Source organism: Amaranthus tricolor, chromosome 10 (assembly GCF_026212465.1).
Source record: "Amaranthus tricolor cultivar Red isolate AtriRed21 chromosome 10, ASM2621246v1, whole genome shotgun sequence".
Taxonomy (NCBI): Eukaryota; Viridiplantae; Streptophyta; class Magnoliopsida; order Caryophyllales; family Amaranthaceae; genus Amaranthus; species Amaranthus tricolor.
This window is the reverse complement of record NC_080056.1, coordinates 4,594,309-4,738,487: the sequence shown is the minus strand read 5'-3', so window position 1 is coordinate 4,738,487 and position 144,179 is coordinate 4,594,309. Positions and strand designations below refer to the sequence as shown.

At 32.3% G+C, this 144,179-nt stretch overlaps 14 protein-coding genes across 23 annotated transcripts in view; 8 read left to right on the top strand and 6 right to left on the bottom strand.

Moving 5' to 3' along the window:
• Positions 1-15,348: 15,348 nt before the first annotated feature.
• LOC130824756 (protein FAR1-RELATED SEQUENCE 2-like) lies at positions 15,349-17,013 on the bottom strand. Its single transcript, XM_057689773.1, has 3 exons — positions 15,976-17,013; positions 15,688-15,893; positions 15,349-15,561 (listed from the first exon to the last, which is right to left on the bottom strand). The coding sequence occupies exons 1-3, from the start codon at positions 16,649-16,651 to the stop codon at positions 15,349-15,351; spliced, it is 1,095 nt and encodes a 364-aa protein (XP_057545756.1). The 5' UTR covers positions 16,652-17,013.
• Positions 17,014-21,772: 4,759 nt separating this feature from the next.
• Positions 21,773-23,243, top strand: LOC130825993 (probable aspartic proteinase GIP2). The gene has a single exon (XM_057691458.1). The coding sequence runs from the start codon at positions 21,872-21,874 to the stop codon at positions 23,033-23,035; it is 1,164 nt and encodes a 387-aa protein (XP_057547441.1). The 5' UTR covers positions 21,773-21,871; the 3' UTR covers positions 23,036-23,243.
• Positions 23,244-27,453: 4,210 nt separating this feature from the next.
• Positions 27,454-35,756, top strand: LOC130825933 (UPF0613 protein PB24D3.06c-like). Of its 2 annotated transcripts, XR_009046983.1 has the most exons (10): positions 27,454-28,020; positions 30,445-30,521; positions 31,777-31,882; positions 32,784-32,876; positions 33,020-33,085; positions 33,484-33,629; positions 34,450-34,558; positions 34,713-34,777; positions 34,875-35,081; positions 35,389-35,756. XR_009046983.1 is itself a non-coding variant. In XM_057691386.1 (9 exons), the coding sequence occupies exons 1-9, from the start codon at positions 27,775-27,777 to the stop codon at positions 35,020-35,022; spliced, it is 1,056 nt and encodes a 351-aa protein (XP_057547369.1). In that variant the 5' UTR covers positions 27,454-27,774; the 3' UTR covers positions 35,023-35,756. The 2 variants fall into 2 exon arrangements, 1 of the variants encoding a protein (XP_057547369.1); XM_057691386.1 differs by having other exon boundaries at positions 34,875-35,756.
• Positions 35,757-37,596: 1,840 nt separating this feature from the next.
• LOC130825703 (probable pectate lyase 18) lies at positions 37,597-46,029 on the top strand. The gene is made up of 5 exons (XM_057691065.1): positions 37,597-37,894; positions 38,267-38,966; positions 39,484-39,675; positions 41,756-41,961; positions 45,070-46,029. The coding sequence occupies exons 1-5, from the start codon at positions 37,698-37,700 to the stop codon at positions 45,290-45,292; spliced, it is 1,518 nt and encodes a 505-aa protein (XP_057547048.1). The 5' UTR covers positions 37,597-37,697; the 3' UTR covers positions 45,293-46,029.
• Positions 46,030-51,043: 5,014 nt separating this feature from the next.
• LOC130825940 (uncharacterized) lies at positions 51,044-53,770 on the top strand. Its single transcript, XM_057691391.1, has 2 exons — positions 51,044-51,383; positions 51,588-53,770. Exon 2 carries the CDS (start codon positions 51,596-51,598, stop codon positions 53,498-53,500), a length of 1,905 nt encoding a protein of 634 aa, XP_057547374.1. The 5' UTR covers positions 51,044-51,383; positions 51,588-51,595; the 3' UTR covers positions 53,501-53,770.
• Positions 53,771-55,428: 1,658 nt separating this feature from the next.
• Positions 55,429-65,329, bottom strand: LOC130825414 (uncharacterized). 2 transcript variants are annotated; one of them, XM_057690628.1, is made up of 10 exons: positions 64,994-65,329; positions 64,480-64,854; positions 64,208-64,344; positions 63,621-63,734; positions 63,455-63,538; positions 60,283-60,459; positions 59,308-59,461; positions 57,986-58,146; positions 57,787-57,910; positions 55,429-57,661 (listed from the first exon to the last, which is right to left on the bottom strand). In XM_057690628.1, exons 2-10 carry the CDS (start codon positions 64,798-64,800, stop codon positions 55,895-55,897), a joined length of 3,039 nt encoding a protein of 1,012 aa, XP_057546611.1. In that variant the 5' UTR covers positions 64,801-64,854; positions 64,994-65,329; the 3' UTR covers positions 55,429-55,894. The 2 variants fall into 2 exon arrangements, with proteins under 2 accessions (XP_057546611.1, XP_057546612.1); XM_057690629.1 differs by having other exon boundaries at positions 60,283-60,456; positions 64,994-65,204.
• On the bottom strand, positions 64,845-68,505 carry LOC130824755 (DNA-directed RNA polymerase subunit beta'-like). Its single transcript, XM_057689772.1, has 5 exons — positions 68,502-68,505; positions 68,361-68,390; positions 68,172-68,250; positions 66,041-66,454; positions 64,845-64,854 (listed from the first exon to the last, which is right to left on the bottom strand). Exons 1-5 carry the CDS (start codon positions 68,503-68,505, stop codon positions 64,845-64,847), a joined length of 537 nt encoding a protein of 178 aa, XP_057545755.1.
• Positions 68,506-68,567: 62 nt separating this feature from the next.
• LOC130825413 (uncharacterized) lies at positions 68,568-69,597 on the top strand. The gene has a single exon (XM_057690627.1). The coding sequence runs from the start codon at positions 68,690-68,692 to the stop codon at positions 69,200-69,202; it is 513 nt and encodes a 170-aa protein (XP_057546610.1). The 5' UTR covers positions 68,568-68,689; the 3' UTR covers positions 69,203-69,597.
• An 815-nt stretch (positions 69,598-70,412) lies between these two features.
• On the top strand, positions 70,413-76,578 carry LOC130825412 (probable E3 ubiquitin-protein ligase LUL3). Its single transcript, XM_057690626.1, has 3 exons — positions 70,413-71,125; positions 73,496-74,006; positions 76,265-76,578. The coding sequence occupies exons 1-3, from the start codon at positions 70,581-70,583 to the stop codon at positions 76,379-76,381; spliced, it is 1,173 nt and encodes a 390-aa protein (XP_057546609.1). The 5' UTR covers positions 70,413-70,580; the 3' UTR covers positions 76,382-76,578.
• A 3,797-nt stretch (positions 76,579-80,375) lies between these two features.
• Positions 80,376-83,362, bottom strand: LOC130825411 (heavy metal-associated isoprenylated plant protein 33). Its single transcript, XM_057690625.1, has 3 exons — positions 83,027-83,362; positions 82,717-82,792; positions 80,376-82,438 (listed from the first exon to the last, which is right to left on the bottom strand). The coding sequence occupies exons 1-3, from the start codon at positions 83,054-83,056 to the stop codon at positions 80,853-80,855; spliced, it is 1,692 nt and encodes a 563-aa protein (XP_057546608.1). The 5' UTR covers positions 83,057-83,362; the 3' UTR covers positions 80,376-80,852.
• A 10,352-nt stretch (positions 83,363-93,714) lies between these two features.
• Positions 93,715-109,218, bottom strand: LOC130824754 (uncharacterized). The gene is made up of 7 exons (XM_057689771.1): positions 109,132-109,218; positions 108,224-108,544; positions 107,737-108,046; positions 106,230-107,623; positions 100,822-100,887; positions 93,931-94,023; positions 93,715-93,810 (listed from the first exon to the last, which is right to left on the bottom strand). Exons 1-7 carry the CDS (start codon positions 109,216-109,218, stop codon positions 93,715-93,717), a joined length of 2,367 nt encoding a protein of 788 aa, XP_057545754.1.
• Positions 109,219-122,485: 13,267 nt separating this feature from the next.
• On the bottom strand, positions 122,486-123,664 carry LOC130825410 (adenylate isopentenyltransferase 5, chloroplastic-like). The gene is given in 2 exon segments (XM_057690624.1): positions 122,486-122,722; positions 122,724-123,664. Coding segments are annotated over 2 exon segments (1,035 nt in total). The 5' UTR covers positions 123,612-123,664; the 3' UTR covers positions 122,486-122,575.
• On the top strand, positions 123,200-136,155 carry LOC130825409 (DUF21 domain-containing protein At4g14240-like). Of its 6 annotated transcripts, none has more exons than XM_057690619.1 (15): positions 123,208-123,340; positions 126,081-126,279; positions 126,357-127,241; positions 130,729-130,805; positions 131,489-131,572; positions 131,670-131,783; positions 132,554-132,637; positions 132,787-132,858; positions 133,479-133,546; positions 133,636-133,723; positions 133,816-133,889; positions 133,976-134,336; positions 135,028-135,074; positions 135,157-135,238; positions 135,538-136,153. In XM_057690619.1, the coding sequence occupies exons 3-15, from the start codon at positions 127,223-127,225 to the stop codon at positions 135,601-135,603; spliced, it is 1,236 nt and encodes a 411-aa protein (XP_057546602.1). In that variant the 5' UTR covers positions 123,208-123,340; positions 126,081-126,279; positions 126,357-127,222; the 3' UTR covers positions 135,604-136,153. The 6 variants fall into 6 exon arrangements, with proteins under 6 accessions (XP_057546601.1, XP_057546602.1, XP_057546604.1 ...); XM_057690620.1 differs by lacking the exon at positions 123,208-123,340 and having other exon boundaries at positions 124,895-126,279; positions 126,357-126,704; positions 126,970-127,241; XM_057690618.1 differs by lacking the exon at positions 126,081-126,279 and having other exon boundaries at positions 123,200-123,340.
• Positions 136,156-136,786: 631 nt separating this feature from the next.
• Positions 136,787-144,179, top strand: part of LOC130825408 (DUF21 domain-containing protein At4g14240-like) — an 8,509-nt gene continuing 1,116 nt past the window's right edge. Inside the window, exons 1-12 of one of the 3 annotated variants that reach the window (XM_057690614.1) lie at positions 136,797-137,162; positions 139,568-139,644; positions 140,244-140,327; positions 140,435-140,548; positions 141,444-141,527; positions 141,614-141,685; positions 142,319-142,386; positions 142,548-142,635; positions 142,879-142,952; positions 143,039-143,375; positions 143,697-143,743; positions 143,826-143,889. In XM_057690614.1, coding sequence (XP_057546597.1) covers positions 136,931-137,162; positions 139,568-139,644; positions 140,244-140,327; positions 140,435-140,548; positions 141,444-141,527; positions 141,614-141,685; positions 142,319-142,386; positions 142,548-142,635; positions 142,879-142,952; positions 143,039-143,375; positions 143,697-143,743; positions 143,826-143,889 — 1,341 coding nt within the window. In that variant the 5' untranslated portion in view covers positions 136,797-136,930. Of the gene's footprint in view, positions 137,163-139,567; positions 139,645-140,243; positions 140,328-140,434; positions 140,549-141,443; positions 141,528-141,613; positions 141,686-142,318; positions 142,387-142,547; positions 142,636-142,878; positions 142,953-143,038; positions 143,376-143,696; positions 143,744-143,825; positions 143,890-144,179 lie in introns of those variants that run through there. The other 2 variants (XM_057690615.1, XM_057690616.1) reach the window with 2 other exon arrangements.

Genomic DNA, 144,179 nt, shown 5'->3' with positions numbered 1-144,179 from the left:
TATCAAATGCATTAATGTTTTAACAGATAAAGAGAAAAATGTGGAATTTCTTTTTGATCTCGTTGACAAAATCCAAGATAAAGAGATCAAAAGAGAAACCCTTTTGAAACTCAAAACTATGGTTTTGGGTGAAACCTCTACCTCTAAAAACAAAGAAAGTATTCCAATTCCTCAAATTGAACCTTTCAATATTTCAAAATTATTAGAAAAATACTCTTCCAAAGAAATGACTTCTAAATTAATTCCTATTAAGAATCAAACTCTTTCGGTCAAAGATCTTCAACTTGAAATAAATAAAATCAAAGAAGACATCATTTCTATCAAAAATAGTTTAAAGCATTTAGAAATCAAAGATTTCGAACTTGAAACAAAATTATCTATTTTAGAAAACCCCATCTATAAAGAAAATCTTTCTTTGGGAAAAGAGAAAGTTAATGGGGATGATGATGATTTTATCACTGTTATTAATAAAATTAATTTTCAAAAATGGTATGCACCAGTTACTTTTCAAATTGGAGATTTTCAAAAAACCTATATTGCTTTAATTGATAGTGGAGCGGATCAAAATTGCTTAAGGGAAGGATTAGTCCCAACTAAATTTTATGAAAAAACAAAAACTCGGTTATATAGTGCAAATAGTTCACCCATGGATATTAAATATAAAATTTCAAAAGGAAAGATCATAAATGAAAATTATAGTTTTACTAATACTTTCATTATTATTAATGATATTAAGGAAGAAATAATATTAGGCACTCCCTTTTTAACACAAATTTATCCTTTTTGGGTTGATGACAAAGGTGTTCATACAAAAATTTTAGGGAAACAATTATCATTTCCTTTTTTAAGTCCCATGTTACAAAAAGATATTAATTTATTACAAAATTCTTCAGTAATACAAAGTATAAATTTAATAAAACAAAAAGAATTTCAAATTTCTTCTTTAAAAGAAGAAATTTCTTTTCAAAGGATTGAAGAACAATTACAACAATCAAAATTGCAACAAAAAATTTTTAATTTAGAAAATATTTTTAAATCAAAAGTTTGTGCTGATATTCCAAATGCCTTTTGGGATAGAAAAAGGCATATTGTCACATTGCCATATGAAAAAGATTTCTCTGAAAAAAATATTCCTACAAAAGCTAGACCCATCCAAATGAATTCTGAGCATCTTGAATTCTGCAAGAAAGAAATTCAAACTCTTTTAGATAAAAAATTAATAACTCCATCCAAATCTCCTTGGAGCTGTGCAGCATTTTATGTTATGAATGCAGCAGAAAAAGAAAGAGGAGTTCCTAGATTAGTTATTAATTACAAACCTTTAAACAAAGTTCTTCAATGGATAAGATATCCAATCCCAAATAAAAGAGATTTAATTAATCGCTTATATAAAGCCAAAATATTTTCAAAATTTGATATGAAATCTGGTTTCTGGCAAATACAAATTGCTAAAGAAGATAGGTATAAAACTGCATTCACGGTACCATTTGGACATTATGAGTGGAATGTAATGCCTTTTGGACTTAAAAATGCTCCTTCTGAATTTCAACATATAATGAATGATATTTTCAATCAATTTTCTTCATTCATAATTGTTTATATAGATGATGTTTTAATTTTTTCTCATGATATTGATCAACATTTCAAACATTTACATATATTTCTAAACACTGTTGAAAAAAATGGTTTAGTAGTTTCTGCCACTAAAATGAAATTATTTCAAACAAAAATTAGATTTTTGGGACATGACATTTATAAAGGAACAATCAAGCCAATTACAAGGTCTTTAGAATTTGCAGAAAAATTCCCTAACGAAATTAAAGACAAAACCCAGTTACAAAGATTTTTGGGATGTCTAAATTATATATCAGATTTTTTCCCAAAGCTCAGACAAATTTGCATGCCCCTCTTTCAAAGACTTCAAAAAAATCCGCCTCCCTGGTCAGAAATTCATACTAAGACTATTATTGAATTAAAACAAAAAATCAAATCACTTCCATGTCTAGGCATTCCAGATCCATCTGCATTCATGATAGTAGAAACAGATGCATCAGAAATAGGATATGGTGGCATATTAAAACAAAGAATAGATACAAAAGAACAATTAGTTAGATTTCATTCAGGTCTCTGGCTCGGACCTCAAAAAAAATTATTCTACCATTAAAAAGGAAATTTTATCTATAGTACTATGCGTTTCAAAATTTCAAGATGATCTTTACAACAAAAAATTTTTGATAAGGATCGACTGCAAATCTGCAAAAGAGGTTCTAGAAAAGGATGTCAAAAACATTGTTTCTAAACAAATTTTTGCAAGATGGCAAGCAATTTTATCAGTATTTGATTTTCAAATAGAGCATATAAGAGGCGAAAGTAACTCTCTCCCTGATTTCTTAACCAGAGAATTTCTACAGGGACATCATAATGCCAAGGAAGAAGAATCAGCAAGAAAAACTCAAAGGGTTCCAGAGTTCAGATGATTACGAAATGGAACCAGATCCAAAACCAAACAAAACAGAACAAAATAAATTTTCATCCTCCAAAAATCTTCAAACTACCCTATCCATTTCAAACAAATTTACTCAACTAAATGATTTTCCCCCACTTCCATATTCACAAATTGTTCAAGAGCCTACTTCACAAAATATTATTTCAAATTCAAAACAAAAAGAACCAACTACAAAAATACCAACACAAAGCTTTACCAAATCTGCATACATTACAAAAACCGAAATAGAAAATGTATATCTCACTAATTTTACAATTCCTCAAAGCCCACAAATTATTAATTCAATCAATCAAAAAACTTTTCCAAAAGGTTGCGAATGGATACCAGAAAATCGTTTTAAAACTCAAAGGTTTTATGAATTTATTTTAGTAGATTCAAACTCTGTTGAAATCCAACATATCAAGGATTCTTCAGAAAAAATAATTTATTCAAAATGTATTTTTAAGAAAATTATTTCGTCTGTAGAATGGGGAGACCCTTATGCAGAACGAATTTTTTCAAAAAGATTTTTCCCTCAAAATTACTCATACTATGATTACAAAATGGCCTGGTATAGAGCATTTTTATTCAGACCATTTGATCATTCATGGTTTTTTATATTTGACAAATATTGTCCAAAGAAATATCCTATGTGGTTTTATCATTGGTGGTATTTATTTGGACCAACTCCTCAAATTTATCCAAAAGAATGCAATGAGGGTTTCACAACTTTTGTTGCCAATTCAAATTATCAAGCTTATGAAACTCCAGTCATGTTTCATGCAGAATTTAAAATTCCATGGATTCTATGTTGGAGTTACTGTCTCAAACAACACCTTCCACGTCCATATCCATATTCATTAATAAGAGAATTCAAAATTAAATGGTGGGACAAATTTACCTTAGAAATTTGTTCAACAAAAAATGTTATCTCCTTTTTTCAAACCGGTATAAAAATGGAATACCAATCTCCATCAACCACCAACAAACCTTCACCCTCAAAAGCAACATCAAATTCAAACTCTCCTCAACACAATAAAAATCCCAAAGTAGAAAGTCCAAATTCAGAATCATTATCTAAAGTCCAGAAAGCTATTCTCAAAAAGATTCTTGAAGATCCACAATATGCAAAGAAAATATTATCAGAAGAATCCTCTGATGAAATTTTATCGGAGTTTTCAAATGAGTCTTATGATCCAACATTTGGTGGCCCATTTGCTCAAGATCCATACGACTTTTAATATTGAGTTCACAAAAGTTCAATTCAAATGTTCAACAACTCAAATTAATTCATCCGGAAGCACAAACGTAAGCAATGACGAAATCAAAAGTATCATTCAAATGTTCAACAACTCAAATTAATTCATCCGGAAGCACAAACGTAAGCAATGACGAAATCAAAAGCATCTCCAACAGTAATTCAAAGCATCTTCAACAGTAAAGCATCTCCAACAGTGATTCAAAGCATCTTCAACAGTAAAGCATCTTCAATAGTAATTCAAAGCATCTTCTACAGTATTATAGTGTAACTTTAATAATTATGTTTGTACTATTTCTCTTTAATTTCTTATTGGAAGAGCAGATTGCACCTTATCTCTTCCTTTGTGTATAAATAAAGTGTCTAGCTCTAAGATGAGAGCATCCTGTAATTTTCTTTTGTTTAAGTAGGTGATCCTAAACTAATAGCTTTCCTTAACCAGTTTGCCATTAATAAATTAAATGTTGCATAAACTAAATATGACTGAATTGAATGGGAACAGTGGGACCACCTAACCGAGAACACCAAGACTTAAAATGGCTTACCAACAACTTAATTAGGCTGACCAAGCACTTTACCAACACTCAATACAAATGCAATTTAATAAATGCTATCGAACAAAAAAATTAATCGGATGATTAAAGAGAAATTTCGAGTCTGTTACAATATGGCAATGGGAAAAAGGTCTCTATTAGCCTATAAAGTGTGCACACCATATTTAATTTGTCGATGAGGAATAAACCATCCAACAACCCCCCTCACATGCGAACCCCCGTTATGTTTGCATGTGGGAGTAATCAATTAGGGTAGGAATGTTGTTCTTTTCGGACCTATCATTTTTAATTTTTGATCGAATCATTGGCTCGAATACCATATTAAATTGAGCTGGACTTATTGTGAATGACAGCATATTATTGGGGAAAACACGAGATGCACACACTTCATAAGTCAAGGAGATATATACCATCCCAAAATCATATGGCAATGGGAAGAAGGTCTCTGTTAGCTTATAAAGTGTGCACACATCTTTAATTTGTCAATGTGGGATAAACCATTCCAATATAAATTGTATAGTATTGCTTTATTTTTGAGATATTTTGAAAGTAAACTTTAAGTAAATTAATTTAAGTGTTATCATTTTATATATTTAAAATGTTACTGGAATGTTGACCTTAGCTTATTTTCGATTAAGGAGCTAAAATCTATTTATTTATAACTTATGATTTGAAGCTTCATTTAGGAATTATTTTAAGTATTGTTACCTTAAAAATTGTTAAGAACAATTAAGCTATTTTCATTATCTACTAAGTTTATTAATGTTTTCATGATTTGAAAAAGATTTTGTATTTTTAATAACAGACCATTTTTTTTAACAATGTTTTTTTAACAATGACAATAAACTATTCAAAAAAAATAAATTAAAATTCAGATTTTAAACATAAGCATGATTTATATACAATTTAGAAATTTAAAGTATAAAGAAATACGTTTAAAATTATCCTAAGTTCACTCTTATTCTTTATAGAAAACTCTGTTTTTTATATGCTATGAGAAAACAGTAAAGGAAGTCTTTTGTATTTAGTCGATGATAATGCCATAATTATTTAAAATTTTTATGGTATTGAAATTTTCTTTTGTCAAAAAACAACTTTTCTATATTCTTAGGAATTTAACAAAGGAATAAATTTCGAGGAGTTAGCAAATCTCATAAGAAATTAGTAGTTCTTATGTTAAACAAACGACTTTTATAATTTTCCACTAAAATTGTAAACCTTACTCTTACATTATTCATGATCTTGTAAATATCTCTTCCTTTTTAAAATACCCACTTTGGCTATTAAATTAACACTTTAGATGATAAAATATTTACTTTAGTCGTTTAAAAGAGTTACTTTAAAATTTGAATATACTCCCTCCAATTCACTGAAAAGTGGACATTTATTTTTTGACACTATTCACTTAATACTCTTTAATTGTATTTTATTCTTAATATATAAATTAAAACATTGTCAAGTGAGATCTTGTTTGATTCATCTCAATATAAAGATTATAGGTATCTACTTTTTATAATAATTTGTTATATATAACAATAGATATTAAGTATCGAATAGATACATTGGATAGCGTGGAAAAGCAAAAATCCCCTTGTCAATAAATTGGATAGAGTATATGTATATCTTACCATAAGATGGTCTTATTATATTAATAGCATGCAATGGGTTACACTATACTTCTATGATGAAGCAGGATTTTAAAGTTGAGGATGAAAAGCTCAACTCCAATACAGTTAAGGCCTAGGCCCAAGCCTGATTGATTTATTTTATAGAAAATTTGAAATGATTAAGACAAATTATCAACAAAATGAACTAAATAAGATAAATTTCAACTTATTTCCAAAAGTAAGCGTGAAATTCCCAAACTTATAGTTTGGGGCTGTTCGCAGTTAGTAACTGCGAATAGGTTAAAAAAACAAAATAATTGCTCGCAGTTACAAACTGCGAATAACTTTGACTTTTTTTTTACACGTTCGCAGTTTGACCTGTTCACGGTGGAAGCTGCTGTGCGTATTTTTGAAGCTAGTTGTTCGCAGTTACTAACTGCGAACAGGTCAAAAAAAGTCAAAGTTGTTCGCAGTTAGTAACTGCGAACAGCTATTGTGTTTTTTTTTGACTTGTTCGCAGTTACTAACTGTGAACAGCCCCAAACCACAGATTTTAAAATTTTGCTTATTTTTGAAAATAAGTTTAAACTTATCTTAATTGGTTCATTTTATTGATAATTTGTCTTAATCATTTTAAATTTACAAACAAATAAGGAATATGGGCCTTGTATAGTACCTGAATATGCATCATCATTTGTTCAAAATTGAGAAAATTTAAAGTAACTAAGTAAAATTATATAAAAAAAATCTCAAAATAAATATTTAAAAAATATATTTCCCAAAATAAGAACTTTTAGCCCAGTGTTAAGGTATGGAGTTTGTTCGTTGTTAGTAATAGCGGACAATTATTAAAACTGAGTCAAAAAAGTCACCCAAGCAATCGCCCGCTCTAACTAACATGGGGCGATTGAGTTGACTTTTTTAACTTTTGTTGACTTTTGGATGTGTAATGGCACGCTGTTAATAACAACGGAAAATTGTTTTCCATATACTTTAACCACTTTTTTTGTTCGCATATGGCCCGTTGTTACTAACAGCGACCAATTACTTAAATTGAGTAAAAAAGTCTACCCAAAATACCATCCGCTGTTAGTAACAGCGAACAACCTCCTAACTTAGGTTCGGAGATTAATGTGCTTATTTTGGGAATTAAGTTTCTCCCATACCTATTTTGATGATTTTTTTATGCATTTTTGCTTATTTTGTTCAAATTTTTCCAAAAATGAAGCATTTTTTAGAAAATAAACGTACTTTCCAAATTATTGTATGAAACAATCTCAACGTGAAACGCGTTTCATGCATGAATAGCCTAATTAATAAATTATGAGAAATTGAGTTTCTTATTAGTCTTTCTTTTTACTTTACGATATTTCTATTTTGAACTACATCGCCAACACTTTCTCTAGTTTTTATAAACATATTTGTTTTAATTTTCTTTTATTGTTACTTACATGCACATAATTTTAATATCGGTACAATTTTCTTAATATTCGTGCAATTGTCTACTGAGATAATATCTTGGGACAAGTGAGTATATTAACACTTCCTCCGTTTCAAAATAATTGTACTAAATGTATTTTTACGCAAATCAATGTATTTGTCGATCGTTTATATCTAGAGTTAATCGTAACTAAAAATTATAAAAATTTGATATTATGAAAATATGCGACGAGATAAATTATACAAGATTCCACATGACTCTGTTTTTTTCTCGTATAATAACCAAAATATGTATATTACTGTAGAATGAATGAATGATGAATAGCGTAAAAATTAGTTTGGTATAAGTAATATGGAATGGAAGAAGTATTTAATTGGAAGCTATAATTAAAAGTAGTACTCCTATTAAAAAAATTGGAAAATAATATCCTTTGGCCCTTTTGCCCCAATCAAATTTAGACACTTTTTAGGAATTAAGGATTAACTTAGATTATTATTAGCTGTTTATTAATGCTGACAAGTGTGAATGAACATTATTTATATTATTACTCTTATCGATGATTCAATTGCTCTTTACGTGTTAACTGCAACAAGCTCCAGACACTTAAACTTAAACAAATACATACTTCCTACTTGTCCCATTTATTTTTTAGTTATTATTTATTAATCACTTTTTATGTGTATTTTGTACTTAATTTATAAGTTAAAATATAGTTAAGTGAAATTTTATTTTATTCGTCTCAATACAAAGATTATCATTAAAATATATGGTATGATTTGTGATTTGTGCCATGTCAAAGTATTGTTCCCAGTAGAAGTGAATCATTAAGGTGTTCCCAGCAGAAGTAAAGAAGCAACGAGATTGTTCCCAGTAAAAGAGTTCAGCAACAACAGTGTATCTATGATCAAGAAAGTCTAATTTGTGCTTTTATTTGTAATCCGTGTTATCTTCTCATCAATGGTTTAGATGCAGATTAAATGAAGGGTCTTGATTCAAATGGTTGTATTATGGGGTTGTTAGGCTCTTAGAATATTAAGTGTTGAGTCATCACTTGCTATTTTGTATTCTTCTATATATACCTTTGCTGTAGTTCATTTGTGGGTATTGTAATAGATTATATTCAACATCAATAAAAATCATTCTTTCACATCTATCTCTTACTCAAGTATTCTGATTTCTAAGAATTATTAATATTAAATTTTTATAATTTTTAATCATGCACAATTAAAAATATTAAAGATTAAAATGTTATCTCAACATGTGTGAAAAAGTTAAATGAGACAAGTATGATGAATAGGAGGGAGTATATAATAATGGTCTATTTTTTTAATTGAAAGGTTAGGTGTTGGATGTTCCTCCATTATGCATATTATTAAAATATTTTTTAATAATCAAATTTATCTATTTGGAGTAAGTATTGTTTTTCGGATAAAATTTTAAAATCGAATCTCACCTAGTCATTTATTTCTCTTTATCTTATTTCATAATAAAAAAATATACTTTATTATTTATTAGATTATTACATGGGAATCATGTGATGTATTATATTCGAATAATATTTTTTTTTTTGAGATATCTTAGAAGTTTTTTTACTAGTTTAACTTGTTGTATAAAATGTACGGAATATCGTTAATTTTTCATTATTATATTTGTTTTTAAATAGGGATGAAAGTCATGAAACTACAATATAAGTTGAGGTAGTTTCACACATGACATTTAGCTAGACTTGATCTCTGAAAGTATTATAAAGTATCTAATACAAAATTTAAACTCACATCTTTAGTATTTGTTTATCTTACACTTACAAATATTGACAGAAAAAAAAAAATTAGTATTATTGCGACATATATAGTTGACAATAGCGCAATTAGCATGTTAGTACGGATAGCAGTGCAATTATATTTCACTCATTAGTTTATAGTTCCAAATTAAAAATACTTTACACTATTGACTATTCCCTTAGTTTTTAATTTATGATTAATTTTTAATCTATAATAAAATATAGTTAAGTGGAATATTGTTTGATTCGTCTCGATGCAAAGATAATTAATAGAGTATCAAATTTTTATAATTTTTTATTATGCATAATTAGATTGAGCTAGTGCATTTGACTGCGTGAAAAAGTAAACGTTTCAAGTGTTTTAGGAGGAGGTCTTAGTAAATAACAGTAATTTGTGAAGTTAACAAATAACTCTTATATGGTAAGATTAGATGGCCAGGTGGGAGTTTGTGATTTTAATTAAATTTTTTTTATTTTATTTATTAAAATTATTTTTTTTTTTGTCTTTTTATAATAATTTATAAATCATAATAATTGATTAGAAATTTATGGTATTTTTTAATGGAGGAACCGAGGAAGTATACTTTATAGGTTATGTGTCGTCTTTCAATAATAGTTTAGTTTTTTACAGCAAAAAATAATTCAGCTGATATGTTGAATCAATTTTTCTAGTGTCAGCGGGTATAGTGATATGCTATGAAGTATAATAATAAGACGAGTGTTATTTTATTTTTTTCACAAATTCTAATAGAGTAGTTCAATTTATTTATGTATAATTAAAAATTATAAAAATTTAATATTAATAATCTTTATATTGAGATAAATCAAATAAAATCTCACTTAATTATTATATTTTAACTTATAAATTAAAAGGTAATCACAAATAATTAAGAGGGAAGAATAAATAGTGTAATATTTATAACGTTGCAACCTGTAAGTATTTCAAACGGAGAAATTAGTTTTTTAGTTAAAATTTAATTTTTGATTTGTTGGTTGGACAATAATAATTCAAAATAAATGTTAAATGATTTTTAAACCAAAATGAAAAGGATAGTTAAAGGTGTTTGGTAAAAGCCAACAAAAACATATGTCCTCCATTCTAAAATACTTACATTACGGTTATTGACACTATTCATCATAAAAGCTTAATTTGTAAATGGCGGCTAATGTATAAGAAAAAAATATAATCAAATGAGATCTTGTTTGAATCATATAATTGCACACTTTCATAATAATAACATTTTAAATTTTATGTGCATAACTCAATATAAAAAGGATCAAAATAACTTATTGAATTGTGTAAAAAGTCAATGTAGCAAATATAGTGAAACGAAATAAGTATAATACTTTTAGTTGGTCAAGTATGTCAACTAAAAATATCAACGATCAAACAATCATTTATTCAACACCGAATAAGTGATGGTATTCTCTTGTCACTCTCATTTTACACAAGTTGCAAATGACTAAAATTTAGTGAAACGGAGATAGGGTTGTAGAATAAATAAAAAATAAGTAGATGATAATTATGTGTGGTTAAAAAGGAGGAAGAGTAAAAGTTTAAGGATGTAATTAAAAAAGAAGAGTGAGACTATTATAAAAAAAAGTATTTTATAAAATTAGTGAGACAAATTAAAATGAAGCAACTTGAATTGAGAGGATAAATAGAGTATTAAATAAGAGGCTAAAAATGACCTAAAATAAATACAGAAAATTCTAAATAATAACGGTTTTTCTGCAAATAACCAAAAAAGACAAAAATTTAAATACTATTAAAATAATCAAAATAAAAAAAAGATAAAATAAATTCTCAAAACCCCTTCTAAAATTAGGACACATAAGCATTATTTACTGCTTTCTTAAAACAATTGTTATTTACTTATATATTCTCAAAATAAATAATGCATGAATGAATCGTGTTAAAATTTGGGTGGTGAAATGAGGGTCAATGGTCACTTATCACCATTCAGTGCTGAGTCCTACATAGTACATACTCCATAAAAATAAACCCATTTCTTATTTGTCGCCACCATTTTCATTTTATCGCCACCCCCCTCGAATGAAATTACGACTTTACCCCTGAAATTTAAAAAATTACGAAAATGCCACTAAGCTTATAACTTCTATAAAAACACTTCAAATCCACTCAATAACACTTTCATCACTTCCATAAAATCAAATTCTTCACATAAAATTAAGCGGAGCTAAAACTTTGGAATCGAAATCGTCAACAAAAATTCGAAGTAAGTTTTTTTTTAAATCAATCGAAGGAAAAAAAAAAAAAAAAAAAAGAAATGGATTCGGCACAGTCGCACAAAACGTGCGACTGTGCCGAATCCAATTTTTTTTTTTTTTTTTTTTTTAATTTTTGAAAGAGTTTGTTGTTAGTTAATGTTATTTAGTAAATGTTGTAATAATATGTATTATGATAATGTTATTGTAAGAAGTAGTTATTGATTTACGTATTCGAAAAAGAAAAAAAAAAATTGAAACCGGTCGCACGGACCGGTCGCACAAAATGTGCGATCGGTTCGTGCGACCGGTTTTTCAATTTTTTTTTTTATTGTAATGAATTTGTTTAGTGTAATTAATTTATTAAATTTGAGTTGTTTAAATATTTATGAATATAATAATTGTTTAATTGTTTGTAAATGTGAAATATTTTACGTGTTGCTTGTTTTTAATTTATTTGATTTTAAGTAATTTAAAATGTTGTCTTAATTTAAATTATGAAAATTCTAGTAAATGGCTGGAAATCAAGGTAAAGGAAAAGGGTTTTTTAGAGGTTTATTAAGCGGCAATATATCTAAGCCTACTTTACTGAGAGGTGATCCCCATGAGAGGGGGGTTACGGGATCTGCAAGGCGAGCAAGGCAAGAACAAGCGGCCATACATAGTCAGGCCCAACGTTCAAGTACCCTAGAGCAAGTGCGTAGTCGCTTTGAGCGCCAAAGTAGCCTACATAGTCATACGGTCGGCTCAGGTGACGATGATACTGATTACGACGAGTCTCTTAGTCGGGAAGAGTCTCTTGGTCAGGATGAGTCTGCATGTCATCCTATTGATTGGACGATCGTAAGAGGCCATGCTGTTAAGTTCAAGATTAGAGGGCAGGGCTCGAGTGGCACTTCTGATCAGGCAGGAGTAAGCCAGGCTGAGGATGCGGCTCCACGGGGGAGGAGGCGATCACAATCCGCGGACACGGACTGGTTAATCACATCAGCCCAGCCCGGGGGCCCTGTTGATACTACTTTAATACCCAGCTACGGTGGGCACGTAGCAAAGGCTATATTTGAGGGATCGGAGCGCACCCCTCCGATTTTGGAATGTCGTGCTCGGAAGAAAACGTTGGATTCAATCATTAGACTTCAGGACATGTCTGATGAATTGTACAGGGTGTTACCTGGTACTCCCCTTGGTCGTCTGCCGTATATAATGCACCAGCACATCGACAGTGCTCTCATTACGGCATTTGTGGAAAGGTGGCAGCCTGACACCAACACCTTCCACATGCCGTGGGGGGAGATGACCATAATGTTGCACGACGTGCAACGCATCTTGGGAATTGGCATTGATGGTTCACTTCCCGTGCAACCGTCTGATAATGAATGGCAGCTTGGCCTGGCCGGCCTTTTTGGTATGCCATTGTCGGAGCTGCGTGCGAAGGGGCACTTCACAAGCGGCAACATTAATGTTGGTGCACTGTTGCAGCTATGCCACCGTTCTCAGTCTATGGATACTCAACGTACCGCCTACTACATGGCTATAGTAGGTTCCACGTTGCTCGTGGATAAGACTAGAGTCGGGATGCGTCCTCACCCTGTTGTTACTGTTACCGCTGATCAGGCTGACATTGCTTGGGGTGCAGTGACGCTTGCTCACATGTATCGCCAACTGGGTATGGCGACAAGGACTGGGTGCAAGACTATTGCTGGTTGCCTGACACTGTTGCAGACATGGATTTACGAGTACTTCCCAGCCTTCCACCCCCATCCGCGTCAAGCTGACATGCCGAACAAGACAAGGGCAGAGATGTGGTCCCCGCCGAAGCCAATCCGCGAGCTGAGCAGACTGATAGACTGTAGGAGCATACTGGATGCCATGACAGAGGCACAGGTTTTGTACATGACTTCAAACTTAATTGTTTAACTTGTCAAGGGCAGAGATGTTATGTTGATTATGTATTATATTCATTGTGAGCAGGTGGAGTGGACTCCGTACTTGACTTATGATAGGTCTTTATTGAACGAGCACCCACGTACCTCTTATATCGGTGGTATCACCTGTTTCGATATCGTGGAGGTCTATTTGCCTGAGAGGACAGTGAGGCAGCTCGGTTTTGCACAGGAGATTCCCCCGGCTCCGCTGAGACCTACCTAAGCTCTCCGACCAGCACAGGGCTCCTACTCAGTTACATTCGCTTCTTCTTGTATGTTTACGGAGATGTGGAGTAGGTTCCCTTACTGTGCCCGCGTAGTGGAGCAGGCACTGCGTCGCGCATCGGTTCCATCAGAGGCTGCCCCGGATTACGTGGACTGGTTTAGAGTGTCTTCCCACTGTTTTCTCATCCAGGTGAAGGACCTGCTGCTGCGTTTGGTGCTGCGGATAACAGAGTCGAATATGTTAGTGTTCCTAATTATGTATTTTATTTTTATGTTTCATAACATGTATTGACTTTGCAATTGTCTGGTTTTACAGTTTGCTGCTGAATTTCCAACTCGACTTGCACCATTGCTTAGGATGCCAGCTATTTCTCAAATGACGCCTCGGGAAAAAGATGCTGCTGATATGTATTTAGAGGATCTTAGAGAGTTGTTTTCCGAATGGCAAGAGTGTAGAGGGCGCAGCCCCTAATAGACATTTACCTGTTTTGTAATGCATGAACAATTGTTGTATTTAATCTTTATGTATGAACAACTTTTTAATCGTTTGAACAATTGAATTATATATAAACACTATGGAGAATCTAAATTCATCGCGTCTCCGGCGGTGTTATTATGCTGTTGTCGTTGTATGTTGCACATTCTACTCCAAAGTGATATCCTATTACGATATTGTCTTTCTAAATCTGCACATGAATTGTTAGCTGCTCTCCAATTTTGTTGGACTGGCGGCAGTGGAGATGAATCATCGTTCATTAAAAGTTGAACATAATGATTCCCGTTTACCCAAAGAATATGTATAAGTTTATTTACGCCATGCGTTCCCCCTGTTCTTCTTAAAGGAAGCACTAAACAATTGTACATTGGATGACCATCCGCAGAGCCATAATACGCAATTACTATGTTTAAAAATGTTGCTGCAGAATACAGTGTTGTCACTTCCAACCAGTGAGCGTACGGAGCAGGTCCTTTATTGTGGGCACTAATTCTGAATATAGCTTCCTCCACCGAATCAGCTGATAAATATAAGCGTGCATATTGTTCTCTATGCGTTTCCATTTCCAAACTCATTGCACGTCGTAACAGAGGCCATGCTTCCTCACCCCCTAACTCTGTGGCGGCAATAGCTCTAAATCCACAATTACCGTCACCTATAACATCAATCCAATCAAACAGATATGGCGGAAGAATAAATGGAATGTGATCTGGCCACGGAAAAAGTGAAAAATCACGACCTGCTACACCATCTGAAAAAATAACAATATATCATTACGCCAATATAGATATAAAACATATAAGATTAAATGAAAAGAAATAAGGGTACCTGATAAGTTGAAACTGAAGTTAATTCCAACTGACGATTGATGCGACCGGCTGCTTGATCTACCACTGGATCTCCCGCGTGATGATGATCTTGATCCGCGACCCCTTGAGGACGATCTATTGTACTCAAACGCACTTTTGTTTCTCCTCAAGGTTCTGCTTGTCATTGGTCTTCCTTTCCTCGGTGGACTTGCTTCGGGCTCAGGTATGTCGTCACCATCGGGGTGTAGCTCATGTTCAAGTACCTGAGAGACGCATCGTAGTATTGAGGGGTCGGATTTTAAAACTTCATCCACCAACGATTGAAAGTACTCTTTATCATCGGCGTTTGCGTGCCGTACTTCTTCGTTGGCGTCTTCTTCTGCATCTAAATACTTTAACGTTTTCCAAAACGGATGTATATCGTCCAAGTACAAAGCACCATTAGACCTGATAGACAAGTAACAGTAACACGCGCATTGTAATCCGTGGGTTTTTTGAATGACACAACCGCATTTTTCTAAAAGACAACTGCCCAGGGTTCACATCCGGTTGTGCTCCATCATCAATAGTTCCAAGGCATATATAGAAACATGACGATACAACGGTCGTAGAAAATTTAGTCGCGACGTCCTTGAAATGGAATTCTTAGATTCCTCAAGAGCTTGTCTTATTTTTGATTGTTGATTCGTAATTTGTGCGTGCGCCCTTTTAAACAGCGTATTGAATGAGCTATTACCACTACCCAAGTAGTACTTGAAGGAAGAGTGTTGACTTTCAACTCTACTGGTAGTCTGGTTACCCAAGTGCAAACAATCATTCGTCCACGCACGCACAAATTTCTCTTTGTGAGGAATCCATGTTCCTGCAAAATATCGCACGACTCTCCGGTTCCTAGTCGACCAAGTGGACACAATCCCTTCCCATCTGTTTTCAAAATCGGCGATCGTCATACTGTTAACCAAGGGGTTCCATTTTGTTTGCCTGAATAACTGGCCCTGTTGATTTTTCTTGCCGCCACACAATTTATCGACCATGTTCTCCACGTCATTGCCAATATGCCATACGCATAATAGATGTCGTACATCTGCATTAAACATAAATTTAAAATTAATTCAGAAATATATAATACATAGATCGACGATAATTAATAATTAAAACATGTTTACCTGGAAAGACAGCATGAATAGCTGCAGACAAACCCTCATCCCGATCCGTTACGATTACATCCGGCGTCTGGACTGTCCCGTAAATATCCCTCAACCTCTCCAACACCCAAGAATAAGACACAGCCGCCTCATCTCGCATCAAACATAATGCAACCAAGAAATTATGATTCGTTGGCGTCATTCCAATGATTTCGCAAAGGGGCCACTTTTGCTTATTCGTTTTGTACGTTGTGTCTATCAACACAACATGAGGCCACGAACGTAGCATCTGGATAGAAGTTGGATTCGCAATCAATAATCTAGTCAACTGATCCTCACTATCCAAGTCCCTCCAAACTACATAATTATGCTCCGTGGCCATATACAGACAGTGTTGAAGAGGAGTCCTACCATCCATCTCTTCTCTCCTGATTGACTGTCTCTCATTGTAAATTTGATTCATACTAGCATAAAAACGAGGAAAATTTCTTCTAATTGAAGACATTATAAATGCTGGTTGCATGCCAGTTGCACTTAGATCTCGTATGTGCTGCCTGATATCCACAGTCATCCTATTTACTCTTATTTGACCATCTATGTACATGAAGAACGGGTGGTTATGTATTCCTTTTTCACCAGGAAACACTCTAACCGTCCAAGGTCTTTCCTTTGGGTTACGACTAGTTCCTAAAATCATAAATTTACACCCACAACCCCTACTTTTGGAACCTGGTCGGGGAGCATTGTCTAAGTTATGCAAATCAACACTTCTTTTATCGTAACGGTGACATCTTAAGTACAGACTCACTCTAGAACGCCCTTCTTTTTTTTTATATGAAGCACGTGTAAATTGAAATCCAATTGTTAGTGCTATCTCATTAGCCCAAGTATGTAAATCATCTACAGAATCAAATTCTCTATCGGTAACAAATCTATCAGAATAATCTATATTATCTCCTAAATTTTCAAAGTCCTGCAAATAATAATTATAATAACATTATCATAATATATCAAAATAATAATAACTTAAAAAATAATTATTTCTACAAAATAATTATAATAAAATACCATTATTATAGCACAACAATAGATTAAAATAAAATAATTTAATTAAACAAAATAAATTTTATAATTCGAAGTTAAAAAAAAAAAAATAAATAGAAGTCGCACAAAAACAGTCGCACGTTTTGTGCGACGCACAGTCGCACGTTTTGTGCGACTTCTATTTATTTATTTATTTTTTATTATATTCAAATACAAAAAAAAAATTAAAAAAAAAAAAATTTGAAGCAGTCGCACAAAACGTGCGACTCCCAGTCGCACGTTTTGTGCGACTGGTTTGTGCGACTTCGTTCCTATTTTTTTTTTTTTGCAAAAATCGAACCGATTAATTACTTACCGGATCGTTATCATGCTCGTCTTGGTATGCCATTGATGTTCGATCTAGAGTTCTAGCTTGTTTAACTTTACGTATTGTTTTTAGAGAGTTTTTAGAGAGAATGTATCGTGTTTGAATTCGAATATACTACCATAAAGCCTCTGAAAATTCAATATATATATAATTCCGATAATAATGTTATTAAGCGATAACAATGTTATTAAGTGCCATTTACATTTCTTAAATATTTTTTAACTTAAGTGGCATTTTTGTAATTTTTTTTAATCTAGGGGTAATATGGTAATTTTGTTAGAAGGGGGGTGGCGATAAAATGAAAAAGATGGCGACAAATAATAATTCCCAAAATAAATGTACTCTACGAATACTTTTTTATATGAAAAGTAGAATTTTCTTTTATTTTGTAAGAGTAAATAAATAGAAAAATTGAATGGGATAAAGTTAAAATTTTGGTAAAAAAATATATTAGGTTCAATTTCGTCAATTATTATCTACTTGATTATCTAAACATCAGGACTCTTACAGATATAATTGTAATTAATGAGAACATCAAACATAAATAGAGAGAATAATTAATAAATTACTATAATATAAATTTTATTCTTGCGAATATAATTATTCAGATTCAACCAAATAAATTTTTTTTTGGCTAACATCAAATTTGTTTCAAACTTTCATTAATTTTCATTTTAATTTCACGTGGTAACCTTAAGGTATTGGGTTTTCCACGTGGTAGACAAAGTTTTTTAAAAATTCACACGATAACCTTGAAATTTTTCCAAATATAACTCCATAATTTTTTTTACTAAAAAATGTTTGTAAAATGTTGATTCCGTCTATTGTTGGTTGTACCCTTCCCTCACCCCTTTAATTTATTACCCACCCTGAGGTAATAGATTAAGTGCTATTTACAAAAATCATATTTTTTCTCCAAAACATAAATTTTAGTTTTTCTAATTCACCTCCTACTATCAAATTGAGATTTCTTCTCCAAACACTTTTGCTGGAAATGATTTTTTTTTTTTTTTAATTTCTTCTTCAAATTCACTTTGAAGTAACAATGAGTGGCTAAGATTAGAGCAAGAAGATATAATTGCATACCACAAAGATTGGTTGAATTAAGAATTTCAGATTTAGAGAAGTATATCTTGGTCGTTTGTACTACAAATATAAGTTTTGTAATCTTTTTAAATGGATTGGAGATAGAAAATTGATTAGGATTGGTGGAGAGTTCAATACTCATGATGATCATACTCAATTGCAAAGCGGTAACGAAAATTAGGGAAATTAGGTCTAGGGAAATTATGTGTTAGGATATTAGAAAAATTAGATAATTAGGATTTGGGAAATTTCGGATTGGAAAAATTTAGGGAAATGTGATTTTCTAAATCGTTTAGCTGTATTCAATTTCAAAAATACTTGGTTTCCTTACTTATTAACGTTGCCCAAACGTTTTTTAGTAAAAAAAAGCCATAGAGGTTTATTTGGTTAAATTTCAAAGTTATTATGTGAATTTAAAAAAATGTTATTTACCATATTAAAAACCCAATACTTTAAAATTATATTTTAAAATTACGAGTAATGAAATTTTCCGAATTTTATATTAAATAATTTTGGGTATTCTTTTATTTAGTCATACTTTCGAAGTTTTGGCCTACCTTCGTGTCAAGGTGTGGAAAACAAAGTCAGGATAAGCACTGTGACAGACGGATAGGCGATAAGCAATGACAATCTGACTTTTATTACCCCAATTATTTATGCCCAGACGTATATTCAGATGCATATTTAACATGTTTGACCGTATAGGGTTCTAAAAAATTAGGAGACTTAATATTAAATTTTGTAGTATACATTAAGTATTTAAAGATATAAAATTGTTAGTAAAATATCATAAATTTTAAAATTGCACCGGACTTTCAAAAAATTTATCAATTCTTACTCTGCCTCTACTCACATTTACTCTTGAATAAATTTAATTTATTAAATAAAGACTAATCTTACCATTGTTCATAGTTTCTGCCCATAGATTGCTTGCGCAATGCAACTTGTAGAAAAGTTAGATGAATTTTAATATTTTTCTCCATATAAATTATAATAGATAAGTATTTCTTACCTTATCATTTCCAAAAAAACAAGGCCGACCTTGAGATTTTAGGGGCCCGAGGTTAAAGATAAATTATGGACCCTAATAGTAAAATACTCCGCTTTTTTAAAAAAATTAATATTCAATCATGCAATTTTATATTTAAAAAATTAATAATATCAAAAAATATTACACGCCAATAATAGAGCTCGATGTTATCTGATTTTTTGATAATCATACAATTTTAATTCAATAATTAGGAAATAAGGTAACAATTATTATTAATAGTACTTTGGTTTGGTGGTTAAATGCATATAAAAGCAAAATTTATCTATATACTTTTTTCATGGGCCCTGGCACATGCCCTTTTTACTCTTGTCTAGAGATGGCCCTGCAAAAAAATATAATTTTTTCTGTCCCTTTATATTTTTTAATTAAAAATTCACTAATTCGTGTATCAATTAATTTGTCATGAAAAAAAACAACCAATTAAATTTTTTATTTTTAGAAAGAAAATAATTTTGATTTTTGAATAAGTTCTCATATATGAATAATAAGGCAAAACTGCAAAGCAAATGAATGCCTCTAAGACATTTTTTAAGAAAAAGTTATCTGAAAATGTAATTAGGAAACAAACAAAATAATAATAGTATTTGACACATGACAAATTCCAAATTTTATGTTATATAAGCAATATAATCAATGCTTATATAAATCAATATTTAAAATATCTTTCAGCTTACTATTTAAATTATTGATTGATTTATATTCTTATTAATGAATGTCCTTGTAGATTCAAATAATAAATATGATCCAATATACATCTAAACTTTAATAATATATACACTTCTCCCGTTCTCCGTCCCAACTATTCTACTCTAGTTGCTTTTAGCACGGAGATTAAAAAGTTGGGTAAAAGTGGTTAATATAATATCAGATTTAGAAATAGGATAAAAAATATAGTAAATAGTAGAAGTGTTGGTATCATATCTAAAAATAAATTTTGTTAATATTTTAGGACAAATTAAAATGAAAAATAAAACAAATGTAGTGGGATGAAGGAGTATTGATTGATTATATAGCATTCAACTAAAAAATTTAAAACTTTAGTAAATTTTGAGCTAAAAAAATGATAATATGGAAACATAAAACAACAAAAATTTAAAAGTGGTTCAAATAGTGAGATTTAGTCTTATTTTCTCAATTTGAGTCACTTTTAAGCCCTAAGTCAAATTTAAAATGGTAACAAAAATTAACTAGTTTTGTTATTTTACAGATTAAATCAAGAGAAGAAAATAAATAGAAAAAATATTAATAATTAAAACCAAAACTTTATTTGAAGAAAGTGATACATACCAGATTTTCCTCCTTAAATATACTATTAAGAGCTTTAATGTTTGATAGTAAATACTCTTTCATATTCATTTTACTTGTCTATTTGATTTTTCAATGCTATTCATCAATCACTCTTATTATGTGATTTGTTCTTAATCTATAAGTCACAACATAGTAATGTGGGATCTTGTTTAATTCGTCTTATTAAAAATTTTATTAATATTAACTTTTTATAATTTTTACTCGATCACAATCAGAGAGATATTTAATATTAAAAAACACATTGATAAATGTGCTAAAACCAAATACTACTAAATACTATTATTATCGAAGAAAAAAGAATCAAAAGAGAATAAAAGGAGCTACTAAATACCACTATTTCCTCCGTTTTCTAATGTTTTTTCCTTTTATTTTTTGCATAGTTTTTAAAGTAAACTTTAAGTCTTAAAATCTCAAAATACGCATCATAAAAAATTATATAAAATATATAATAAAAAAGTATATACTTCAAGACGAATCTAACAAGATCTCACATAAATATATTTTATCATCTATATATATCTTAAAAATCTTAATCAAATTTTTTTCTATAAAATAAAATATATATTTTATATAGAAAGAAGATAAAAAAATGAAAAGAGTATTATCGAAGATAAAAGAATCAAAAGATTTATGGTCATTTAAAAGTCGCAATATACAAAAAGTTGACATTTCAAAAGATATAAAAATAAAAAGTTGAAAAAATATCCTCCTGTCAAATAACGCCATCCAACTTTTAAACCAAAACAATGTACAGAACATACTATTACGTATACATTCGGACGACGCCGTGTACTCGCGTATTCTACAGTTTCCTACTCAGCAACACCTTAGCCTTCTTATCGCAAAACAAACAAAACAACTCCTTAACACTTATCCACTTATCAACCGTCCATCTCCTCCCCCTACCTTTTCCAAATCAACGGTTCTGATCTATCCTCCTTTTTCTTCCAACTTATACCTTCTATTTCCGCGGCGTCTCTCCAACGCATACACTTCACAGTTCAACACCTCTTTATTCCTTCCAAACGCCTCCTTCTCACTTTCTCTCTCTACACTCATCAATGGCTTCTTCCTCTAAGCTTCTTTTCTCTCTCTTCTCTCTTCTTCAAATCACGCTTTCTCTCTCTTCAACTCTCTTCCTTCCTCTTCACAAAGATACGGATAGAAACCAGTACTTGACCCGAATCTACCATGGGTCGAAGCTAATGGAAGCTTCTCTTGTTGTAGATCTGAACTCTCCTTTTTTATGGCTTGATTGTTCTTCTTCTCAGAAACAAATCACAACTGTTAATTGTCGGTCTATACAGTGTACCTCCGCCGCACCGAATTCCTGCCCTTCGAATTCAGATCGGAGTTGTTCGATTCCGTTGCAGAATCCTACTACGGGGGTTTCTGCTTTTGGGGAGCTTGTTGAAGGCACTGTTTCTTTTCGTGATGATGAAGTTTCAGCCGTTGATTCTTTTCTCTTCTCTTGTGCGCCGTCGATTTTACTGTCTGGGTTACCGTCAAGTTCTAAAGGAGTTTTAGGGCTTGGACGAACTAGGATTGGTGCTATTTCTCAGATTTCTCACTTTTTCGAGTATCCGAAGAAGTTTTCCCTCTGTTTATCTTCCGAAAATGGTATGATTTTAGATGGAAATGATGAAATTGAGGTTTTTAAATCCATGATTTATACGCCTCTTTTAGATAATGGTGATTCTTCTTACAGCATAAATCTAAAATCTGTGAAAATCCAGAACAAAAAACTTGATGTTGAGGAATCACTGTTATCATCAATTAAAATCAGCACAATAGATCCTTATTCAAAAATGGAAACTAGGGTTTATCAAGAATTTGTTAGAGCTTTCGTAATGGAAGCAGAATCTCTTAACATGCCAAGAGTTCAACCAATTGGTGGATTCGATTACTGCTATGATATCAAAGGAACTACAAAAGTTCCTATAATTAATTTGGAACTACAAAGTGAAATGGTGAAATGGAGAATTTTTGGGCATAATTCAATGGTGAAAATCAATGAAGATGTGATGTGTTTAGGGTTCTTAGATGGAGGATATGATTTAGGAAACTCCATTTCAATCATCCTTGGTGGTCATCAATTGGAAGATAATTTGTTGGAATTCGATTTGGGATCTTCAATGTTAGGGTTTAGTTCATCTTTGTTAAAGAAACAAACAAGTTGTTCCCAATTGAGTTCATTGCACAGAGGATCAATTCAATCTTTGTGAGAATTTTTGTAATTTTTTTCTGGAAATTTTGTGGAAGAACAGGAATTGTAACTTGTAAGATGTATTAGGGAAAAGTAGAAGTCTGAAATTTTGACTAATTTGTAGGGAATATGCTTTTAGGCATAAACTCATAATTGGATCTTTGTTATATGTAAATGGTAAAAGTTTTATCACGAAATAATAAGTGTGGTAAATATATTTACCTAAATTATGGTATAAATTAGGATTTCTTACTTCTATAAAGATTATTGCTTTTTTGGTGATGCTCAATTCTTGAGATAGAAATTTCTATTATTGGTAATTGGTAGTGTGTTGACCAACTAAAGAATAGCTTTGATTTGATTTTTGACTTCAAATTTTTTAGTTCTTATCTTATTAGTCTAGTTTGCTCATCATTTTTTGACCAACGGTGGATGATATGATAATTTAGCCAGATAATGTAGATTTTCGGTGGAATACCTTATCAGACAATTTAGCTTCTTGGTTGTGAAATTATTTAACGTTAATTAGCTAATTTAATGAGTATTACTCCCTCCGTTCTTTTTTGATCTTCCACATTACTATAACGGGTAGTTTCAAAAGTTCTTTTACTTTAGAATACTTTCTATTTTTAGAAAGTTTTTATCCTACTTTTACCACTTAAAACCCCTTTTTCTTTTAATGTACCCATTTTCTTTTATTTATAATTATTTTCTCCCTCATACTTTCAATACAATTATTACTTCACACTACTATTTAATTAAAATAATACCCACTACAACTTCATGTGTGAAAAATCCAAAGTGAAAGATCAAAAAAAGATGGAGGGAGTATGTTTTCATGAATTTAACTATTTTTCAACAAGCTCATTTAGGGGTGGAGTAAAGATAAGATAATGGAGACTCTTTTTTCTTTTGAATTTTTGACATTAGAATCCTTCATTAATTAAGTTATTAGCTATGTTAAAATTTTGATTTTAATTATTATATTTAAATAAAAATTTGACCCAATTTTTAACTACATTAAAAATGATTTTATAAATTATAAATTAAATTAAATTGCTGATTAAATTTAGAAAAAAATAAAGGACTGAAAAATTAAGGAATAAGATGTTGATTAATTTTAGAATTGAAGATGGTGAATTGGTAATCATTGATGTTTAGTAAATGTGTGAGAGTTAAGAAGTTTACTTTGAAATCTTAAAAAAGAGTTTACTTTGAAAGACATTAGAATAAGAAAGAGAAAAAAATATACAACTAATAGTGTTTAATCTCATGTAATTATTAGAGGAAGTTCTGAGCATGTTCAATATGTTCGACCGTATAGGATCTTGAAAAATTTAAGGCGTCATAAATAAATTACGTTGTATATGTTAAGCGTTTAAAGATACAAAATTATTAGAAAAGAACATAATTTTGGAAATTGTACAAGGCCTTTAAAGAACTAATTAAATTTTGCTCCTTATCATTGATATATTAAGTAAAACTCGAGTCACTTGCTCTAATTTATTACTATGTTATTTTAATTTCTAATATGATTTTTTTAATATTGGAACCCTTTAATTTTAGGGGGTTACGCGGCTAGCACCTCGCACGCCCCACAATCATTCATGCTTCGATCAATTATTAACTATCAACTATTAATTATTTATCAAACACACATTAAATTATAGAAAAACAATTATGAAAATTCTAAAAAATTGAATAAAAAAGACATGTTACAACTATTTTATACTCCTTTCGTTTTTTTTGATCTTTCACTTTGGGTTTTTCACACATATGAAGGAAGATAGAATCTTTGGGTTGTAGTGGGTATTATTTTTATTAAATAGTAGTGTGAAGTAATGATTGTATTGAAAGTATGAGGTTGTAGTGGGTATTATTTTAATTAAATAGTAGCGTGAAGTAATGATTGTATTGAAAGTATGAGAAAGAAAATAATTATAAATAAAAGAAAAGGGATATATTAAAAGAAAAGGGGGGTTTTAAGGGGTAAAAGTGGGATAAAAACTTTCTAAAATAGAAAGTATTTTAAAGTGGATGAACTTTTAAAACTACGCATTATAATAATGTGAAAGATAAAAAAACAGAAGGAGTATACGACAATAATTTCTTTATCTCTTTAAATTTGCAACTTTAAAAGTTTTTTCAAATTCAAAAAAAGGTATGACACGTGGAAAAAAATCGTTGCTTAGGGTGATAAAAGTACTAGAACATGACTTATGACTAAGAGGTTGGTTCGGAAGAAAAAAAAAAAGAGGGTTTTGTGTTCTTAAATTTTGAGAAGAATCCAAAGATAAATGGGGATTTTTTCATAGCTTTGAGAGTTGGGAATTGGGATATTCGCATCACTCGAATATCCAACCTTAACAATGACTGAATTGCGTCTTACCTTTCGAAAAGCTATGCTCTTTGTGGTTCTTACCATTTACCGAGTGTTGTTTGTCTTTATAGAGTATTAGATAGAATTCGTGACATCCACGACTTTATTAAATTTTCGTATATATTTGTGTCATTTAAGAAATTAAAACTTTAAGAAATAAATTTTATATTAAATTTAGAAATAAATTTTATAAAAGTTAAAAAAAATAATTTATTTGTCATAAAAGAAATATAAAAGACTTGAATAAGGATAGTCATTAACTAGTTACAGTCTAAATCATACTCCTATTAAAATCAACCGTTGCATTTAAATAACCAATAATATAAATAAGAAAATCCTAATAAAAGTATATTATCTTTTAACAATCTCAAAATATCAAATACACTAATTAAATTTGAATAACCGTTCCTTTTTTTTGTCTACTTTAAGTTTTTTTCCGCCATATGAGAGAGAAATTTGAATTTAATTTTTGAAGTACATATTCAAGACAGATATATTCATTTGACATCTTGTTAGATTCGCTTTGATGCAAAAAATTTAAATATATAATTTTTACAATTTTTTATTATGCGTAATATGAAATATCAAGGCTCAAAATTTGATTTTAAATACGTGAAAAAGTAAAGTAGACAAATAAAAAAGAACGGAGGGAGTATAATTTTTTAATACAGTAAATGATGTAACCTAAAAAGTATAAAATTAATCAATATGGATAATATTATAGTCATAGTTAGAAAGTAATAAAGTCAAATATATATATATATATATATATATATATATATATATATATATATATATATATATATATATATATATATATATATATATATATATATATATATATTAGTCATAATAACAATGACATCATCATTTAGTTTTGGAGGGAAATTTTTTGTTTAGATTGTGACACGTAAGCAATATTAAATAGTGATGATGTCAATGCTTTGTTTTAGTAATAGTTGATAGATAGAAAGATTTTCTTATTACTTCTTTCACTTTTTCAAATATTTTGTTGTTTTTTTTTTTATATCCGCATTACTCGATGACATTAAATCTATCCGTTTGATCACAATTATGATTAATCAGTGTGAGTTATGATTATGAATAAAATCAATATAGTAAAAATGAAGAGCATAAACATTAGAAAATATATAAATCAAGTTAATATGAAACATGTGAGGATTATAAACATTATTAAAATATTAAAATAAAGTTAATAAAAAATATATAGAGACCATAGATATTAAAAATATATAAACTAGATTAACTAAGGTTAATTATGTTCAATAATAAAAAAAATTCTTTTAGAGAACAACAAATAGAACTACGTTAGGATTATGGCTTGAATACAACTTAATTTTTTGGACCACAACTCAAACATAGCGTCGTTTTCAAATGTAGACCTTATTTGACGGAAAAAATTCGATTATCTAACTAGTGTTTTAAATGTAAATAAAAGTTCACACACCCATTAGGCCCTTGCAAGTTATTCACTATTCTCATGAAGTTTTCTTGATTTTCTTCTTCACTCCATCAAATTTACCCTATTTTTATTCGTAGTCATAATTCACATATTTTTAATTTAAGTACCGTCTACACAACTTATCTATTTATTATTCCTATATTTCTCTCATTCTCCATTAAAATATGACTCCATCCATTTTTTTATTTAATCAATGATTGTTGATGAAATAAATTTGATGGGACGGACCAAGTTCTTGCTGAAATACTCTTGTTTACCGGTTGGTGTTCTTGTTTTTTACCTTTGCCTTTTACATATTTTTCCTATACTTGTTTTTTACCTAATTATTTTATTTTATTTATATGTATTTTATTTATTTCTTATTTTATGTTTAAGGTCTAAGCTTGTATAGTGATATGTAAGCTAACAGATTCAGGTTCACTCATTTCTTTTCGTTGCAAGAACCTTTCATTCTAAGGAACAATTTAAAGCAGGGAAACTCTTTGATCGCATCCTTTCATTATAAATATAGGTTGCCATCTTTCTTGCCTTAGCTGACCCAGATTATAATTTTCTATAGGCAGGATACACTGAATACGAGATTGCATGAATGATTCATCCACATTCCTTGGAGAGTTGCTTTACCAATAACAACTTCAACAAAAGTTTTGATTTCATCTCACCGGACAAAACAAACCTAATTATTCCAAAAATTTCCTTCCTTTCATCTTCAAATAACAACTACAATTTCTGGAATTATAGTATTCCTACTTTCATCTTTTTGCATCAACTATTCCTATACCAAGCAGCCATGATCGATCACGTTATACCACCATGAACACTGACCCAGTGTCCATCACGTGAATTACCCGACCCGATCAAATCTGTGTGTTTCCTTTCTCCAAGAAAATCTTCCATGAGCATGTCTTCGCCATCTTCACTATCTACCTCTTCTTCTTCTGCATTTGCGTCTGCATCTTCTTCATCTACAACTTCATGGTTTTCTGGAATTGTTCGTGGCCGTTCTGATAGGAATTTGCCCTCTAAAACTGCCCCTCATTCTGTCTCGACTGTTTCCGGTAGCGCTGGTTCTTTAGGTCCTGTTATCAAGAAGAACCACTTTCAGGGTGTCCTTTTTCGTTATGGTCCCAAGTCTATCCAGGTTCTTTTCTTCATTTTCTCATTGTTTTACTCCTTCATTTTTTATTAATTTTTGTGGGTTTAATAGTTTGGAGCTTTTCTTGTTGTGGATCAGATTTTATTGGATTTATATGATTGATTAAATGTGTTTGAATGTGTCTGATTGATCATAAAATGAACTTGATTAGATGGTTTAAAAAGAGTTGATATTGATAGTACTGAGTACTGAGTGAGTTTAGTTGATGGTTGAATGTGAGTTTATACTATAAAAGGAGATGTGGGGATTTTTGATTTTACTGTAAATGAAGGTAGGACTACACTTGTATGTCTTTGATTTTCTTAGATTTTCAGATGGGATTGAGTCTTGTTTGGCGGAAATTAGATTTCGATTTGGGTGATTGGAGGTAAGGCGGATAAAAGGTATCAAATCGTGTGGCATTGATGGTTCAAATGGATTTCTAGAATTGATAAGTAACATTTTTGTGTATTGTTTCTTATTTGGGAGTCGAGAGCGTCTTATACTCTTATCTATGGCTATTATGATGGCTGTTTTTTTTGTATAAATCCGGTTTGAGGTTTGAAGGATGTGTAGGTTCTATTATAATGTGAAATTGTTAAGGGATTGTGGATAATAGAGCATAAACAAGATCGCATCATATCGTATTGGCTGCGTCATAAAGGTGTTGAAAACACGTTTCAAGCCATTTCAAGCGATATTTCATAGTTTAGGCCATTATTGCGACCGGTACCCGCATTTTTCCATCATGTTGTGGATTATATTATTTCATTAGTTATAGACCTCTTAATTTAAGAATGAATTTCGATATCGACATGATTCCGACTTCATTTTAGAATATCAGAAGATAATAACGCTTTCCGTGTTAAGAGTTCGACCTTATATTAATATTTATTAAACATAGAATGATATATTAATATGCAAGTAAGGAAACTTTATAGTAATTAAACAAACCTTAGGGCATGGCAATTGGCAAGGAGTAATGGACAAATCTGCATCATGGTTGTTTTTTACTAAACAATAAATCTTTCTCTTTATGAGTTGTAATGATCTTATTAGAATGAGATACCTACTATATGAATATGATGTTTTCTTCTAATGCACTCATTGATGAGACTTAATTGATGGTTATACTTATTGTTGAGTTGGTGTCATTGTGATAGATGATAGAAACCCAAGTGTTAAGGATATGGTGGACAAAACCGAGTGAATGGGTGCAAAGAGCTACCTATAAGTAATCGATGTTCCTTAATGACCTCATGAAATGTACCATGTCATTTCCATGGTAACTTTGATCATAAAAAGTTTTTTTGTTCACAATGTTTCACATCACTTAGTAGTTAGTATCGCATCTTCAACTCGTAATGCATTAGAATAAATTTTGGGAAGAAAATGAAATGATTGAAGTGAAACAAACATGAGTGCATGAGCATTAAACTTGTGAAGAAATTTTCCTACCAAATTACACTAAATTTTCATTGCCACTCCCACCATTCAATACTGGGAAACAACGAGTTGTAAGTGAAATTTTCAGAGACTTGGATGTAAAGACCCGAATGTGACTTGCATGAATAAGGCTAGGATAGGCGGCTCGAATGGAGAGAAACTTTATTGCACATCTCTAGGATGAAAGTTAACTTTGTTTGGTTCAGCTATTAAGTGAGTATATTAACAATACACTTAATTAGATGGAAGAACACTACAAGATTTGAGAATTGAGACTTGGGTTGGGAAACTTCATATGAGAATCATGTGCACTAGTTTAGATTTTGGATATGTGCAACGTCAAATACAAGATACCCTAGCAAAGCAAGTGGAAAGTTTGGAGGAAGGCCACAATTGATTTGGATGGAACTAGGGAGGAATTAAAAATGTTATAAAGAAATTAAGTTTGTAGAAAATACATAATTTTGATAGAAGTGAATGATGGGTGATTCGAGGTGGGTGATTTGGTCAAAATGACCCGAACATAAAAACAAAACTTACTAGTGAAAACTGAAACCCAACTTCATGAAGAAAATAAGCACCTCTAGTCGAAATTTTATTACTATGATTGTAAGAATGTGATATTGATCATTTATTATTTGCTTATTCTTAAATTAAGATTATACTGACCCATGTTTCTATTGATTGAAGCTCTCTCAAGTCCTAAATTTGAACACATGTACTGAAAAATCCAATTATTGATATAAACATGAATTGCTTTGATATTAACCTAATCTGACACTAATCAAAACCCTGACCTATCTAATTTGAAGTAGAATAGGCCCGAAATATACCCAAATCCGTTTGGATAAAGTTATTTAACCCAAACAATAATGACATTTTTAGACATGATCAGAGACCAGCTTGTTGACTCCATTAATAGGGAAAACCTGTTTTCTTTCTTTTTAAATGTTATGTGCTTATTTATAAAATATTATTGTGCAGGTTGCATTTAAAACAGGTGATTATAAGCAACAAGTCATATTTATTGGCGGACTTGCTGATGGGTTTATGGCTACAGAGTATGTTTTTGTTTCATTTATTCCAATCCTTACAACTGAATAAATATACAGCCATACGGGTTGATATGGGGACTGAGTGGTGTTTCAATTATTATTCTGCTTGTGTAGCTGATTAATTTCATAATTTTGGTTAAATTGCTGTTATAAATATATTGATTTAACAGTGATAAAAATTTTGTTCATAAAAACTAGATGGACAAGTCTTAGTTCTTAAATTGAAAAATGAGATTGGAATTATGGGTGAAAAATAACGGATTGGATTAGTGTTTGCAAAGTACAAAGTCAATTCTAAAAATTTTGGACTTGCATCTAGTAACATTCTAGCCTAATATACTGAATAATCTAGTCAAATCCAATCTGAATGTAGTAGTCTTCCATTTTGTGAAATAATGCATTTGAATAGAGAATTTCCAAAATTAAACAATTGAGAATAGAGTAGTGGCTATTCTTTAACAATGGTATCAAAGCCGACTCAGAGTGGTGGCTTGAGTTAAGCCAGCCTTGAGCAACGATGACGTTGGAACTTATGGGGGTTTAAATATAAAGGAATAGATTTAAGGCCATTACAAGGTTATGGGACTTTATCCCACATAGGTTGTATGGGAAACTATTGTGGGGCTTATAGAGTAAATGGACTCTCTCACCTATTAGACTAATCTTTTGGTGTTGTGGTCTTTTGTTTATTCTATAACATGGTGATTGCTAGGTTGTATTGGTAGTTTTATGTGTTAGTGGCTGGTTTTGTGCACCAATGGGTGAACGTGGTCCATTAGTCTGGGGCTTAAGGATAAGGATGAGGCTGCAATGGGTGGTGCAAGTTTGGGTGGGGTAGGAGGGTCACGTGACTGGTGGGGCTAATGGCTGGTTGTTCTTAATTAGGGTGTTGCTTCTTCCATAGTGGTAATTTTTGAGTAGATCCCTAGTTCGTAAGGAGTGGGAGTAATTATGGAGTTTGAGGAAAATGAGAGAGGGAGAGGGTGATAGTGAGAGTGCGGGTGGGGGTGTAGGTCTTTTGGTGTGATGCATTTGAGATACAACTAATTTGGATATAAATGAATTCTGATTATTGTTTTTTTGTCTGTTTTTCTTGAGATGCGGTGCTGGTAGATTGGAGAGGAGTTGTGTTATGATTGATGATTAATAGCATGGAATATGGAAGTATCATTTCTGTTGTATCTTAGCTATATGATGGAAGTTGAAATCATTAACGATTCTGTTAATCAATACAATGACATCATGTTTTTATACGACGCAGGTACTTAGAGCCTTTGGCGATAGCTTTGGATCATGAAAAATGGTCATTAGTTCAAGTACTACTTTCGTCGTCTTACAAAGCATATGGCACTTCAAGTCTTGAGCAAGTATGTGCTTATTTTATTTTGTTGAACTTCAACTTGCCCATCCATAGTTCAGTCTTTAGGGATGGACTTTTTGCTTGGTCTTTTATCAATTAAGTTTGAGAAGAGGGTGTTCAAAGTAAACCTTTGTTGCAACATCCTTATGATGCATTCAACTATTTTATAGGAAAATGTGAATGATGCAATAGCATCAGGTTTCTCTTTCCCTTTGTCTTGCTCCTTCCATTATAATCTGCACCAGCTCATGTTTTGCATATCAGATTTTAAAATGTTTCCCATGAATGGGTTTTGAATGAGGGTAGTTACGTAAAATTTATCTTACATACTAATTTCTATACGGATTCAAGCTTAAGGTGATAGTGATATTTCCTTCTAACTAAACATAGAGATCTTTTTATATAATACGTGCATAGACTCGACAAACATCATGTGCTTGTCTAAAGAGGATTGACTGATGTCTTCCTTTTACTTCCTCCTATTAGTAGTTCCACCTGCGGGTAGTCTCCATTGCGTCATTGACTCATGAGGTCAGGGTTTTATCACAATATCTCCTCTCATTTTCTCAACTAACAAATTACAAGTAAATAGCCTGCTCATAGGATCAAAAAACTCCCCCTCTCCCATTGACTTGTTAGCCCGTGATACTAGAATACTGGAGACTTCATCAGGAGTTCGAAAATACAAAACAGGAATGGGTTTGACCAGTTAAACCAACATTTTGCTTTATGCTAAACAGACCAGGTTCTATTGAGGTTTTGACCAATATGATCGGATAGGTCTGTCTTTGCAATGTGGAATAGGTATGTTTATTGTTGAATCAGAATTCAACTTCCAGTTTTCACGACATGGATTTTAGTGACTTTTAATGTTTGTTCAATTCTTATTTTCATGTTTTTATTTGAAGGATGCTCTGGAGCTTGATCAATTAATCAGTCACTTAATTAACAAAGAAAATTCTAATGGTGTTGTTCTACTTGGTCATAGTACTGGATGTCAAGTATGTTCTTATGCTATCCTTCCTTTCAACTATATATTCCTCTTTTTTTTAGTTCACTCTTTGAGAAGATGTAAGCTTGATTAGTTGTATATATTTTTATAAGATATGGTATAGGCTAAAGTTCTATTAGAATGTTCATGTAGGACATAGTGCATTATATGCGCACAAATGCAGCATGTTCCAGAGTTGTCCGTGCAGCCATTTTGCAGGTAAAATCTGTTCTATATGAGCCTATAAGGATATTCGAAATAATTAGTAAATGATTATTTGGTGATTTTACTTGATTTATACTTAAGAAATTTTGTTTGACAAGAAAAAAGGTCCAACGAGGACGTGTCAATTACACTGCAAGTGAGAAAGTAAGTTAACACATAGAGGCCCCGGGCACATGAGCCCGTAGTGCAAACTATCGGTTGATCACCATATTGCGATAGTATTGTAAAGGTTTTCTAAAAGATATACTTAAAATAAATCTTCTACTAGACACATTTTGGAACTTAATAGTTAATACATATTAAAAGAAGATTATAATAACACTTCTTGAAATTGCGGATATGATTATAATAACACTTTGTGAAACCCTATAACTCTATAAGTTGTTTATCAGGCTCCAGTTAGTGACCGTGAATACCGAGCAACACTTCCTGAAACCGCGGAAATGATTGATCTAGCATCAAAAATGATTAGTGAAGGAAAAGGATCAGATCTAATGCCTAGGGAAGCAAATGCAGATGCTGCTATAACTGCATATAGGTAAATGATCTCATTTCATTTTCTCTTTGTTTAGTCAGATAATCCATTTTATACAGCGAGAATTATTGACGTTGTATCATCGATTTTTTTATTAATTACCAAGTTGCTAACTTTCAGAACAAAATACTTTCGAGCTCCTAAAATCAATTGCACAGATTTTCCTTTTTAAAAACTTTGGCCTCTAGCCTCTTCAAAGGAAAATTAGTATCTTAAAAACAAGTTTTTGAGATAAACCAACTTATGTCAACTTTCCTTCAATAATTGTGTCTAGTGTAACATAATTCGCTTTATGAATTTGCGATTTGCTCAAATTTGCCCAAGAATAGCCCAAAACCGACCATAATTCACTTTTTTTGGTTTGCAATTCGCGAGAAGATAAGCGAATCATGTGTCAATAATTGTTTCTAGTTATTTCAAAGCTTCATGTAGTTACGTTGTCTTGTCCTTTCCACTGATCAACACTATCCAAGCAAAAAATGGCTAAATAATTAGTACTTCCTCCTTACTTCTATTCTAGATTCTTCTTGCATGACAATATACACATAACAATGCCAAATCCTTAACGTCAATAATATGCAGCCAACTTCTTGCATGACAAATGACAATGATACCGTTTTTTCCTTGCAAACCACAGTTCTTGACAAGAGTCACATTGCGCTATGGAATATGGAAACCGACTATAATTCGCTTTTTACGATTCGTGATTCGCAAGGAGATTGGCAAATCATGTGACACTGGCCAGGACTATATGGCCTTTGTTCTAAAGTTTAGACTCTGGATGATGATATGTTGTCTTTACTGACTAGAAATTTGTTAGCAGGTTTCATTCCCTTTGTGCGTATATGGGTAACGATGATATGTTCAGCTCTGATCTTAATGAACATCAATTGAGAACAAGACTGGGTCACATGTCCAGCATACCTTGCCAGGTATAAGAACGCTTCACGTGTTAGAATCATGCAATGAATCACTGAAGCACAAGCTGTTGAAATGATGCGTTCAACAATATCTGTTGGGCCTTTGTGTTGTGAACGCCTTACTGCTTCAGAAACATACTGATGAGATGCACGGTTGCTTTTGCAGGTCATCTATTCAATGGCAGACGAATATGTGCCTGAGTATGTCGACAAGAACGCACTTGTTGAAAGGTACGTACAATTGGTAACCAAATGGCAGACGGTTCTCAAATAGGTCTCACTATAATTAACAATGGTAACTACATATGTAAGAATTTGCTGTTTACAGATTATGCAAAGCGCTTGGTGGAGCAGAGAAAGTTGAAATTGAATACGGTAACCACTCCTTGTCCAATAGAGTAGAAGAAGCTGTGCAGGCTATAATAGACTTCGTTACGAGAGAGACACCTCAGGGCTGGGACGATCCTTGGAGTTGAGTTGTGATGCTGTCAATCGTATCCCTCTTGTTTTCTTCCCCTTCTCGACAAAATACACGGTATTTTTCCTAATCATTTATTTATTTATTAATTAGTAGCTTCCTCACATAGATTCGTCGTATTCCAGGCGTTCAATTGTACTCGTAAATTTGTTAAAAGTAAAGAAAAACAATTTTTGCGTAGTGTTTATTCTTTTGGTTGTCATTCGTAATGAACATGATTTTGTTTATCATGTTGTGGAGAGAATGACGTTCTTATACGATTTACCAACTTATTCCAGCCCTGTCAATTTTACTATATTGTTTCTGATCTTTTAGAGTTATATCATTCTAATATCGGGTCTATCTTATTTACAATCTTGATCAGAGATAACTGGTAGACTCGTTTACGCTTTGGTTAGTTTGGTTAATAGATTTGACATCAACTCGTCGCTTAATCTGCCTACTATATGTTGCTAAGCATTGTCATAATTCGAGGAGATATCGGCCTGGAGTTGCCTACTCAGTGCAGGATTTTCAGATTCTGAGTTGTATTTGGGTCAGAGATAACTGAACGGTAGATGGTTTCACAAAGAAATACTAAATTATCTATTGCATATTGCAATACACAAGTATGTTGGAAAGTTTTTGTTCACCAAATGACAATTGTTACTCCCTCCATTTGCAACAAATACAACCCCAAACTCTTGCAAATTACACCAATAATATAAGTACTAAAATATTTCTATTGTGATATAGTACTGATATATTCTCATATTTTTATATGGTTGAAGTTTTTGCTTCAGGCTTCAAGATATATAATATATATATTAATATTTTTAAAGTATAGCCGTATAGATATCCTGGGATCTCTTTCAAAATTCCTCATAAACCAATTGTAAATTTTGGAGAATAAGTATTATTTTTAGCTATTCTTGTGAGAGATCATCTCTCAAAGAGGATCTCAAAATAAGAAACTCATATTCTTATTTTTTTTAAAAAAATTTGTATTAATTAGGTTATTTAGCCCATATATTTAATACATATCTCAGAAAGACTGTTTCTCGCAACAATTTATGATCAATTTAAAAAAAAAGTTTAAAGTTAAATTTTTATATAGCTCTCTTTTCCCACCATGTGTACCCTTTAATAAAACAATGAAATGATAGAATATGGCATTAGATATTTAGATTTAATGACTGGAGTCAATTAGTTATTTGTTTTTAAGTTACTCGGCCTTCCACGCTTTGACTACTTTGCTCAATTTTTTATGTTCTCAAATCTCAAGTCATATTTTTATGAAAGTACGCCTTGATTTGAGATATTTGTGGAACAAACGAATTTGTTTCAAAACATGGGTATTGGGAACATGACTTCCACAATCAACAATAATGTTATTTTTAAAATTATAAATTCGATGGATAAATTGCATTTTTATATTAATTAATCAATAAACGATCAAAACAACAATAAAATGGATCAAATTTTGGAATAAGTAACTAGATTAGATATGGGAGTTTTTTTTTTTTTTTTTTTTTTTTTTTTTTTTTTTTTTTTTTTTTTTTTTGGTTCAAATGACCTTAAATATTAAATTGAAAAGATGAAAACCTCAACTCCCTCAAAATCTACTAACCAAAACCTACTTACAACCCAACAAGCCCCCTGACATTGTTGATGTCATTTATGTCATTTCCTTTTATTCTAAACATTTTAAATACTCTCAAAATCATCAAATTGAGATATGCAAAAAAAAAAACATTTATGAGTAGCTACCATTAATCACTCTCACCCATTTTTAAAAATGCTATGAGTTATAATCCACTCCAATTTTTCAGCAAATTATACTTAAATATATTTCATGTAAAACATTTAATAAATATATTGTATTATTATTGATTTTTTGTGTCTTGAATATAATTTTTAGGGGCTAAAGACATGCAACCACTCGACTGATTAATTCTTCTACTTAGCTAAATATAGTACCACTTCTCTGTATTACTCAATTAATCAATTAATAACATTTTGATTTTTTATATGAGAGCACATTTTAATATAAACGTAAAAAAAAAATAAATTAAAGAAATATTACCATAATACAACAAGTATTTTAAAATAGATAAAGTATGACTAAAACTCTTTTCACCTAGTATAAGCACAACTTAGCTAGTTGCCAACTAGTATCCTTATGTAGGAGAGTATATAATAATAATAATAATAATAATAATAATAATAATACCAAATAAAGTATTTTTCTATGAAATAAAATATATTTATAAAAATAAAAAAAAAATATATTCCCTTCTATTCAACCTAATTGTCCTATTTATTTTTGGGCACTATTTACTTATCACTTTTAATTTGTATTTTACTCTTAATTTATAAGTTAAAACATAGTCATATGGGATCTTGTTTGATTTGTCTCAATACAAGGATTATTAATATCAACTTTTTATAATTTTAATTAAGAATAATTTGAGATATTAAAAATTAAAATATTGACTCGACAAGCGTGAAAAATAAAATTGAATAGTACGGAGTATTAAATAATAATAATAATAATAATAATAATAATAATAATATACAAGTGGTAATAGTAGGGTCTACAATACAAAGACAGATCTCCACCTCCCCCAAAATCAGCAGCTTCAGTCCCCCTGAAGCTGCATCCATTCATCACCTACATACTTCTTTCTCACTATGTATTTACTCATCCAGATGTCCGCCATTATTGCAAGCTTCCCAGTTCCCTCCACAATGCTTACCTTTTACCACATGTTCTTGCTTTCCCTTTTCCTCTCTCTTCTTCTCTCTCCTCCCCTGTCCTTAGCCACTTCTAACATTATACTCCCTCATCAACATCCTGACCCTGAAGCTGTTGTTCATGATGTTCTTAGGTATATTACTTAATGGCTTTACCCCATTACCCACAAATCACATTTCAGTTTTCTTACTAATGATTGCAAGTCTATATTCATGTTTCTGTCTCAATTGGTTCAGTATTGCTTGCATTTTCTTGTATCAAGACATCCAATTATGAACAGACAAATTTCACTCAAGCATTTTATCAAACAGTTAGTGTGCATTTTAGTGCTTGTTATTGTTGGTATAATTTTTTGCTCAATATTTTGTTGAATTCCTCCCGTATTTTACAATTCAGTTATTGGGTATTTGGGATCAATTTTATAGTAATTTGACCCATTCCTTAGAAATTGTTGATTTCGAACTTTTATTCTGGGATTATATTGACATGCAGATTTTTGTTTCAGGATGGTGAATGTATCTCTCAGTAGGAGACAAATGCTGGAAACAACCCAATCTTGCTCAAGTGGTAACCCAATAGATGACTGTTGGCGGTGTGACCCGCATTGGGCATCCAACCGCCAACGGTTAGCTGATTGCAGCATTGGGTTTGGCAAAGCTGCAATGGGTGGTAAGGGGGGTCAGATCTATGTAGTCACTGACTCGTCCGATTCTGACCCAGTTAACCCTAAACCAGGTACACTCCGCTATGGTGTACTCCAAGATGAGCCCCTGTGGATTATTTTTTCAGGGGATATGACAATTAAGCTCAGATATGAGCTCATTGTTAGTAGTTATAAGACCATTGATGGCAGGGGAGCAAATGTTCATATTACCGGTGGTGGTTGTATCACATTACAGTATGTTTCAAATGTGATTATCCACAATATTCATATCCATAATTGTTATCCTGCGGGTAATGCGCTTATACGGTCCAGCCCCACCCATGTAGGGTATCGATCGAGATCAGATGGTGACGGGATGACCATTTTTGGGTCGAGTAATATTTGGATTGATCATTGCTCTTTATCTTCTTGTACTGATGGGTTAATTGATGCTACTGTGGGGTCTACTGCGATTACAATCTCTAATAGTCATTTTTCCCATCATAATGATGTAATGCTGTTAGGAAACAGTGATGGAGATGTATTGGATGGTGGTATGCAGGTAAAATTTACACTAAAATCAAACTTATTGCAGTATTCATAATTTGTGTTAATGGCTGAGCTTGAGGTGTTTTCTGGTATAATGATCTGAGCTTGAAAAACCCAATTCTGCATAGCTCAATTTTACAATGTATGGAAAGGCATTGGGTCCCTTCTCTTGACAAATGTTTGATCTGGCCCATGATCAGCTCTTATGTTTAGTCAAATGGTATTATGGTTTGGATAAGTGGAGTTCATTAATCAAAGTGGTCACCTCTTATCTTCACCTTTAGGGGTGATTCTGACCTTTAAAATTAAAGGACCTCAAATACTAGTTTATATTCGTTTAGTTTAATTACTTGATTTTAGGCCTCAGATTTGAATTTTTTTTTTAACGATTCGCTCCTCAAAACTATGTGCGAGTTTTTGCTCCGCCCCTATTCACCCTTGTATTTAAGTTAACAAATGGGTCAGTTTTATATTTGCTAGTATGTACTTCTATTTATTAAGAGTGAATGTATGTTTGTGGAAAAAAACAGGTGACATTGGCATTCAATGTATTTGATGAGGGAGTAGTACAGAGAATGCCTCGGTGCAGAAGAGGGTATGTACATGTGGTGAACAATGATTTTAGGTATTGGGAGATTTATGTGATAGGAGGAAGTGATAACCCAACTATCAACAGTCAGGGTAACCGTTACATTGCTCCAGCCAACCCATTCATTAAAGAGGTTAGCTATTCTTGGTTTTCTTTAATTATGTACTCTCTCTGTCTATATGAATTTGCTACACTCATCGGGATTTTGGTAATTGGCGGTTGGTTGTTTGTTGGGCGTTGGCTTTTTAATTTACTTGTTTGACTTGTTGGAAATGTTAGTCTTTTTTGTTGGCTTTTAAGTTAGCTGAAAAAGCCAACTGTTTATGGAGATGTTTTGTAAATTTAGGTATTAGTTGTTAATTGTTTATTAAAGAAAAAAAGGGTCAACAAGCCACAAAAACCAACAACAACAAAAAAAAAACTAACAGGAGTAGCTATTTATTTTGGCTTAAAAGCCTGTTTTACAGCCGGCTTAAAAATCATGTACCAAATATTTTTTTTTTGCTGTTTGACCAACTAACATGCCAAAAGCTAAAAGCCAATCAAAAAGCTAAGCAAAAAGCCATAAACCAAACAAACTCATTGACTATACTTAAAAAGCTCTCATTTTAATTTGCCTAACCTAGTTATTTTATTAGTAAATTTTTGTATTTTTGTACTTGTTTGTGTGAATACTCGGTCCATTATTAACTGTATTAATAATTTTGTACATGGAGCGGCTATAATGGACCTACATGCAAATTGCAAATATCAAAACAGTAGTACTCTACTCATAACAGAGCGCAAACATTGGACTTTTGGGACTTGGGACAACTGGTTTAACCAATTCCAGCTTTTGATTGAATAAAGTTCATTAGAAATGGAATCTCTTGTCAGTTCACATATACATGTAGTCATAGTCTGGAGTGGGCCTATCTGATGGTGCTTGACAGCATATTGAGAATCTTTTGTCTACCTTTTATTTTTCTTAGATTTTTATGGATTTTAAAATTCAATTATTATCTTTACTTTTTCTTGTAACTGATTACTTAGGCACTGGACACAAAATGCCATCAGTCACAGTGCCAGATTTTGGGTATGTCTACCCGTGATCATGCAGGGGGATATAGGCTATGTGCTTATGTGCACCTGGCACCCCCAATGCTATTAAATGACTTTCATTAGGTGGTAGGTGGGATTCAGGGGTCTATATGTACGCAATCATACTCTTGTAAGTTGTTTCACAATGCTATTAAAAATCTCAATTGGGCGCGGTTTTGGGGGTTAGAGTATGCAATGATATTCTTGTAAAAATAAACTTTGGTTCTGACGGCACATAGGCTTCTTCTGTTTGGGAATAATTTTTCCGGGTGCAAAATTCCATTTTCCCATTCTTTACTTGCATGTGAAACTTTTTTGGAAGTGTTAGAAATGGAGGGAGGAGGATATGCGAATAGACCAGGGATAAGGATAAGAAATTGTTTGATGGAAAATGTGGTACTCCTAAAATAATGGTTTCTACATTTCTCCCTAAATAAACCAAACAAAAAAAATAGACTTATGACAATATTTTTCTCAAACCAAGTAATCCTACTCATGTAGTTTTGTCAAGAAGGATAAAATTGGCATGAAAAATTAAATGACCACGAGTTACTTTGGACAAGATTAGTTCACACAAACACAACCACTACTTACCCCTTAATTAGAAATCTCTGCAAAAAGTTGCATCTTTTTTTATCGTGTTTCTATCACACAATTCACCTTTAGTAGTTTAATCTTTATTTGGGGTGAAATAGCTTATTAAATGTTGCTTTTTGAGAATTAGTGAGATTATTAGAAATCTGTTTTATTTGATTATATTGGGGATTTGAACGAATTGGAACTTCATGTACTTGCAAATCGAACTTGGTTTCCCATATGCCTACTTATTGGAACTTTTTTCACATCACATGTTTTCTTTTGGAGTTTCTTAAGTGGAACTGTTAAACTATTTTATTAAAGAATGTTGTGAAGAGCTTAATAAACTTCGCCCCTCTCTAGACTATGATCTTTTAAGTTTCGTTCTTAGCATTTTTAACGTGTCTAGGATTTTTCAACTTATGGTTTGAATTTTTATGAATGATTTGGTTTCATCTTACTTTCTCTCCGCCGATTGGAAGTTCTTTGAATTCTAGTTGTTTTGGAGAAAGGAGACTAGGATTTGACTGTGTTGTATGTTATAATTCATCAATCAGGTGACAAGACGGGTGGAAACAGGTGATAAAGATTGGGCTCATTGGAACTGGAGGACTGAAGGAGATATTATGATGAATGGGGCCTTTTTCGTGCCTTCTGGGGATGGCTTAAGTGCTCGGTATGCCAAAGCCTCCAGTACAGAACCCAGATCTGCAGCCTCCATTGACCAGCTTACCATGAATGCTGGTGTTTTTGGTGATCCCAGGTAATTATTGAAAGCATGCAAGCTCTTGTTCCATCTTATTGATATGCATTAGATTCATTAGTTATAGTAATTCTTTGATTCCCATTGAAACGAATTAGCAATGTGTCAATAAATTCAAGGGATAGAAAGCATTAGGAAACACAGTGTCACCGTTTTAGTGAAACGGATGGATTATACCTATGTAGTTATGTTTGAGGGTCAAGGGTCGGATCCGAGCATCATATTTTAAAAGATGTCAACAATCAACCTTTTACTTGTTCATTTTTCTTTTTTACAATTTCACTTTTGAAAAAACACCTCAAATTGTTAGTCACAAAGTTGAGAGGTAAAGTTTTTTTTTTTTTCCTTTTATTCCTATGGTGGTTTTTTGAAGTGACCCATCCATGTGCTTGTTATTGCCTTTACCTATGCCAAAGACATTACATTTGCCTATATCTAGCTCTAGTCTTCTCTGTGCTTTTGTTGCTGACTTTTTGCTCGAACTTGATACTTACTACCTCTGTCCCACTAGAAATGCTATATTTTTCATTTTAGGATGTCCACTCATTTTGCTACATTTCTAAAATTAGACCACATTCTCTCTTTTCAACTCATCTTCAAATGTGCCTTCTCTCTAATCCATCCATACATTTTTCACCAAATTTGTTTTTTTTGTTTTTTTTTTCTGACACTGAACCTTAAACCGCCGATTTGCAAAAGGTTGGTAACCTAGAGGAATAAAGGGCTACACTTAAAAAAAATTTCTTAAAACATATTTTTGCTTTATTTTGAATTGTGAATTTAGTTTCAATATGGTTAATTCTATTGGAGAATATATTTTTATGGAATGGTGATCTGAATGGAAATATACTTCAATTTGATAATCCAAAACATCTATTTATATATTTTTAGAATGATTAGCATTGCATCAACTTCAGGATATAAAAATTGTTGAAGAATAAATGATAACTGATGTAAGAAGGAAACAATGAAAGGGCAACACCCCTAGTCTCTTAAGAGTAGTAACTTCCAATTCCAAGATAGTTTCATCTTCCAAGACAGTTGGTCTAACAATGATAAATACCCTATTTTCATGCAACTTGAAATTCCTACATAAAATTGAAACGGCTGATAAGAGTCCTCGAGTAACATCTTACTATTCTGCGTATTAGTAGTATCAATGGAAAACTTATTACAATAGTCTCTTCAATTAGATTCAATATATAATGATTCTATGAAGTACTAGAAATACTATTGGAGTATTAGTTGTATTAATGGAAAACTTATTACAATACTCTCTTCAATTAGAATCAATATATTATGACTATGAATAGAACTAGAAATCTTAAATTGTCTACTCGATAAGTGTCCTTGTTACCAACTCTAGCACCAATGAAAAAGTGTTTTTCCCTTCTCCAAAAAGATTCCAATTTTTTAAACTTTTCTAATATGCTATTAAGCTCTAAAATAATCTTTTTGGGTGCTTTATGAAGCAAAACAAATCATTATGGGAAATTGGCTGCTAACAAAGATAATTCCAACCCATCTAATACAACAATACTAAAGCGCCTTAATCATAAATGATTTTGATCGGCTACACCCCATCTAGAACGAATCTACAAATAATGAATTAATTTCATTGATCATCTATATATTTGTTTACCTTCTCCATTCATGCTTATCTATTGTCATATGCTCTTGCAGATCCCCATTCTTCATGTCATTCCCCACTCTTGTTCTCCGTCCTGCCTCTTTCTCTTCTAAGCTCCTTAAACTTCAGTTCCTACCTACTCTTCAAACTGTTGCATTTTCAGTCTTTTTGCGCATGACCATACCAACGTTAACTATTTTCACCTATATTTGCCTTCAATATCTGCAACTCCATGGCCCTCTTTCATTTTGACTAGACAATAAATGAGACACATTTTGTGACCTCGTCGAAGGGCTTTTCCTCAAGTATAATTAAACTGAATCACACATATCATAGACATTGTCGGTTCAAGAAATTTGGTTGCAGTTTCATTAAGTCATTATGCTACACATGCACACAACTCTAGTCCCTTGATTTGCATCTCCGAATGATTTTTAAATTATAAAATCTCATACATACTTTTGCTGCTTGTTAATACAAGGCCTCTCAGCTCAACCCTTACTTTTTAGGCTATCACCTTCATCAAAATATATGGTCATAACCTCTTGGAATAGTGAGTTTATTGCATAGGTCAAATTTAAGAGGCTCAAGAGAATTTGTCCGTTCTTTTGTTCAAAACAAGTAAACAACTCAAAATGAGTTTGATTGGATGGATAGTGTTAGAAATAGAGGGTTTCAACCCATTTTGCTTAACTTCCTTGCTATTAGTGTTAGAAACAGAGAGAATAAGCACAATTAGAAAGCGGCAAGGAAGACAAAAATGAGAGATAAGAGCAAAAATGTGTTCTGGTTTATAACGCTTTGTTGTAACTGGTTCATTGCATGTGCTTGTATCCTCTCTTTTTGTATTTATTGTTGGTATGTGGACCTAACATGGAGGGGAAACCTCTCCAATTTATCTGCTTGAGTAGGAGATTTTGAACCCTCAAACTTCTGTGGTTGGAGATGGGAAGTTTACCCCTACTTTTATCACCATTTTTATCCATTGTTTGCTTACCAAGTCACCGTTCATGATCCCCACTATTTTCTAAAAAACCATGTTGTTAGGACGACACGGATGTAGTGGGTAATTAACTTAATGCCTGAAAACTCTATTTGTTATGAGTTCATGATAGTACAACTAATCCATGACCGAGGAGATTTATGCAAGTTAAGGTTAAGGTAGCAACCTCCTTATCTCTTTTGATAAGGGTATGGTTTGTCGTCATCCAACCTTTCCACACAGTCCTCCCTAAACTCTGATCATAGCTTCTATGAGCCGGATATACCGGAGATGATGATGATGATGATGATGATGAGGGATAAGGGATAAGGTAGCACGACTTGGCTAACTTAGGATGGACTTCTAAATTCTAACCATTGTAGCCAAACTTTATCCCCCGACTTTTTCTTCAAATGTTGCTTGTAGTTGAAGGCTTAAAGCAAAGAGATATAGTCCATATGATAAACTAAAATGTTTTTCGTTTCTATGAATACAGGGATTCCGCAAGCATGCCAAAAGGAGGTGGAACAAGCATGAGTAGCACCAATCCTAAAACTGGTGGCGATGCGGATTCAAGTTTCTTCGGCATGATGTTTGGCAATGGCAGTGCACCCTCCTCATCCAGAACGTCCATCGTCTTGGCTTTTTTTGTCGTTTTATTGTTGTGCGCTACTACCACCTACGACAATTTTCTGTCATTAACACTGCTATTTCTATAGTTATTGATCAAATTTGAGTTAGCTTAGCAGTTTCAAAAAAACAAAAAACAAAAAAAAATCTATCAAATTCTTCCTACGGCAATGTAATCTTCTAACATTGGTCATTGGGGATTGATATCAAACAAAAGAATCGACCCCAAACAGTATGAACTGTATATTTTGGAATTCTTAAGAAATGGCTAATCTAATCACTAACTAATTATTAAAAAAAATGGTTTTGAAAAAAATCCTAATTAGTCATGTTTCTGCTTGTCTTCATTTGAATGTTTCTTAATCTACTATTTTGTATTTTGTATTATAATATTAATAAAAAATAAGCCGCATCTTTCTTTTTCTCTCTCCTGTCTCTTAAAAAATCCTAACTTCTATTGGAATTATCAATAACCTCTTGGTTCATGGTAAATCTCCAATTTTTCCGTTTTAAGCTTTTTCAATATAATTAGAATAAATATTTATCCTCTTTCTATAGGAAAACTGTTCTATCTATTCATTGGGTTGATTCTATAGTTTCTACCCATATATTGGGTTTTGATCTCTCTTCTCGTGAGAGTTTGGGGTTATAAATTTTGTTATCTAGTTGATTTGTAGGTAGAGATTAATGCGATAATGCAGCAGACACCAAAATTGCAATTACCATCAACTACATCAAATTCAATTATATGTCAAGACTACAACAGATCAAAACACCCCCTCGTAGAAGGCTGTATCAAACAGCGATGTGGAAGAGGATATTTAGAATTGTTAGATCTCATATACAATGATCGTAATTTTGTTACTTTTGAATTATATTTGGTTAAAGTTGTTATGTACTTGCTAATTTTTATCTCTAATGTATATGTTGTATGACTCTTTATTAATGAATCTGGTATTATTCAAAAAATAAATAAATAAAAAATAAAAAAATGTTTTCTCACCTTGCTTTTGAACGTAATTAACATTAGTGAATAACTATTTGTGATATTTATTGTTTTTTTTACTGTATTTTTCTTTGAAAATAAATAAAATAAATAAAATTATCCAATGCAATTCTATTTTTAAATTTAGGAAGAATTAAGATTAATAATCTGATTTTTCACTCATCTATTGTGAATTATTTAAACTTTGAATTATCTTTTTATAAATCAACCTTTGTCCTTAGTTTGTTGTTAGCATACTAATAGGACATGTTGATAGCAAATTAAGAAAAAAAGTTAAATTATTAGAAAATAGAAGGATATGCTTATTGCAAACTAAGGACAAAGATTAAATTATTAAAAAATAATTCAAAAGTGAAATTATTCACAACGAATGGGTCAAATTTTAGATTATTAATATCAATTTTTTCAAAATATTTATTATTTTAATTTTGGTGATAAGGATTTGTTACAACCTTATTAGGACCAAAATTCTAACATTATGTGATGAAGGGATTTATTTTGAACTATGACTAACCATTGTTTAATATTTATGTAATATCAAGGAAGATAACAATTTTGAGTTTACAAGCAATTGTATCACCTTCAATTCTATTTAAAAATAAAATGAGATTGAAAATTGTATTAAACAACAATAAGAAAGGGAGTGTGTAGACATGTTCGATTTTATCTACAATGATCATAATTTTAACAATTAAGTATAAAATGAAATTAAATCAAAATGTTATACTTCATTGCTAGTTATTAATTCTAATGAAGTTATCATGGACTTATTTATCAATCCATCACATTTTAGTGACACTTATGAACTTAAATTGATTTTTGTTTCAAAAAAAACCAAAACAATTAAACAAGAGCTTAACTACATCTATTCACTGGATAGTTTACTCGCGTAAAGTGATAATTGATGATTAGTTTTATAAATAATTAAATATAAATATGTTTTTGATATGTAATTGTTAAACAATAAATATGCGTAATCTTTATATTTTCAATAGTATTTTTAGTGGGTAGTTTATTCGATGAGTAAATTTTTTAAATTCTTAAAATGTGCAAATTTTGATTAGCCAATGAAAATAAGTTTCAATATGTCAATTTTTTTAGCACAATTGAGACAACTTAAACATGTTTAGCAACACATGTCACTTTTAACATGTGTAGTATGTTAAACAAATTTTTTTTTAAAAAAATCGTTATGTTGAATTTATTTCCAAGCTGATTACTAAAAAAAATAGTAATAATTTGGTATTATTGTTATTTTTTAAATGAAGGCCTTAGAGTCGGTGGTGACGGTGGGAAAACAACATGAAAAGAGAATTGAATTAAAAAAGAATAAATAAAAGCAAAATGGTGATTGGTATTTGATGGTCACTTGTGTCTTGTGCCATGTGCACATGTTATTTGCTAATTGTATCATTCAATTAATATTAGATGGTCCACATATGACATACCACACCTTACACCTAGCCTGTAATTACAATTGTTTTAATAACAAATTTTACATCCTAGTATCAAACTTTCTTGAAACGTTAATGGTAGTATTTTTATAAAATTTTTTCATATGATAGTATTTAATTTATACTTTATTTAACTGCCGTATTATTTTCAGTTAAATTGTTGTCGATTTCCATTTAATTCATTATTTTTGTTTCTACCCTTATTAAGTGTTGATTGTTGTCTTTATAAATTGCCCTAAACATTTGATAGCATTGATAAATTAAATGGCGAATTAAACGTCAAAATAGTGAATTAAACATTTGAGAGCATAAAAATAGTTTAGAGGCCAACTATAATGACAACAATCAACACTTAATAAGGGTGGAAACGTCAAAATGGTGTATTAAACGGAAATTGACAAGAATTTAATTGAAAATGATAGGCAGTTAAATAAGGCATAAACTAGATACTATCATATGGAAAAATTTTATAAAAATACCACCACTAACGTTTCAAGAAAGTTTGATACTAGCATGTAAAATTTCCATTGTTTAAAACTAATTCGATATTTATCCGACTTGGTATAATTAAAGTTTGATTTTGAGTTCAACTCGAACTTTTAAATTAATTTAAAATGATGTAAACGCCAATATAAATACAAAATTTGATTCTAGTCTGACCAAAACCTATCGTTATAGAACACCTCTAGCTGTAAGCCTCTAATCCATCTAATGTTCATTAATTGACAGACTGGAATTTTGTTGCACTACATTTACCGCTTTTATTTCACTTTTTCGTTTTGGTGAAAACTTGCTTGATCGTGATCCTATTTAGTGTATCTTATTCATAAAAAGACTATAAATAGGGTATGGGGAGGGAAAGACGGCGGCAACTCATATCCATAAAGAAGAGTGCGGTCAAATGAGTCCCTCGGCTCGAGAAAGATAAAGAGTTGTAATTATACGAGAAAGATAAATTAAATGTCTATAAATAAAATAAATAAGTAGAACCAACTGTAAAAGAAAACAAAAAAATTAATAATAGAAGAAACGAGAGAAGCAAGAGGGCAAAAACACCAAAAGATAATTTTAGAGGACATAGACATCAGTGGTCTGTAGGATTAGGAATGAATTTTAAGGTTGGGAGTGTAGAATTAGATTTTGAATTTTAGGTGATTATGATAATACACAATATGTTGTTATTCTTTAAATTTTTATTCGTCCACATTTTTTTTAGCTTGTTTATAATGTGGTTTAGGGTTTAGTTGCGACATTTTCTGAATTTGAATAGCAAATAGTTTAATTGAACTTGTGTATATTGTTGATTCGTAGATTATTGTTTTAGAACTAACTTTGTGTGTAATTGAGCTTTGGTATTTTGTTGATGTTTGCCCCATGCTTGATGTTTATCCATTTAGGGTTTAATGTTCCCACATCACTATTTTAAATTTTTAGAATGTTAAAATTAGTACTTTTTTTTAATGATGTAATTATTTTTTTTTTCTTTGCAGTATTGGTGATGAGAACACTCGTAATTATAATTGGTAAATCCATCCTGCTTTATTTATTTATTTTTTTATGTGATTTTGCCTACCTATTAAACACAAATCAAACATTAAATTTGTATGGCTAGTATTAGTAACAAACTATGTTAAATTTGTGTAGATATTTTTATAGGATTTATAAATAGATTTGATAAAATCTTGTGAATTAATATTTGATCTTTTTGAAATGATAAGAGATTTCATGTATATCTTTTAGCTAGTATGTTATCTTATGTCTTTTTTATGGAATTTCTTATCTTATTTATATTTTTTTAGAATTTATTATCCTATGTATATCTTTTACCCTAATCCTATTTTACTATACATTTACAATTTTCAACCCAATATAATATTTTCAAAATGTTATTTTAAACTATATATTTTTTTGACCTTAACGGTTTGCAGTTCGAACCAATTTGATTCCGGTTCAAAAAGGTTTTTCGGCGGTTCGGGACCGCTATGGTTCCGAGTAATTTGCCCTATAGCCATCACTAATTGTGGGTAAGAGATAGAATTGTGCATTCAATTATTTTATTCGGTCTAGGATCAGTTGCGATTTTGATTTAGTTAAGTTTTGAGTAGGTGAGAATTTAGGTCTAACTAAGAGTCTGTTCAGAGGCAAAGTAAGGTACAATTAAATATTGCAATTTTCCAAGTTATGCAACATATCATACGAATTCAAATTTGACTCGGTTGAAGATTAATTCAGGTATGATTTGATTTTGGGTTCACACTTATTGCTTAAACTCTGATTGAATTCAGATTTGGCAGTTAATTTTACAAAGATAGAGTTTGATCGATAGAAATAGTTTGTTGGTTTAAATTCGCATTATGCAAAGAATGGTGATTTTTTTTTTGAAAGGTTATGTAAAGAATGGTTAAGTTACATTTAGTTTAATTTTGAATTAGAACACAATTGTTTAAGAAAAAAAATCAATATACGATGAGCAATTTGCCAATACATAATTATATTGCTAAAAAGTAAAAAATCATTTTCGCTAATACAAAATGATCAATACTTGATAAATGGTTCAAAGCGGCTCAATTAATATTCAATTAAAGCAAATAGGAGTATGAGTTAGTTAACACAAGTATTTTAAGGACAAATGAAATAATTACAATTTGTTCATGTCCAAATTAATTTGGCTAAAGGATATGTTGTATTTTTACAATTTATAATTTCGATGCATGTCAATTTGATAATGAATTCAATTTCATTTTTAGTAATCTATTTAAAAGAAGGTTCATCTGAGAATATTTTTGTCAATTTTCTTGTTTATTCCAAATCTATTTCCATTTTCTTTAGAACAAAGGCATGTGAATATGTGATTAATTTAAAAAAAATTTCAATCAATCATTCCCATATATATTCCACACTATAACCCCTTAATTTTATATTCCCATTTACAAAATGTCCAAAACACCCTCACTTAAGAAACAAACCAATGTTTTGTAACCAAAAAGCCAATTTTTTAGGCAAGAATTAACAAAACAAACAAAACCCAACAATAATTATTATAAGAAAATGTACATTTTCTCGACTTTTTCATAAAAAAACCAAATTCAATTCTCACTATACATTTCTTTAGCCCTTGCGTTCCCCTGGCTTACGGGCTTACCCAATAAAATATTAGTCAAAAGGTGTTCAAAACAAATCCGAAAATTTGATATTTTTCAGATTTTATAACTGACTTTGACTTAACCCGACTTCAAAAAATCATGTAAAAATCACTATTGATAGAAGAATCGATATTAAACCGATCTGAAACACGTGATTCAAAATTAACCCAATAACACGAATTAATACCATACTTAAACTAACGTAGAGAAGGGTTTCATCTATTTACAACCATTTTTCATTGATTGTAGTGTGAAATTTATTGGACTTCCTTGTTCCTTCCCTTATCATTACTATTTACTACAGTTCTACAGTCCTGCTCATTCATTCCTCCTCACATTATTGATTATATCAGTGACAATATTTATTCATAATTCCTTTCTCCATCAACTTTCTCTTCTTCCCAAACATCCCATTCCACCATTTATTGCTATTAGCTCTTCAAAAATAACTTCTCTATCTAACCCATCAATCAATACTAAAAAAGTTGCATCTTTTTTGGAGCAGAATTCTTAATATGCAAAAAAATTAAATACCCACATACATATTACTGCAAATCTCCATTGTTGTAGTATGCTAGTAAGTAAAGTTTTTTTTTTAATTTTAAAATTTAATTTAGTGCATGATTTAAAAACCCAAGAAAACTCCATGTTATATGCACAAAATAGTATAAAATATTTATGGGTATTTGTTTATTTCACATATTTCTGGGTAACAATGCGTTGATTCTCACATTACCTTGTTTTTCTGCTGTCTGTTTGTTGCTATGTCTTTTATTTTCAGGTATCGAGATGATGATGTCGGAAAAGTTAGTTAACTCAGTAACTCAGTGGTCGATTCTTAGACTGACTCGCCGAGTTGGGTTTTTGGTATCTTTGACATTATTAGCTTTATTGTTGGTTTGGAGCATTGATCAATCTGCAGTTACTCTTGTACTAGATTTTTGGAGGTACCCAGAAGAATCTTTTACTCAAATACTTGAAAAATCTACTAATTTTTCTCTTTCATGTTCTCAAAATTCGACATTATGTAGTGAATTTAATGCTACCCATGTGAATTTTGTCAAAGATAGCAATGTTATTTTGCCTAGAACTGAAAACCCAGATGAGATTTTGGTTAATCAGAATCAGATTAATGCCAACATTCAATCTGGGTTAGTTGATAGAATAAGTGATCTTGAGCAATCTAAGGGGATTTCAGGTCATGTTTTGGGTAAATTTGATCCAAAAAATGAATCAGGAAACCCTAATCATGTGTTTGATTGGGTTTCAGTTGAAATTGAGCAGAATTTTAGTTCAAATCTTTTATCTAGATGGTTGGCACCAGGGGCTGATCCTTGTAAAGATTCTAAAACAGTTGATATTAAATTTGTTAACTTTGATGATTGGAAACCAATTGAATTATCAACTGGGAAATCTCATGAGGTGATTTTTCAAGCATTAGATGAGTTCGGAAATCTTAATTGTATTGGGGGTGATTATTTTGAGATTGATTTGTCTGGTGAGTTATGGAAATCCCGACCACCGATTAAGGATTTGGGTAATGGAACTTATTCATTTACTCTCCAAGTTCATCCTGATTTTGCTGGCACTTATAACCTCACAATCATCCTACTTTTTCGGCATTTTGAAGGATTGAAGTATTCGACTGCTCGATTTGGTTATGATAAGCAGCTTCGAAACTTTTCGGTTAGATTTTCTGAATCTAAAGCTGCATTGCCTGAATTGCATGTGTGTAGAAAGTCTGATTTTGGTAGAGATGTTTGGGCGGGGAGGTGGACAAGGCATGCTAAAAATGATGCTTGTGAGATTAGCAATGATGGGCGATATAGATGTTTAGAGCCCGACTATCCTTGCGCTAACCCATGGTGTAACGGCTCATTGGGAATGCTCGAAAGCAATGGGTGGGTTTACTCCGCCCATTGTTCTTTCAAGCTGTTTTCTTCGGATGATGCTTGGAATTGCTTAAATAACCAATGGCTTTTCTTTTGGGGCGATTCAAATCATGTTGATACAATTCGCAACATTTTGTTCTTCTTTCTTCGAGTGCCATACCAAGAACTAGACGCGGTCTCTAGACGTTTTGATAAGAAGTTTACGAACCCGAAAGATGAATCACAGTCTATTAGAATTACAAACATCTTTAATGGTCATTGGAATATGACCATGAACTATCAAGGCTTAAATTCACTATCCAATGAAGGATACCGGGATTTGGTCAAGAGCTTCTTCAATGGCTCGACTGTTCCTGATACTGTTATATTCAATTCCGGTTTACATGATGGGATTTATTGGAAAAACGTTAGGAGATTCATTGGCGGAGCAGAATTTGCCGCCTCATTCTGGAAAGATATGATAGACGGTGTAAGGAACAAGGGTTTAAACGCACCAAATTTCATTTTCAGGTCAACAATCACGACAGGAGGATATGCTCGAACGCTTCAATTCAATCCTAGTAAAATGGAGGCTTTTAACGGCATCCTTCTAGAGAAACTAAAGGCAGTCGGATTGGTTACTGGGATTATAGATGATTTCGACATGACATGGTCATGGCATTTTGATAACAGGTGCAATGATGGTGTACATTATGGAAGATTTCCGGCCAAAATGAGATGGAGAGATGGACAAATCGGGCATCAGTATTTTGTCGATTTAATGCTCGGTCAAGTCCTGTTGAACGCAATGTGTGCACAATGATACAGTTATCGTACTGAGATTCATTTTCAGCCGACATTTCAAGGCTGGTGCGATCCCACGCCACAGAAAGGATCATTAAATTCGAGTCATCGAGCTAGTTTGTGCCTCGCCAAGTGGCTTTGATCAGATATGGTTACATGAGCAGTAGAGCATTTGTATAATTTGTCTAGTCTAGTATGTTCATTTTTTCATTACATATTCATATCAGCTGAGCTGAATTTTAGGTTATATATGTGCATATTAGTTAAGACTACGTTTCAAATATAGGTATATTCGTATTGTTTGTCGAAACATTATGTTTATGCCTCGTCTCAGTTGAAACATATACTGTTTTGCTCAAAAGGAACGTAAATTTGATTTTTGTTGACCTTCCCTCTTCCCTGGGCCTACCTGAACAAAAAAAGTATTATTTGTTGTCAAATCTTGTCGACTAACTCACGCCACAACAAGAAAGAAGAGAGTGCATAATGATTAATTAGTGGGATAAGAAGCACTACTTGTATTTGTTACTTAATGTAGTGGTTGTTGTTTACTTCAACGAATTAAAAGAAGTACGTGTCTAAGGAGCTGTTGGATCTTGATTAGATTGCATAATAATAAATGATGAATACCCTACAGATGGATCCACATGATTATGATTATTTTATATGAATATATGATTGATTGAGTATAAATTTGATTTCCATGGGTTAAAGTTGTATTAGAAGCCAACTACCATCGCTCTGTTTCGTATTTCGTATGAATTATTGTAGTTGGTTATTGACTGTTGGCTTGTTTGACTATATTCGTTAATTGTTAATCTATATGTTTGAATTAGCTCTTATGGAGATATTTGGTAAAATTAATTATTGGTTGTTAATTATTATGAAAAAAGGGTGTCAATGATTACTACTTTAGGCGTTAGATTAAAAATTAATTTTTCAGTTAATTTAAAAATTATTTAACTTATATTTTTTTACTGTTTAACTTATCAAAAGATAAAAATCACTAAAAAAATCAACATAAAAGTCATTTATACTCCTAATTGTCTTTCATCAATGCGTTAAAGATGTCATCCTCTCAAACTTTTTTCTTACATACTTCTATAATATAATGATTGTTTTACTAATAAAGTTATTGTTATCAAAATTAAGAAACCTAAAGTTTAAACATTTATCTTCTTTTTTTTGGAAATAAAGATTAAATGAATTTCAAACTTTGCCCCTCTCAATTTTTTATTCAAGCTTCACCAAGTACTCCTTGAACCTAATCACAAATCAATTTTTCTTGTAATCTTTTCCATTTATTTTTTTATCTATTTGTTTTTTATCTTATTTTCTCACTATCAAATAATTAAATGTGGTAAATAAGAAGCTTAAGTCAAAATTATTAAATATAATAAGATGGGCTGAAAATTTAAGAATATAACAACCATAAAAAACCGAAAAAATAAAAATAAGAATAAAAAAAATAAAAAATTATTGGTACGTAGCTACAAGAAAACTAAAAAGTGTAAAAGATGAGTAGAAATTAGAGAAGTACGTACTAATTAACAAAAAAAAAAAAAATTGAATTGGTACAATGATGAAAAAAAAAATAACAATTTATATAATAGTGAAAATTAAACCTGTTATAAGCTCGACTTAAAAGAAGTGATTGGTTGAGAATGATGGAATATGTTGTAATTTTAATAAATACAAATGATCAATCAAACAGCATGCTAGCACATGGGATCATATGATACGATTAATTTCAAGAAGATTATTTTAATAGTTGGACCGTGAAGTTTATTCTACAGCAACACAAGATAACACAACAAAAAACCTTCTAAAAATAGCATTAATATATGCTTGGAAAGAACAAGCTCAACATTCCATGTTAGTCCAAATGATTCAGCTGGATCAATTGTAAATCTCAGAAAGAAGCAGCAAGAACAAAGACGAATCATATAAGATGGACCTCACCTTGCGAGGGTAAAAATTTATTATGAGAACTGGAATGCCATGTTACAACTTACAGAACTAACGACAAATGTGACCGGCTGACCGCCCCGATCCCAGGCTTATGCAAAATAGACCTCTAACCATCAAAAAGGACGAGGTTCCAACAATGAAAACTCAGATAAATAGTTATTATAATGCTAATAACACAAGAAACAACCTATTGCGACATATTTTCTCCGAAACTTTAGCATTCCAAGATCTTCGGATACCTACTACTACTACCAACTAGCTATATACATGGGTGTCGGTATCAGCTGTCGTATAGGTATGTACAGCAGGCCTATGATCATACCTCTCCTTGAGATTGGCCACAACTTCATTTGCCATTCTCGCTTTTATGATTTCAACGTTCAGCTTCAACTTCCAACGTGAAGTCCATAATAAGGCGAAGACCCCTTCATTGGTCCCAAGATTATAGGAAAGGCTTTCCTGAAGGATCACGTAACCACCCCATGTTGGGATTCTTCATAGTCGTCGAAGCTTCACCACCACTCAAGTAATTAAATGGAGAAACAGATGGCGGCAAAGTATTGGTGATCATGGGAATTCCTCCAACCATTTCTTGTCCATAATTTGTCTGAGGAATAATCTGTTCAGTGGAGCCTACAGGGCTGTAGGGTCTCCGAGAACGTAAATTGCATTGTGAAAGAACGCTATAAAGGGTTTGATCACCACCATTGCTACTTCCAATACTCGGGGAAGGGAAAATTGGAGGCTCCGATGAGGACCAACCACCATGAGCTCTGTTTTCAGTGGGATACCAATTATGGTTCAACAGTTCCCCAGAGTTCAATTGAGAAGGCAGGAGAGTATTAGATACCCGAGCATTACTCCAGTCTCTAACATTCAGGGATGGATAGTGGTCTGAACCTTGAATTGAATACCGATTGTTGTCAGAGTAAATTCCATCTTGAGTGTTCTGATGCATAAATATCTCGCTCTGTGCTTTTTGTCTGTGATGATCCAATGTGAATGGTGGGGGCTGTAACTGCTCTCGGAAATGGCTAGGGAACTGATTGGCAGACTGCAAGAGTGCAGCAGTTGGATGGAACTCAGGTCCTGGATTTTTTTGTTGCTGATGAAACTCAGGTCCTGGATGGAACTCATTACTGTCTCTATTGGGTGGATAGCGATCGTAGAAAGGTAGTTGGCTGGTATGCCTGTTCAAAAGATCTTTTGTTGTGTCCTCTTCAGGCATATTAGACTCCAGATCAATTAAATGGGCTGGCTGACCTGTGACTGCTTGTGGTTGTATAAGACAGAGTGCACCAGAAGTGGTATGCAAAGTAGTCGGATGAGAATGATAAGATTCAGGAAATCCAATTGATGACCACATGTTCTTAAGCGATGACGTGCTAGGCATTTCTACAGCATTAGGAGGAGCTGAAATATGAGTTTCAGAGTACGAAATACCAATGGAAGCTTCAGGTGTTTGTGCAACATCCTGGCTGGGCAAGGAACATGTTTCACTCATTCCGGTTGTAACAGCATTATTTTCTGCATTTAAATCCATCCGAGTATAATTCTCACTATCATCAATGATAGGATCACCCGTTGAAGATTTATCATCTACTGATGGTGTATCAAAACTCTCGTTGACGTTTAAGGGAGAATTCTGCAAAGATTGATTCCCCATACAGGATGGATCAAGCTCCTCGTGGACATTTAGAGGAAGATGATGCAAAGACTGATCCTCCATGGAGACAGATGCATCAGACTGTTTATTGGCATTCAGAGAAGGATTTGCCATGGAAGCAGAGGGATCAAACTGTTCATCAATATTTGATAAAGGATTATCATGCAAGGACTGAGTCTCTATAGGAGAGGTTGCATCGAACTCTTCATTGACACTTAGAGGACGGCTCTGCAATGATAGAGTCTCCATAGAAGAGGGTGGATCAAACTCTTCATTGACATTTGCAATAGGATTTTTCAATGATTGAATCTCCATAGAGGACAGATCAATCTCTTCATTGACATTTAAAGGAGGATTATGTAAAGGAGACTCGTTCTTGAAACAATTGGAATCAGATTTTTCCTCGTCATTATCTGAAATAGAATCGTGATTACAAGAATCATCATTTTGGTGGTCTTCTGAAGGTTCTTGAGAAGATTCCTCTTCATTCTCATCACAAGCAGGTGATGGTTCCGCATCACAAGAGTTAACCAAACCATCAACCTGTGTTTGAAAGAACGTATATTAGACATTTAAAACGAGAAACCAATAATCATGAGCAGACAACCAATTATACAAGCCCCCCACCCCCCAAATTCCAGAATGAGAGCGAAGTTATGAGCACCAACCTTCAGCTGAACACTTAGTTTCTCTTCCAATTCGTTACATAAAGAATCCATCATTATCCTCTTCACTGATTGCAGGTTTCTCCAGTTTTTATAAGCAGTTGGAATGTCCTTTGTCAGATTTATCCTGTATAAGAGCAGTATTATAAGACGTTAGGAACAAGTTGAAATTAAATATAAGCCATTTATTACAGCAACATACCAGTACTCGTGGATCCTTTTTTGCTCTTCTTCCACAAACATCTCATATGGTTTAAAATTAGAACTATCAAGACTACCAAGCAAACGATTAAGAGCCCTAGATTGAATACTCGAGCCTGACTGCCTCATATTCTTTACAAGGTCATGCTGCTTCTTGCTAATCTGAAATACAAAAGGCAGTAGATCATTTCCCCAAATAGTAAAAACACATAATCAGACATAGGTGGACAAAATGACAAAGTCTGAAAACAAATGATTTACACCGAACTTGCAAAAAGGGACAACATATAACACTGCCAAAACCTTAATTCCAACATATGGGGTTAACTTGCAAAAAGGGAAAATTTTAAAAGATATATAAATAAATAATAAAAACTAGTTTACAATTTATAAGGGAAGAAAAAAATTTGTTTACAGGTGCAAGAGGACAAAGTATACTAATGTAGAAAGACGAAGCATTGCAAACTAGAGGCCTGACCAAACAGATTTGCGTAAAAGGATAGCTGCAGACGCCATTAAAATTTTGCAACTCAACTGGCTTAAAACTCCACTACAACCTCTTCATCAACCATCAGCTTCTCTTACCATCAAATATTTGCAATGGCCTCACAACTCCACTATGTCTCTTCATCAACCACCTACTCCTTTTATACCAATGTTACCAGACATAAACGATACACTACAGGAAACAGCATGTACATACTAGGAAAAAAAAAACAGACTGCTCTTCTCTTCCATCAACTCAACGAGGCATATGCACTCAAATGGAACCACTAGTCACATGGTTTTATTAAGTGGCTAAAGATCTATGCTTCAACTCTTGCTATTTCTAAGCTGTTGCTTTGATTTTCAGACTTTTTCAAACTAAACCATAGTCCTGAAAATACCAATTTAGTTGGCTAGAATTTCATAAATATAATAACATGTAGATAGATGACTGGGTTTGGCAAATTGCATTGCCAACAACCACGCCAGGTTGCTAAAAGCAACAATTAAATGACATTCGGCCCGGTTCGCAGCTAATTAGGACAGGGAGTAACACCATGTGAGACTGAAAAGCGATTCTATTAAAAATTCAAAAAAATAAAAAAATAAAAAAATGACTTGTCATCCAAGAAGTCATCTTATAAGGACATAACTAGTCACTCATCACATAAGCCTTTCATATTGCTAACACTTAAGAGTAGAAGTAGCCAAAAACTAATGCAAACTTACCAGATAAAGAGAAAACATGTATTCAAGAGTTGTTCATAAAGATAATCAACTAATATTTTAAGGACATAATCATAACATAAAAGTTACAGTAATGACAAAGAATCTCACCTTAACATAAGACATATACTTGGCACCATCATTTGGTGTCTGGTTGAGTTTTTGCATCTTTTCTGCTTTCTTAGATCTTGGCAAAACCTTAAGGCCATTAGACGGTGTTAATGACTTCTCATGTTTCTCCTTTAGAAGATCCTGATTCCGTGTCCTGTAAAGCAAGCAATAATATTATACTTCCTCAACAAAAAAAAGATTATATAACTTTATATGCAATATTAGACTTAACATGACAGATATAGCCAACGGCAACAAGGAATAACAAAAAGAATACTAGTACATAGTGCAAAAATGCGGTAACGGTCACGATTGCAGTAGCGGAATGGTGATGTGGTAATGGTAGAGATGCGGTCATCATAACGCCTAGATGTGGGTCAAAAGCATGAGATATCCCTTGATAGGGCACAAAAACACGAGTTATTTTACAGCTTTACAGCGCGGCAAATATAGGTTTTCTTTTATTTGAGAACCTTCACAGCGCATTCGACGCGATGCAACCTTCTTTTGCACTATTTACCGTAACAATCAAAGCTTCATTTTTCACGACAAACAAACAGCATCAAATCCTACCTTACATTGTCAGACTTAAACATACAAACAAGTATTATCAAAATAAAATGAAAAATGGACAGAGGCAGTCCAAGTTTCTAACATCAAAGCAGTCCCTCACCTCTGAGTTTTACTGATAATCCACCCTTTTGAGGGGTCAGTTGCAAATGGTCCTTTTGGAAAGGTGTGATTCAGCAAGTTAAATATTTTATTTTATTTTTAAATAGCAATAACTGTAGATGTTTTACAAAGGAAAAAATACACATAAATACATAATACAAAAGAACAGAAAAAATGTGAATTAATTTTTCTTGCATATAGAACCGTTCACCCAGAAATTTGAGTTAGAACTAAAACCAACAGCAACAAAAATCAAAAATAAATGAAGAAATCAGACTGATAATCAAACAGATCTATAACTACCTCTTCTGGATTCCAGCATCTCTAATGGCAGATAGCTTTTGGTTGTCACTATAATACAACTTCTCATCTGCTAGCGGAGACAGAGATTCAGACGCAACAGCAACGTTATCCACAGATTTGTGAGCTCTATGCTCGTTTGCATCAGGCAGAATGGTTTGCTCGTGCCTTTTTGACCTGCTAAAGAATTTAATTGCATAAAATATACAAACCCAGCTAGCGAAAAAACCATTTGCAAATGATAAAATGTTAAGGAAAAAACAAAATAAGCACATAATTCACATAAGGTTCTCTTCAGAAATTTTCTCATCCAAGTTAACCTTATAAAACACACAATATTATGGAAAAATTTCCTTCTATAATTTGTTTGTTAAAAAGGCCCAGAAAGACATAAAATCTGACATTAGTGATTGGTCCCTAATCCCACATTCTAACAAAAAGTTAAATTTTAAGAAATTTAACCTTCCTTCCCATTCCCTTCCCTGTTCAGCATGCCAAATACGAAATCTACACCTGGTTTTGTATAAAAAATTTTACCTCAGAAAAACGAAGATTTAGCAACAAAATTTCCACCAGCCCCCCTTTTCCATGTTCCTCCCCTATCACGGTACCACAATTGTCATCCGCTGTGGAGCCAAAATAACCCTAACCAATTTAAAGACATCTACCCTTTCCATACATACAGACTGTGAACTTTAACCAGTTTCGGCAAGTTCTTTTGCTATTTAATACTTTCTTCACTTTCTTCGAGCCTTTGCTTATTGTTCTCACCACTTCTACCCAGCTTTTTCAAAAAGAAATAGGGGGCAGATGGAAGTTTCCATTTATTATTTTACGGTCTTCAAGGTCAAGTCAAACCATTCTCCAACTCCTTCACGTTTTTGTGGATACTGATAGTGAGATAGAGTCAACACTCCTTTATCACTCAATCTCCTCAGTTCTCACTTTAAGAATTTAGAATGCCAAAAGTCACCACCATTCTCTACAAATATAACGTAAAAAAACACATGCACAGGTCTTCTTTCTCTCTCTGGAGACCAACAATGGACAAGAATAATAGTTAGGCACCTCCTTCATGGAATTGAAGTACCTTAACTTATTCTCTCCCTTGTAGCAAATGACAGATTAAATTTTATCAAGAAAATTTGAATAAAAACCGGAAGTCCTAAACGGGAGCTGTAAAAAAGACAAGTGTATTTTCACTAATTGAACAATGGCAAGTTTAATTCAAATCCCCATGTATGGTCTATGACCCTTATTCAGTGTCCATGCCATGTAGTATCAACACAGTAGCAACAAAACTAAATGTCAATTTTGAGCATCACAGCTGCACAAGTGCATATGGTGGTCATCAAAAACATGATGAAGCAAGGTTTGACATTAATAATCCGCCTTACAGTTGACAAAATCCATGGGACCTTTTAGACCCACCTTATTATAATAGTGATTACATAGTTTCTCAATGTGATAAATTTATGAGTTCTACGATCTATATCCTTCCAAACCAAGTCCTTCACCAATGGATTGGTACTTGGGCTGCCTAATTTACATACTACTATCATTCCAACAACTCATATAATCAAAACATCTAGAGTGAAAAATATCCTCAGTGCCATGTGTATTAAGACCTGTACTACCAGAAAGCAGTACAAGTATACAACTAGTTTCTTTAAGCAACTAGGTATGTAACAACAATCTCATTCATCAGGATAACTGCAAGCTCATAGATTACTGAAGTAGTAAAACACTAGAAGTTTTATCCAATTCTGCAAAATTATTTTCATTAGGTGACTTATGGTTGTGCTGGTAATAGCAATTACGGCTCTAGGAGAAAAGAGTTATTGAAGATGTAAGGAGTGAAAAACCTAATTAGCTTGATTTTGATTTTCAATAAAGTTAAGTTTCAATATGGGCGAAAAAACTATAACGAGACTTCTAGAAAAATATTTCTGGGGCAAAGAGGTTTGTTTATGGAAAGACAACATTTTATTAAAAAATACACTTGCTAAAACTCTAGCCAAACCAAGAGAGGCAATATCTTCTCTAATCAACAACCGCCAAAAACTCTCAACAAGAATGAGATTAACAAACTTATATAAATCCCACAAACAAATAGCCTCATGATCCTAACACTTAAAGAAGACATTAGCTCCAAAAATCAAAAAAAAATCAAAATATGATAAGCCACATATTCTACCAAAATCAGAGCTAACTCCCAAATTGTATAGGAAAAAGTCAAGTTATCACAAGGACAACACATCAAAGGATTGCATTAGTCAAATTGGGACAAGAATAGCATCATATCCATTGTAACCGAGGCTGTTTAGAGTAAGACACACTACATCTACATCCACAAGAAGATAATAATCTTGAAAAATGTATCCTAGAGTATCAGACGGCTAACCAATCACATCCACTTGCCCACAAATCAATGACTTTAAAAGAATTTCTTAAGACAACTGTTTTTCTCATACCAATTTACTATAAACATGATACTTAGCCGCCCAATAAAAGAACCTGTATTTTCCTCAAAAAGAGAAATATCTAAAAAGACAACAGTAACAAATTTCACAAAACAAATCTTTATTAACCCGGCCAATAAAAATTTTCTAAATCTAAAAAGGTCAACGGAGCTACTCCATCAATCTACACAACATTTGCTACAAGTACATATTGTGGAAATACCAAGAAAAACGAGAAAGGTGATGCTTTATGAGAAAGAGGGAGAAATATGTGAATGAGTCAATGAGATGAAAAGATAAATTAAATGTGTGAATGAGAATTCAAAAAAGAACGTGGTCCATGGGCAAAAATAAATCTCATGGGACAAATGAAAAATGCATCAAAACCCATGGGACAGAGGGAGTATATAAAATAAAACGACAGAAAGAAGAGCTCGAAACCACAACCACATAAAGCAAAATCAAACTATCAAGCAAATGTCTCACCAGCTCACTCTTAGGGAAGAGATGAGAATCACATTAGCATGACATAGCCTGATTTCGTTTTCTATTAATCTAGAAAAACTGTGACATTCATCAGTGAAAAATTATGTTCTCACATCAACATTCAAATAAACAATCCTACTGGAAGAGAAGATCGCAGGGTCATGGAGGAAAGGCCGCCTCATCACAGTGAGCTGTTTCCAGAAGAATAGAACATAAAAGCAACCAACCTTGACATATATTGTCGAATTTCAGATTCAAGATCATTTGAACTTGCACATGTCTGCTTCAAGTTCTGCAAACTTCCTATCATGCTGCCATAGGAACTCAAATTAATCTATGACAAACATTTCAAGAAACGCTTTAAGTGGAAAAAATTTTATCGAAGGTATATACCTGTCATGGTATTGTTGTAGCTCAGAATAGTAGGCTTTTTTATCTGTCTTGAACGATTTCTCGTGTTGAAGAATCGCATCCGGGTGAAGACCACCAGAACAAAGTAAAGACCCCCTGCAATTATTAAGTAGAGCATAAATTCCTCTAAACCCACATGACAATGAAGATGATGTGGAGCCAGCCATGGGCAAGGAAAGTTGGATTAGCCCATAAAATTAGTCAGGTAAAAGGTTTTCAAATACATAAAAACTTCCATCATTTTTTAAGTACATTGTTTCTCCTTAATGTATGAAAGCTTTTTGAGAGAAATGGTACAATTAAAAATGAAGTAGTAAATAAATGACAAATCAAAGTCTTTTTCAAAACCCTAAATGAAAACTTGACTTGAATTAGATGTAAACACCAAATTGTTTCCTCAATCACCCTCACTAATATTGCAAATTTTATAACTTGGCATATACTCTCATTAAGTTTGGAAATCATTGACTATAATTTGAGTTAAATGTGTAATAACATGAAATACAAACGGCTACAATCAGTTGAAAAACAAATAAAGCAAGTAGCATTTAAAGCAAACTTAATCTCACCACTTCAAAAAAGGGCTCCCAAAAAAAAAGTTGTCACCAGAAAGCAGAGCTCGCACAGCTTCATCAGCTTCTACTCCAGGAGGAAGAAACTGTGTAAGAACATTCCTCTCCTTCTCTGTTAAAATAGACTGCCAAACCTGCAATTTCAATTATACTCAGCAAAAGAACAACAACAGAGCCTTAATCCCAATTCAATTATACTCGGCACAAATAACACAAATAAATAACCTTAAATACTAAAATTGATTAACAAAAAAAAGTATATCAATCACCTCATAAGAAAGAATTTGGGATAAATCATTCAACTCAAAGATTTCCCTGGGAACAGTAACGACATCGGCCAACTTAGCATTACTACAAGGAGCAGAAGGCACAAAAGGAGACAAATGTCTCCAAGATATCCCAATTTGATCATCTTTGGCGACAACTCGTTTACCATTATCATCCCATTTAAGAGAAACATGAGTATTAAAATTAAAATCGTATTTATGCGATCTCAAATCCCTTTTTTTGGCTTTAAATTGCTCTTGATATCCATAAACATAAGAAGTGGTAGTAGAGCTCAATCGTCTTTTACGTTGATCAGCAGCCATTGACACAATGCTAAAGCATTACCAAGTGTAACATCATACACCAATTACATAAACCTGTAAACATAATTAAACATCTAAATTCAATTTATGAAATACTTAGAAAATTAAAAATCGACAACAATAGTAGTAGTAAACAATAAAAGGGAAAATTCTAAAATTGAATTAAAAAGAAAAGAATTTTGGAAAAACTTACGGAGAAATCGTGTAGATGGATTTCCGACGATTATAAGGGAAAGAAGAAATTAGGGTTTGACCGATTGTTCGTTGGATGAGATGGGATAGGGTTGCGTAGAGGAGAGAAAAAACTAGGGTTTGAGAACAGCAAAAATGGAGGTGTTAAGGAAGAGATGAGGATCCGTCGACTGTAATTTCACACTTCTATTTTTTTTTATTTTAAATACAAAAACAAAACAAAATGTTTATTTCATGGTCTATTTTTATTAGGAGTACTACTATTAATAATTTTGATATCCATATAAATTTAAATTGTTTAAAAGCAGGTCGGAGGGCACCGAAAATTAAATGTCGGATCATATTTTTTAAAAAGTAATGTTGTTAAATTGATATTTAGCTTAATTGAGATAGTATTTAGTTTTTAATATCTAAGTAATTGTTAATAATTTAATGAATTAAAACATTTTTTTAAAGGATAATGAATTAAAACATTATCCTATAGAAAAATTGATTTTGTTCAAAAAACTAGCATCAATATTTTTATAAGTTGTATTTATATAGCGGTTAATAGTTTAGTAAGTTAAAACACTATCTTATAGAAAAAACATTATTTGACAAAATAGCGGTTTTTGTTGAGTTTTTAGTTGTGTGTGTATATATATATATATATATATATATATATATATATATATATATATATATATATATATATATATAGAATGTTATAATTTTTAGTGTTCTAAAATAAAAAAGTAGCATTTTAAAGTTTTCTCTATTTTATTGTTGGCTAATATATTTCAACACCTACAATAATATTAGTTACTTAATTTTTATCAAACATGTTATATTGTTGATACCAATTATCCATTGCTAAAAATAACTTAGGTAACTAACAATTATCCCCACAAGTACCTTGTGGCGAATAGATTCTAAGTTGACTTTTAATGATTTTGATTTTGATTATATTTGTAAGTAAAAAATTTTAATATATATTAGATGAGATGAAGAGATATTATTATTATTAATTTGATCATTTTGACATATTTTTTTAGTCCCTGGATTATACCTATTTGCACAAATACCTCGACGAGTCCCACTCGTTAATATATAGAGTCCAATAAGCATATCTTGAGTTGGTACGGAAATGGGATCCCCGATAGCTGGAGACAAAAGATTCATATGCGAAAACATAAGTAAACGCGCCTCCGCCTGAGCCTCCAAAGATAAAGGTACATGAACAGCCATTTGATCCCCATCAAAGTCTGCATTGAATCCTTTACAAACTAATGGATGTAAACAAATAGCGCGCCCTTCCACTAAAATAGGTTGGAACGCCTGTATACCTAATTGATGCAGAGTAGGCGCTCTATTTAACAATATGGGATGCCCCTGCATAACTTCCTGCAGTATTTTCCATACAATCGGCTCTTTTTCCCGAATTTTACGCTTAGCAACTCCTATGTTCGAAGCAAGATGTCTCCTAATTAGACCACGAATTACAAATGGAATTATTACCTCACGCTCATTCTATATTTTCTCCTTGGTTGATAATAATAGGCACAATACAGATAATCTATGCAGCTTCAACATCTCCCGGGCAACGTAATTTAAAAAAAAGAATAGCCTATTCCTCTGTATCTCACATGGGTTTCATAATTATAGGAATTAGTTCTATAACTGATACGGGGCTTAATGGGGCCATTTTACAAATAATTTCTCATGGATTTATTGGTGTTGCACTTTTTTTCTTAGCGGGTAGATTAATGTGACAACATTATTGAGAGAGTGTGATATCTTTTTATAATAAGAATCTTAACTTAGGTAAATTGTTTGGTTAGTTTATTTAGGTTGACTTCAATTTTTTGTCACCAAAATAAATGTAGATTTTAATTAATAAATAATTGTTTCATTAAACTCATTTTTACATAAATTTTATTTTATTTTTTTCTAATTAAAACTAATTATTTCTAGATTGGACATTTATGTAGAAGGTAGAGTAATTTATCTTTGAAAATGGCTCAAAGAACTTCTTGTTGAATATGTGTGTTTTGATGTCTTTAAATGACTTTTAATCATAAAGTAGTTGACTTCCTTTGTTAAGGGTGTGGTGCCAACACAATGAACAAATTTAGCCCCAAAGGTATGCGGCAATCCCCTCGTTGCCTAAGCTTGATGTACAAGTCACTAACTCATTATAGATTGTTTAGAAAATGGCTATTAGCTAAAGTCTTTAGCTAAAATAGTTGGCAGGTTTAGCTAATTGAAAGTATTGATTGATATGTCAACTCTTTAAGTCAACGGTTTCTGTTAAAAAATATTTGGTAAAAATTATTTGTTAATTGTTGACTATTTATTAGGAGAAAGTGGCCAAATCAAAAGTCAATAAACTCTTAAGAAACACTTACCAAATATTTTTTTTTATTGTTTGACAAATAAAAAAGCTAATTGTCAAAATCCCTATATGGTATAAATTTTTTAGATATTCATGCTAACAATCACAACCTTTATAATTGAATGTACAATAGAAGTATTTTATCGTTTTAACACCTATCACTCTTACATATTATCGAGTTAAGGATTTTATTTGTCGCAACCTTTTCATTTTTTCAATAAGGTATATATTCTATCGTTATTTATCCTTTTAAAATCTTATTCTAATTTCTAAATCCAATCTATATTGAGTATGATGATGTGAGAGAACAGATAATGAAAATTGAACTATTGTTTATTGTGCCTGCTGCTTTGGATGCTACTAGTTTTTTTTATATATGATGGGTTACCTTTTTTTTCTCCAAAGTTTATTCCCAATATCTCAAAAAGGTCTTGCGTAGGGTTACAAAATAGGGGAAAGTTTGGAAGACAATAGATGAAGGTGGTAGCAACTTGCATGTATCAAACATAGTAAGCTACTATATGTATACGTATTTATAAATAAATTTAAAAGCATTTAATCATAGATGATTTTATGTAAGGGTGTTAAAAAGAGAGTTGGATTGAGATAAAATCTAACTAGATATCGACTCAGCTTACGCTTGAATATCGATAAGTTCAAAAATTTAAGTTTGGCTTAATTACTACTGACTCTTAAATTTGAGCCAAACTCAAGGCTCAAATTTGCATTCAAATTATAAGTTTTAAAGGCTTGAAAACTAGCTCATCAAGATTTTGAGTCGAGCTTGAATTTGAGACAAGCTCACTTGAGTGAGCTTTGACTAAAATTTGAATAAGTGGAGCTTGAGTAGCTTGTCAACTCATCATAATCATACTTTGTATATTCTGTTTATAAAAGATATGATTAGCATCTAAAGAGGAATGATTTATAATGAAAATAGAAAACCCAAAATACGCTATAAGCAAGACAAGGCACGAAAAGAAAAAACAAATACCATCATCAACATCATCATCATCAAATATACCTAATGTATTTCACTCATAGAAATTTAACCCACCTCTAAAAAAAAACCCTTATCTTAAGTATGAAGCTTGACCCACCAAAACATACCAACCATATGGTAACACAACCTAACCCATATAGTAAAATAAAGTACTAAATGTTTGTTCCAAACTTGCACTACACAAAAGAATCCCAAAAATCATAATAACACATCCCATGTTCACCCTCTTTTTGTTAATGTAATCATTTGTATTGCTTACTCTCACCCCCCGATAATCAAGGAGAGTAAAATCAACATTCCATATTTATTATATCAATCTTATGAGTTCTAACCATCCATACCAATCAAAACATACAACAATGCCTAAAGGATCACACATTTTTGCCCTACTAAGGTGCATAAACACATGCCAAGATCACACCAATGGCACCTCAAAACTCGGTTCAAGGATATGCAACTCAACTGATCGATCAATCGAGTTACAAATCAGAGTGGGATCATTGCTAAAAAAGGCATATACATTGAAGCCAGGATCATCGAAACGGCTCAAGAGCAAGAGCATATATAAGGCTTATATGCCTCAAATTAGAGGTAATGACAACAATGATAAGTATGGAGGGAATAGTATGGTGAAAAGATATGCATATTATTATGATGAAACATGTTTGCCCTACTTGTGGATACATGATATAGGAGGGAGCTTTTCTAGAATGGTTAAGCAACAATATATTAGTCTTGAAGATCTCAGAGATTGTTCTGAGATAAGGATTTTTAGAGATCATCAAAGAGGGTGTATTGCTGTTAGGAAAAAGTCTAGGAGTGATGTATGTTGACCCTTTGATCTGTATGAGACGCGAGACGAGCTCATATAATTAGTTTAGTTTTTTTAATTGATCAATTTAAATGGTAAGTGATTATTTTAACACACTGAATGTATATGGGTCAGCCCAATAGAGATTGTTTCACCATGAAACCATCTCATTTAAGAATTTGTGTTTCTTATTATTACTACTGCGTCTTCACGGTGTCACATGATTTTACTAATATGCACGTGAATCTTAGAATGGCAATTAGTTGGCAATTATGTTGTATATATGGTGTGAAGTAGTCCATGGTTTGTAATTTGTTGATTCAGTTTGTGGTTGCCTAACTTCAACTTGTAATGTTTTTGGAGAATGATTCTATAAGTGTATGTTTGTGTTAATAAAATATTCCTTAAAGTGCTTTTGTTTTATGGCTAGATTTTTTCATTACCCCTCTCATTCCCCCTAATTTATATCTCATTCATATAAGATTTTACTTCACATTAATATCCTTTATTAGTGTTATTATATTGTGATTTGGATCGTAAAATTGTAGAATTTATAATTCATTTTACGTTATATTCATCGAATTATAAGATCTTCAGAATTATTTAGAACAAGTAGTTAGAATCATCAATTTTGTTGATTGAGATTCTCGAGTACTACCTTCTAAGGGTATGAACATAGAACACAACCTACCATGAATTTCACTACAACTTGGTTTCTAAAGTTACGATGAACGTAAATAACAAGAACTTATGTTTTCAACTCGAACTTAACCCGAACATGACATAACAATCTGAAGTCAACAAAACTCAAAATAACTCAATGCGATATTAACTAAAATTTATTGACTTTACTTATAATCTAATAGAACTCGATTTACCTAAAGTATAACCAACATGGATCTGAAATTCGGCGTATAGACTTAACTCAATATAAACTGAAACTAAATTCAATCCAAATCAAATTTGACTCGGTATGATATTGACCTAAATAGACTACACTCAACTTGATCTTTAACCAAATTCAACCCAACAAAATTCAAACTTAAAAATTCATATGTGAAACGATCACACCATCAGACGCTATCCATATATAAATTGAATAGGTCAATTAATATCATTATTAACATATAGACTCCTTATTTGAAAATCTTCTCACCGATATTCCCACGAGATTAATCCTAGTTTTACTATGGCAAATGGCAAGCAAAAAAAAAAGGGGACAAAAGTAAAAGTGAGGGCTTAACAATAAAAATATTAAAGTTCATCTTCTTGTTGAACATACATCAGCATTTAGCACCGATTCAACCTTTCAAAATTCTCCAACTACATCAAAACTTTTTACAATCCATTCCGAATTCCTGGTTCAATCTTGTTGATCTAATCTTGTTCCAATTCCATTAATGGGGATTTCATGGAGTTCAAGAAGAAGACAAAGCCATTACTATCAACATCCTCCTCCTCCTCCTTACTACCCTCACAACCAACAACCATCACCGCCACCGCCTCCACCACCGCCACTTCCTTACTATAACTATTCCACCTCCGCCGCAGTAGTCGAATCTCCGCCTCTTTCTCTTCCACCGCCGCCTTCCAATAGCTATGTATATGTTTCAAATACTCCATACCAAACAACCCAGTTCCAGTATCAACACCCACACCCAATTCAGTCTAATTTTGACTACTCTGGTTATAATTACGCTAATCAAATGATGGTTCGACCTAATTTACCCTTTTTTCCTGCTACGTATGGAAATGGGTGGCATCAGATTAGGTTTCCTGCTCCCCAACAATCGTTACTGCCGCCGCCTTATGTGGAGCATCAGAGTGCAAAAGTTGTTAAGAATGATGTTAATGTACATAAGGATACTATCAAGCTTGTAGTTGATGAGGATTACCCCGATCATTTCTTGGTTTCTTTTGTTTTTGATGCTCATTATGATGGCAGGTTTGTTATCTTTGACATTCCCCCTTTTGCTGGTGCTTTCAAATTTTCTTGTTATTTTATGTTTGATATCTTAATTTTCTATAACTCTAATTGATTTGTATTGTGTTGTTGTTATTATAGGATTTAAAGTAGTTGTCAATTGTTTATTGAAATAATATCATTCTCCAGTACCCAGGGCTCTTAATTTTTTTGGGATAAAATTGCATGGATTGTCCGGCACCTTTCGTCGCTTAGACCCATTTTTCGAGTCGGATATTGGGTTGATGATGATGATGTCAATTGTTTATTGACGATTCTATTGATTGTTTTCTTGTGCCTGATTGAATTTTCAGCATTTGATTTGCAATTTAATTTTATATTTTTGTGCAATGGGTTTGACATTTAGGCAATTTAAGTTTTTGAGGGTGGAGTATGGAATTCATAGGATTGTGGTGATACCTAAGTTTATGTGTACAAGTACATTAGCCCTACATTGCCATTGAAGTAGCTCCTGACCAGTTGGGGGGGGGGGGGGGGGGGGGGGGGGGGCGGGGGGAGGGGGAATGCAGTGGCTTTACCCTTGTAACGACAAAGAGACCTTTTCGTTTGATTTATGGCTACATACACCATATGCTGCAACGCGGGCTTAAGAAGTGCACCTTGATTGATAAGCCATTTTGTTTTAGTACAGTTAAGGAGTCGTGAATCTTTGTCTTCATTGCAAATGAGAAACCCGGGTAAATAGTTGAAAATATTTAGCTATTAAGATGAATTGCAATCTGAATATCATGAGTACATGTTAGAATCTGTTGATTTTTGTGAAGTGAAGGAACTGAATCCAAATATCGCTGCTGAAGAAACATTCAAATGAACTGATGTTCTCTAGTCTCATGTGAGACCTATGGAAGGGACACGGACACATGTTGGATCACAAGAAACTATCCACTGGACTGTGCACACCAATCAAGAGTTGAACACGCTTTTAGGATAATTTCCATTATAGCAAATCAGCCTTTTCTAGAACACTATAAAATTTCTTATTAAAATCGTATTGGATTGGTTATAAGCTTGTTGCGGAAGTGAAAATGCCCGTCCTCCATATGATTGTACAAGGCTGTGATAATTGACCATATTTCTCCAAATTTTGAGATAAAGACATGAAAGAACAATCATTGATGTTCTTGTTCCTAATGCATTTAGTATCAAGTCATTTAACCTGAAGCGTATCAGCCTTGCAAGTTAGAGCCCAAAGAAGCTTTATAATAGAAATAATATTCCATTGCTAGGGATTTCTAGTGTTTGAACCACAAACGGATTTAGGTGAATATAGTTCTCCTAGGTTCTCTTTTAAGTGTTTGGAATCTCCTGTTCAAATAAGATTTTGTAGCAAATTTTAAAGATTTTTTTAGGAAAACAAACACTTGACACCAAAAGCTTTGCATACTCAAAAGCTCTAATTTGATGAGTTTCCATCTTCCAGCATACGAGAAGAATCTAACACTTCAAAGCTAAAATATGTCTACTACAGCTTTACATTCGGCATAGGGTGAGTTTTTTGGGAGATAATGAGACACCTTAGAACCTAAAAGGGAAGCTGCCAATATTTGTGTCTAGCAAAGACCAATATTATTTTTTACAATCTATGTTACTTAGACTCGGGTACTGATGTTAGATATTGGTACGTGTCTCAGTATCGGATACGTCTAAACATTCAATTTTATGCCCAAAATGAAGTGTCTAAGTGTCATACCGATATCCGAGCATCAAGGATCAGACACGGGTACGTGAAGCAAAATGAAAAGTCTGAGTAACATAGTTTACAATCAAGTGAATTATACTATTGGCTCAAAGGAGTTCCCAATTTGTCTCTTAGAACTTAAGCATGCCAAAAAGGGGGAATTACGACCACTATAGAAGAACAAAGATACAAGCTAGCTGTTAGACAATTGTTTTCTTTTTCTCCGAGGAGAATATAACAGAAAAAGCGCAATCTTGAAATAGTGGCTAGTATGTGCTTCTGCATCATAAGTTTTCATATCTCTGTTTGATAAGTTAATGGTGTTGGATTTCACAATGGAGAGGGATGGACTGAACGGGTGAAATTTTCCTACACCTAATTAGAAATCTAGGATTCTGGACAAAACTTGTCTAAAAATTCGACATAATTTTGTGTGGATAAGTAGATTATTCTTTTGTTGTTCTTGAATGTATGATATTTTGATGTGTATGTATTGACCTTCTTTCTGGAAAGAATTTTAAGACACAACGAATTGTATAACTTGTAGTAACATGATACTTCTCTGAATATGCTATGTAGCTCATAAATTTTGATAACATGTATCATGATTTCATGTGTGAACCGAATTCTTGAAGTTGTTATTTTTTTGACAGCATAACTATTTACTACTTTGCAAAGGAGGAAAAAGAGACCTGCTCATTCACTCCAGCTTATCCAGAGGCAAGCACGTCAGTTAAAGTCCCTTTCGAAAAAGGGGTAGGGCAGAGATTTTGCCAGGCCAGTGGAACTGGTGTGGACTTGGGATTCTTCGATTTGGAAAGTCTTGGAAAACCTTCAGAAGATGATGTTTTCCCACTTGTTATATATGCTGAAGTATATTCAAAATCGCAGGAAGTTGATGATATGGTAGGATCATCTTCAACAGAGGGTTCACCTAGGGTACAGGTTACTCAGGCTGTTATTGAGACGAAGAATGATGGGTCCTTTCATGTAAAAGCAATTAGGCAGATTTTGTACATCGACGGTGTTCGTTATGAACTTCGTGATTTGTATGGGATTGGAAATTCATCTTCTGAAGGATTTAATGATGATGACCCTGGAAAAGAATGTGTGATTTGCATGACGGAGCCCAAGAATACAGCTGTAATGCCATGCCGACATCTGGTAAGAGTTTATTCGAACATCGTTTACTGTGTTCTTTAAAAAACTCGGTCCCCAAGATTGTGTTTTTTAATTTTAAAAAATGGTTGTTCACACATACTTTAATTTTTTGTACATTTTAGCCTTGTTTTGTACTATGCTAGGAGTTCAAGGCTGCTGCTGGCCTATATGCTATAGCCTTATAGGTGAGTGTGTAATTGTGTCACTGTCACATGACTCACTAATCTTCTTAATCGGAAATCAAAAAAGCGAATTATGGTCGGCGCTATTTTAGGGTCATTTTGAGCGAATCACGAATTCAAAAAGCGAATTAACTGGCGAATTATGTTACACTGAATTGTGTATATGTTAGCAAGCAATATGGGCTAGAAAATGTGCACAGCAGCGTGTGTGAGGAGATTACTTCTCATTAGCCCAGCAATTGTGACGGCTTTCTTGGTGGCATGCTGTGTTAGATGTGTCTGCTGGCACCTCATTATAGCCTTTTGGTGTCTTCTTGTCATAGTTACGATCAGGTTGTGTTGTTCCTAGCTAGATGGAAATGATTATTAGGATGCTGAGGAGACTTGAATAAATAATTGATTCTATGATTATTAATTTGGGAGGTAATAATCGCAATCCTTGTGAAAGTAGAATAAACTCTATGTGGTAGCAATGAAGTTAAGGTTAACAACACAACATAATTTTTTTACAGACAACTTAATTTTTTGGTTAAATGAGATAAAATTAAATTTTATTCTTATTTTACCCTAGAATAAACTAAACCACCCATCATCACCCAATCTTCATATTCATGGATCACAAATTGATTTAGTTTGTGAAGTAGAGCATTAGAATAATCTATTATCTTGTTTACAAGCCTTTATAAACATATGCTATTCAACTGAACCAACTGCTGTGTTATGCATTGAAGAAGAACTACAAGTAGCTATTTTAAGACTTTATGATTAAGCTTCTCTAGAGAGTGACATGGAAAATTCCAAACTTGTTTCCTCTATTGATTCTCTGTTACATTGATAACCCATTTTCATCACTTATCCACTAAAAAAGCTCAGCCTTCTTTCAAGTCCAGCCCATCAGTCAAAACCCACCTTACAAACTACCATAGGAAAATTAAGAAAGCCACTTGGTATTGTTAACACATTAGGAAAGAACAACTTTTGTTAAAGAAAAGGAATGAATTTGCAGATAGCAGCAAAAGGAACAATAGTCTTAAAGAAGAAAAGGCACAAACTATTTGATTTCTTATCATCTTCCATTATTCATCCACTAAAGACTTCCATTGAGCTTGTTTCATTATAAGTAGTATAGAGAAAGTGAGAAATATGAGAGATATTGAGAGTTAAAGATTGAGTTTGATGTTTGAACATTGAAAATAGCAAGAGCTTGAAGAGTTAGGATGGTTGGATGTGTTTCAATTAGGGCTAGTATTGTCAATTTATTAAAAATAACGGTCTATTCAACAAACATCTTTCATCAATATTACAAGCGTAATTAATTGTTAACCTTATTGTATACAAAAGTTTTTTTGCTTCCATTTGCGTTTCACAATACCTCATTGCTACCATTTAGAATTTCTTTTCTTTTGTAGTCTGTAAAGGAAGCTTCACAACACTTGGATATGTGATCAAGGTGTGCCCCTAAAGTTTAAGGGCAAGTTTTATCGGATGACCATTAGAATAGTATTAGAAGATGAGAGTAGGGGAAATGCGAATGGGATGGTGTACAGACATCACATACTTTGAGGGATATAATTTGAAATGATGATATAAGAAAGGTTTAGGAGTCGCAATTATCGAGAAGTTGAGAGAGAATCGTTTAAGATGGTTTGAGCATATGTAAAGACGGGATATTAGTGAACTGGTCCACGAACATAAATACCAAGTTATCTGAATTTACAATTTGATTACTTTTGTTATATACCTTATTAAGATGTTTACTATTTGATGTAATATGACATTAAGTTACCTCAATTGACATGTTACTAAATTTTCAACTTCTCTAAGCTTTCGTTCGAGGGTACAACTTGTTAACGGGATAGTCAATTCATTAGGAATCATATAAACCTTTTTTAGTACCGATTTTTCATGTCTTTATCTGTTAATCAAGTTGATTTAAGGCCCGAGGCAGGCTGGCCTGTTGTCTTGAAGTGTCATAGAAAATGTTAAAAAAAAAACGTTTTCGAGCATGTCTTCTTTTTATCTTACCGATTATTTCCGGCTTAGTGTGCTTGTCTTGATTAATTACTCTTCTCTTTGCAGTGTATGTGTAGTGATTGTGCTAAAGAGCTCAGACTTCAGACAAACAAGTGCCCAATTTGCCGCCAACCAATTTCCGAGCTTATTGAGATCAAGATAAACACTACTGGTAATCAATAATCTCTTAGAGTTGCTCTTATTATCTTGGATATGATTGTATGATGCCATAATAGTTCATGACTATCCCTCTTACCCTTTGTGAATTTGTATTTATCTTGTAATATAGATAGTATATATACTTCTGTATCCGTATGGAAGTTAACCCGTCTACTGAATTATACCTTCATTCTTTTCATATCAATGTGTGCTATCTGCTATTGTAAATTCTCTTAATATTTTGTTCTTGGTGGCTTAAATCTTGGGTCTACTTAGTATTGTTTGTGGGCGAGTTTGAAGTCTAACTTTCGAATTTGGTCTCTTGCTGTTCGCAGCAACGTATTGATGCCTTGTTTTGTTAGTGTTAATACGAATCAGGGAAACCTAATGAATAACCTATTAGAATTCGAATTTGGTTAGTTTTTGGCTTTTGGTTTGTTGGCTGGTTAAACAGTAAAAAAAAGTGTTTGGTAAATGACTTTTAAGCCAAAATAAAAAAAGTTACTCTTATTAGCTTTTTTTGGTTGGTTTTTGGCTTATTGATCCATTTTTCTCTTATAAACAACTAACAATCAATACCTAAATTTACCAAATATCTTCATAAGGAGCTGATTTTTTTCAACTGGCTAACATTTTCTTCTGATCAAACAAGTCAACAGCCAATTGTCGAACGCCTTATGATGTATGTCTTATAATAAATTTTAGTCATATTTCTTGAAAATATAATTTGAAAACCACTTTTAGTTTCCTATTTGTGGCTTTTAGTTTTTAAAAATCGATTATTTAAAACTGAAAACTAAAAAGAAAACCGACAATGAACAAGCTACAAGTTATGTTTTATTCTCTCTCTTTGGTTGTTTGTGTGGTGCTAGCAGTCACCTAGTAAGTTTTGTATAAACTTAATCCGCTCTAAAATATGCTTCCTCAGCTTTAAAATACTCACACTTAATGGTGATATGTTAGGAAAAAATATGTTACAATCAGTAGCAAGTGTAATAGAACGAAATAAAAATATAAGTAGTTTTTAAAAGTGCATCATTATAAAATTATTCATGATTGTAGTCTTGTAGGATAAGATTGTAAGAGTAACATTTGCTAAAAAAGAGGTATTTGGAATGAAATGCAAAATAATTGAGATTTACATGATGAAGTCAAAATTTACTTTAATTTTCCTCTCATTATCAATCATTGTAGAAACAGCATGTGATATGGGACTGCACATAAATTACAGTTTTTGACCTTTTATGGGAACCAATTGCTCTGAGTTAGCTACTCTGTACATAAACGTGTTTACTCCAAACTCCTATACATATACTATATTATCCATTAACGTCTCAACTCAAAACTCTGTTCAAAACAGATCTGATCCGACATTTATTCGACCTTATATAATCGAATTTGATTTTGATCTGACTTTTAACGATTAATTTACAATGATGTAATAGCAATTGTAGGCATAAAATTCAATTTTAACTCGAGTCAAAACAGCTGACAAATCAAAGGAGTAAACATGGTAACCACACTAGTATTAGGAATTCCATTAGATGGTGGAGCTTTGTATTAGTGGAAAGTGGGGTATGTAATTTATTTGTTGTTATGTGATGATAGTTATGGGCTATATGGGGTTTTTGATACCCACCAATGAATACTCATAAGTCATAATTCCTATGTATTGGTAATGTTAAATAGTAAAATTTGGTGAGATTTATCACTTGATGGAAGTTTTACTATTTATAAGGCTTATCATACTTAAGATTGAGCATTTTTTTAAGTTTTAGTGTTTGGTTATTGTTATTGTCATTCAATGGTAGATCTAATTGCTTGCATATGTAATTTTATACCAAAAAATTTATTACTAAATTATACGAGTTTAAATACTAAAAATACTTCTTAACTTGTTTAGTTTTATAATTTTAATTTAATCATTTTATCATTCACATGCCCGATTCTTTTCATTGTTTCTTAATCATTTGGTTTATTATTTATTCGTTAATTTATTTGTTTAGAATCTTAACTTTGTTAAGAATTTTCTACTTTTTCAATTAAAATTTTCTTGGTTTATGGTATTGAATTTACTAATTTCTTTGACTTTTAAAGGGTTCATTTAGTTTTGGATGATTTTGAGATAATTTGTTATTCACGAGTTTATAAGTGAAGAAAAATTCAATTGGGTTTTTTATGGGATAAAATTCCTTTAGAAACTAATTTTTGTGCGAGATATCGAGCTGATAGTCATGACTATAAACCATACATTTGTTGATTATAAATTTCATTCTACTCATAAAATATTATTCCAATATTAATATAATATATCATTTGATATCAAATACTTCCTCTGGGTTTTTATAGTTGCTATAGTTCCTGTAGCAATTAATGTTCATCATCTGACTTTATTTGATATATATTTCTCCATGTATAATGTAAAACATAGTCAAGTGAGATCTTATTCGATTCGTCTTAATGCGTATTTTTATAGTATTAACTTTTTTAAATTATTTATCATATGAAATTAAAGATATTAAAGATTAAACTTGTGCATTGAATAGCGTAAAAAACAGAAGTATAGCAACTATTAAAAATCAAAGAAAGTATTCACTTATTATATCAAACAATACAAATTACATCGGTTATGTTTGTGAGTTTTCATAATTTCAATTTTATGTCGCGATCATTATACTCAATATATACGGCTTATGGCTCATAAGCGTTTGAATTCAATTTTACTAAAATGAAATAGAAATTGAATTGGCTAGGCTTAACAGAGCTTTTGAATAAGTTATGTTGATTTACCTAAAATAAAAACACTTTAGCTAAAAGAAGATAGTGGGGTTGAGGGACATGGGGGCCAATATTCCACTTTAGCGAAACTTATGGATGGAGACCCTACCAAACAATAATCCATCCTCATTACTTTTTCGGTCTCACTCATTTAATATTATTTGTTATTTGAATATATCTCACTAATTTTGCGTCACTTATATATTGACTCCCTTTTTAACTTTTTTTTAAAAATAGTGTTTGACAAAATATATTATTAAGCAATTTTAATTCGTTTTGATACAAATAGATAGTTGTGCGGTCAAACCATCCAATATTATTGTTTGATAAATTAGATGGTTAAAATAACTTATTGTTATGAGTAAGTTGTTTTTGAATAAACTGCTCATAACAGCAAATCAGCTGGCCAAAACAATTAATAAAATTAACTGGTTAATTCAATCAATGTAGTCAATTACCAACTACCAATTATTAACTATTTACCATACATCCCTAAATATTTTATTTATCTTTGCTACATATTCAAATGGACGGAGTAGAATCAAATTCAAACGATAAACAAAAGCCATCATCAATCATCATACATACAAGTATGAAAACAAATATGATGATGTTGAACAGAAACTACGTGGATAGTGAAATCCTACATATCATAATGATAAAGATATCTCACAAGGACCATCCTCGTAAAGTTAAAAGCAAACTTTTATATTTTTTTTTTAATTACACGATAGATCGAGAAAAAAAATGAGATTAAAATGCAAAAAAATATACTCCTATTTCCGTCCAATAAGTTTTGCAATATAAGTACTTTTTAAATAGTTAGATAAAAAAAGTACTATATGTGTGATAAAAAATACTCTCTCCTATTCATCTTAAGTGTTTCATTTACTTTATGCACTCTATCCAATGCACTTATTCAATCCTTAATAAATCGAGTTATGTATAATTAAAAATTATAAAAAGTTGATATTAATAATCTTTACATCAAAACGAATTAAATAAGATCCCACATGACTATGTTTTAACTTATAGATTAATAATAAAATACAATTTAAGAGTGATAAATAAACAGTGTTTCAAAAGTAAGTGGGACATCTAAACTGAATAGGAGGAAGTATTAAATACCTAAATAAGTACTTACAAAAAGTGTGGGTCATCCTAAACAAGATATGTATCAAAAACATATTAAAATGAAAAATATCACAAAAGTTGCATGATAGAGAATACAACAATGAAATGAGAGGGAGATTGTTAATACCCCATTTTTCTTTTTCTTTTTTTTAAATTATTATGGGGTATTTTTTTTTATATATAAAAAAGACATTATTATAAACAAATATAAACATTGAACGACTTTGTTTTCTCATCGTTTCCTAAAGTTTACATTATCATCATCCACTACAAACTTGTTTTGCATTTATATAAATTATCTATATATAATATATAACGTACCCTCCTCTCTATGATAACTCAAATAAAATTACAACTAAATAAAATGTGAAAATTAAGAAAGTGAAATTATAAAAAATAACTTAGCTAATAAAAACAAAGGGGTGCATGATATATAGAGTCATGTTTTTGGAGTGAATTATCATCATAGATTCTTCTGCATGTCCCCTTGTGAGCAGAACTACACATTGGCCTTGTTCACGGATCATGACCAAGCAAGCCTTTAACCACACGTCTAACTTACATTTTTTTTTCGATATTTTTGTCACATAACATTGCAACTTGATGATGTGTTTTCATCACTGAAATAGTGTGTATAAGGGTCGACGGGCGGGTAAGCCGGCATATAATGCATGGCCGGTGGTGGTCGTGCATACATCATGGGTTGAAAACGCTCATTACCGTTGGTTCGTTGTTGATTCATCATCATTTGAGCTAACATTTGTTGGTGGTACGGGTTATTTGGGTTTGGGTTTTGGCCCATCATTTCAGGTGGTGGGCCACCGTGGAAGTAAGCGGGTGTGGCGGTGCCTGCTGGTAGGCCCTGAACGGCCGGAATTGAGCCCATTGGACCCATTTGCATGTTAGCCATTTGGGCTATTGGGGGCATTTGGCCCATGTTGTGGGCACCACTCACATGATGAGTGGCACCAGGCATGCCCCCCATAGCATGATTGAATCCTCCTCCTCCTGCTCCACCCCCTCCTCCTCCTCCATTTGGAATATTATTCATTCCATTTCCAACCATGCCATGATGATTAGATGGTAATCCTCCATCATTCATCCCATTTCCTCCTTTCTTTCCCCCACCATTCATCATCATCATGTTTCCACCACCAACATTATTATTCCCACCACCACCTTGATGTTGTCCATTATTACCATTTTTCCCACCATTTCCGGGCATAGGCGGCCCGCCACCTTGTTTACCACCATTATTTTTACCACCACCTTGATTCTGATTATGATTTCCTTCGTTACCGCCCTTTTTACCTGCATTAGCTTGAACCGGGACATTCCCTCCTCCCCCACCACCACTTTTTTTACCATTGTTATTACCACCACCACCACCACCATTAGCCGCTTTTGCTTGCGCAATAGCATTCATCAATTGAGGATTCATCATAGGATTTCCACCACCATTAGCCGCCTTTGCTTGCGCAATAGCATTCATTAAATGAGGATTCATCATAGGATTCCCACCACCACCACCACCATTCATCATCAAATTAGGCGGCGGACCCCCACCCCCACCCCCTCCCCCACCACCACCCATACCCATAGGTTTCATCTTACCAAGATCCTCAAATTCATCATCAAACTCATCATCATCAGTATAATCATCATCATCATAATCATCCTCACTATCAAATTCATCATCCTCTAAATCATTATCAATAGGTACATTAAACTTAACCCCTTTACCACCCCCTTGTTGAATAACTTGTGGGTTCTTCATACCTTGAAATTGTTGCCCCATTTTCAGATCTCCCATCCCCATCCCTTTCATTTGTTGCTGCAACTGCTGCAACTGTTGTATGTTTGGACCACCACCACCACCACCACCACCTTTAGGTACATTTTGATGGGCCCCACCACCACCTTTAGGCTGATTTTGGTGGGGTCCACCTCCTTTCATGTTTTGATTTTTGTTGTTTTGATTTTGATTATGATTTCCTTTCCCATTATCAAAATTTTTCAACTGATTAAGATTGTTATTGGGTTTAGGTGCACCCCAAAGTTCTGCATGTTTACCAGCTTTATTAAGCTTTTTGATGAGTGTTGTTGGGTCTACATTACAAGAAACTGTTACTTTCCCTTGTTCTGCATCTATATTTGTCTTATACACTCCTGTTTCAAATACAAATCCAAATCCAAATTAATTCCCATACATCTCAATTTTTCTGTTCCTTTTAAATTTGCTACATACTTCAATTTTCGTAACATAGCAAATTTAAAGTAACAGATATGTATAGAATTTTCAACAAAGATTCAAGCTTGGGAAACTAATGAATTTAGTAGCAAGAAAAGAATAAAGCATAAATTCTTGATAAAATTTATACATAAAAATTGGGTTTTGTAATTAAAATAAAAAAAGTATTAAAAAAAAAGAATGAAGGGGAACATACCCTCAATTTTCTGCAAGATTTTCCTCACTTTTTGCTTGCAACCATCACAATGTATATTTACTTTAAGAACACAAGTCTACAACATACAAAAAATTAAAAATAAATAAATAAAAATTCACAAATATAAAAATCTAAAATAAAAATATTCCCACCAAATTGTGTTTTATGAAAAATGTCATTATCAGTAGCAAATATAATAAAACAGAGTTATAAACATTACTATTGGGAATTAGATACACGCAACCTTATCCTTGTCGCCGTTGTCGGTGATAACTTAAACAAAAATATTTATAAAAATAAAAATAATTACCTGAATCTTCAAGAACTCTTCTTTACTCATATTGATTTAAAAAAGAAAACCCAAGTAAGAATAAAAGTGAAAATAGATCTAGAATAAGTACAGAATTAGGGAAGAATAGAAATGAAAAATGTATTATTATTAAAAAAAAATGTTTATTCTTATTGTGTATAGAAGAGGGTGGGTGAACATTAAACTAGCTCTAATTAACACTGCTTCCTCTATTTCAGAGTTAGAGAGAGAAAGTAAGAAGGAGAAGAGAGAGAAACACAGAATGTGAGTGAGATGAAGCAGAAGTAGTAGGACTGGTCCAAGAGCTACTCTCTTCTCTATGGCTCTTTTAGGCCTTTATTTATTATTGATAATTATATTACCCTTTTTTATTTTAGGATGTTTTTTTCAATATAGTTTATTAAATAATTTTATTTTATCTAATTCAGTTTAAACACTCATATGTTCTTACAGAATTGCATTGAAGAGAAAGAAATGGATTTTTTAAAAAGTGGTAACAAAAAAAAGAAAAGAATAAATTGTGTAGATAAAATTAAAAGAAAGTTAAAATTTATGGATGAGATTAAAAGAAAGTGACGGGTCATTGTCCAAAAATAAAAATGCTGCAAATTAAATGGAACGAACTAAAATAAAAAATGCTTCAAATTTGATGGGACAAAGAGATATTTTAATTATTATGTAACGGCTTCACTCATAATTTTATTAAATTTATTATGGAGTTTGTACACAACAGGATCCGTAAAAGAGTAGAGTTAACTCTGCACATAAGTTTGATGAGTTTTCATCCTAAAACTAATTGGTTTTAAAGGAGTAGTCCATAAAGCTTATATCTCAGTCAACTTCTATCTAATTCTTCAATTGTGATCTGAATTATCTTCTAAACAAAATCAATCACTTCAATTAAGTAATAAATATTTGTAAAACACGTCAATGAAAAAAAAAAGCTAAGTAATAGTATTTGTATCAGTATTTTTATTTTTATTTTGATTTTAATATGGAGAAAAATGAAGGTGTGAGTTAAATGAGTAGAGGCATGTGAAGAAGTTATCAATTAAGCTTGGGTAATACTCTAAACTAAAGAGATTATAAAAAGGTAAGAGAAGACTGAGTTGGCTTCATTAACCTTCTTTCTCTTTGCTTTGTCTGTGGACTGTGGACTGTCAGGTGTGAATAGTGAAGTGTTTGGGATTGATTGTTATTGAGGTTTTCTATTTATTTTTTTAATACAAAAATTGTAACTATGGATCGAATTTTGTCTTAATTGGAGTAAATATCGTCTTTTTCGTGTAAAGTCTTATAATCAAATTTCATCTACCATAAGTGGGATTCGTAGTCAGTTAATAATATCAACTAACAACATTCAACTTATGTATAAATTAAATCCCTAGAGATATGAATATACTTCATCTGTTTCATTATATTTGCTACATTTCACTTTTTACGCATTCCAATGCATTATTTTGTTTATTTATATGTTGAATTATACAAATCTAAAAATTATAAAAAATTAATATTATGAAAATATGCAATTAGACGATTAAAACAAGATCTCATTTGACTATATTTTTACTTACACATTAGTTGCAACGTATAAAATAAGCTTAATCGAAATGTAGCTAGTATTTCAGAACGGAGAAAGTATATATTGGTTAGTATAAATTTTGCAGTGTGAATGCATTGACCCAGTGAACATTTATAAAAATATTATCAATATTATTTTATTTTGTTCTATATCGGCCTCTAACCTCTCATTTTTCTCCTTTTACCTAGGATTAAAAGAAAAGAAAGAAAAAAAAAAGATAAAAAAAAGTTGTAACTTCTATTTGACTGTTGAAGATCTTCTCTGATGTGGAGTTGAATATGCTCCAAGATTTACTTTACTGTTTTTTTTTAAAAAAAAAAATCATAAATATGTGAAAAATAAACATCTATCATTTCAAATCTAACTAATCTCAGAATGTTTGCTCAAAAATCAAATTGATGTTCAAATAAACCAAAATTTGGGCAAACAATCCAAACCTTCATTCCTAATCTTTTGAAATTATATGTTAATTAGCAGCACGATATAATGCCATTGCAATTACAAAATCTTGATTCCGTCTTTACAAAGATATACTTAGTGAATAAGTTTTTCCTTAACATTAATTTCATGAAATGTATCATGAAAAGCAAAATCTTAAACATAGAATGCATTTCGTATATTCAAACAAGTAATCTATCAATAGCCATACATATATTCAAAAGTAGCTTGCTTGCATTATCATGAAAAATAATTTCTATGGATTTCTTTTTGTAACATATGATGTTCACATCTTTTTATACATTAATTATGGATACTGTTTTGTACACCAACATGAGTATTAAATTTTTTATGGCGTCGTTTGGTATGTGATAATTAACGGTGGTAATAGGAATGAAAAACTACTGTAATTTTGGTTGAAAAATTTTTTGGCTGCCATGATGGACATGCTTGTCCAACTTCAATCATCTCATTTTCTTCGTAAAATTCATTCCAATGCATTATCATTAGGAGATTTTGTATTAAAATTCATTTTAATGCATTATCATTGGGAGATGTTGTATTAGGCGGTAATGAAAATTTGTAAACCAAAAAACTTTTTGGTGATCAAAGTTTTATTACCATGGGAATGATATAAAACTTTTGATGAAATTTTATACTATAAATCATTCCCACTACCACCATTTAGTACCACTTCAATCATCTCACTTTCTTCATAAAATTCATTCCAATGCATGACCATTGGGAGTTGTGGTATTAGGTGGTAATGAAATTTATAAACAAAAAAACTTTTTTGTAATCAAAGTTTCATTACCACGGGAATGATATGAAACTTTTGATGAAATTTAACACTATAAATCATTCTTATTTCTACCATTTAGTACCACTAACCAAACGGGCCATTAGAGTACTTATCATACCACGTCACTTGAATTGTCATGCATAAAGGGACCATATAGTTTGGAAAACAAAATGATTTCGAGGTTAAGGACCTCTTTGAATATAAATCCTTTTAATCTCATAACGATCATTTAATTTATCCATGGATCAGATATGTCTGAAAGTTTTTCATCCATTTCATAATACGTCCTACACTTTTATTTTTAGTCCGTTTTATGATACTTCTACATTGCTATACCTATATACTACTACTATGTCATAAGGTAAATTAAAAAATTTTATATTTACTACTATTTTATTGGTACTTCGTGGCTCACTAAATCTTATACCTTTATTATTATTTAAGGATAATAATAATAATATTTTACAATATTATGAAACAAAAAGAGAATGGAACATTAAATTTAAGGCTACACCTAGAAAATTAAATGTGTTAGCTATAGGGAGTAATGTTATACTCCTACAATTGCGCAGACCCCTCCCTACATACTCCCACACTTGATGATAGTTGATACCCCTCCTTATTACACTGCACTCTTCATGTGTTTCTGTTCACTCCATTAAATTCTGCCAACCTCCTTTTTTTTTAATTATTATCTTTTTCTTCTATTTTTTAAAGTTCCTCTTATATGAAATCATTTCACCGTGAGACGAATCCATACAAAATGCTTATTAGTAAAAAAATATTAAAAAATCAATGAAATTGAATTCTCACTTATACATGACGCAATTTTTTAAAATAGTTTGAGCTTACACAATTAAGGTTGTTCATCTCACTGTGAGATGATCTCAATAGAGAATTAGTGATCTTTTGAAGGGATGTGTGGACAATGGTCGTTGGTTGTTGTCTTAATGACTTTTTAAGTTGACTTGTTAGTCTAGCTGATAATGTTAAATATTTTTGTTGGGTATTAAATTTGTTGGATAAGTCAGTTGTTTAAGAAAATATTTGATAAAAATAACATATTATTTTCTCTATTTTAATATGTTCTTCCCAAATAAAATTTACGAATTTTAGTAACTTTGACTATGATTTATCATGAATCTCTATAAAAAAACATATTTATATGGGATTTTGATTGATTCGTCTCAATATATATTTTATAAATATCAATTTTTATAATTTCTAAAAACTCATAATTAAAATTATTTAAATTTTTAGTTTATATTTAGATTCGCGAAAAAAAGTAAATAGAAAGAACAAATAAAAAAATAAAAAATGTGGACCAAACGTGAGAAAATGACACATTTAAATGTGTTAGCTACAATGTACTCCCACTTTCAGTTCAATCACACATTTTCATAACCCTGAAACACATTTCTGCGACTAATTTCATCCAACTTAATTACTCCTATTTCGTATGTCTTTTCAAACATTTTATCTTTTCAAAAAATATTTATCGAGTAGTATTAGTATATAACCAACCCAAAAAAGATTTTTAGAGGGATAAACGAATAATTTGTGTTACTCCCACTTTCAGTTCAATCACACATTTTCATAACCCTGAAACACATTTCTGCAACTAATTTCATCCAACTTAATTACTCCTATTTCGTATGTCTTTTCAAACATTTTATCTTTTCAAAAAATATTTATCGAGTAGTATTAGTATATAACCAACCCAAAAAAGATTTTTAGAGGGATAAACGAATAATTTGTGTGTATATTACTTCGGACTTTAGCTTTAGCGGAATTACCGGATATGATGGTATGATACAGCATAATTAGTCTTTGTTTGTTCCTTTCATTATTTTTAGTTATTTTCAATAAAAAATCTAGGTTTTCTTTTTGATTTTTTTAATATTTACTATTTTAGCAATGATCTCGCACTTATGTCGATTAAGCTCATACACAAATGTAATCATCCATATATTTATTCTATCTATTTATATTATGGCTTATTTTATACCTTGAATTAATAGAAGGATAACAATGGAAGTATAATAGATAGAGTATAAATTATGGTATAAGACTTCAACAATAAATTTAAGCTTTTAATTGAGTTGATTTTTAGACATAGTATTAGAAGCTTAGGTGACGGGCATCTAAAGAGACCAACTCAGCTAAAACATAAGATTTTGGTTCCGTTAATTTCTTGACATTGTATTAAATGTCAACAAAATAAATGTCACATGTTTGAATCTCATTCGTGCCTCATTTCATGTGAAATATTTAACATCATATATGATACTAGCATATATTATATTCACACTTTTAGTCTAAGCTCTCGAGTATCGTGTGATAGAGTATACAACATATATTAAAACTTCAACCATCAGCTCAAACTTTTAGTTGAATTAATTTCTCGAGAGTAATTGATAACAACAAACATAGATTTCACTTGAAAAATACTCTTTTCATCCTTTAGAGTTTGCCGCATTTAAAAAAAAATCCAATAAAAAATAAAAATAGGCATACTTAATAGGAGGGAGTAGTACATCCAATTATTTAAAATCAGTTTATTTTGGATAATTTGTGTCCTCCTTATCATTTTATCAAAATTATAATTTAAAGTAAGTTAAAAGGAATAAAACTAAAGGGGTTCTACATAGATGTCCTTAAGCTCTTAACCCTTCAATTGTAGGCCATAGGAAGGTGGTATGTCGATAAGAACAAACGAAAAAGATTATTTGTATGTCTAAGTTCCTATTTTAAAGTAAACCATTTTAGAGTTATCATCTCATGTGTTTATTGTTCAAGTGACTATTTTAAGATGAGGTGGCTCAACTTGTTGAATTCCATACAATGACATTAGCACCATTAATATGTATATATCTATCATATCATACACAAATTTGTTTGCATTGAACTACAAACCTAAATATTGGAATAATTTTGGAGTTGAATATAGGGTTGAATCAAAGTTAGAAGAAGATTCATTCAAGTCTGATTATCAGATTTGTTTTGATATTTGACTTTGATTTGAATTTGATGTCAAATTTTTTTTTCAGATTGAATAATAATTTTTTTTCTCAGATCAAGTCAAATTATGATCAGAATTGAATTCAACTGCCCTATTTAGATATGATGATGTATTATGCATCTTTACATACACGGATCTAAATGGATGATCCACTTTTTTAGTTGTTACAATTGGCACACTTATACTTGTGACCTTGCTCTTTTTGGCTAATTTGATTAATTATGATTTAATTTTATTTTGGTTTGATTGATCTGATAAGAATCTTTTTCATCTTAATATTAATATTAGGAAAAATTACCTAAAATAATTTAACCTTTTCATGATTATCCTACAATAATCACATCTGTTGATTAACCATGAATAATCTCAACTTTAGGAGGTATTTGCCTATAGTAAAGTCAGTAAATTGATAACCTAATATAGTAGGTAATTTACCAAAAAAATAATTTGAAAATTAATGTAAAATTTGAAAATTTGCATAAAAAATTCAGAAACTTTAAATTTATCTTTTTTTAAAATAAATAAAACTTGCTATAGCAAGTCATCTAATTAGCGGGTTTACACTAGGAAAATACCCCTAAAGTTGAAATTATTCATGGTTAATCAGTAAATGAGATAATTGCAAAAAAATCAAAAAAAAGATAAAAAATTGAATTACTCTAGGTAAATTTTTCTTAATATTAATAATAATAATAATAATAATAATAATAATAATAATAATTATTATTATTATTATTATTATTATTATAATTATTATTATTATTATTATTATTATTATTATTCCTTTCCCTTAAATTCCTATAATATAAATTGCGCTTGTAAGTTTTATAATCCTTCTTTAATCTGATGGGATCTCAAATTTGATTGCTTTTGGCATGAAACTTTAAAAAGTTGTCTAATTTAAAAACTTAGATGATACTTCTGCCATCATTGTTTGCAACATGAAGCTTCTATTATGAGCCTTTTTATTTATAGTCAATTATAGCCCTTCAGAGTTCACATACTTTATTTTTGGCACACCCGTTGGATGGACAGCTGAGGATTAGGGATTTAAGGAGGTTACAACAATTCAATCTCAGCTTTTCCCAGTAAAATAATACTACTACTTGCTCCCTTTTTTAGTTTTACCCAACCACATTTTGACACTGTCATATTTCCGTTAATTTATAAATTAAAATATAATTAGAGTTGTCTCAATGTAAATTATATTAATTTTTAGTTTTTATAATTTTTCTATGTGTATAATTAATGATATTAACGAATTATTAGTGCATTAGGCCATGTGAAAGTGTCGTTGGGTGCAACCGTGCAAGAAAAAAAAAACAGAGAAAATATATGTTTAAACTAAAATAAGATCTGATTTACAACTGCTAAAAGGTAAAAGGTAAAGGATCCTTCGAGGGGGTGTTTGGCACAAGGGAATTGGACTTGTAAGACTTTAAGATAGGACTTTTAAGTTGAAACTTTGAAGATAAAAAAGTCTCATCCCTTGTTTGTTATGGTAGCTACTTGGAAAAAAGAGATAAAATAAAAGTCTCAACTCAAATACTTACCCTCCCCCAAGACATTTTTCTTGGGGACTTTCTCCCATTTTAGTCTCATTCTCTATTCCTATTCTCTCTAAACAAACAAAGACTTGGACTTACTTTTGAAATAAAGTCTCATTTCCTTCCTCAAATCCCTCATGCCAAACACCCTCCAGTATCCCGCACAAAGCAAGGCTCGAGTGTTTTTCTTGAAAAATACGGATAAACCATACATGTTCCTCTCAAGGAGGGAGTAAAGATGATACACACAGTCAAAAAACCCCAGCTGATATCTAGGGGTGTTTAAAAAAACCCGACCCGCTGATATGTAGCTTAAATGGCGGGTCAATTATCAATAATAATAATATGTTACGGGTCGAGTATCCAACCCACCTCAACCAGGTCGAATCATGGACGACAAAATAAATTAAAACGAGTACCTGCGGACCTGCTATGTTAGAGGGTTTTTTTTTTTGTAAAAGCTGTTAAACTATCTGACTAATTAAGTAATACTACACTAATATCAATTAGAAAGAAAAAAAAAATCATAACTCACAAGTTCTACCAACAACTAAAACTAAAGATCAGTATCAACACTGGAAAATGGAACTTGAAAAAAAAAAGGCAGTAACTAATACTAATATCATAGAGACTTGAAGGTACCAAGCAGCAGCTGAGTCGATGGTTATTCATAATCAATGCGAGAAAGCTAAGATTAAAAAGCTCGAATCTAAAAAATAAAAAGTTGAAAAAACTGAAAGTGATGAACAAATTAAAGGCAGTTAACGTTTAAAAAGGAAACAAGGAAAAAGCATTATTGGTGTTCTTTTCTGTTAAATTTTGCTTGGCAAAGAGACAATTAAAAATATGTGGACGATGACAATACTCGAAGAATCAAAATCACCCAGAAGTGCTTAATTTTGCCTTTTGTTCTTATAAATTAGTTTGTTAAAAATAAAATCGGGTACCCAGTGTCCCGACCCGGCCGTGACACGGGCCGTTTAAATAAATACTCGACTAATCGGGTATCCGGCCCAGTTATGAACACCCTTACTGATACCTGCGCTAAATAGGTGTCGAATCCCAAACTTTCAGCTTAACTTGCAGATGCTCTATCCATTAAGTCACAAGCGCTTTTTGGTATTGAGGTTTACAACTGTTCACAAACTTAATTCATCATACACTTTGATCTGGAGTTTTCTCAACTTTGCTTTCCTTTTCCATTTAGTATTGAGGGTTTTTGATAACTTAGATTATTGAAGAATTTTAGCTTATTTTAACACAAAGAGAACGTTGAGTTATTGTGCGGTTAAACGATAAGCAGACAACTTAGTGTCATAAAAAGCTATTTTTGAACAAGTTGTATTACGTGTTTAATAGCATGTTTAAAATCAGCTTGTCAAACCAATATATAAATACTAGCACGACTAATAAATCAATCACTTTAATTAACTATCAATCATCAATCCTTTTACAGTAAAATCCCGACTAAAAAACCTGCAAATGATCAATACATGGTCTTTCACTATTTCCTAGTCTGATGCAGTAGTATACGGTTATACACAATGCATGGCGGCCTAACCTTATGTTATTACGCTTTTATAGTGAACGTTTCATTATCAATTTATCTTAACTTCAGATTCAGTGACTAACATCTTTACAAAGTAGCTTTTTATCATAACAACTCCAATATTGATATATAATGGGTTCAAAACCGACCTCCATACCATATATGTTAAACCAACACGTTTACAATTATTTTGTTATACTTTCTCCTTCTGAAATACTTGTTATATTGCGATTTTTGGCACTATTTATCATTTAAGCTTATTTTATGTATTGTGGCTAATGTGTAAGAAGAAATATAGTCAAGTAAGATTTTGTTTGAATCGTCGAATCGCATGCTTTCATAATATTTATTTTTTGTAATTTTTAGATGTGCATATTTCAATATATAAATGATCAAAATAACACATTGAATTGTATAAAAAGTCAAATATAGCAAAGATAATGGAACGAATGAAGTATATGTTACACAATTTAATATTAGTAGGGTTTTTAATCGAATGATGTGGGTTATATACTAGGCAACCCGAGCCTACATATATTTCCTTGAGGATGAGGATGTAGGGTGTGTTCGGCGTATCATTTTAAGTACTTGTTAGTGGTTTAATTAGAATAAAACATTGTTTTATTTTATATAAAATATGAGAATAATTTGCAAATTACAACCTTAGAGTTTAGGACTTTTGCGAATTACATTCACAAATTTAAAGTGTCAAAGTCTACAATGTTCGGGTCGAATCACATAATTCTGACCGCTTAACCTAAAATTGCGACTACTAAAATGGTCGGAATTATGTGAATTGGCCTAAACACTGTAGACTTTAGTACTTTAATGGATATAATTCGCAAAAAATAAATATTAAAATTGTAATTCGCAAAAGTTCTAAACTTTAAGACTGTAATTTGCAAATTATTCAAAATATTATCGTTCAGCAAAATAGCAATTTAAATATCATTTAATAGTGTGTAATGTTTTAAACTAAAAAGTCGCATCTCAAAATGTTTTCTAAATTTTTTGTTAACACTCATTTCGTTTTTATATGTTCTTCTCAAATAAAATTTACGAATTTAGTGTTAAACTTTGACTACAAATTTGCATCAATCTACAAGAAAACTTATAATCATGTGGGATCTTATTAATTCGTTTCATCTCAATATATACTTTTCTAAATATCAATTGTTAAGAATTTTAAATAACTCACAATTAAAATTATTTAATTTTAAAGTTTACATTAAGATCCGATGATAAAAACATTTGAACAATATTCCAATGGCTACAAACTGTAATAATTTATAAAATTAATTATTCAATTAAATATCTGCATTTGTCAAATACACTTGCCATTAATTAACAAGTATTTAGGCGGCTAAGAAGTCATACATTCCTAAGATCAGTCCAATCATATATAGATGACGAATGGTTGGACATTTTGGCATTAATGAAACAAAAACTAATTTCTCCAAATCATTATAATTCTTATGTTTGACTTTTTAATTTAATGCTGTTATTTTAATTATATATAAATTGTATTGAATAAAAAAAAATATCATAAAAGTATACGATTAGACAATTTAAATAAGATCTTAACTATATTTATTATCCCATCTATTCTATATATATAAAAAAGTGTCCAAAATAATCTCACATATTGCGTATCTGCTTTGAATACCCTACTATTAATTATTTCTAAATAATCGAAACTTTGTTAACAGAAATCATTTGTACATTTTAATTGGCTATTATAGGTACCTTCAAGTCGTTACATTCACTTTTGCTTTCCTTATGTGCTTTTTCGTTGGTCTTACCCTACTCCTTTTTGGTGGTAAGTACTTATAATAGCCGATAAACTGTAAAAAGGGGTGTTATCAGCAAATAATTAACAATAGAGATTATTCACAACAGATGGACAATATGTGAAATTATTTTAAACCATTTTTTTTAAAAAAATAAAAGCTTGAAACATTAACCAGCAAATACTTAAATAAACTCTTGTTGACATCCACCTCACAAAACACATCGAAGTATTGAGTTAAGCATACTAAAATTGAAAGGTTCACATGCTTCACAAGATTGAAAATGTGTAAATATAACCCCAACCAATTCAAAACACCAGTAGTGTGCGTTAAACACCCGTCTGTATATATATATTAAATGGATTTTCATTGTCAATAGTCGTTTTTATCATATATATTTCCTTCATTTCAAAATAATTGCCAAGTATTTTTGGTATTGTTCCTTATTTTATATATTGTGGTCAATGTGTAGGAAAAAATATAGTCAGGTGCAATCTTATTTAAATCGTCTAATCGCATATTTTTACAATATTGTATTTTATAGATTTTTAGTTATGTGTAACTAAAGATATAATTGATCAAAATAACACATTTATTACGTAATAAAGCGAAATATAATAATTATAATAAAATGGAATAAGTACTATACAATAGGTTTTATCAAATTAAATGACACATCCACACACGTCATAATCTAGGCAAACTTAGACGTAAATCACATGCCAATATTACAAATTACAAATATGAGCACTATTATTAAATTGTAGTTAAAGCGTAAATTCAGATTTAGGCTAGTAATTGAGAGCTTTTTTCATCTATGTAATTGAGGTTTGTTTATCACCATCTTAAAAATGATTATTTCTCACTTCTAATATGTAGGGTTTTCTAAACTACTATTAAAAAATTCTTTTAAAGTAGTATGTAATATTTCCTCTGTTTTCACATGTTTTTCTCAAATAAAATTTTCGAATTTTAGTGTCAAACTTTGAGTATGATTTTTCATCGATTTATATGAAAATTATATTTATGTGTGATTTTGATACATAGATTCGTCTCAATATATATTTTTAAATATTAACTTTTTAGAATTTCAAAAAAACTTAAGATTAAAATTCTTTGCCTTTAAAGTTTGCATTGAGTTCTAAGCAAAAAGTGAATGGGAAAAAACAAAACTTTCTAATTTCCCTTGAAGAAATCAAGAAACAAAGAGTTGAATTGTTCATTGGGGTTATCAGATCGATTATGAATTACATGTTTCAAGTCCGGTCAAATTGAAGCCTTTACGTTTACATTGTGTGGTGATTAGGGTGACCTAGAGTCCTTAATCATTGTTGGAGTAATTGTGGTTAAAGAGGTGTTAAAGGGTAAATGTTGAAATAAGGCTTTTGGCTTAAAAGGAACAAAGTCTCATATTGGAGACAGAAGTAAAAGTCGAGTTGGCGTTCCCCTGGCCAAGGAAAAGCCGACTCGGCGTTTACTACTGGAACAAATTTGGACTTCTTTCTTTACGTTTCTTGGTTAGCCTTAGGATTATATCTAAGTGTTTAGTCCCTATGTTCATAAATAGGGTTAAACACATAGATTAGGATGATTGCTTTTTTAACCTCATTCTCTCTCTATATAATTTCTCTCTTTACTATCTATTCTTTTCTTCCTTAATTGTAATCATTATCAATTGTACATCTCCATTGGAGAACTTTGAAATAAGCAATAAAAACATCTAGACTAGGACAGTGGACGTAGCCCAATTATAGGTGAACCACTTAAATCTTGGTGTGTGCTTTGATTGTGTTTTTTTTTTTGTTCTTAATTGTTGTTCTTAGTTGCACATATTCAATTTTGTTTTTTGGGACATTGTGTGAGACGTGTTCTTGAAATCAAGCCTTTGATCCTCGGATATAAAATGGGTAATTAGTGCACATTGATTTTTTCATCATTATAAATTTATTTTAAAACTCGGAATAAAATTAAATTGAACTATACAAGATTGAGTAAATATTAAATCAAAATTATTTTTAACCCCTTTAGAAAGAGTGGTTGGACTAATGATTAAACGGCATAAAAAGAAAAAGGAATTAAAGAAATAGAGGAGTCAAAATCAAAAGAGAATGGTTAGAGGGGCCTACATTTCACAAATCACAAACAAAAATCATTATTGTCGTTCTTAAAAGCCTAAACCCGTGAATAAACCAAAACCCAATTTGTTGTGTTTGTCCTTTGCTTTGCTTTGTCAATTTCTAAATCTATTTTTGAATTTCAACCCATCTTCTGAATACACAGGGCCCCTTTTTCTCTTCAAACTCACATGTTAATTATTTCAATTCCAAGAATACACCTCCATTATTTACTATACATTTTCTTCATTTGATCGTACTAATGTATAAACGAGATACGCTCAATATAAGGAAAATCATGATTTAATTAATTTTTTCAATTTTTTTGATATGATACTATTGATTTTACTCTCTATATTTTTAATTTTAAAAATTTCAATGTATTAATTTTCTATACGTAATTACTTAATTTTTGTTCCGAAACCAAATGGTGCTAATTTATTAAGAAAAAGGAATAAATTAGAGATCACAGATGGGTAAAATTATGCGGGTTTGATGCCACATCTGCCTTCCGTTGGAGTGGGTATAGGTATGAATTTGCTGGGTAGTAGGTGTATATAGGTATGAAAAGTCATATCCATCATCTTAGTGAGTTTGAGTTCTTACCTGCCCCATATCCATCCGTCCCACCCAATATTGCCCCACCCCACCCTATAGCTGTCTGCTGTATATCTAAAGTGTACTAATTTTTATCGATTTGTATATTTTGATCCAAAATTATTGATAAAAAATTAAGGATATTAATTTTATTTTATTACATTGTATAGTTCAAACAAAACTTAAATATGTGAAAGATGTACGGTAAAATATGTGAAAGTGAGACGGATGTAAAGTTGGTATATCCAGTTGGCCATAGTACGTATAAACAAGTTTGAGTGGATACCCGGATGGACAGACATGAATATGAAAATATTACATATAATGGGTGAAAGGTATAAAAATTTGAAATGAATATAAATAAGTGAAGAACATATGGCATGATTCGCATCTAACGGCGCATTTTACCATCCCAAAACTAAATATACCCTTTTGTTTCTGGTATGAATAGTTTTATGGCTCTTCAGAAAACAATCTGTAGTACATTTAGTCAATGTCTCATAACAAAGGTCCTAAATGTCAAGCTATATCAATCGTACCATTTCTTAAAGATTTCTCTGTTTTTTTTTTTTTATCAAAGTATTAATTATTACTCCTACTTCTAGCAATACAAGTATGAAACAAAATAATCATATTCATGATTCATCTATACTATAATCAAATTATCCTTGTTGTACACTTCAAGGTTTAATTTTAATACTCTTTATATTTAATCCAATAATTCCATATAGTTTTTTCATCGAGACAACATTTTAACTCTTAATAATTTAATTATGTTTAATTAAAAATTATGAAAAATAAATATTAATAATTTTTGTATTAAGACGATAGCAAACAAGCTCCTACTTGATTATGTTTTAACTTATAAATTAAGAATAAAATGCAAATTAAGACTGATAAGTGAAAGTTATATGTCTTACAAATTTTAATTAAATTTCTCTGTCCAAAATAAAATATTCTAAATGAAAGAACATTATGAAACAAAGAGAGTAATAGTCAAGTTGATTTGATATACAACTCGCTTTATAATAGTATTGTGGATTCGCCCCTAATCTCAATAGCACCCATTTGAAGCACAATCTTGTTAGTTTTTTTGCTCACTTTTGTTAGATGCTTAACTTCTTGGTCCTATTGCCTATGATCCCGATTTATGAGACCTATGACTCGGCTTCTAACATTTTTTCCAATCCATGAAACTTAATATTCTGTTATCTTGAGTTTGATATTGTAAGTAACTAATTATGAAAAGAAATATCACTTTTAGTAGCAAATTTAATTGAATAAAAGTCTATACATCAAATAAGTTCTTATAGAATTATCTTTATTATAAAGGTCTATATTTATACGGTAAAATTTTGAAGGACTATCTCTATTATATATAGAAAAAAAAAATTCCCCTTCGGACCTTTTGCAATATTTCATGAGCTTATTGTCCACCTTTTCATGGAATATGGATAAATATACTAAATAATGCCCATAGTACGGCTTTACTAAATTTCCTAACATATTTGTATAAACAAAAAAAAAATTCGGCTTTATGTTAACAAACTCAAAAATATTCTATACTCATAAAAATTGAAAAGAATAAAATAAAATATATGTTTTTATAATACATTTAATGATGTGATCTAAAAAGTAAAAAACAATTAATATGGATAATATATAATCATAATTAGAAAGTAGAAAAGTCAAAGATATAAAATATTAGTCATAATAACAATGACATCATCATTGGGTTTTAGAGGGAAAATTTTTATTGAGAAAGTGACACATAAGCAATTTTAAAAATTGATGACATCAACAGTGTTTTGTTTTAATAATAGTTATTATTTGTATTATTATTATAGATAGATTATAGATAAGAGAATATAAAGGAGTTGTAATATTATGATTTTGAGTGTAGTAAATGTAATATCAAATGAAGGAAGTAGTAAAATTGTATACTAGAGGATATCAAATTGGAGTTTATATATGCGGATGAGATTATAGTTTCAATTTCAAATAAGGAATTGACGAAAATTAAGCGAAAAATTAAGAGATGTGGAAATTTACCATGTAAATTTGAAATAAAAATGAAGAAAAGGGCTTGAGTTTGTGACTTCTTTAATATTATAATGCTACTTTTCTCTTAAGCTAACTATTTTTACTTGAATTAGTGCCATAAATTATTACGCAATAAGAATCTCTATAATTCACTCACTAATTCCTATGGGTTTTCAAAAAATATCCAGTTGTTTAATCTTAACTTATGTGGTCGTATTTTATATATCTTTATTTAATTTTTAACGATCACATTTCTGTGATAAGATACAGGCTTGTGGAGTTTGCATCAACTTTACTTAGTCTTATTCGTTGTAGAAACTACTTATGATTTTTCTCGAGTTGAGGGACTCATTGGTCGCGCTCTCCTTTAAGGGTATGAATTGCTGTCTTCCTTCCCTCCCAAAACCCTGCTCATTTTATAGACGAAATACACTGGATTAGATGATGATGATATTTTCCAATGTTAGAAATTAGAATGAATAAATATGAATTTTTTAATTTCTATATATGGAGCAGGGGATTAATGCTCATTGGAGCACTTAGAATCAAATGAAGCTTAATACTCTATTCATTTTATTATATTTGCTACTAATTGTGACATTTTTCCATACAACGTGTTACAATCGCAAGTAAGTATTTCAGAACAAAGAAAGTATATAGAGACAATATACTCCAACAAGCAAGACACTTTCTCATTTAATCACATCATCAGAGTGTTTGCTAGAATAACTTATTACGCAATTTTATTAGCTTATTATGATTCAAATACATAAGTGAATTGTCAAATCGTTTAGTGTTAATGATTGATTTATTAGTTGGTTGAAGTGCTTGTTATTATTAATCTTCTATTTTAAACAAGTTGCTTATAAATGCGTGTTTAGAATCAGTTGGTCATATCAATTAATGAAATTACTTGGTCAAATCAATCATTCTAATTGACTATCAGTTATCTACGAAAAAACTCATTGTGAAGCATAAGATATAGAGTAGTAGTAAAAGCACTAGCAATATATGGGGTGCAAGTGCAACATCCATTTGTTCATGATATATAGTATCTATCTCATTCTCTTCTTTGTCAAGTCATTTTAAACTAACGTTTTTTATAAAATATGTGTCACTAACTTACAATAATGTAATTTTCAATAATTATTAATACTAATTTAAATGGATTCCATGTGACACATTATTATTTGTTGTCAAGTAGTCATATATGGGCACCCTACTCATTAAATTAGGTGCCACTTATTTAAGTAGCTATTCTACAATAATGTGTCACTTATTTAGTTACACAAGTACTTTTGGTAGGGGTGTCAAACAGGTCGGGTTGGGTCATTTTCAGGTTCGGGTCATATATAAATGGGTCAATAGACCCTTGACCTGAACCTGACCCATTTAATTAAATGGGTCAAAAATTGAAACCCCGACCTGATTTGTAGCAGGTCGGGTCAACCTGCTAATGACCCATTTAACCTGCTTTTTTTTTCAGGTCATTAAACCCATATATTTCAGGTCATTTGACCCATTTGACCCAAATAGTTTAGATTCAATGGTATACAAATTTTGCGAAATCTTCTTAAATAAGAAATAAAGCTTTCATTCAATACAGTATTAACACAATACAGTATGCATAAATAAGATATTGTTATCACTTTACATTACTTAACTTCAAAAGATTATACAAAAGATTATCAAAAGCTTTCATTCAAAAGATTATACAGTATACAATATATGTTGTAAAATAAGTTGTAAAATAAAAATAAAAAAAATAAAAAAAATTACCTGAAATGAGAAATCAAACCGATGAAGCCAAAACATATGAATCTTGCAAAAATTGGTCAGGAAACCAAAAAATGGAGTAAATAAAGAAAATAAGTATAGAATAATAGGAAGAAAGAATTGAGATTTAATGAGGATTAAGAACAATGAACCCTAAATAACACAAAATCAAACACAAAAAATAGCAGTAACACAAACACAAAAAAATCAAACACAAAACCAAAAAATCGAACCCTAAATAACAATGAACATAAAAAAAAAATGGAGTAAACTGTTTACACAAACAGAAAAATCAAAAAAATCAAAAAAATCGATAAAAATGAAACAGAAAAATGAAAAAAAAAACAATGAACATTAGTTCCAGCAAACACGAACACGAACACGAACACGAACCAAGAATTAAAGAGAGAAAATCAGTTCCAGCAATGAACATCAAAATCAAACACAAAAAAATCGAACACAATCCAAATCTAAAAACAATAAAATCGATAAAAAAAACAGAAAAATCGGACTTTTATGTGTTAATAATACTTACCTTGGTGCCGCAGAGAAGATGAAGGAGAACAGAAGAAGCTGCCGGAGAGAAGAGGAAGGAGAAGGTCTGAATCGCACAAAAGAGAGAAAAGGAAGGAGAAGAGGAAGGAGAAGAGGAAGTGACGAATGGAGGCGGAAATCGGGAAAATGGGAAATGTTTAGCAATTAGGGTTTTTTTTCGCTTTATTTAATCTTTGGTCTTTGGTCTCTTTGCCGCTTTGATTTTCAATTTCAATCAATGAGTTACTCTTTAGTCTTTATTTAAGAAAATCTGAAATTTTCAATGGGTTATTAAATGGGTTAATATGGGTCGACCTAACCTGATTGACCCATTTAATAAATGGGTTAAACAGGTTTTTTTCGGGTTTAAATATTCAACCTGAACCTAACCCATTTAATAAACAGATCAGGTCGTGTTGACCCATTTAATTAATTAGGTCAAAAATCTAAACCCAAACCCGCTAATCTCAGGTCGGTTTCAGATCAGGTTAGCAGGTCGGGTCAGCTTTTGCCAGCCCTAACTTTTGGTCACTATAAGTATCACCCGGCCCATTGCTTATGAGTTGTGAGAGGATGAATATTACACTCAACACAAGGTTTAAGTTTAGGATTAAAGTCTCAATATTATATTTCCTCCTAATTACTTAAGTATTTTATTTTTTTATTAAGTCAAATTAAACGTTTTATTTTTATTTTAATTATATTAACTTTACCAATTTATCCTTATTAAACTTAACATTTTTACAACTTTACACTTACTTATCCCATCTTACCTAATCAAAAATTAAATGTTATACTCTTCGTCTTTCATATGTGGTCTTATTTGATTACTTATAAATGATGAAAAGTCAACTGAAATAATTTAAAGTTTGAACATTTAGAAAAGAGTATAGTTTAACATGCTCCCCCACTCCAAAGTAAGCAAGACATGCTCTTTTCGTGAATAAGTTTAATTCTGTTATCATGTCAAAAAATCAACGCAAACAGTATATCAACGATGAATGACACAAGTAGTTGGCACTTGGGCCCTAGGCCCTAGACCCTAGCCGAAAGTGGGAAGTGACTCCTGACTCCACACTCCTGAAATGAATTGTAGATGAGGTAAGCAATGTCTCCATTGATTTGACGAAAGAAGCAAAAGTTGGTTATCATCGAGAAAAAAGGTCAAAGTGTTTGACAATTAACCTACTCCCTTTTTATAAAGCTAATATTGTCTCTTACTCCAACTTCTATTTACGTATGAGGATCTTATTTATTATTTTTCCATGTTATATCTTAAGATTTTAATACTTATTTTACAATAAAAATAAAAATATTAAAATTTTTTCTATTTTTCTTCATTAAGCAATTTCAACTATTAGATTGAGTGATGAACTCTCTATTATATTTTAAGTAATAGAGAGGATCCTAATTACCTATTTACTTCCACTATACAACCTTACCTTAGTCATTAGTTTTCCATCCGCCTATCCAATTATTTATCTCATTTATTTTTAATATGTACGAAGAGTAAAATATTGAAAAACTAAATTTAAAAGTTGTAGGGTATTTTAAAATAGAAGAGAATATAAAGAGTAAAAAATAAAAGTTGTTTATTACTTCTATTTACTCCTTTACCCTTATTCATTAGTACGTCTGGTTTACTTAAAATGGGTTAAAAAGTTGTAGGATATTTTGGAAACAAGAGGGAATATGTAGGGTAAAAGTAATAAAATCATTTTCATAAATAAAATTGAGATAATATTATTGAATGATTTGCCTAAATGGAGTTGAAAAAGAAAAAAAAATTCTACTATGGTGCCAACTTAAAAATATTTCCCAAAATGGTGTTTATATGACCAAGTTATTTTAATTTTGGTTTGAAGTCTTTAAAGCTTATTGTGAACCAAAAGAATAGTAGGTCCAAGTAGAATTAAGAAATAAAACAATACATTCTCTAATCCTCACTAAAATTTATTTTCAAAAATAGTTTTTTATAGTGGAAATAAATTTAACCAAATTTATCTAAAGTTGATTTGGAAACTTCAAACATAAAAATTACAGACAAAATAATTGGTATATACATCATATAACATGTGATACATAAAATTAATTATGATACAATTATGCAGATACAAAATCGCAACAAAGAATTAAAAGTTAGCTTTCCCCTTTAAATATGTCTAGAAAATATCATCTAATTAAATGGGTTGGGGGAATTTAGAAAAAAAAAAAGGTTAGGATTGTATGCATGAATTATTTATCTACTTTATTAAAAAAAAGTTGTTTCCAATAAAAACGAGGAAATTTGATAAAAATATGAATTAGAATTTAATGTTGTTCCCATCATCCTTTTTTAATGTTGTTTATATGTTTAAACTTTCTTTTAATATTCTACACATTTTATATTAGCATTTAATCTCTTTTCTTTTTCAAAAAAAAAAAAAATACCTACATTTGTCTTAAAAACGTACGGAAAATGAATAGGGATTTAATCCTGAAACATACTTAGTAGGCGTAGGTGATAGGAATATTTGTATGGATGACTCCATTTGTGCATCCATCATGTATGGAGGAAATGAATAAAAATGACATTCACTTATGTCAAATCTTAATCACATTATCTTTATCTAAGTCAACATTACACAAACAAGCATGATTTGCGCTTGGTTCCTCTTTTTTCAACTCAATCTTATTTTTTGATTTTCAATAGCATTCCCACTATAACTTGTAGGGAAAATGTTTCAATTACTAATTTTCATCCTTCTCTATTTTGCTAATTTTTTTGAGATAATCTATTAGCTTCCTACACAAATCCAAACACATTTTTTTTTAAAAATAGTTCTATTTTTAAATAGAAGCTTGAGTTAAATTCGTAAAAAAGAGCTACTAAAATTATTAGAGAATTATATGCAAAGAGCCGGACAATAATTAATATACCTTGTGTCCTGCAGTCACAAAAAATTAAAATTATCCCAATTCCTCCAACACTTAAGTAGGATCTATAAAATTTAAAACAACATAGGAAAATAAAATACAATTTTTAGATGCGCTAATGTAGCAAGACTAGGTTAGCTAGGCTAGAGAGTTATGGTGAGATGTAGAGATTGGTGGATTTGTGCCAATCAATGAATTAGATTTGGTGAATTCTAATGTTTTTTTTTTTTGTTGAATTATAGGCTTTTATTATGTTTTTTGTTTGACTAATTTTGACTAGTACACGAGCTAATTTAGCCCATAACACACTACATTAGAATATTTAGCAAACTATGAGTTTAAAATATAAGATCTATTATGTCATTTTCATAAAATAAAATTTTGATTAAAAAAATTTAAGGTGTAAATGTGGCATAAGTTCTTATTATATTAGACGATAATTAAACCACTTGAGATAAGAGATAAATGAAATCTGAATCTGAATTTTTGTTCCGTTAACTTTTAATAACTTCCTTATGAACACTTTAAAAAAAAAGTTAAACTAACAATTAAAGCCTTTATTATTTTATATACGGCACGGGTTTTTAAGTATTTTTCAATTCTAAATAAACTTTAAAAATTAAATCATTGAAAATTCTAAGATAGAGTATTATTTAAATAAAAATAATAATTGAACATTTGTTTTCTTCGACAACGAGAAGTCAAACATTATTTTAATTGTAAATATGTCATTTTAAATTATCTGACTATGACACTTAATTAGTTAATATGGAGAATTAATGGTGGTGTTATAAAAAAAATTATCTTATAAATAAAAATCATTTATTATGAATCAGAACTACTCAAAAAAATAAAAATCATTTTTAAAGTAATGTTTTATTTTATAATAGAAGTCCACAAACTTTTTCAAATAGCTTCTTTTTATTTTTGATATCGGATAACCTGAGGAAAGAGAAGGCTAGAGGTTGGTAAAAACAAAAATCGAACTAAGATTGAAACAATATCCAATTTTTCAATCTAATTCAAAGATATACTATTCGGTTTCACTTACTTTATCCCAATAATTTCGCCTTATTTCTATTTTTAAATGCAACACCAAAACTTAAACTCTTTATCTTCACTCTAATCTTTCATATTTTAAAAGTTCTCATAATTAAAAAATTTTGATTTTATACTCAAATTTTTAGTGTCCGTTTCTAAAGGAAAAAAGTGAGAACTAAGATAAACGCTGAATGAGAGATTGCATACTGCATAGGCATGTGAATGACCTAACTCCACCAGAAATACGTTGAAGGATGCGCTTTGAAATTGAAGTGCAAAAAATTCCCTTGGGTAACGTATACACATTCTTTTTTTAATTTGTCTTCACTTCTATTTTCAATACCATTTCACTATTTTTTATAATTTTCCACCTACTCAAATCAGATTTTATTTTAGTCTGAGTAAGTATTATTTCCTACTATTTATAATAAGTGTCTCATTTATTTTTTAGTTACTATTAATTTCTTATTTTTAATTTTTATTTTATTATTAATCTATAAATTATTATATAGTTAAGTGAGATCTCGTTTGATTCGTCTCAATACAAGGATTATTATATTAACTTTTCATTATTTTTAATTATGCACAATTAAAGGCAGATCAAATAGATGCATTAGATAGAGTGTACAAAATAAATGAGACACTTATGGAAAATATGAGAAAGTATTTTTTTATTAAGATTTTGGGCTCAAATTTCACTTAGCTCTTATTTTTCTCAAGTTTACCTACAATTAAATTTTTCTTTTAATAATTTACCACATGTGAACGAACATATATTGCAACATCTACCGGTGGATATATTATAATATTAATTAAATGGTGAAATCCAACTCACTAATAATAAATCTAACTTATTTCTTTTTAACTTTTCTCAATTTACAGGACAAAAAGAGTATAATCTTTCAACATTAATACAAATCTAATCAATTTAACAGTGCTTACAAATTGCAAATATGATAGTGATTATTTGAAAGTTTCAAGAGCTTAATTCCTAGACTAAAATAGCTATGACTGGAGATGTTTAATGCATTGGAAGCCCGCTAAAAGCCCATGACCCGGCTCTATCTTACACAATTTTAGAGTTGCTTAGATAATTTTTTTTTTATCATCATCATACCTAGTGGCGGACCCAGGAATTTCAATTTGGGGGGGCAAAATCCGAACGTCACGTCGTTCGAATAATTTGATCGTCGTCCGAATAATTTTTTTTTTAAAGAAAAATATTAAAAAAAAAAAATACAAGCGTTCAAATGAAAATTACAAATTAATCCTTCGAGTTTTCATATTTTTAAAGCGATCAATAATCTTTTCATCAGAAACTTGTAGAAACACTTCCTTCTCAATGTAAGTAACCAAACAATCATTCACTAGTTGATCACCCATGCTATTTCTCAACTTATTTTTGACAAACGTCATTGCGGAAAACACTCTTTCTACACTTGCCGTAGCAACAGGAAGAATCAACATCAACTTGATTAGCAAATGTATAAGAGGAAAAGTCTCATGTCTCCTTGTTTTAACAAGCATCATGGAAAGAGAATTGATATCTTGCAAATCATGAAATCTTTCATCATTTTGCATAGAATCCAAGAAGACATCAAGTTGAAGATCAAGAGCCGTTAAATCAAAACATGAAAACTCTTCGGGATATAAAGAAGCAAGTTTAAGTATCCTCTCTTTATCAAAAGATGAAAAGTTACCTCTAGGACTCAGGGAAGCCATGCATGTAAGTAACTCCATGTTCTTCTCATTAAAACGGTTATCAATCTCTTGAAGATGCAAATCAATTACTTCCAAAAAGATTGCAACCCGAAAATGATGTAGATTTGTTGCTTGTTTAGCAAAACGTCTTGATCTTCCTTGAGGTACATATTGAGCATCCATAGATGGAACATCAATCTCATGTTTAGTACAAAATAAAATGACTTTGTCTAAGAGACTATCCCATCCTTGATCCCTCATCTTTTGCAACACATTCGTTGTACTTTTAACAAGGCTAATGGCATTCACAATATCTTGTTCCTTTCTTTGTAAAGCAACACATAAATCATTAATGTAGCCAAAAATAGTCAACATGAAATGAGCCATAAAAATAAAATCAAAGGACTCCAAAGATCCTAAAACAACTTGAGCTTTGAGCTTATCATCCGGAGAGCCATTTTCTCCAATCTCCTCAAGCACTTTAACAATTGAAGGAAACAAGTTGATGATACTTATTAGACACTTGTAATGAGATCCCCAACGTGTATCTCCCGGCCTACTCAAACCACGTTCTTGATTCAAACCCGATCCACTTTCAATTTCCCCCACTTCCAAAGCTTGAGCCACTACTTGAGCTTGGTTTTTTCGAATAAGGTCTCTTCTCTTACAAGAAGCTCCCACCACATTTAACAAGTTTGCAAGTACGTCAAAAAGCCAAGTACAATTAACATTCTTTTTAGCAACCGCAACTAGAGTTAGTTGAAGTTGATGAGCAAAACAATGAATGTAATAGGCTCTTGGACTATCATTCATAATCAAAGTCTTGAGGCCATTGATTTCACCCCTCATGTTACTTGCCCCATCATACCCTTGACCTCTTATCATGGAAGGACTCAATGAATGTTCCATAAGCAAGGACATAATGGCATTTTTAAGAGACAAAGCGGTAGTATCACCCACATGTAGAATGCCTAAAAAGTGTTCCACTACCGATCCATTTTCTCTATTAACAAACCGCAAAACAAGAGCTAGTTGTTCTTTTTGAGACACATCACTTGATTCATCGGCCAAAATAGAAAAGTAACCATCACCAACCTCTTCTATTATGCGCTTAGTAGTCTCTTTTGCACAACAAGTGATAATGTCTTTTTGAATTTGGGAGATGTTAATTGACAATTTTTGGGTGCATTTTGGAAAGTATATTTTCCTATTTCCTCAACCTTCCCCCCCAACCACTTCAAAAGCTCAAGAAAGTTACCTCTACTATATGACTCCTCACTTTCATCATGTCCCCGGAATGCCAAACCTTGGCCCAAAAGAAATCTCAAACAAGTTAAGGATGCATTTAAACGAATATGATATTCATTCATTTGAACCTCACTCGCATTATCAAATACAAATTCAATTGATGTCTTCTTTGCATCTCTTAGATTCACATATTTCTCATAAGCAATATTATGAGCACTTTTAATTCCTCCAACATGCTTCTCAAGCCTATCAGGTTTACTCCACGCTCTAAACCCTCCGACAACAAATGCATCACCCCCCTTGTTAATTTCAACATCCCTCTTGAACAAATAACAAACAAAACAAAATGCGGCATCCATTTCAACACTATATTCAAGCCAATCCCATTTTTTGAACCAATTCAAACTAAAACGGCGTAACCTACCGGAGATATCTCTTTGAGGGAAATCATGTGTTTTTGGTTGGCAAGGTTTTTTGAGAATATATGCTCTCCTAACCGGATTTCTTTCATTAGGGGGATAATCCATTATGTTTTTCCTCAATCCCGGGTCATGAGGAAGAAGTTCAACATCATACACCCATTCATCATCCAATGGTTCATCACAACTACTTGAACCACCTACTTCCATATTAACATCTTCACTTGGAGGGAAACTTAAAGGAGGACTTAGAGGGGAACTTAAAGGAGAAGATTCATTGCCTTCGTTAGATGTTTGTTGGGATTTCATTCTTTTAAACAATAATTCACGAAGATCGGGTTGTCTTCCCTTTGCTTTTGACTTTTTCGAACAAGGTGAACTTGAATTACTTGACATTTCCTAATTAAATTAAAAATATGACTCATAATTCAATAATCTCACTTACCAAATGCAATAATCTCATAATTCCAATGCAAAAATCAGTTTATAAACCCACATCAAAAATCAGTTCAAAGTACGCAAACTGAAAATTCAGCTTCAGTTACTGATAAAAAATAAAAATAAATTGGGAAAACATAAACATGAATATGATAGTGTGAATTACAAATTTTTCATCTTTAGAATTCAGAATTAAAAACTACCCATTGCAAAAAACGTCATAATTTTGTTGAAAAATCAACAAAAGAATAAGATAATTAACAAAATTAATAAAATTAAGTTAAGAGAAACTGCGTACCTTCAATGGTAACTCGGGACTGTACTTAAACAGAGGGTTAGAGCCGGCGACCGGCGTCGTCACTCGTCAGCAAGGAGAAGAGCAGGAAGAGGATTGAGGAAAGATTGACAGTCGAACACTCAGACGAAGACGAAGACGAAGCGAAGACGAAGATTGAGGAAGAGGAAGGCAGGAAATTTAGGGTTTGTTTGTGTCGAAGGTCAAGAAGCTCACCAAGTCACCATTGACGAAGCTCAGACTGTCAATCTACCGTCAGACGAAGATTGACAGTCAGACGAAGACGAAGAGTCGAAGACGAAGCGAAGACCAAGCGAAGACGAAGAGGAAGGCAGGACATTTAGGGTTTGTTTCTGGGTTTCTCTTTCTTCCGCCTCCAAACGCTTCTTTTCAATTTTTTTAAATTTTTTTTTTTTTTTAAAAACCGGATTTAATTTTTTTAGATTGGGGGGTCCACTGCCCCCCCTTGCACCCCTCTGGGTCCGCCCCTGATCATACCCTGTATCCTGCTCATACTCATAGGAACCTATGAGCAGGGTCTGAGGAGGAAATGAAAACAGCAACCCATACCCATAAGAATGAAGCGGTTAAAGAGTCCTCCGACTTAAAATTGATCTTCTGAAGAGGTTTTTTTTTAGTCTTTACTCGCTTGCACCATAAGTTTGACCTATAACAATAATAAACAAATAAATATACATAAAACTAAGCATATAAAACTAAGCATACAAAACTAAATAAAAAAAAGTAACAACCAAGTAAAAAGAGTCAAAGAGTGATATAAAAAAGCAAGGAACAAGGACCTCAACAAATAAGGGGAAAGACTCCGTAATCTAAGATATGAATAAGACGCTTTCATATCAATAGGTTAGAGATTAGTGTAGCTCCATATTAACAAAATTTTTAAAATATAGAAAGTTAGAAACAATCTCATTTCTTCTACTTTTTAAAAAGGAAAAATTACTTAGAGTAATCCAACCTTTATATAATTTTTCTATAATAATCTTACCTATTGATTAACCATGAATGATCCCAACTTAAAAGGGCATTTTCCTAGAGCAAACTCAGTTAACCGGATGACCTGTTATAGCAAGTTATATTTTTTAAAAAAAGATAAATTAAAATAAAATATCGAAAAAATGTTTAAATTTTTTTTAGAATTTGTTAAGTAACTTTTAAAAATTTTCTCTAATTTTCTGTTGATTTTCAATTTATATTTTTTGGTAAATTACCTACTATAGTAGATCATTCAGTTATCATGGTTTACTCTAGTCAAATACCTCATAAAGTTGAAATTATTCATAGTTAATTAATAGTTAGAATTATTGAAGGAAAATTATAAAAAAATTGAATTATTTTGGATAATTTTTACTTTTAAAAATTAGTCAATTATTATTATAGTCGTTATCATGCACTTGCGTTGCCACATTCAAATTTCAAACGAAATTGAATTAGAAAAAATTGGGATCCTCAAGAAAAATTAAAACAAAATGTAAATCCTCAACATTATAGCATTGTGGCAAGTGGATTATATTCTACAATAGAAATAAAATTGAATAAGAAAATATTGGGTTACTCAAGAAATATGAAAAAACAATGAGAGTGTTTGGCAAATGGCTAATAGTTGATTATAATGACTGATTTGACCAGCTAATTTTATTAATTGGTTTGACCAACTGATTTTGAACCCGCTGCTATAAGCAGTTTATTTAAAAAACGGTTTATTCATATTAATAAGTTGTTTCAACCAGCTTATTCACCCAACACTAGTATTAGCTGGTTTGACCACCCAACCCTCTATTTATATCAAAATAAGCTAAAATTGCTCAATAAGTTGATTTGCCAAATACCCCAATGCCATTTAAACGGAAAAAAAGCAATAACAAATGAAGAAGAAAAATAAAGAAGATAGTATTAATATCAACACCGTTTAGGTCAAATTACATGATTTTGACCACTTAATCTAAAATTCTGACCACTAAATTGGTTGGTTACATGTAATTTGGTCTGAACACCCATAAAAATCAATATTTTAATGATTGTAATGCATAAAAAAAGAATAAGACTGTAATTCACAAAAACCTAAATTTGAAGTACTTAATTCGAAAATAATTTTTAAAATAATGTGGTGGTGCTATTAGACGATGGATGTAGCGTGCGGTCAGGGCAACTGGTAGTGTGGTGCTAAGATTGATTGCACTGTTAGGTTACTAGAAAGAGAGGGCTATTGGCGAATATGGCAAGGGGTTGGTGGTTGGGAATTGGGATTAGTTTTTTTAATTTTTTTTATCTTTTTTTTGCCCAAATAAATAGGTTTTGATGTAATTTGAGATACTTGAAGAAAACACATCCCTAAGACCCTAAGTTGGGATTATATGTTTAATTAAAATAAAAGTTGGTATTATTATGAAAAAAAAATTGAAATATTGTATTTTTTATCATAATTTTTCCTTTGTTTTATAACTTATAATTTGTTAATAAGTTAAATTCTTGGAGTTATTTGGCAAAATAACTTATTTGATAATTTTATCTTATTTTGATGTAAATAAAGGAATAAGTGGTCAAACCATCAAATGTTAATATTTGATAAATTAATTGGTTAAGAATAAGCTATTTTAAACAAATTGCTCATAACAGTAAATTCAAAATCTATTGGTCAAATCAGCCAGTGTAATCAGCTATCAATCGCTTACCAAACAATCCATAACTGTACTCATAACCTACCACATAAAACCCCACCAAAGTGAGAATCAAATATTGTCACGGTTAAACATATACCATTTCCTCGTATATAATGCTAGATTTGATTCTCGCTATCCTGTTATCAACACCACTCTCTTGACCGACCTATATTTATTACTCCCTCCTATTCATCCTACTTGTCCCATTTACCTTTTGCATACATGCCGAGATAATATTTTGACATTTAATATCTTGTGCATGGTTAAAAATTATAAAAATTTAATAATAATAATAATCTTTGCATTAAGATGAATAAAATAAAATCCCACATAACCATATTTTAACTTATAGATTAAGAATAAAATACAAAATAAGAATAATTAGTGAATAGTAATAAAAAAATAAATAGGACAAATAGGAAGAATAGGACGGAGTATATATATTGAATATTATATATTGAATATGAATATTGAATATATTATCTGTAATTGGGTTATAGGCCATTGAGGAAAATGTAAAATAAGAGAATGCATTAAGCCGACCTTGACTAACGACTATGCTCTCAGACCCCAGTCTCCGAAGCCCGCGAAAGATTTTGGAGTCGTTTGAAGCAAAACTCTATTAGTTCAATACCTTGTCCATTTAGTAGTTTCTTGTTGTAAAATTTGGATTGAAGGGATGCGCTGAAAGGAGGGGATGTTATTACATCAGGTGGGAAAACAAGGGATCAAAGTTCAATAAATAAAGAAGAAGAAATGCAGTAAAGTTAACGCGAGGAATCAAAAATGATTTAATGGTGTAGTAGAGAAAATGAGGTTTGAATTCTAAAATTAGGGTACTGTTAAAGATCCACTATGATCTTAATCCTATTTCCTTAGAAAGTGTTGAAATTTATGATCCCTCGTATATTCTCCTTTTATCCTGTGATTTTTTTTAAATTTTTTTTAAAAATTTTTTATATGAAAAATTGAAGAATCTTTTTAACAATTAATGGGTACGTTTTTGGGCAAAAGCATAATTTGAGTACAAAATTTGTACCTTGTGGATAGTAAAGGATGTTCATGGATTTTTGAGAGTTTAATTTTTTAAATATGTGACTTGTCTTAATTTTTATTTTAGTGTAAACACTACCATTGCTAAACTAATATTTTCAACTGATTTCAGACAAATATACAATCCTAGCTAGCCACTTAGTTAACTTTCTTTGGTTATTATTTCGATGTATGTCTGCTCGCTATTTCTCCTCTTTTCTTGTCAATGGAGTTTGCTTTTTTTTTTTTTTTTTTTTTTTTTTGGTAATTCTTAAAAATATAATTGTGAAAAATATAATTGTGACTAAGTTTGGTGAGCAGTGGGCCTAGGATGAAATTCGTTGGGGAGTACTGTATTTTCAAAGAGGCGCTTAGGACCACCGTAGGCTAGCGCCTTGAGCAGGCAATGGAATGGGCGCCTTGATAGAACTACGCAAGGCCACTCAAAAGGTGAATGCTTGAGAGTGCTTTATAGTGCCTAAAGGCAAATGCTTTGGAGAGCCTTTTGGTCTTGGCATGGGAAGCCTTTTTGATGTGCACACTGCCATATATGTTTTCTCTTCACTTCTTTATTTCACTTCTAGATTTTTGTGTGTGGATATTATAAGGTTTTCTAATGGAGTTTTTTTTTGGGTTTTTGTACCGTCTTGGTGTCGCGCCTAGAGCAAAATCTTAACTCATAAGTTGCCTCACACCTTTTAAAACTAAGCAAAATATGGATATGTTAACCTTGGTGTCAATCCAAAGTAGAGGGGAATTGGTATTCAAAATTGTGTGACTCCACTTTATTGCCACGCAATTTTGTGCTTTGTAGTGGTGTTCTCTTTTAAATCATAAGTTCATTCAGCATTCTGAAGTCAAGAGTAGATATGAAGTAAATGGAGATATGGGATGCTTAAGCTACATTGTTTTTCTTGCTTAATGTGAAATTTATTTTTGCTTCTGGCAACCTTTGTATTTTTACCTTCATTTAAATTTAAGTTAGGAAATGACCCATTTGTTTTTGATTTTGTAAAGATTCATGGAGAACACCTTAGCATTTATGCTCGTCTCCATGGTTTCCGTATCATGTCATTATTTCTTGGTTACCATTATGGTTTCTAGGCACCATATTGGCTCTTGGAATCGTATGAACTCCAAGGAAGAGGCCTTACACAAGATCATTGTCAATATGATTGTTTTGGGCCTTTTGGCAATGTAGTATTTTTCGAAGAGTGAAGATTGTTCATAAGCTTCTTCATTTTTGAGCTTTAGTGTGTGCGAGACCTTATGTGTCCCTCATTTGTGCTCCATTGGTTTCTTGATAAATCTTCAAGGTTCAGTACCCTTTTAGTTCGAATTCCACTTTGCTAGAAAATTTATCAGGCCGGGACATTCAATTGTCTTTATTTTGTTTGTGACATGGTTTCAGATGTCGGTCTCTGCAGTGTTTTTGATTCATCCTCATGAGTCGGATTATAAGGACCATTACTGATAGATAATAGTACTTGTAGACAAAATTAGTTGGAGTTGGAGGCATGATTTCTTCGCTGGCACAGTCAACTAAAGCTGCACTGACATCTTTAATGGCAGTCAACTGAGTGAAATTCCTCTATCTTATTGCCAAAGTAGAAGTAGAGGCATCAATGTGAAAGGTAGCAAAACATGAGACATTGACGGCATTTCGAATCACTTGTTTCTTGTTTGTTTGAAGAAAAATATCTTATGTTAAGTGCCTTTTCATCAAAATCCATTATTTTCCATGGCTCTAGAATCAGTCTGTCTAACCTATAAGAAATGCCTATTTATCCCGAAGTCTTGAACCCAAAAATAGGAAAAAGGGTTGAAGAGCTTTTGCAGCATAGGAACAATACTCTTTTCAAGTAAAATTGAGGATCTGCTTCTTTGTTAATAGCCACCAATATCAAGTTGGAAGAGCCACAATGCTAATTCTTAGTTAGACTTGTTGTTTTGTGATCAACGAATGAAGGATTATTTTCGTTGGGTGGCAATGACACGAGCCTTGTGCTGTTTATGCAAGGCCCTACTGAAGAAAACTCCTTTTTAGATTTGAGGTGGAAAGGATTCCCTGAGGCCTACGTAAGTTTTGATTCAGTGACTTCAAATTTACAACTTACAAGGTACAACTCCATACTGCACCAAGACAAGCATGATAGTTAAAGATCATATGAGGGAGAGAGATTAAATTGATTGTTTAACCTGATATAGAATGACAGTCTCTTGCAGTATAGATGTAATATCTTCCCAACTCTCAGGTAGCTAATCAATTGCATTCATGCTCTTTATCCAATACTCTTCATCAGAATCTTGAGCCAGCGATGGGGTGGCCGTCTTGATAGGGCTAGGCGAGCGTCTAAGTTGAAGGATATAACTAAGAGATGATATTTTTACATTTTAATAGCACTAAGATGGGAAGTGCAAAAAATTAGTTGGTAATGAGGTGGTTATTTCATTTCATATTACATTTTAATAAAATCTTTCTATCTAAAGTACTATCTAGGAAATGGTACTTGTCTAATAGATCAATAGAGGTTATGTTCGAAAGGAAGCATAGATAACTAGCCTGATGATGACATATTGCTTATCCTTGATTGTCAAAAGGCACCCAGATTTAAATGTGATTATATCAATTAAAGGGTGTTTGTATTGTAGAAAATTTGGTGAATGTGGATTTATATGCTTGAAGAAGACATATCACAAAGTATTATGAGATGTACTTTGGTGTGTTATTCAAAAGAAAGGTTTGCCTCTTAAGTTTATAAGTATAATCAATGGTATGTATAAGGAAAGGCAAATTATAATATTAGGACATGTGGAGTAGAAATTGAATATTTCTTTAACGATTTATCTACAATAAGGTTGAGCTCGTTTTATGTTTGCAATAACCTTAAGTGAAGCAACATGACGTGAGATCTATCATGGTGCATGTTTTTCGCTGATGACATCGTATTAATGGATAAAAATCAAAGACGAGTCATTGCTAAGTTTGAGATGTTGAGGTAAGCATTAGAATTCAAAGGGTTTAAACCATAGAACCGCAAAACCTGAATTGAAATTGTCTGGAATTGCGACCGAATTGCCGGTAGGATCAATCCGGTTTGCTAGTTTCATGACCAGCCAAAGATGATGGTCATTGAAGAGAAAAAGAAAATATGGGAAGAAGTTAAAGTAAACCCTAAAAAACGATTTAGGCAAGCAAGTTTCGAGTCTAGTCATTTTGGGTTGATTCTTTTTTTAGGTTAGGTCAGTTTTAGGTCAACCCAATGGCTTAAGAGTTTTTTAAAAATTAATTTTATCATCAATTTGATAGCCACGATAATTACATATCAATTCAAAATACAAAACTTTACTAGAAAAATAGTAAATTCTGACAAAAAATAATGACATAGAATTAAAATAGTTGACAAAATAAGTTAAAGGGGTCAAGTAGTCGGATTTGACTTATAAACAGGTTTCACCTAGTTTTTTCCGATATTTTGTGATCGGGTCTTTTCTGGTTATAGGTCAAACTTTCCTGAGTATGACCTTTTAATTTTCGGCCGGGTTCTAAGTCAATCTTAGGTTGTGTCAAAATTTGACGGTTTTAAGTGGATACCAAGGAGGTCTCTCGAAGCATGTATTTCAAATACCTTAGATCAATTTCCCAAAGAGATTCAGTAATGATGTAAATCTTATGATTAAGTGCAGATACCTTAAATGGAGATTATCATTTATGAAATAATAATAATGGGGGAATTTTAGTGTGTTAAAACAATGAGGTTTTAGAAAAGATCATTGTAGCAAGATAAGAGCATAATTGTATGAAGATACAAGAAAATTCGAAAATCGCAAATATAAAAGATAAAATGAAGAAAACCATTTATGTTAGTTTGCTCATGTACAAAGAAGATTGGATAAGTTAAAGGTTGGAATTTTGTGGATTTTAGAAGCTAGTGGTGGTCCAAAGATGACTTGGATTACAAGTTCAAAGAACAATATGAAGAATTAGAATTCGGAGTAGCTTATGACAATATATAAGTGAATAGAGGAGAATATATGTTATTGGATTTGATTTCTTAGTCCTTGTAGATTTCCTGCTATATAAGGCTAGATGAAATTAAGATCATTGTTACTGACCGTCTCTTTTATTAATTTGTTTCTATTCTTATAGTCGATCCTACATTTTGGGATTACGACTTTGGCATTGTTTTTTGTTAGAGTATGTAACATATCCTGGGGTCTTAACCATTAGCTTCAACTTTTGGTTGAGCTGGTTCCTTGACACAGTATCAGAAGCCAACGTAACAAGAGTTCACGGGTTCAAATTACAACCACTCTTCATGTGAAGTGGAATATTCAGCGCCATGTATGAGGACGTCCTATGATGCATTCATACTTTTAGCTCAAAAGGCTCTTGTCTGGGAAGGCGTGTTAGAGTATATAATATATCTTGGGCCTCTACCATTAACTTAAGTTTTTAGTTGAGTTGGTTTCTTGTTGATATAAAAAGATAAAGTATATCAGTGTATCAAGTATACCTAATGTGTAACTTTTGTTACAGGCTTACAGCAGAAAGCAGAACCTTCATGAAAATTGGTCACTGAATTTATTCTTTTGTCTCACATGCACTCATTCCCTAGTGTCTCTTGGTTGCACGCACTTGTCTACTGTCATTCTAATTCACCCATTGCTTCACTGCCACTTCGATTTTTCCAATTGCTTGTCATTTTTCGTTTGGACTAGCTAACCAGTTTCTCTAAAATTTTGACCTGTCTGAGAGATATGCTCGTGAAATTTCAGTTTACTAGATGACTCTATAGTGCTTTGACGTGATGGATTCATCTTGTGCACTATCAAATTAAGTTTACTTCTTTGGATGATGTGATGTTTCATAGTATCATAGTGCAAAAACAAGGCCACATCATAGTATGGGCCGACTAGAACAAAATTTCAAATCTACCGAACCAATACTACATGCATTGTAAAAAAAAAATAGGTGTAAAAAACTGCAGTTGAGGCCTGTTCAAAGTTATGATCTCGGCCGATATTTGGCTGTGCAAAAACCGCAGCATCGCCGCAACAATTACTGCAATGATGACCAAAACTGCATTTTTGTACTATGTTGGGAATGATTCTCTGACTGATTGTTCTTACAACTTTAAACGATGATGGTAGTGGCCCCTCTAATCATTTATTCATTTGCAGAGTAACTTTCCTTTTAAGATGATTTACAACACTGAATGTTTGATAATTCTGTCAATTATTCAGCCTGATCTTTCTCATCAGTAGTTACTGTCAGATGAAAAAAATCAGAGAATTGCTTAATATCTCTGATGTCTCCTCAACTCTGACAATGTTTCTAGAAAGATATTTTTGTGTAATGGAGGTTTCTATAGTGGTCGCTGCTGGCCGGCTTGCATTTGTGTGGCTACCATATCTACTGTGTGTATATGCATGGTACTAATGTGTAATTCATTTTAGTGAGGAAGACTCCTTTGAAACTCTTTTGTGTGTCCAGAAAAAGAATGTTTTGTCTGTTTACTCTCCGGCACTTTGATATGACTTGGTGGGTATCAGTATCATCCTCTGCACTTTCATAAAGCAGATACATTGTGTGGAGAAGTAATATTCTGCTGGAAGATCACAATTTAGTTCATATCGGATGCTTATCTTGCATGTTGGTGGACTGCCCAAACATCAGAGTGTAACTGATAGTGGCTTGTTTGGTCAGGTATTGTCCTTACCTAGAAATCAGAAAAGACAATATTTTCAGAGTACTTCAATAGTGTGCATATCTTGTCTTATTCCATGTTTGCTTTTCAGCATGTGAAAACAGAAGAAAGGAGCATTTATCTATTAAATCTTGTGTGCCTTTTAGCTGTACTCTTATCTTATTGCAAGTTGGTATTATAAACAAATTTTTTTCTTTGTGATAGATGATGATTTAAGTTTATATTTTCCAAACAGAATCAGCAAGGTGCTTTGTTCATTTCCTGGCTTCCACTTCTATTGATACTTCTAGTTGATATTGCTAAATTATTGTTTGTAGAGCATATAGATATATCTTCGCATAGTAAATAATGTAACTTAGATAACAAGAATAATAGAGGCTGCGCAGAGGAAGGTGTAGCCAATTTTAAATCTCCCTTCAAATCCCTATTGTGGATGTATACGTCGCTGGGGCAGCTTACTGTTCTGGAATTGTAATAGTGTGTTAAAAAGTTTGATTCCAAGTTGGTAGTCTTGTATAATGATGGTCGTTGTCCTGCATATAATTAGAAATCGTTGAGCATATTTGATGAGAAGTACATCTGATGAAAAGAGTCGGATGCTCGCATCTTCATGGCCCAAGGGATGCAATGCAAAAACTAACCCTGTCTCTCTTCTCGATGATTGTGTCCATTGCTTGAGCATGATTTTAACCAAGGTTCCAAATCAAATAATTTGATATTGTGGGTCCAAATAATCCCTTTTTAGATACAAAGGGGGAAGATACAGAAGATCATATTATATGAAACTTTGATTCAAATGGTTTTAGGGACCTCAAGAGCTTTTACAAGTGGGGCCTATCAGCTGCCCTACCCTCTTGACGACCTTCCTCAAAAAATTCTAGAACTCTACATGGGAGAACAATTTTTTAATCATCCTTGCTATATATTCTGTTTGACTTTGAGCATATCACATATGATGGAACTGCTCCTCATAGTTCTATTATTCTACAGCCATTGATAATATGACATTCTTCTTTTAGTACTATCTTCACTTCTATTTAATACACTGATGAATCATCTATATTGTCATCCGAAATCAGAACTCCACTTGCAAGAACTGATTGACTTCTGAATTGTAATGGACTTAGACTAGTCTGTGAAAATGTGTGGTTGATGGAATATAAGAAGAGAATACTAATTGTTTATTGATGAGGGGAAACTCTTTTTTGGAACAAATAAACTCATAATTGTTTTAATGATACTAAAGCTTGAACGCTTGATCTTATGATTAGAGGTTCGACCTCCCAATTATCAACTCAACAGGGTAGCTGGTCTTAATTGTCATTTCTCGACTACACATTTTTGATTTCTAAATGGATTACATTAAACAATTCACTTAATTTTACTTAATTGTTATGGGTTTCTTGTTTGCAGTGAAGTTTATAGTTTATTATTTTAGTCCTATGTTATTCAGACTCATATAACCATATTGTACATAGATAATGATTAAGAGTTCGACTTCAATGTATAAAAAAATTCCATGAATTTTGCCCATGATGGAATCTGAGGTAATGAAGAGCTTGAGCTTAAGATAGCTTTAGTGAGTTGCTTATTCATTAAAAAGGTTGTGTGATAATGGGATTGAGATAGTATATGTTAAGCTGGTTAGCAATGATAAAACCTATTGTAGGGGTGGAGTTTCCTAGCTACAGGTGTGTAAGTTTCACTTTGTAAACTGAATATGCAGGACTAGCAATGATTGATAATGGTAAACAAGTTCAAACTATTAAGCTCCAACTAGGATTGAATGATACTGACCAAGACTGACTATGGATGATAGATCCAACCAAGACTAATATCCATATTAGAAATTTTTAGTTAGTAAACAGAAAATGGGACAAACAGAATGCACCCTTAGTTGCACGGTGGTGGGTGATTTTAGATAGAAATGCACCCTCATCTGGATTTCTAACAGCAATCCTAAGATTAATAGGAGTTCCTTTAGATGGCTATGCTCAATCCACCTTGACACATATAGAGGATTTTCCTTAGAGATGTTGGGCTAACTATACTTGACTTCTTATATCAGCTGTTGATCATGTTCAGAAACCCCATCCCCAATCTTAACTTTCAAGTAATTATTGCAATTTTTTTATTGAACATTGGAGGGGCATCGGATTCTGACCAATATGACTACTCAAAGCGGTCTTCTTCACATCAGTGATTTGAAAATTCAAGGTGGTGAGCATCTTTGTGATCTTGATTGAAGTAGGAAAAGAATGAGACTGAGGACCATGTTTATTCTAGATGTTGTCATAGGACTATTAAACCCTAGGAATGTCACATATAGTGGGTCTAGATGTGATAGATGTCAAACTTACCTTCCCAGAAAAGGAAGGGTGATAATTAGAAAAAGAAGGGGGCTGAAAAGAATGTGGATGGTTTTGCCATTATCTAGTTCTATATTTTTTGAGGTAACATTAACAACCTATTTGGTACATTGTTAAATAAATGGTAAGTGTCAGTATTATAGGGTGGTGGGGAGATTGATTAAGATGTAATGCAATGAATCCAAGCTGGATGCCTTAAATGGAGAGCAACCACTAGAGTATTATGCGATAGGAATTCCCATTTAAACTAAAAGACAAATTTTACTGAGTTGCAATTTGACATGCCTAGTTGTATGGGACAGAATGTTGGCCAATTAAGAAGGTTTAAGGGCATAAGGTGGAAGTAGCAAAGATGTGAATGTTAAGATAAATGTGTGGACATACCAGAAACACCAGGTTTTGGAAGAGAGGCTAGGATTTGCACCCATTTTTTCAAAGATATGTGAAAGTAGACTAAGATTGGTTTGGACATGTGTAAAGGAAGACCACAATTGTTGGAAAAAGAAGTCGTGGTATGCTTAAGAAAACGTTGGAGGAGCAAATTAAGAATGACATGAATGACTTGTACCTCTGAGGAGGACCTGACTAGGGATAAGATCAGATGGAGACTCTTTATTCATGTCCTAGAATAGTTATCTTTACCTTGTTTATTGTTTGGCGTTTTTATTTTCTTTCATATTTTTCTTAGGTATTTGTTTTTTAGCTTTATTCTCCAGTCTTATCTTGTCTTGCTACGTCTCTTGCCCTGTTTTGTCTTACCTTTGTTTTGATTTGCAGGTTCTCTCGAGTCGAGGATCTCATTAGCCGCAAGCTTCAATGGGTATGGTCTGCTGTATTCTATCCCTTCCCAAACCCTAATTACAATATCTTTGAGCAAGACATGCTAGTTATGATGATGGATTGATGACGATGGTAATAAAAATTTAGTATAATGTTAATTGTTATGACCATCACATGTGAAAGCATGCTCGTACTTGTCTATCTCTAAATGTTTATTCGTTTCTTCATAAAATTTGTTCTCACCATTACCATTACCAGTACTACTTGAAAGGAGTTGTATTAAGTGGTAATGAAAATTTGTAAAGAAAATAATATTTTAGAATTAAATTTTATTCCATGAGAATATATGCTCCTTTTCATGAAATTTTTTATGAACATTACCGCAGTTTAGATTTGTTACCAAACTAGTTGTAGAAAATTTTACAAGACAATCAGGGAGTTAAAATTTTGCACTATGATCATTCATTAGATATGCAGAAAAAACATATTCAGATTCATGGAAAAAGGATGCACACCGGTAGCTCCATTTATGCAATAAGAAAAGAATTAAAGGGAACAAAAAGCTCACTAGAAAATCTTATAAAATTAGTTTAATGAAAAAACTAAAATATGCAAAGGGGCTGGGCATATAAAAAAGCCAAAACGCCATTACATTTGGTATGGTAGGTCCTCTAGTCTGAAGTGATTGTGGGTATCCACAGGTTTTCCTTGGAATTATTCCTCTTATCATAGATTGGAGCCTAAAAAAGAAGTAGGCGTTTTACCTCCACTCATCAAAACTGTACGGATTTTTTGTATGAGTCATGCATGCCTGCGCCGTTGCTGCTGCATAGACTCTGATTTCTAATCGATCCCAACAATAATTGCTATAAACAGCCAAATAGCTACATTTCCTAGCAATTTATTCATTTGTTTTCCTTGTTGGTTTAAGATTCTTTTATGGTTTAGTTTTTGCCTTCTCCAAGGCAGAAAAGGCACACAAAAAGGAATGGTTATAGTTCTGTATATGTATGAGTATGACCTTGGACTTGTCTAGTGAATTTTAGCAATTGTAGTCGTGATAGTTGTAATGGTATGTTAAACTGATAGTTTTGCGGTTGTTGTGGCGTAATTGGCGTTGCGGTAACTTAAATAATCTTTGTAATACGGTTGTGATACGGTGGTGTGGCTGGTATTTGCATTATAGTGCATAGCAGGCACTGGTGTACTTTCCTTGTAATGACCGTTGTGCTTGGTGATTTTGGGAAATTTTGCATGCTTGCTGGTGATTGTGGGACAAAATTCAGTTAAAATTCTGACACTCGAACTTACAACAAGTCTTTCCCATGCTTCATGAGAAGCTTTTCCCTGCTTCAGAAATGCTTCTGTTGCTTGAATATGATGCAAGTTCCATCCCCACAAATCTTTTAAGTCACGGATCTTTTGCATCTGGCGATGTACCAGGTTGCGTGTATTTTTTTTGATATCATCTATGGCAATTTGACGAAGAGTTTCCAAGGTTTCAGGATCAGCATTCCTTTCAGCTCGGAGGAAGCGGTCCATTTCAGGAACACCAATTGCACGCCGTATTCCCCGAGTGTAATTGGCGTTGGGGTCGAATATCCCTCGTACCTCGTCTACCAATCCAGCTTGCACCATTTGATCTACCCGTTCTGATACAAAGCGTTGGTGGATGCGTGGGGCTACATCAACCCAGAGAAAGCAACACTCATACCTTGATGCAAAATATGGATCATCATTCACAAGGGATTTGATGAATGAGTTTGATCCGCCTGCTATGATAGGGAGCTTTTTTTGTTCAATGATGGAGTCAATTGCAAGCAAGGCATCATGACAGAAATTGGCTGCACTGTAATCAACATTAGGATCAACTGTCCCTAAGATATGATGAGGTACACCCCTGCTTTCTTCTTCTGTCACTTTGTTGGTTGCTATTTCTAGCCCTCTATACACTTGAATTTTATCAGAATTTATTATTTCTGCTTGAAATTTCTTTGCCAAGTCTATAGCAAGTCTTGATTTCCCAGTCCCTGTTGCACCCATAACAACTACCACTTTATCCTTGTTTCCGTGATTGTGAAAGTGCAAGGGGTTTGTGTTAAGCCCACCAGTAAAACTGATGAGGGGTTGAACTACATTGCAGATAGAGAAAGAGAGATTCATGGTGTTTGTAAAGCAAGCAAATAATATTATTCAGTTAGGTCTTAGGATATAAGGATTGCTATTTCTATATTAAGAAGGCTTGAGGAAAGATGAAACTGGCCGGACAAAAGATCACAGAGTTCAATGTTAGCTATCTTAGTAAATACACTAATCGTGTGGCTTCAATTTAAAATTCCCCACTACTTTTATACCTTTTTTGTTCCAGATGTGGCTACTGGGAGTACTAATGAGCGGGCAACAAATGTTTCTTTTTTATTATCTTTTAAGGATGGGGTAACGGCGTGGGAGGAAATGGAAAGCTAGGTTGTACCTTTCGGAAAAGGAACCATGGCGCCTTTGTGCAATGCTCTTTTGTGAATATTGAAGCTGGTGGAAGTTGGTTGGTGTTTTGGGTATATGCAAAAGTAAATTACTTGTGTGTAATTCTAACTTTTTGAAACCACAGATAATCTGCTGAAAGTTCTTAGTACAGACAGTATGTTGATAGCATTCTTTCTCTCTACGAAGGCGAGGCTTTTGAAGGTTTTTATGATGATGGAAATAAATTTCATCGATATAGAGGATGAAGAGTGAGGCTGGGAATTTATGTTGGTTTTGGTTAGGACAAAAGCTTTCATTAAAGAAAAAGAAAATATAAAGTATCACATAGATTCTTAAAGTTTAAGCCTTATCATGTGTACAACTTTGAATTTTTTTGTTATCTTTGCCATTAGAGTATAGATTGATACGAAAAAATATAAGCCACTTGTGCTTTAGACCAACGACACTTATTATACTCCTTTGGAGAGTTCTTTGTGGTCATGGCCAGGTCCCTTTTCTGTGAGCCCCAAATTCTTAATGGAAGCTTTAGTTTTAACTATGGAGGCAATTTGGGACTTAGATTAGTGGAAAGACTTAAGAAACTCCTTTTATTAAGTAGAGGTCCTTGGTCTAAGAAATTCAAGTCTTCGAAGCAATAAAGGAACGTAGCTTAAATCAAAGTTATCTTGAAAATTACGCTTAATATTACTGGAGTGGTTTTGGCAGGTCAGAAAGTCTTCACAACTTACTGTTATTATGTTTTCTTAATGTTTATTTCACAAATTTTATGACTTGAGTGAACTCTATTGCTTACCTCTTCCTTAAGTCAAGTAAACAATCATTGACTTGGCTGAACACTTCAAATAGGATAGGGGCATCTCGAATCATTGTTATATGTTTTTCTTTTGAGGGGGTTACAATTTTCAAATGGAGCATATGTTTTTTCTGAAAGACAGATAGATTGGTCAGCTGGAATATCAATTGCATTATGCAGATTCTTTTCAGGCTTGGCTGGGTTACTGACGACTCGCAAAATCTTTCTTTTAGTTGATTTCACTTTAGTGTCAAGTTTATATTTTTGTATGGTTGTGATATGAAGAATCAGCTTTCTTAGGGAATCTCAAATGGGAAGTTGTTTTCTTTATGCAAATGCACAAAGATGACTTTCCTCTATACGGCTTCCATATATGATAATATTGAAAAACTCAGAAAGTGTGTTGTGTTCGTGGAATTTGGTTCTCAGGTGGGAGTTGGACCCTCTCTAAGTCCAACACAAGTCAGACTTAGCACTAGATTTTGTTGAGAGAACTCTTGCTAATGTTCAAAAGTATCTGATTATTTAAGAATTCTCGTTCAACGTTCAAGTGATTCAAAAGAGAAGAAAGAACACAGATTTTAAGGTTTCAGATAGTTTGATGCTCAGAACTTCATGCTCCCACTGCTTTTCTGTTGCTTCAATTAGACTTTTTCACAATTTATAACCTTCAAATCAATCCTATTATATCAACTTGTTATAATTTTTTTGAAAAAATATCTCTATTTATTGGTGCCTTAGTGGTCAAAGTTTGTATTTATAGCAGAAATTATGCAACTGAAATAGTCCAACAGAGGGAGCATTAAAGAACAGTCGAATTGATTTCCCCTATATATTCAATTTGTTTGTTGCCTAGCAAATGCATTGATCTACCCTTCAAGTAACGACGGTAATTGTCTGATGTTCTTCTTTAGGAGTAATCTTGTAATACTTTCATTCAAGTAGAGACTAGAAAATCCTAATGGAGCTAGATTGGCAAAAAAAGACTTCTCCGTAAGGAGCAATAATCCTAGAGTACATACAAAGTGTGTCTGGGAGCTGCTGTTTGTATTTGGTATTGTAAATGTGTGGGTCACTGGGTATATGTGTCTTTTAGAAGTTGAACTTATACTGTAATCGAATTTGAGATTTTTAAGTGATAATGAAACCATCTTTGTTATGAATTTGAGTTCTGATCATCTGATGATATAGAAAATGTGATTTTATAACATCATTAGGCAGTAAGTTTGATGAGTTCATTGTATCTAATAGAATTGTTGTTAGCTTTGACTTTGACTTATTATGAGTACCGGTAGAGTGTTTGTGCTATGAAGATATGATGATTGTAAATGAGTGTGTTTGACGCAATGTCATAGGATTCGCTAATCTCCCTGCAAATCGAAAAAGGCGAATTATGATCGGTTTTGGATTATTTTTGGACAAATTTGAGCGAATCGCAAATTTAAAAAGCGAATTAGCTAGCGAATCATGTTATAGTTGTTTGACTTTGACGAGCTAAAATGAATACCCAGCTTCTATATCAAGTTGCAGAATCATAACAGTGAAATAAACAAGGTATGGCTAGGCATAAGTTTGGAATTGGCATATAAGTTACCTGATGACACTTATATTAATATTCTGAATACTGACAGGCCTGGAACCTTGGAGATCCAGAGGATCGATGAAAGTAGTTGATGGCGCTTAAGATGAAGCAAGTGTTACTTTAGTTTAATAGTTTTAGAAGTACTAACGGCCTGTTTGGTTAGTGGTACTGAGAATGATTTATAGTGTAAAATTTCATCAAAAGTTTCATGTCATCCCCATGGTGATGAAACTTTGATCACAAAAAAGTTTTTTTGTTTACAAATTTCCATTACCACCTAATACCACCTCTACCAATGGTAATACACGATGAATTTTATGAAGACAATGGTAATGCATTGGGGTGAATTTTATGAAAAACATGAGATGATTGAAGTTAGACAAGCATGATCATCAAGGTAGCCAAGAGATTTTTCAAACAAAATTACACTAGTTTTCATTCCTATTACCACCGTTTATTACCACCTACCAAACAGGCCTTAAAAGTTATGTCAACCATGTAATTTGGCCCGATTTTATGCTGGATTGTGATTTGATCCATAAATGATGTTGAAACTGAATTTAGTTGGTTGAATCACATGGTTGATGTGATCCCTTTGTTCTCATTTGATCTGTATAATATTTCTGAGAGCGAATGTGTTCTGATTGTGTAATATTATGTAGAGATGTGAATTGATCGAGATGAATTTGATTTTGTCGATGGAGAATCTTGAAGCCATTTACCGTGCGGGTTGCCATTGCATGCTAGTTGAACGTCACAGTGAGCATATAGCGATGAGCTATCTCATGGTTTGTTCAGCTTTGGTGCTGCACTGCTGTTCGTACCTTCGTGGGTTTGGCTTTAAGCATAGTCAGACAGCATTTTCTTTATCAAATATTACGATCATCCAACTGGGGAAGCAAGAAAAGACTTGGAATGCAATGGATATGTGCTTGTAAGAACTGAAAATTGATACTACCCTTTTATCTTCTTCTTGTCATACTTTTAAGTTTAAGTTAAACATGTTAGTTGTTGCTTGGTAGTCACCAAAAGCCAATATGAGAGATTGTGTACACTCTAAAAAAGGAGTTGCTTAACCATGTTGAAGTACATAATATATCAAGATTCAGGCCCCTGTTTTTATGCTAAATGAATGTCAACTTAGAGCTTTGTTAGTAAAGTAATTGGATTAATCTTACAAAATATTTTTTTTTTGCAAATTCTCAATATTGTAGAATAAACTATAGTCTCTGGGTTGACCATAAATTTGAAAAGGTTTGAGGCTTCACATAGAATCACGCTAATCCAAGGTGTAACAGATTTCAATCCAAATGGCGATGCTTGAAAAATTAAAGAATTAAGATAAACTGATCGGGTCGGTTGGGGTGGGCCATCAAGCCCGACGTGTATAAAGCTTGTTTCTTATTTTGTAGATTTGGCCCTACCCGGCACGTTTAAAGTAGAGTGCGATTTGACTCTTATCCAGCCCATTGTACAAGTCTACTTATGACCTTAAAGATTAAAGTAATTATATAGAGTCTGTTTTCTTCAACTTATTTTTTAAAGTTATTACTTTAGTAACAAACATTGTTATGTAATTTTGACTAAAAAAGATTGTCAAAATATATTGTCATGCATGCCATCATCTATCTATCTATCTATATCTATAAAAACTACTAATGAAGAAACGGGAATAACACGTGTCAAACTTTCAGCGAAAATTTTTCTATTTACTTTTATATTGACGTGGCAAGAGAATTTGCATTGAAAATCATTTCATAATAGTATAATTTAACATGCATAAGAAGATTTGATAAGCAGTATTATTTCCAAAGTTACCTTGGTAAAAGAGAATAACTTTTTGATATAACAAAATGAAACATGACTAAATTTGTAAAATAATATTATTTTTCAAAATTATTTTCAATATTATTTCCAAAATAAAAGAGAATAATATCTTGGTATAAGCTTTTCTCATGGTTAGATGAATTCATCCAAGATGAGATGAGTAAATAATATACTCTCTTCGAGTCTTGGTTTTTTTAAAGAGGTTCTCATTTTTCATTTTTGGTGTTCCAATTGTTGTTCACACAAGGAATCCTTCTTTATGTAGCATAAATTTTGGACTAAAATAGCCTTGTTCATTCTCATTTTAATATTTTAATAATGTTTATGGTCTTATATATTTTTCACTAACTTCCATTAACAATTTTTAATAATTTTTTAATGTTTATGATTCTTACTTTTTCTCCATCAAATTTATTATTCAATAAAATAATACATCAACTATCTAAACTATTTCATTCTTCTTAATTACCGAGAACATTCCTTGTAAAAACTTCATTGAGAAAGGGAAGGAGTATTTGATTATTAGTAAATAAAAGAATATGCTAAAACAAATATTAAATTATTAAAAAATAATCTAAAAATAAAATTTTGGGAATTTCACGTGGTGATCTTCAGTTTCCATCTTTTCCATGTGGTAAATAAAATGTTAAGTTTTTGGTTAAACTATGTATTTATTTCGACTGAATTTCAAAATATGCGCTCAATTAGAGTGATCACATCGTTTGTTTTTCGAAAAAAATATCACCAGGTTGGGTATAAATTAACGCAAAGTTAATAAAAAAAACCTTCTTTTTTGTCTACCACGTGGAAAAGTTGGAAGGTCAAGGTTACCATATAGATTAAAAATCAAATTTTCTACCACGTGGAAAAGCCGAAAATTTAGGATTACTGCATGGAATTTCACTAAAATGTTTTAAGAAAACAATTGACATCAATAATTTAACTTTTTACACATTTGCTGTGAATAATATCACCTTTGGTTATTTTGTAATAATCTTGTTTTTGTCACACATTTGCACACAATATAACATATAATTCTGCTAGCAAACTAAGATAAATATCAGGTTATTGACAACGAAATAATGGCATGTATCAAATTGTTAAAAAATAATCTAAAAGTTAATCTAAAAGTAAAATTATTTATAGCGGGCGAGTAAAGTATCGGAATTACAGTTAATGTAGCTTTTTTATTTTCAAAATTGAAAGAATGAATATGTCGATTTTTCTATTATTAATTATTATTATTAAATATAAAAAACCCAAAAATTCCTCGTTCCCACCAAACACCCATCAATTCATTCGTTCAAACCAAACCAAACCAAACCCCGATCATTCCCAATCACAAAAAAACACAGAGATAGCTAGAAAACACTATAGAAATGCAGGTTTTAAATGCAGTAGCTTTAGTTCGGTATGCATTGAGAAATAGTGCAGAGGGATTAGGATCTGAAATAGAATTTGGAACAGCATTGTGGTTCATCTATGCTGGCTTGTGTGCTCTCTTAGTTGTATTTGCTGGTCTTATGTCTGGTTTAACTCTTGGTTTGATGTCTCTTAGTCTTGTTGATTTAGAGATTCTTAACCGTAGTGGCACCCATTCTGAGCAAAAACAAGCAGGTTTCCTAAACTTTCTTTAAACTTTCTATATTTGTAATGGGGGTTTTCTTGTTTTCTTATTTGTTAGGAGTAGTACTTCTATTGGGAAAGCAAAAGTTAAAAACAATTTGGGATGATGGGTTTTTGATACTATTTGATTTGATGTTTAGGCTACATTTTACCTTCACTTGGGTTGTTTCAACAATGTAGCCTGAGTTGGATTCTTTTTTTTTTTTTTCTTTTGAATTTTTGGGAGATGTCCCACAAATTAGATGTATTTAGCGAACTCTTTCTTTAACTAATTAGAAAACTATATATGGGTTTTTTTGCATTAGGGGTAGGCTAGAGAATCCTTGAGCGGTTGCCTGTCACAAAATCACAAGGGGAAAGGAAAAACCTGAACTTTTGAATGTAATGCTAAACCTCCACATATCAAGAATATGTTTCTTTTTTTTTTGTGGGTGGATTTGGGTTCCAAGATTGCACTAATAGGAGCTTTCTGATTTTTTATGGTTGATGTAGCTAACTCCAATAAGTAAGGTTTTGCAACATTGTTGTTGTGGTATAGTATTGTAAAATTTTGTAAAATGTTTTAGTTGAACCAGTCAACAAAAACCAACAAAAACCGCCAACATTTCCAACTGGTCAAACAAGCCAACTAAAAAAGTGAACAGTCAATTGCCAAACATCCCGTGTGAATAGAAGACATTTAGGGTAGGGGAATGTGCAGGAATGAGATTGATTATTAAGTTGAACTTATGCAAGTATTGGATTAAGGATTGATTATTAAGTTTATTGCCAAACACCCCCTGTTGAATGATATAGAGTATAGGGACTTTATCTTTAGGTACATTTCAATTTTTAGCAATCAATACTGCAGAATTGGGATTGCCGAGTTTATATCATGACATTCAGCTGTTTGTATTCTAGCATATTAGAAGCTGTATTTTGATGTGAAGTATTAACTAAGTTGAGATATTCATGTCTCGTGTATACAGCGGCTATCCTTCCTGTTGTTCAAAAGCAGCATCAACTTCTAGTGACTTTGCTCCTATGTAATGCAGCAGCCATGGAGGTATTCCTTCTGATGTACATATTGGATGTACGACTGTTTTCTTTAGTTGACCTCCTCGTGATGAGGGTATTGGTCTGCCTTCTTTCCCATCCTCCCAGACCCTGCCTTGGGCGGGATTCATTGGGATGATGATGATGATCTGTTTTCTTAAGTCATTTAGTTTTTCTGATTGTGATGACTGTAAATACTTTGTTGCTTAACCACATGACTATAAATCTAATGCAACTATGATAGAAAGCTCCATGTGTAAGTTGAGTCGAAGGGTCGTAAGACATCTACTGCATTAGGCTTTCCTTAAAGAAAGCACCTTTTAGCATTGGGAAGAAGTGTTTCTTGGATGTTCATTACTAACCTATGTTACTTGCACTTGAGTACTGATGTTGGATACTAGTAGCGTGTCCAAGTGTCAGATACGTCTAGATATTCAATTTTACGCCTCAAAAAAGAAGTGTCTAAGTGTCATACCAATGTCCGAGGATCAAGGATCGGGTACGGGTACGGGTACGTGAAGTAAAATGAAGAGTCCGAGTAATATAGTTACTATGTTAATTTTGATCTCATTCGTTTATAACTTCACCGCGATTTCTTAATATGATCAAGAAACTAAGAGCTGCATGGACTTTAAATTTTCAACTGATTATGCTCGTATCTTACGCTGGTGTTTCTATTGTGAACATCTGCAGGCACTTCCTATATACCTGGACAAACTGTTTAATCAGTATGTGGCTATCATTCTCTCTGTAACTTTGGTTCTAGCTTTTGGCGAGGTTTGTTGATTTCGATTCTACTATCCTTATGAAGTTTCTATTTTTCATCTGGCTGAATAATTACTAATGTGAATTTCTCTCTTCTTGGAATTTTCAGGTTATTCCCCAAGCTATATGTACTAGATATGGCCTTGCTGTTGGAGCGAATTTTGTAGGCCTTGTACGCATATTGATGATTATATGCTATCCAATTTCTTATCCCATCGGAAAGGTAGAGATTCTTGAATTAACTTTAGTCTCCTTAGTAGAATTCTAACGAGTGCCAAGTGGGATTCTAAAGAATAGTTTTGATATTTAGTGTTCTAAACTTTGATAAGGCGATTTTCAGAGTCTATTAATTGGAAAAAATATATTTTTAGGCAGATTGCTATGATAAATTTTCACATGATTGTACTTGTTATATCGTCACTTATCTTGCATCTAATCAAGTTGCTCATGCCATTAAGAATTTCATTGTTCACTAGTAAGTTAATGAGTGGATGATGTATTCTTTGATAATAGAAGTGAGAAATTTTCTTGTTTCTTGCATGGAGTTTTGCCATCATTGCTTCTTATTGCCTATAACGTGATAAAGTATATAATAAGCTTAAGCTTTTGGTTGACGCCCCAGGACATGTTATATACTCAATCATAACGTATTTGAGTTAGGCTACTAAGTGATTAAAACATTCTTCTCGTAGCTATTTGGCTTCTATATGAAAGTTACCGTACTGCTATTTCCTACCATTTGGTTTGGGCATGCAAAAATAAGGCACAATTAAAGTGTAAATATACCAAAAACGCTTATATGAGTAAAGAGGGAGAGAATTTATGCTTCCTTTGTGGGCTGGTGTAGTCACTAGTGTGAAAAATGTGAACATGGGGAATTGAGCAGATTATGTTTGCTCGGGGGTTGAGCAGCATCAGTGAAGGGCAATCGTCATCCTTAGAACCTTAGACCCAGCATTATTAATGCCAAAGATTTGATTTTTCCTTCTGCAGATACTGGATTTCTTACTAGGACATAATGAAGCACTCTTCAGGAGAGCTCAACTAAAAGCACTAGTATCCATTCATAGCCAAGAGGTAACCAAATTTCTATGTAAAATCTTATCTTTGGATTAAAGTTTCATATCATCAATTTTTATTTACTGACTTGCTGAGGATACCTGTAATTTTTGTTAATGGGTGCATATGATTCACTACTAAACTGGTTAGATTTAATTGTATTTTAGGCTGGAAAGGGTGGTGAACTTACGCATGATGAGACAACCATTATCAGTGGAGCATTAGATTTGACAGAGAAGGTATGTGCTAGAAATGCCTTCTATTTTGGAAAAAAATTGTCATGAATAATGCCACCTATTTCCCATCTACTGTGAATAATTCCTACTATTGATTATTTTTAAATAATCCAACCTTTGTATATTTTTTGCTAACAGTACCCTTTACCGTGTTTTAACCGGCTACTGTAGGTATCCATTAGCCGTTACACTCACTTCTTCTTCCTCCTTATGCTTCTTCGTAGGTCTATACCTACTCCTCTTTGGTCCTTATAGTAGCCGGTAAAAATTTGCCAAGGGGTGCTATCAGTAAAAAATATACAAAACTAGATACGGAGTTGCTTTCAAATTATACTCCATATCTTGTGTAGAGACAAAATAGGACAAACAACATGAACCCCAATTTCTTGATTCTTTATTTATTGTGTATTTTTGTGGAGATATCAAGCCTTTGCATTTGTTCCTTTTTCTTTATTAGAACACCAAATATACATACCTATGCTTACAAGTTCATGCAATGTTGATTGTCCCTAAATCTCCTCAATATTATGTTTTGGAATTATTATGCTATGGAAAGCCTTAAATGTATCTGCTTATATAGGCTAGAATTTGATCTTACTTCGCTTTTCTCAATGGCCGAACAGACTGCTCAGGAGGCAATGACACCAATCGAGTCAACCTTTTCCTTGGACGTAGATTCGAAATTGGATTGGTAATGGACTAATAATGTTTCTTCTCTTAATTCCTCAACAGAAAAAATGTTTCTAACCCTTGTCAACTGGCTGTCATTTCATATGGTAGGGAAGCAATGGGAAAGATCCTAGCTCGTGGGCATAGCCGAGTACCTGTTTATTCTGGCAACCCGAAAAACATTATTGGACTTCTTTTGGTGGGTATAAGAAACTCATAGCCCTGAGCTTTCTTAACGTTCTTATATGGTTCACTGGGCTTTATGAAGATTGTTTTACTCTCAATAATCAGGTTAAAACGCTTCTGACAGTACGGCCTGAAACAGAAACTCCTGTGAGTGCAGTTTCCATACGAAAAATTCCAAGGTATTTTCTTTATGCTAGATTCTAGCATAGTACTTTTATTAAGTACCCAGCTCTTTATAGGGAGTAATATCTGCTATTCTTTTCAGGGTTCCAGGAGACATGCCTTTGTATGACATACTGAATGAATTCCAGAAAGGTCACAGTCACCTGGCAGCAGTAGTGAAAGGAAAAAAGAAGAGTATTGCCGATTTACCTATTATTGATGTCAAAAAATCGAATCAATCTAAAGTCACCGATGTCAAGGGAGATTTGGTTGCTCCTTTGTTATCTAAGAAAAATGACAATTCCGAATGTATTATAGATATCAAGAGAATCTCTAAGGACAAGAAAAATTCGCCACAGGATAATGCATCATCAAATTCTACGCCTTATACTGTAGAGGATATCGAGGAGGGAGAAGTTATTGGCATTATTACCCTTGAAGATGTATTTGAAGAACTTTTGCAGGTACCTGTTTTTCTTTTCATGTATACGCATGTTAGAGTGGTTAGTGCCTTAGTGGACGTAGAGGTGTTCATTCGGGTCATCGGATTGATATCGGGTTAGGTATTTCGGGTTGATTTGAAATCGGGTTTTGTGTCCATATTGGTTTTACATAATTGTAAATCATTTTTGATATTGGGTAAATTTTGGGTCATCGGGTTTGTGTTGAACACCTCTAAGTTTGTGGACGTATGAGGATATTTGTTGCTCAATGAATTTGTACATGAGGAACATGAAGCATGCAAAAAGCCTTTTAGAATTTGAGATAATAGGCTTAGTATACTTGCCTTGAGCTTATAGTGCAGCTACACAGTGTGGCATTTAATATTATAGACTGTCTTGTATGAGATGGACCCATAGAATTAGCTGAATTCTGTAATTGATCACTTTAACACGCTAAATGTACATGGGCCAGCCCAATAAAGATGATCTCACCATGAGACAATCTCATTTAAGAATTTGTGTTGATAATACAACATCCCTCTTTTTAGGTTAGCAGACTAAGTTTTCATGCCATAAAGGGGTGTTCTCACATCCTCAATGTTGTCATTGCAGATGAAAATTTTCTTGTGGAAAGATCGAGTTTTTGTTTCTCGTATTAATAAATCTACTATCGATCATGATTACTATTTTCATGTGTTCTTTTCAAATACAGGAGGAAATTGTAGATGAAACAGATGAATTTGTCGATGTTCACAAACGGTAAAATTCGTTGATGCACAAACGCAGCTTCTTGGTATGAAAAACTCGACACTCACTATATTATATTACCCACTCCACGCAGAATACGTGTCGCTGCAGTTGCAGCAGCTTCTTCGGTTGCACGAGCTCCTTCATATCGAAGGGTAACTAGCCAAATGAATTTGGTAAGTATCCCTACATCATGCTTGTCAAATATACATTATGTTCGGTATTACAGGGCTCGTGTTCTTAAGCTGGATCTTTGTCATGTTTCTTTGTCCAATCCTATTTCATCTCACGGTTTAGTGAAGGCCCGAAAGGGTACTATGCCTTATTTTCCTTTGGATTGATGGTTGATAAATTATGTATCAAGTATATCCGAATATTCTAAATCGAACCATCTTTCATAGATTTGAATATTGTGCCTTTCCGTATTGCTTTATATTTCTGCAGCTGTATAATATATTCTGGTGGCATTGTTCAGATTCAGGGAACCCGAGCTAGGCCCGGACAAAGAGTTAAGAATCTCAGTGAAGATAATGCAGCTTAAACGAAGTGATTGGTCTCCTCTCGTTCGAGCCTAGCCATCAGAAAAGATGAAACATTGGCCTTATGCATCTTTTGAGTCCTATACATAAACTATAGCTATTAGATTAAGAAGTATGCTATGTTATCAAGTTTTGTAACTTGGTTGTAGTTTTGGAGTAGAATTTGTTTTCCTTGGTGATTGTAGATAATAATTTAGGCTCATTCTTTCAATGGAAACAAACATGAGTATGTCATTCTTTCGTGATGACTCCTACTCGATATTAACATGCGTCTGATTTATAGGTTGACCTGAGGTTTGGTGACTTGTAGTCAACTCGAGCTCGACTTGTTATCAATTACTTTAGGTCCATAATAAATGTGCACCCGGCCGAATGATGGCCTATCCTTGATAAAGACCTTATTGCACAATAAAATTTTGATATAAAGATATCACCTGAATGTAATCCAAAATTTTTAATTAATGTATAAATTTTTTTAAAATTTTAGCAGATTTTATTTAAGGTTTAGTCTAACTTAATATGATATATCCTTAAGATAATTAGAATCCAAATACTAGAACTCAATATTTTTCTATTCAAAATTAACCTAAAAATCATAGTATAATTTGAAGTCAATCCAAAATAGAATGATTTAACTTAAAGTCAACACAAACCCAAAAAGTGACACATCCTAAAAGTCTAACTACTCGGTTTAATAAGTATAATCAATTTGGACAAGAAATTAATTGATCCAATTTAACACATAAATTGATATGGTACTATTTTTATATGTAAAACCGTTTCTAATTTTATCTTGGATCCAAACAATTATAAATCAAATCATTCACATGACCAAAAAAATCAAAACTCAGAAAGAATCTAAACTCAACAAGAGGTTTCTAATTTTCGAGAATAACATGTATTATCTTCTTTATATAAGATTGTAAATTTGATTTTTACCTAAGTCGGGTCTCAGCTACCGTAGTCAAAAATGATTCATTCAATTGAATGTCATTCTTTCTTTGTTCTAAAATACTCCTACTTGTATAGTGAGGTGAAATTTATTTAAATCATCCAATCGCATATTTTTATAATATTGACTTTTTATAATTTTTATATATATAGGTTTATATATAAATGTAAAATTACTTCCGTACCGAAGATCGTACAACAGAGATATTCCTTAACACGTGTCATATCATTTGAATACAAAAAGAACATCAGAATTTTGCTAAATCAACTTCCATTGTCAATCCCCAAAAACATTTAGAAAAATACCCATCAATCAGGAAGGCAGATCGATAGAGAAAGCTGATGGAACTGATTGACAATTGATTAAATTGAAAGAAAATGCATCTGATGAATGTGATCTCATTGGCTCGAATGGCGACCTATGATATATTGGATGAGGAGCACTTGCCATTTGGGTCATTATGGTGGATAATTTACGCGGGTATTTCCTTTTTTTTGGTTTTATTCGCGGGTATAATGTCGGGTCTTACTCTAGGGTTAATGTCTCTCAGTCTTGTTGATCTTGAGATTTTGCAACGTAGTGGCAATCCTTCAGAAAAATATCAAGCTGGTAATGTCCAATTTTGATACATTTCATTTGGGTTTTAATTTTGTTTTTATTAATTTTGAGAATTATTATTGATTTTAAATCATGGAAAAACGTTAGAATTTGTTGAATGAAACTTGGATGTATTTGCACCCACCAAGAACAATTCAGGAAGCATGAACACACAAGGCTTGATGGTTGGATGCTTTTGATGAGTATTGAAATTACTCAATTAGCAGCTAACTTGAAGAAGTGTAAGTTGAATCTTGTGTTAATTAGTCATATGATTAGATGACAATTGAAGTGTAGAAGAAATTTGATCTTAAAGGTTAAAGTAACAAATTAAGATTACTAGACCTTAAGCATGTTTAAAGATGGCGAAGGACACATCAGTGATGGGTTTATATGGGAATCAAGTACAATGTACTACTGATAGTGTATCTTGGTCACTAGGAATGCATGTATTCAGCCCTAGGTGCAAGGTGTAAGAGCATGGGAGACCGTGGGTGTGCATAAAAGAGGAAAACGTGCAACAGAAGCTGCTGACTTCTGGCTCGACCATCCTGCTCGCCCGAGCCATGGGTCGAGCGGCTATACTGCACGCTTCTGAACGAGTCTGCTGGTGCCTGCTGCCTTTTCTGATTGTTGTCTCTCCAATGCTGCCCCACTTTGTTCCCTCTCGTCCTATTTATATGTGTATATGTTGTATGTATTGTGGAGTAGAGCCAAGCCAAGAGCTTGAGCCTCTCATTATTCATCCTTACCATACTACTTTATTCTCTACTCCATGTAATGCTCACACACTCTACTCTCCATTGATGCAATTCCTTCAACTTTGTCATGAGCTTTCAAGCTCCTTTATTCTTTAAACACATACTGATACACTAGTCTAGAATGGTGGATGTAACTTTATTAATGGTGAACCACCTTAAATCTTGGTGTTAATGTTTTATTTACTTTTATTGCTTAAATCACCTTAATACTTGCATATAACCATGGTTCATTAGTGCATCTTCAAGCCATGGTCATTAACCTTTCGTGCCACTTTTAAGTCCACGCTTCCGCATTCGTTAGCCTACTCTAAGTCTCTAACATAACTATTGAGGAATTAAACAAGCAAAACAATGCAAATAAGCAAGACACAAAGGATTAACGAGGTTCACCTAATGTTGGCTTCGCCCCTGTTGGTGGTGATATGCTTTGGTTGATTGTAAAGAGAGCTTAGAGTTCAAATTATGAAATCTTGAAGAATTACACTTAGAAGTGATAATTTAAGTGATTATGTGTTTGATCTAAGAGTTAGAATCTGATAAAGTAGGCTAAATATGTCCTCTTTATATATAAAATATACTTCCTCCATTTTTTAGTTGCACCCAAATCATTTTTTACACTATTCATTATTCGATAGTATCTTACATATTGCGGCTATCAAACAGAAAAAAAAACATATGAAATCTTGTTTTATTCGTTTCGTCAGATACTTTCATAATATCAACTTTTTATAATTTTTTTTGTGTATAATTCTAGATATAAACAACTCGACAAACGCATTGGACTGCGTAAAAAGGTGTTTGGGTGCAAGAATAAAAATGGAGGAAGTATAATATATAGAGGAACATAAAATATTAAACATGATACAATTTGAAGAAATGTCCTCAAAGGAATAGAGTGGTGCAAGGGAGGCTGCTTGTACGGGCGCACCTGAACGAGTAGTATAAGGCCATGAAAAGCTGACTTTTGAAATCGATTGGTGCTCGTTCGAGAATATGAGTCTCGTTCGGGAACCCTTTGACTGTTTTGCAGTGCACAACATTTCATGCTCCATATGTTCCCATGTCTTGCACCAAAAAGGAAAGCACCATTCTCTTACTCTTTTCCGAAATGTCTAACTTACCTTAGCCAACACTAAGCATCAACCATGTGATCCAAATTCTCATGGAAAAAGCTAGGATCAAAATTGCACAACCTTGGTAAGAGTCAAGGCATACTCCAACACTAACTTGACTACACTCATCAATTTTTGCTTAACAATAATATTGTTTTTGATGAGACTGAGTATGGATAGCTTTGAATTTATGATTCTTAACATGAGACATGCTATTTGATGGGTAGTTAATGTTGGTATATAGTATTAGTTGGGGTGGTTTATTATGATTTAGACGGTAAGAGTCTACCCTTAGATTAAGGGTAATGTGTTACAACTAGAGCTGGTTAATGGGGCGGGTTGGCCCATTGGGATTATACTTGGCGGGTCATCAGCAGGGCGGGCTGTTAATGGATTTATTAATTGTAAACTGAATAGGACCTTGAAAATTGTTGTGTTTTTACCCTGCTACTTAAATAACTTGTGACAAATTATGTTGGTTTTGGTTTAGCTATATTTTATAGTCCTATTCTTAATGCTGGTTTTAATCTATGCTTGTGTTTAGCTACCATTCTTCCTGTTGTTCAGAAGCAGCATCAGCTGCTCGTCACCTTGCTCCTGTGCAATGCTTGTGCTATGGAGGTATAATGCTTTTATCTTTTTCATGAAAATAGTGTTGCTGTCCCAGGTTATCATTTTTCTTGTTTGCATCGTTTAATTTGTCTAATTGCTAGTACAAAATCATGCTTAGTTCTGTCATATGCATTGCAAACTACACATGGGGTGAGACTCTGGCTGTCCTTGTAGCTTATTTGTACGAAGAACGATAGTTCATGTTTTGCTTACATGACTATGAAGATGGGGGAGGGATTGAAATTTTGTAGGTGAAAACACCATTGTTGTACTCCTTCGTAAAATAATTGTGCTGCAGACGAATGCATTAGAGTATATAACATATACAGTGATCTCAACCATCAACTTAAGCTTTTGGTTGAGGTTGGCTTCTTGACATGGCATCAGAAACCAGCGTGACAAGAGATCACGAGTTCGAATATCAACCACCCCTTATTTAAGTGGAATATTTAGCATGTGATGCATCCAAACTTCTAGCCCAAAAGGCTCTTGTGTGAGGGGGCGTGTTAGAGTATATAACATATCTTGGAAAATTATTTATCTGTAATAAATTGTGTTTTTTTCCATATAATTTATTGAATAAAACAGATTCCAAATTTGTTTTGCAGGCTCTTCCTTTATATCTGGATAAACTTGTCAATCAGTTTCTAGCTATTGTGCTTTCTGTGACTTTTGTTCTATTCTTTGGTGAGGTAGATGCTTGATGATAAAGTGATAAGCCAAATATGCTTTCCTTTTCTGATTTTTTCTAACTTTATATAGCCTTAATTTAGTTCCCTTTGTGTAATATTTTTACTAGGTAATCCCACAAGCTATCTGTACCAGATATGGACTTGCTGTTGGTGCAAATTTTGTATGGCTTGTTCGCTTTCTAATGATAGTTTGCTATCCAATTGCTTATCCGATTGGGAAGGTATCAGTTCAATAGTTTTTGTCTTTTTGTGCTTTGATGTCCTTTGCATTTCAAGTCCTTATTTACTAAGATGCTTTCGCACTGTTAGAAAAAAATCTTATATGCTGCGGTTTTTGGTACTATATGTTGCGTTTTTAACTCTAAGCACTAGAAATAATAGCATACAACCATACACCATTTATTTGCTGCTTCGGTTTAAAATCGGAGCGTACAGGTCTTTGAGAACCGCAACGTATAATCCTCTTTTTTATTTTTTTTAATTTATAATATTAGTAAATGAAAATAATATCGTAAGAATTACTACATATATACATAATAATTACATCAATCACTTTTATGCTTCATTATAATTTGAATCGCAGCAGATGCCTTATGGTAGATGATTTTTTTCCACTCGTGTTCTGGTGCTCCTTCAAACATTGAGCAAGATGTAATTTTAATTCTACGAAGCTGTTATTATCTGCAGAGTAATGTTGTCCACTTGCATTATTCAGTTGGCTGAATAGGTTCTTGTTTGTTTGTCTTGGTTTCCTGATTACATAAGCCTATATTCATAGATTTCTAAGTCCTAGCCCTTTACTTGGATAAACAGAGCTAATGTTGTCCACTGCATCGGCCAAATTGTAAAGATTTTCAAAAATAAACGAATCGATATTACCACGTTTTAGGCTGTATCAAGGGATATCTTATGGTTTCAACCGATATTTAGGCGTTACGATAACCGCATCACTCACCTACCGCTATCGTTCTGTTCTGTTATTGCAATCGCAACCGTTACCGCATTTTTACACTATGGATCACAAACTTGCAAGCATAATCGATATTTAGGCTTCGATTTACGTAAATGAAAGCAATACATTAACTCTGATCAGCATTCATTATTGTGCAAGTTCAGGTCTTAGACTATTTGCTTGGGCATAGTGACGTACTTTTCAGGCGTGCTCAATTGAAAGCACTTGTTAGTATTCACAGCAAGGAGGTAACCAAATAACAGTTACAATTTGTCTGTAAGGTATAACTTTCTAGCTTTCTTTGAATCACATCCTTAATTATGTAAAAGTGTAGGCTGGCAAAGGAGGGGAGCTTACCCATGACGAAACAACGATCATAAGCGGTGCCCTGGATTTGACTGAGAAGGTAAGGCATCACTATAAATTCTTCGTTTTTACTGTAGCTTTGTCAATAGTAAGATTACACAAATCCGATCTCCCTACCCCCTTAGGTGGGACCCACTTTGACGACATTGGGTTATGTAATGTTGTTATGGAGTATGGACTATACTCTTTTCACAAGCTCAGTTTGAATTGAAAACAAATGTTTTCATTCAATTTCTTGCTATTCTTTCTGAATCATATTGTCTTTCTTGTATAAATATTAGTGTCAGGATCGTTTCTGACTCTAGGTAAGATAGACATTTGTCTAGGGCCCAGAGCTAGAAAACAACCCAATACCTCAATTCAACAATGTTATCATGTAGGATGTAGAACATTACTTGTAAAATTATAACTTAATTTTGGCCAAACACCCATTAAAGACTGAAATCGACCCTCTAAAAAAGAGCTCATATCTTTCATTTTGCCTAAGGCCTATAAAATATCAGAAACGACACTGGCCAGTGGTTAATTCTTACAACGAATATCGACTTTCTAAACAAGATTTCTATCGATCCATGATCAAATATTCGACCTCACATATCTTTAACGTCATATCTTCTCATGTATTTATACATTTCATCTAATTCCTTTGCTTTTCTTCTGTGTTGTGAGACAGACTGCTGAGGAGGCTATGACACCTATTGAATCAACATTCTCAATAGATGTTCATTCAAAGCTAGACTGGTAAGGTCTTGATCTATTTATGTGATTATGTCCTTGTCCAATATGGTATATTGTGATTTGTTATAACGTGTCTAGACATTGCAGTGATTCGAAACACACTAATTATATTTCATTGAGATCGGTTATGAATTTTTTTAATTGTGCTTTGTTTGATCAAACAGGGAAGCAATGGGAAAAATTCTTGCTCGGGGACATAGTCGTGTTCCCATATATTCCGGGAATCCCAAGAATATTATCGGTCTGTTATTAGTAAGTTTTGTTTTTGCGTTTACATAGTCATAATCATGGATCAACATAGTGGTTGAAGACTTTTCCTTTTCAGAAATCGCCACTTACAGGGATAATTAATTTTCCATTCCCCCTTGCCTGTAGGAGGGATTCTCCAGCCTTACTCCCTAGTCCCGATTACAAAAATGTTCCAAACTGCATCTATGTTTTGCACTAACGGTTTCTTCCCTTCTCTATCTCTTTTGTTGTTTGATTCATATCTAGGTAAAAAGTCTTCTTACAGTTAGGGCAGAAACAGAAACCCCAGTCAGTGCTGTTTCTATCCGCAAAATTCCAAGGTAAGCGTCTTGCTACATATACATACTTGTCGTTTCGAAACACGAAGAATCAGTTCCAAAATTTCAGTATACAATTTGATTTCTAGGGTTCCTTCTGATATGCCACTCTATGACATATTGAATGAGTTCCAGAAAGGAAGTAGTCACATGGCTGCAGTTGTAAGGATCAAAGCGAAAAGCAAGAGCCCATCTAGCAACCATGATGAGAAGACGAAAGGCAATATGGTTATATCCGAGGTTTCTGAATTAACCACTCCCTTGCTTGCGAAGCAGGAAGTGGAATCTGTAGTTATCGACATGGAAAAGACGTGGAAGTCTATCACTGCGGATGGCCAAGTGGCTGCTCTTTTTCCATCTGATGTCGATGATGGTGAGGTTATTGGCATAATCACACTCGAGGATGTGTTTGAAGAACTTTTACAGGTCGATACAGAACTTTATTGTTATAGACGCTGTATTTGCTATTACTGATGGTGTTTGGTAATAAGGATCAATCGGAAACAACCTCTTTGTTACTAACAAGGATAAGGTTGCGTACATCCGACTCCTGAAACCCCGCCTAGGTGGCAGCCTTTTAAAGGCATTGGTTTACGAAATGTTGTTGTGGTTCTCATGGGGTTCAATTTAGAGATGTTTAGAGGTAATGGTCATCCAAAAAACGAAAATGTAGCAAGTAATTTGGAACAAATAGAATCGTATCTTACACCCATGGATATGGCTTAACAATTTTGTTCAATCTTCCAGGAGGAAATTGTGGATGAGACCGATGAATATGTTGACGTGCATAATCGGTATGGTTTAGTTCGTCCTAGACGATTATTATGCAGTGATTTGAAGGATGAGATCGACTGATCATCTTTCGTATTCGTGCAGGGTTCGTGTGGTTGCAGCGGCTGCTTCACTCGCGCGAGCCCCTTCAATAAGAAGGCTGATACCTGTAAGTTCTCCTGGAAATAGTATACATTTGGATCATAACCCTTTACCACATTAGAATAAGAATCATGACCGGTCATTAGCCCAATATTCCGTACAAAGACAAGGTTCAGGGGAAGAGATAGTGGTCAGCGGACAGACCATACCTGTACCCCTAAATAAGAATCCTAGTCTTGAAATCTTCATTTTCGATCAACATGATTAGCTTATTCTATATACCTCAGATATTTTTGACAGCATTATAACCAAAAAAGTTCAAATTTAACCCATGATTTGAAGAAATTAATAATGCTG

Bases quoted from the DNA above. Each gene is read 5' to 3' on its own strand.
- LOC130825411 (XM_057690625.1), bottom strand. From the start codon at position 83,056: ATGAGTAAAGAAGAGTTCTTGAAGATTCAG. The intron at 82,793-83,026 runs GTAATTATTTTT...TGTATGTTGTAG, and splicing joins AAGAGTTCTTGAAGATTCAG to ACTTGTGTTCTTAAAGTAAA. The intron at 82,439-82,716 runs GTATGTTCCCCT...TATTTGAAACAG, and splicing joins AATCTTGCAGAAAATTGAGG to GAGTGTATAAGACAAATATA.
- LOC130825414 (XM_057690628.1), bottom strand. From the start codon at position 64,800: ATGGCTGCTGATCAACGTAAAAGACGATTGAGCTCTACTACCACTTCT. The intron at 63,735-64,207 runs GTGAGATTAAGT...TAATAATTGCAG, and splicing joins GGGAGCCCTTTTTTGAAGTG to GGGGTCTTTACTTTGTTCTG. The intron at 57,911-57,985 runs GTATGTTGCTGT...GCTCTTATACAG, and splicing joins AAAAGGATCCACGAGTACTG to GATAAATCTGACAAAGGACA.
- LOC130825933 (XM_057691386.1), top strand. From the start codon at position 27,775: ATGAGCATGTCTTCGCCATCTTCACTATCTACCTCTTCTTCTTCTGCA. The intron at 28,021-30,444 runs GTTCTTTTCTTC...ATTATTGTGCAG, and splicing joins ATGGTCCCAAGTCTATCCAG to GTTGCATTTAAAACAGGTGA. The intron at 34,559-34,712 runs GTATAAGAACGC...TTGCTTTTGCAG, and splicing joins TGTCCAGCATACCTTGCCAG to GTCATCTATTCAATGGCAGA.
- LOC130825703 (XM_057691065.1), top strand. From the start codon at position 37,698: ATGTATTTACTCATCCAGATGTCCGCCATTATTGCAAGCTTCCCAGTT. The intron at 38,967-39,483 runs GTAAAATTTACA...GGAAAAAAACAG, and splicing joins TATTGGATGGTGGTATGCAG to GTGACATTGGCATTCAATGT. The intron at 39,676-41,755 runs GTTAGCTATTCT...TTCATCAATCAG, and splicing joins CCAACCCATTCATTAAAGAG to GTGACAAGACGGGTGGAAAC.
- LOC130824756 (XM_057689773.1), bottom strand. From the start codon at position 16,651: ATGATTTTAGGAACTAGTCGTAACCCAAAGGAAAGACCTTGGACGGTT. The intron at 15,894-15,975 runs GTAAACATGTTT...TGTTTAATGCAG, and splicing joins TATTCATGCTGTCTTTCCAG to ATGTACGACATCTATTATGC. The intron at 15,562-15,687 runs GTGCGATATTTT...TCTTCCTTCAAG, and splicing joins CGACTAGGAACCGGAGAGTC to TACTACTTGGGTAGTGGTAA.
- LOC130824755 (XM_057689772.1), bottom strand. The intron at 68,251-68,360 runs GTATTTGTTTTT...TTTTATAAACAG, and splicing joins TGATGATGATGTTGATGATG to AATATACAAAGTATGATTAT. The intron at 66,455-68,171 runs GTGAGCTTGTCT...TGGTCTAATTAG, and splicing joins TTTAGTCAAAGCTCACTCAA to GAGACATCTTGCTTCGAACA.
- LOC130825940 (XM_057691391.1), top strand. From the start codon at position 51,596: ATGATGATGTCGGAAAAGTTAGTTAACTCAGTAACTCAGTGGTCGATT.
- LOC130825993 (XM_057691458.1), top strand. From the start codon at position 21,872: ATGGCTTCTTCCTCTAAGCTTCTTTTCTCTCTCTTCTCTCTTCTTCAA.
- LOC130825413 (XM_057690627.1), top strand. From the start codon at position 68,690: ATGAGTTCTAACCATCCATACCAATCAAAACATACAACAATGCCTAAA.
- LOC130825409 (XM_057690617.1), top strand. From the start codon at position 129,514: ATGCAGGTTTTAAATGCAGTAGCTTTAGTTCGGTATGCATTGAGAAAT. The intron at 132,638-132,786 runs GTAACCAAATTT...ATTGTATTTTAG, and splicing joins TATCCATTCATAGCCAAGAG to GCTGGAAAGGGTGGTGAACT. The intron at 132,859-133,478 runs GTATGTGCTAGA...ATGGCCGAACAG, and splicing joins CATTAGATTTGACAGAGAAG to ACTGCTCAGGAGGCAATGAC.
- LOC130825412 (XM_057690626.1), top strand. From the start codon at position 70,581: ATGGGGATTTCATGGAGTTCAAGAAGAAGACAAAGCCATTACTATCAA. The intron at 71,126-73,495 runs GTTTGTTATCTT...TTTTTTTGACAG, and splicing joins GATGCTCATTATGATGGCAG to CATAACTATTTACTACTTTG. The intron at 74,007-76,264 runs GTAAGAGTTTAT...TTCTCTTTGCAG, and splicing joins TAATGCCATGCCGACATCTG to TGTATGTGTAGTGATTGTGC.
- LOC130824754 (XM_057689771.1), bottom strand. From the start codon at position 109,218: ATGTCCTGCCTTCCTCTTCGTCTTCGCTTGGTCTTCGCTTCGTCTTCG. The intron at 108,545-109,131 runs GTAGATTGACAG...TAATTTAATTAG, and splicing joins CTGTCAATCTTCGTCTGACG to GAAATGTCAAGTAATTCAAG. The intron at 107,624-107,736 runs GTAACTTTCTTG...AAATTCAAAAAG, and splicing joins TGAGGAGTCATATAGTAGAG to ACATTATCACTTGTTGTGCA.